General features: G+C 39.9%; 3 protein-coding genes across 8 annotated transcripts; 1 reads left to right on the top strand and 2 right to left on the bottom strand.

Moving 5' to 3' along the window:
- Nucleotides 1–1,488: 1,488 nt before the first annotated feature.
- On the bottom strand, nucleotides 1,489–22,229 carry BROX (BRO1 domain and CAAX motif containing). Of its 2 annotated transcripts, none has more exons than XM_060754210.2 (13): nucleotides 22,065–22,229; nucleotides 16,919–17,050; nucleotides 16,693–16,799; nucleotides 16,011–16,107; nucleotides 14,661–14,756; nucleotides 13,256–13,328; nucleotides 12,625–12,730; nucleotides 11,423–11,512; nucleotides 10,957–11,042; nucleotides 10,122–10,203; nucleotides 9,089–9,239; nucleotides 7,696–7,855; nucleotides 1,489–7,146 (listed from the first exon to the last, which is right to left on the bottom strand). In XM_060754210.2, the coding sequence occupies exons 2-13, from the start codon at nucleotides 17,017–17,019 to the stop codon at nucleotides 7,060–7,062; spliced, it is 1,236 nt and encodes a 411-aa protein (XP_060610193.1). In that variant the 5' UTR covers nucleotides 17,020–17,050; nucleotides 22,065–22,229; the 3' UTR covers nucleotides 1,489–7,059. The 2 variants fall into 2 exon arrangements, with proteins under 2 accessions (XP_060610193.1, XP_060610194.1); XM_060754211.2 differs by lacking the exon at nucleotides 22,065–22,229 and adding an exon at nucleotides 21,424–21,507.
- Nucleotides 22,230–23,586: 1,357 nt separating this feature from the next.
- Nucleotides 23,587–46,257, top strand: AIDA (axin interactor, dorsalization associated). Of its 4 annotated transcripts, none has more exons than XM_067463846.1 (11): nucleotides 23,587–23,863; nucleotides 30,028–30,097; nucleotides 36,110–36,163; nucleotides 38,449–38,503; nucleotides 40,107–40,170; nucleotides 40,416–40,523; nucleotides 41,775–41,833; nucleotides 43,041–43,163; nucleotides 43,836–43,958; nucleotides 45,251–45,368; nucleotides 45,803–46,257. In XM_067463846.1, the coding sequence occupies exons 1-11, from the start codon at nucleotides 23,754–23,756 to the stop codon at nucleotides 45,897–45,899; spliced, it is 981 nt and encodes a 326-aa protein (XP_067319947.1). In that variant the 5' UTR covers nucleotides 23,587–23,753; the 3' UTR covers nucleotides 45,900–46,257. The 4 variants fall into 4 exon arrangements, with proteins under 4 accessions (XP_067319947.1, XP_060610197.1, XP_060610196.1 ...); XM_060754213.2 differs by having other exon boundaries at nucleotides 23,588–23,863; nucleotides 40,416–40,522; nucleotides 41,822–41,833; XM_060754214.2 differs by lacking the exon at nucleotides 41,775–41,833 and having other exon boundaries at nucleotides 40,416–40,522.
- A 2,043-nt stretch (nucleotides 46,258–48,300) lies between these two features.
- On the bottom strand, nucleotides 48,301–98,954 carry MIA3 (MIA SH3 domain ER export factor 3). Of its 2 annotated transcripts, XM_060754216.2 has the most exons (29): nucleotides 98,591–98,954; nucleotides 91,823–91,956; nucleotides 80,464–80,550; nucleotides 74,815–77,713; nucleotides 73,128–73,391; nucleotides 72,064–72,206; nucleotides 63,605–63,736; nucleotides 62,533–62,554; nucleotides 61,639–61,727; nucleotides 61,375–61,452; nucleotides 61,184–61,294; nucleotides 60,507–60,578; nucleotides 59,975–60,079; nucleotides 58,268–58,390; nucleotides 58,070–58,172; nucleotides 57,527–57,582; nucleotides 57,167–57,257; nucleotides 55,597–55,735; nucleotides 54,147–54,248; nucleotides 54,008–54,068; nucleotides 53,867–53,902; nucleotides 53,600–53,667; nucleotides 53,339–53,436; nucleotides 53,099–53,230; nucleotides 51,746–51,817; nucleotides 51,571–51,647; nucleotides 51,348–51,419; nucleotides 50,606–50,738; nucleotides 48,301–49,177 (listed from the first exon to the last, which is right to left on the bottom strand). In XM_060754216.2, exons 1-29 carry the CDS (start codon nucleotides 98,937–98,939, stop codon nucleotides 48,858–48,860), a joined length of 6,168 nt encoding a protein of 2,055 aa, XP_060610199.2. In that variant the 5' UTR covers nucleotides 98,940–98,954; the 3' UTR covers nucleotides 48,301–48,857. The 2 variants fall into 2 exon arrangements, with proteins under 2 accessions (XP_060610199.2, XP_060610200.2); XM_060754217.2 differs by lacking the exon at nucleotides 51,348–51,419.
- Between the last annotated feature and the right edge of the window lie 6,448 nt (nucleotides 98,955–105,402).

The following is a 105,402-nucleotide window of genomic DNA, read 5'->3' as shown; positions in this document are numbered from 1 at the left end:
GATGTCTACACACCAACACACAGGATCTGGGAAACAAGATGAACTTGAAGTTGTCGTTCAGGAAGATTTTTTTTTTAATGTCAGGAGCGACTTGAGAAACTGCACGTCACTTCTGGTGTGAGAGAATTGGCCATTTGCAAGGACATTGCCCAGGAGATGCCCAGATGTTTTACCATCTTGTGGGAAGCTTCTCTCATGTCCACACATGCGGAGCTGGAGCTGAAAGAGGGAGCTCCTCCACACTCTCCCTGGATTCGAACCACCAACCTTTTGGTCAGCAGTCCTGCCGGCACAAGGGTTTAAGCCATTGAACCACTGGAGGTTTCAGTTCAGGAAGGTAATAATGAGTTTATCGGTACAAAAAAAGACTTGGGGTGATTCTGATTATTGGAATATAACAATTGAAGGACACAATCTGGGGAAGTATAGGTGAGGGAGAAGCATTAGCACACAAATTAACTTGCACAGAATAATAATAGTAAATATCATCATCATCATCCCCCTGATGGGTGCCACCTTGTCGTGGTGGGGAGCTTAACTGCTCCAAGGATGCTGAGAGCTGTGATGGCGGTAGTGTAACTACCAGCAGGTTCAACCAAGTCAGAGAGGTCTCAGCTGAGGAGTGGAACTAAGAGCACCTAACCCATTAGTGCTATGGAGAAACAAACCAAAACAAAGTCTATACTGGCTCAGTCGATGCCCAGGATAAAAAGGACGCAGTGGATGCTGCTGATTCTGGACATCCATCGACAAGTGGGCTACAGAATCAAAATACAAATGAACATTCACAGAAGAGGCAGAAATATACAATGCCAGATCTAAATGATCTAATATAGATCTCGTTTGCTGTGACATACTGTGCTTTTGTATCAGTAAAATAATAATAATAATAATAATAATAATAATAATAATAATAATAATAATTTTATAATCTGCCCTATCTCCCCAGGGGGACTTATGCCAGACTAGTAGAAAAAGAAATAAGAGAAATAAAGGCAACACTGTGGTAAGTTTACTATGGGTCACCAAACCAAGATGAGGTTGGTAGATGGTGCTTTCCTGAAGCTAATCTCAAAAACCTCCAAAAAGCAAGAACTCCTAATCATGGGGGAACTTCTGGTATTTGCTCCAACAAACGCCTGATGTGCCTTGCAATCTTGAATATTGATCCTAACCAGATCTGTTCAGAGTATTAAAGGAACTTGCTGACATACTCACAGAACCACATGCCTTTGGGTTTTTTAGGTATCTTGGAGAACAGGCATAGTGCCAGAGGACTGCAGACCAGCTGGCCTCTTTTAAAAGGACACAAAAAAAAGATCCTGGAAACTACAGGCCAGTCATCTTGGCCTCGATACCAGGAAAAACATTAGCACGGGTTATACATTAGTCTTGTTTGCAAAATTTTCCTTTGAGAAAAGTACCACTTTCATCAGAATATGACATAGAATGAAAACAGTGTTAATATTTAATTTTATCCAGAAAGAATTCATTTTTAATTTACAATTTATTCTAGCGCAAGTGGCTGAGGCAGATTACAGTAGACAGTTTTTAAATTTTTAATCACATCCCATTTAACCATCTTTATCAATATAAGCAGTATATAATATTTACATAATAAAGAACATGAAGATTATAAAGTGCAAAGCTGTCTTTGTGGTAATATATTGAAAGGCAACAACTTATCCTAGACCTCTATAGACATAATCATATGGACTCGTGAACACAGCATGCTAAATGGAAACTGCTATAATCCCAAAGTGGAGAACACAATGTTGGCCAAAGGCGGTGTGTGTGTGTGTCTTGGGGGGGGGGGGGGGGATTTATACTAGAGTAATTAACGTCTCACAAAAGTCATAAGAAAAGATGCTAGTTGATGTTCAAGCCACAGTGACTACATTTAGTCAGTCTTAAAATAGAACACGGGAGGACTCTCCCCCTCAAATTATATCATGAGCCTTCCCAAGACTCTTTGGGAAGAACAAATTATAATAGTTTTTACTCATTTCTGAAAATTCAGGCTGTCAACACTCCTGATCCTGAGGTTAAATGCAAAACTTTCACTAGTCCATCCTTTGTTTTCTTTTCTCTCCTCTCCACTGAAAACCGATCAGTGCACTGGTTAGATGGAGTGCTTTGGAGGGGGAAAGGAAGCTAAAATATATTAACCCCAAATGATTGGGGATTGAGTTTTAAAGGCCATGTTAGTGTATTTCCTGTATTTTAATTTTGTTTTTAGTATACTGTTACTATTTGTTTTTAAAATTGTCTAGTGTGGAGTATTAGCTGCCTTGATTTCCCACGGGGAGAAAGGCGGGATATTAATAAAGACAATAATGACATCAAATAAATAAATTATACATTATAAATAAATAAATGCATGTAGCCAGTAACTTTTCATACTGGTGACATTATAAATATGAACTCATGTAAAAATTTAGAATTTCAATGTATGGGGTCTCAAATCTTCTCCTGCACCTGGTTTCCTAACTGAAGCCTAGCCAGGTGATCAATAGTATCACAATAACTAAGCCAAAAATTGGCCTTACCATTAGGCTGGTTTTGGGTGTCATTAAAGGGCAGCAGGTTTTTAATTTCATGATTATTGAATTAAAATGCAATAGGGATGAACATATGTGGCTTGGCATTGGATCCTATGCTCCTTGATTTGGCAGGACATTTGCTGCTCTGCCCCATGTAGCAAAATATCTCTAAAAGAAAGACTATTCAGTCACAGTGCCTACAGAGGCCTTTGTCACACACACTTTGGAATGCAAGTAGTCATATATTTTTCTCAATACAAACACATTAAGTACATCATAAAATAATCAAAGTAATGGTATTAATCCTAAGAAATGAAGTGAAAGCCCAGTGTCAATTCATTTAATTTACACAACATTGTTAAGATGAAATGCCTCTCAAGTTTGGAAGATGACTAAGGAAGCTTTAATCACATATACAGATCTTGAGCTACATTTTGTAAAAATAAGGCTTAAAATCAAAAATTTTCTTATGGTACATGATATTGCACAAGCAGGAGCTTTCTCAGGGATAGGCAAGAGGAAAAGTAGTCAAAGAGATTGAGGGAAGGGAGAGATTGTTGACAAGTGATCAGTAGCAAGCATTACAGTCTAGTGTTGTGTGTTTGCCTGTGTGCCAGTTTTTCTTTTTCAAAACAACAACAAAAAAAACTCTTCACACCTCCAGTCTCCCCTTTGAGATTTGATTTAATTACAGATTTCTTTGGCTACAGATTAGAAACCAGTTTTTAAAAGTTTTCTATTCTTTTCTTCTCTTGATCTTATTTTCTAATCATCTAGCTCAGTGGTTCTCAGCCAGGTGTTTTGGCCTACAACTCCCAGAAATCCCAGCCAGTTTACCAGCTGTTAGGATTTCTGGGAGTTGAAGGCCAAAACATCTGGGAACCCACAGGTTGAGAACCACTGCAAGCTCAATCATTACTTGTGGAGACCTCAAAAGCTGATATTGTTACATATACATAGACAGTTGACTCCCTTATCCATGTATCTTACCCATTCAAAAAATATTCCCTCCCTTGAAGTATTTGTGGGTCACTCTTGGTCCTCCAGTACAAATCTAAAGCATGATTCAGGCCTAAGTATAAACTAAAATGTATAGCTTGTTATTCCACACAGTTTCAAGTATGCATGGAGGTCTATGAACTTATCTCCCCCCAAAAATGGGTTGTACTGGACATCTATTTTCATTTGACAAGAGGGTTCTCGGTGGTTGTCATCCAAGTTGCTCATTAGCTCTGTAGTTGCTCTGTAATTATTTCATGCTACAAAACCTCAAACAGACCACAAAAAGGGAACAGCATATTTTTACTGAAAGGGCCAATGCTACCAATAATTTTATCACTGTTGTGATTAATTTGTGACTGTGATTGAAATCTGTGAGAAAGGAAATATTTTGTCATTCCTGAGGTCTAGCGTGAAGCTTTAGTGTTGCACCAACAACCAAAAACCCAAGGAAAAAAAAGTACACATTGACATTTAATTCAAAACTGTAGCTTCAATTATAGGACATAATGTATCTCAGCTTCACTGCAATGCTACCAGTTTGGAATATGTGGTCAGAAATGAGCACAATACACTTAGCAAAAGATTATGGTTAAGAGAAGGAGTGAGGTCTGAAGAAAAACAAAATCACACAAGGAAACAAGAGCCATGTGAGCTGGAAAAGAGTTGGGTGAATAAATGAGATATGAAGGACATCTATTACATCTCAGAAGAGAAGAGGGTTGATCAGAGGTTTTCTGACATTTAGTCATAACACCTGGCAACAAGCTCATAATGACCAACCTGCAGCCCATGGCCTGCTTTCAAAGGACTTCTGAGAGTGTTTTGATTCACATCTCTAATAAGACCAATCCATCCATCCTTCAACCATCCATTGGATGGGAGAGAAAATAAGAGGGGCACCCCCTGCTCTCTTCAGCTTCTTCTCAAATAGACATATATGAATTCCCTCCCCAGAGTTGAAGGGTGAGGGACTGAGCAAAACAATAAGCTGCTGATCTTCTACTGAGAATGCTGATTAACTGTGGGAAAATTTGATGCAGTCCAGAAGATGGAAGGGCATCAATGTTAGATCATGAGGAATATTAACTATTAAGTGGAAGCACAATAAAGCTGTGCTTACTTTCAAACCTCTATGAAATCAATTACGCTTATTTTTTTAATACAAATTGATATGATTGGGCAGCATAATTGATTGCGTCTGGCTAAATTGATGGATGAATAGTTTGTTAATAGCAGTTTATTTATGGCACTTTTTATTAACTGGCTAATGGCATAGTTGGTGAAAATGAATAATTGCAAATGACTAACCTGAAACTCTAGGAATATCCTAATTACACATCCTGAGACTGGTGATCACAATTACCTGAATGCCCTCTTGACCTTTACATAACCTGGTAAAACGTTGCTACATGAAACACTGTCACACACACTTTCATAGCTTCTGTTGTTCTTCCATCCAATTTGGTATGAGATTGTAAGAAAATACCCAAAACAAATGCTTAATTTTAGTGTTCGATAAAACCAATGTAGAGTTGCACTTGCTTGACTGACATACTATCAATGTTTAATAATGAAACATTCTGAAGCACATTATTTTCTGGCCTCCATAAACATTTCCAAGTCTAGCCATGCTGATACTTGACAGCAGTGCTTCTCACCCTGTGGGTCCCCAGGTGTTTTGGCCTACAACTCCCAGAAATCCCAGCCAGTTTACCAGCTGTTAGGATTTCTGTGAGTTGAAGGCCAAAATATCTGGGGAGCCACAGGTTGAGAATCAGTGTTCTACAGCATTAAATAATCTCACCAAACTGAATTAACCTACAGAAGTTGCCATCAGTTTACACATTTCAGTTTACAAATACATAAATGAGATTCTAAACACAAATCTGTAGGGTTTGAAAGGTTCTGTAAAGTCTGATTTCACTTGTAGTTTTCTTTTTTGTTGCAAGGTTGTGGTAACCTATATGTAGCTAAGAAGAATGAAACAAGGCCAAATACCACATTAAATTGCTTTACAAACTTGCATTTGAATCCTGTTCTAGGCATCTGCCCTGTGAGATATCTTTAACTGTGTAGAAAAGACCCTTATTTACAAAAGAGACACTGCTTGCTTGAACGTGGAAAACAAACCTTTGTTAGGAATCCCTCAAACGTTATGAGAAACAGGGATAATCTAAATAGCATAAACAGAGGCAGTGAGATTATTTCAGCTTCCAGTTTCTACCAAGAGTAAATATTTCTTAGATTCAACCCCAGTGCTTCCGTTCTACTGCCATTTAATGATTTATCCATAATTTTACCAAGCCTCCAAAATCAACCTTCACACTCTTGCTTTGAACATTTCTATCTACTACAGTTATAACTCTTCTCAACTGTATTACCAACCTATTCTTTTCCTCAACTTCCTAATTCTCTTTTGTTAGAAGCGCCTCCATGTCCAGTTGCAATACAGCAGTGAATAGATACCCATCAATTCATTTCTTACCCCACCCTTTTCCACAGACAGGATATATACTGCCTTCCCTACATTGTCCTTTTGTACAATCTGTTTCTACATCCAGGTTCATTATTCTAAGCCCCCTTTTCATGTCACTATACAGTACTTTCATGTCACTATATTCATGTTACTATACAGTACTACTATATACCCGTGAGTCCTCTCTACAGGACACTAGTTCTCCCTCTCTAGAACAAGCAAGCTTTACATAACAGAGCACGTTCATATGAAATGTAAAGTTCTCCCCTTAATCATCTTACTTCTATTAAGCTCTTAAGGTATAAAGGCTGAATCATTTCTAACATGTGGTTCTGTTTTTTCTCCTTTACAGCAATTATATAAAAAAAACTTTTGTGTTTGTCAAAATAGTAGATCAAACATCACATGAAAGCTCCATTTTCTTGTATTTGTCTTGCAGTATTTGAAGTGTGAAGATGAGCTGTCGCCCTCTCAGGGCTAAAACGACACTAGTGGGAATCTTCTATTTCCTGTGCTGAATCTTTCTATCTTTACTCTAGTTTTAAAGTGGTACTTCTATACATTTCTGTGGATTTTAGAAATTCTCTTGCTCTTAAAATGTGATCTTCACATTCATTTTTCTTGTACTCTTGCCATGGCTTCAGTCAACTTTGTTTTTATACAGCACTTTACATGTTCCCACAATAATTCTTTTGTTCAATTCCCTATTACTGCACTGCCTTAGATTTACCCCTTGTATTCCCTATCATTTCTTTCATAATCAGGTGCCTATTCAGTTTGAGATTTTAAGTGCTCACTTTCTGCGCTAAGATCATACACTTTTTCCAATCGGGTTTTATTCTTTCCATTCCCGGTCAGCTTCCTTTGAAATGTAGTCACGTAACTCAGCCAAAGTACAGATACGTATAAAACGTGAAAAGCTGTGAATTGATTTTAGGATGAAGGAGTCCAGAAGTGGCAGTAAATGGGGAAGACAAGAGAACCCCAATAGTCCACAAGATGCAGCTCACAAGAGGTATTTAAAAGCACTTGCAGAATTTAAGAGATCTGGCAGCCTGTGTCTTTCTGAGGCTTTATGTCTGGCTCTTTCATAGGTTTCACGTCTTCCTCTGGTTTTGGTTTCGCCTACAAATAAATAAAAAAAGAGTAAGAGAAAATTGTCTTACTGGATATCATAAACTCCACCCCCCTTCCTCTGAAAAACAGATTCCAGCAATTTTTTGAATCAAAACACTAATAAAGTTTTAGTTTAAAAGTTTTAGTTTGAAAACACAATAGAAAGAGTGGCAAATGTACTAAAAGTATAAACCAGGCATGGCAAACTTCAGCCCTCCAGGTGTTTTGGACTTCAACTCCCACAATTCCTAACAGCCCATGCCTGGTATAGACAAACTATTATTAAAAAGATAGCCAAGTAGGTTAATATAAAAAAGCTATATTTAAAAACTTTGCATCATAGTAACATTTCACAACATGGAAGTTAGAAAGAAAGCAAAGATACCCAGTAAATGGTTCCAAATTCTTCAAAAAGCTATTTTCTTTCTCTCACCCCCCCCCCCCCCCCCCCACACATACACCATAATTTCTTTATGATGTATGAAAGGGCTGAAAGAGAAGCAGAAGACTGCAAATGGTGGTACTGGTAGAAAATGCAGAGAGAATAATTTTTCTTACACTGTCCTCTTTTGGCCTTTTGGTGAGATCGAACGCAGCAAGGGTTTCTGGGGTCCACTGGGCATGCACTGCAGGGAACTCAAAAGGAATAGGCTCAACCAGACCATAGTTAGCTTTCAGCTCTAGCTGGGGAGCCTCTGAGGGAATCTTCTGGAAGTAACTAAAAGAAAGCCACACTGAAGATTAGCATTCTCCTAATTCTTGTTGATAATTTCATTAGCTGGGAATGAGTGATGCCACAGTCAACTTGCATAATATAACTTTATAAAAATTACTGTTGATAGACTACCTTAATAAACAATGGCAAGTGCCAAGTATGCCATACATATTGTCACACAAATAGTCTTCAAAAGGCAGAAGTTCCAAGATTAGGTGAGATATGGGGAAAAGCTTTGTTAGGCAAATGGAACATTTTCTCTTGACAAGTGTCTCATTTTTGCCTGCCTAGTATCAGGAGAGGTCTCATTTTCTTTCTGTTACAATGCTGTACCTATAACTATTTGACACAAGCAATATTTTCATAATCTGCTGTGGCTCAATTATGTTGCTTATGTTGGGTGAGTGGGCTTATTAACAAAAGACCCTCCTCATAAATGTACAGCAGAGTAACTTTTTAGCAGCAGTGTGATCTAGCACCAGTAGCCCAAAGTGATAGAAAGAACAAAAAACACAGACCAATGTTATCTCTTCCGTAGGAGGCTTTTCTTTGTAGTAAAATAATATGGTTACACTATTGACAAGAACAAGGTTTCTATAACAGAAATAAAGTTCATATAATTCCTTCTTTGCTTCCATGCTGAGCTTCTTTTTTATGCAGATAAACTGCTTCTAGCTTCATTTTTACAGAGCATCCTCTCAGACCGAACTTACACAGGAGCTTCACACAGTAGCTTTTTACACACAGCAGCCTTTATACACTGGAGCTTTCTCACACAAGGCTTCTCTCACACAGAGGTTTACCTCACGGTCCTCAGGACTACACTAGCTTTGGCCCACTAACTCTTAACAGGCTTCAGCCTACTAGACTCACATTTTTGTAATTGAAAATACCTAGTTAATTTTTAATATTTCTGACAGTTTCAACTATAGTGCTCCTAACACTAATAATGTGCATGCCACCTTAAATTTGTTATGCAAAATCATCTGGCCCTACCATGGTCTTTTCAACCTAACAAGCAAATAAGAGAATGGAGCAAAACATTAGGATAGGGAAACATCTTGTGTCGACTGGGCAGCAGTCCATCTGAGACAAGTAAAATGAATTAAACTTTAAATAATGTTCACCATATATCGGGTGGGGGGTGGGGGGGGGGAGAATTAGGGGGTTTATTTTTCAAAAACATCAAGGATAAAAATCATTTTAGTGTATGAGAAAACTACAAAACATACTTACATAAATCCATTTTCTCGCTGGGATTTTTCTAAGGTATTTTTCACCAGAGTTCCTAATTTTCTAAAGAAAAGATGGCCGGAAGGCTTAGCTGTAGTTCCAGGGCCTTTGGTTTCACCGTATTCTTTGCATAATGCTTCAGCCTTTGCAAAAACTTCACAAGAAAGCAATAAAACTGTTTTATTATCCTTTTGTAAAATACTTTTGTAAAATAGGTTTATAAAGAAATATGTAATCTACTGTGTTCAGTAGAAATATAATTTAACACAATGAAAAATGGCTATACAAATATATTCTTTACATTGTTGTTCACTCATGCAACTACTGTGTTTTATTAAAAGTATTTATTATTTAGCTGCCCACTAGGGTTCCCAAAGTGATTTACAACAACAACAAAAACAGCACTTACTAAAAGCAGATTAAAAAACAGCTTTTAAAAACATTTTTTAAAATAAAAGGGAATAAAACCCCCCATAAGGCATTTTTTACAGTTTACTTGGCTTCCCCTACATCTTTAGAATAATACCCAATAGTATACCTGGAAAAGTGACTTCTAACCATACGATAAATAACAAAATAGGAGCATTTCATTGTTTGCTGCTTCTCTATTATGTTCTGCATTACAAAAACCTGACTACAATAACAATTCCTCTCCTTTTTCAGTGTGAATGGTTTTAACAGAAATGCACATGGGTTCAGATCAAATTTCTTATCTTGACTACTATAGATCCAGTGAAGCAAAGAGGGCTGTGCAAATGCTGCCTTATTTTTGAACAACTAAGTACATTGATGCACCTACTCCACTTTGAACTAGCAACTGGATTTCTTTCCCCACATATCAGACTGTTGGAGAAGACATCTATCACAGCACTTCATGAATCTATCAAGAACATGATGAAACCTATTCAAAGTATATTTTTCTACATTTATATTTACATATTTAGACATTCATGGATAATTCTGAAAGTCAGAAGAGAAGAACGATGTTTTTTTTCTTCAAGAGCTAGGAAGAAACAAGTGCAAAATCAGTACCTACATTTTTCTGCTTCTTGTAAGGCACGAATTGATTCTCCACATTTATCACTGGCCAAAAGGGTTTGTCCATGGTAGCAATAGGCCTGGAGAGAAAGGTGACTTTTTAAAATGCTATGAGCACACTATAGAGCAATGTTCAGTTCTCCTGTGCTTCATTGAAAAGTGTAGTATGCACCACGACCACAGAAGGAACAGGGCTGAATACAAAACAATAATAATGTATTGTCGAAGGCTTTCATGGCTAGAATTAGTAGGTTCTTGTAGGTTTTTTCGGGCTATAGGGCCATGTTCTAGAGGCAAACATCAGGAGAAATGTCTCTAGAACATGGCCCTATAGCCCGAAAAAACCTACAAGAACCTAGTAAAACAATAATAAATTTTCCAGCTTGTTTGTAGTAGAAGATTGTCCAGGTTAAAGCTTGATAACACAACCAAATATATTACAGAAGTATGGAAAGTAGCTGAAGTGGTGAGGAACAGGACCAATTCAGGATCTCTAGCTCAAAAGGCATTTCTGCTCTGTAGTGATCAAATCCTCTCTGATGATTCACTAAGGATATGTATGGACGAGATATTTCTTCTTCTGGCCAAACATCCCATCTGAGACAGTGCATAATTCTGTCTGATGGAAACTTTCACGTATCAAACACACTAGGAAATGGCTATCATGCAAGACAAAATGCTGAACAACATATCTGTAAACTCTGAAATCTTTACATATGGATTCCTGTACAGAAATAAGCTTCCCTCCAATGTTGATTACCAATTCCTGCAAGAATTTGACAGAATGCTGAAAAGTCTTTTGAAGGATTAATAAACCTAAAGAAAGCACTCACATAAGCCATATAGAAGCATGACTTCAAATGAAAATATTTTCGCCACTTCAATGTGTATGCTGGGTCCAGACTGGATAACATTTGATCTGGAAGGAGACGATAGCATTGTGTTTGTAACATTTTCTTCTATGGCTTTAAAAATTTCTGGAAATTTTACATTTCTAAGGAATTGTCAAGTAATCAATTTGGCTTAATATTTCTGATTATCACACTAGCTATCTCTAATGCATACAAGTGTTCTAAAATACTTCAGCCCATAAAAGACAAATGTCAACTTAGTTTTCTTCTTGCTCCAAAACATTATAAAAGAGAGAGGGAAACACAGACAAAGAAGCTGAATTTGGTGAACTGAATGGCAAACCCAAACTGAAACTCTTTTCAGCTAATCTAGAGTGCTACAGATTCCTCTGATATCCTATTGCATTTCTTGGATGTCCTTTAGTCTAAAATAATACTTTTAACATACCTGCTTTCAGATAGAAATTGGCTGTTTCATTGGCCAGCGCAGCTATTAGACCAGGATTATGTTTCAGCTCAATCGCTCGAGCAATCGTCACTAAGATAAAAAAAACAAAAACCTGTAACCATGACCATATCCTTTATAGATTATATCAATTCTGTTTCAATAATTTTAATACGCATTACAACTTAGCTATACATCCTGTTCAGAATGCAATATTCTCCTTTTATTTCTAACAGCTCAATACAGCAGAACTGAATGAAAGCATTTCTCAGTCAACACAACTAAAGAAAAACACCAGTTTAAATCAAAAGTGGGGCAAGTATGGCCTATTTGTTGACCAGCAAAGCCACTTTACAGCCTGTTAACTTCTGAAAACTCAGAATACCCTTTGGTCTTTTCTGGGCCTAACACAGATTGGTTAAATGGGGGAAGCCATTCCACTGAAGTCCAGTGAATGCTGTTTCACCTCCCAGATTTTTGCTAGTTGCTCACCCAGTTATTTACTACTATGGTTGTTCTAATACTAGAGGGGTAAAAGGCTACAATGCCATTTTGAGGTCTTAGATTTTTAAAAACTAAAAACGCATTTCTGCATATTTTTTCTCTCCCCCCACCCCCACCTTTTTTTTCCCAGGAGAGGCTTTTACTGAACCAGGAAATATTTTTTACAGCTTTATTTTTCATAAATGTACTCTCCTGCAAGATTCTGAGTTTACTTCGTGGTTAAATAAAGGATTCCATTAGGGACAAAACTGGCCATGGGTTGCAAAAGTGTGACAAAAGATTTTTTTTCTTTAAAACTGTAAAAAAAAACAACAGTGAAACAATTATCAGGTTTAGGGCCTCATGGGAGATGCAGCTTTCTGAAATCCTCTCAAAAACCAATGAAGCTCCCTAATCCCTGGCAGTTCCTTGCCCCAGTCCGTAGTTAAAAGGTGAGGCAGGATTTTTTTAAAAATCTCTAAAGTCCTAAAGGAAGTCAACCAATTAGAGCAAACAAATCTGAGATATACCAACACCCACATGGTATAAGTCCCCTTCTTCACAAATTACTGAAGCTGGTAGGTTTGTGTTGTTGTTAACAGCAACCACACAATTTCTGCTGAATTTGCTTGGATGTGCAATCACATTCTGCCCACAAATTCTCCACCAGAAGAAAAGCTAAGGAAATCACACATAAAGACTACTTAAAAATTAGTTAGTACCTTCTTGAGCTTCAGCTTGGCACTGAATAATGTAGCAATCTATAAGCCGAGCTTCTAAATCTCTTCCCTTTTCTACTGGAGTGATCAGTTTAGGGATATGGCTTTCCTAAGGAAAAAAAGGCAATCAGGTTATTGATTTCATTTATCCAGACACAGAACATGCATATGTGTGCCCAACATATATGAAATCTCCAAAGATTTATGTGATCCCATTATTTAGAGCCATCCTGTCTCTAGACAGACAAAAATATTTCCTTACTGTGATGTGAGTGAGGCTCTCACACTATCAAAGAACTGGGACTATCAGTATATTAGGGTTAGTATACATAAGGTTAGCTAATTTTCATTACATGTAAAGATTTTAATATTCTAATTCATTCAAGCAAGCAATTTCTACATATACACCATACTCTTACAGGTAAACCCATGATGGATATTCTACAATTCCCCCTGAAGATTACAAACAAATATCCTCATATTAATGTACTAATACAAATAAGTTACTTTGTTAAAGGGGTGAAAGAGATAACCATCTATGACTAAAACATCAAAATAGTAAAAGTAGAGTATGACAAAAATAAAGAGTTTTCACAGGAATCCTTATCATTAAGCTTTCAAAAATGTTTTATACCTTTAAGTGTTTGAAAATTCCAGCTGCTATTTTCATACTCCGATGGACATCCTTTGCTTCATCTTCCGTTATGCTAAAGGATTACCAATTTATTAGTACTGCAAATCCCCAGGCACATCAAACATTAAATTTTTTACTCATTCCTCCTTTAAACAAAGTTGCCAAACTTCTCAACAGACAAGTTCTTTTTCAGTATTCATTACTGCAGAGCTCATGACTGAATAGATGGATTGGGTTGCTGTGCGTTTTCCGGTCTGTATGGCCATGATCCAGAAGCATTCTCGCCCACATCTATGGCAGGCAACCTCAGAGGTTGTGAGGTTTGTTGGAAACTAGGTGAGAATGAACGTACAGCCTGGAACACTCACAGCAACCCAATGATTCCAGCCATGAAAGCCCTTGGCAACACAATACATGGATTGTTTTACATGTTTAATCTAATCCAATGAGTCAGAGGAAACCAGAGGAGCTAGATCAAGATCCTATTTCAAGCAGGCAGACTGTGATACCCTATCTGTTTTATTTTTGTATCCTCCCATATCCTGATAGCTGTTAAGCCTGAGTGTGTGTGGAGGGGGAGTGTTATTCCAGTGACAACCAGTGCAGAGGAATCGGGGACTTCAGACAATGAAAAAGAAGCTGATCTTGGCTTGGAGCAAAATTAATGAGGGTTCAATCACAGATGCAGCACATTTTCTTTTTCCTTCTCTTTTTCCAGTCCAGCCCACTGCATGTTTATCATCTCAACTGCTTCCTCCATCCATCCTGATAAGCAGTAGCAGACAATCTTCCTGGGTTTGACAGATGCTGATGTTTTTGGACAGGGTAAAAAGAGCTAAAAAATAGCTCCTTGCACAATCCTGAGTGTGTTGATGACATACCGCCACCTAAAACTGTTTTATACTAGGTCAGGCTATTTGCTCATACACTCCAGTATTGTCTGAGGTAATAATAAGTGGCCCTCAGCTAGACTTTTCTCATCATCAAGTAAGTATAGTTAAGATTCGATTCTAAATCATCTGACACTAAGAAATATGAATTTAATAACTTGGAATGTCTTTGGTTTTAAGAATAAGCCTGAGAATATGGCTTAATAGTCATAAAGACAGATAATTTTTCTCAACTAGAGTCTTGAAAAGTGAAACTTGAAATTTCATTGGTTTAATCATGGGTCTCTTCTGACAGGGACTGGACTTCAGCCTTAAACCAGAATCCTAAATCTGAAATACAACCAAATCCAATAATTGCAATGAGTTTAGGCCAACTTGGAGAAGTTTTTTGTTCCATGAGTTGCAGTCATAACCATTTGGAGGGCCAAGGATTCCTCACTCTTGGCTTAGAGACACCTGAGCACAGTATCACTAGCTAAACTTCTAAGAAGAAATTATTAAGTGAAAATACTCACTCTTCCTTTCCAGCCAACCTTGATGCATACTTGGTGTACCATAAAGCCACATTAAATCCCATGGAACACAGTTCAAATACAGCATCTTGCTGGGTACTGAATAAAAATAATAAAAAGAAAAGAAACATGGGTTCATGCACTATTTATAAGATTTTAGCTACCTAAAGTCATACAGTACAATCTTATTCATGTTTACTCAGATGTCAATACTACTGTGTTCAAAGGATGTACTCCTAGGAAAATGGGTATAATGTACTCTTAAGCCTAAATCCAATAGATAGCCTCAGCTAGAATACTTACATGGAACTTTCTAAAACAACACATATGTAAAATTCACTGTTTGAATGGATCTACTTCAGCTGGAATTAATAACTAGATTTAGGTCTTAGAACAGGGGGTGGAAATCATGTGGCCCTCCAGATGTTGTTGGACTTCAACGCCCAGCCAATGGCATGCTTGGAATTGCAATTCAGCATCTGGACAGCCACATAATTCCCACCCCTCTTGTAGAACAAAAAATGGTTTAGATTTAGTTCTCATTCCTCATTTGGCTATTTCAAATCACATGAGCAAATTGTAAAGTTTTAAGATGTAGGCTGCTTAAATAGATTTTTAATAGCCGAAACATACAGTTGTTTTCTCAGGAACAATTTGTGCTTTGTTGTGAGTCTGGATTATGAATGGCTAGGGCGTAATTTCTGTACAAACTCCAAGTCTGTAATAACCCACTCCTCCAAAGTGAAACACAGTTCCAGTCAGTTAAGTTACAATGGGATATTTAAATTTTCTACTGAGTGCCACTGAGAAAGCAAATGCCATAATAGTGTTTTAGTAATTATACAGAAATATTCACATTCTCATCAGGGTCAATTTCAAGTCAATGAGCATTCTTCTGGGGGACAGATATGGTGACACAGAGGATAAAAACACCCAAAATTATATAAAGATAGTAATAGCCAGCTTACATGCATGTTTCCGGGCACTATAAACATGGTTAATGGTTGGATTTTTGTTTAATTATTCACATCAACATGGGAGGGGCTGAGGGAATATTTGGTGCTTGTGTACAGTCCATGCACACCAGTCTATTTTTCCCCCACAACAAAGCTCTGTATAAAGTTTAACTAAGCTCAGCTCCACAGCATGTGTAGGATTTCAGTTACAAGACTTGAACTTTGTGGTGAGCAATTCTGAAATTGATATATTTTTGCCACAGAACTGAAGAGAACAAAGAAAAAGCTGTTCCAACAATATTGTGTCTATTTGGTAATCCATTAAATTATTTGCTATCAAATTTACTGTCCAGGAAGATTTGGTTGGAACAGGAACTAAAAAAAATATTATTATTACCTTGGTACTTGTCCATGCAAAGTATCTATCCACTTAAAATTCTGAATATATCTCAGTTTGCTGTCCTGTGAAGAGTCATCCAGTGAAACTATAAAGCCTGATAGAAAGATAGAGAAATGAAGAAATGGTACTACAACACTACCTCTTCAAAAAGGCAAGCTCAAATGCTTCTCTTGATCTTCAACATTTATTCCTGTCTCTATATTAAAATTCCTTAACCTTATATATGCAATGTATTTTTCAAAGACATAAAACACAACTATAACCTGAAACACTGTTACCTATTTTCACACCCTATTTAAAATATTGATATTCTTTTTCAGCTCAAAATTAGTGGCTGTAATTCATCACATTGGAATGATCTGGGAACAGTTTGATATTATATAGTTGAAGCAATTGTATTTTATATAGGGAACTATTCAGCTGGTCTTCGTGTTGCCTATGCAGCACAAGAGAAAGAATGCAGGCAAGGATAACAATGTGTTCATTCTGGTGAAGCACATTAAAAAAACTCATGCTGACCAGATGGGATAATTCAAAACATATTTTTGCCACCACCCCATATTTGTCAAGCATTCAAACCACATGTTACCCACTGCTGCTTAGATGCTTCTGTTATTATTTTTTTTTTAAAAAATAGCAATAAGCCAAAACAAGCATGCCAGCTGTACCGATTGCATACCTTGGAGGAGTGAAAAATAAGAATCAGTTGCATTTTTCATCATATCTGGATTACAACTCAAATCTGTAAAAAGTTCCAAGAGTCGTGCTCGAGAGGACCTTAGATCACTGCAGAAGAAAACACAAATAATGCTCAAAGTATAGTTCAAAAACAAACTGTTCTGAGCAACTCATTCAATTGTACTGTTATCTCTTATAAATAGCAATGATGTATTAGAACCACTTACTTGCAGATCTTTGCTGCAGCTGGAGTACTGGCTACCCCATAGTAATTGAATGTGACAGGAGCTGTAGCCTTTAAAGGGTTTCTATGAAACCAGTGAGTCATTTCTCCTGGTGGATTAAGAACGACAGCAAGCCTAGAACAGCAAATTGGAAGTTATGTTACATTCACAAATATTATGCATCTCATTTCTTAAAAAGAAATGTTTCGCATTATAGAGAAACATCAAGACTACAGTCATTAACACATTTACTGGGAATTAACCCCATTAACTATCATAGAATATAGTAAATACATATAGTTTTATACTAAGTAAATTGTTACTATATACTTGTGGTTAGTACTAGATGCAATGGCCATCACACAAAATGCTTGACTTTTAAACACATGACAAATGCAGAAGAGATACATAGAGATAATCACCTCATACATCTGTAAAACTTTCAGGCCTTTTGTAAATGATATCCCAGTCCAGTTTTCATGAACTAAGTAAATAAATTTCCAAGGACTAAAATGTCCTTAAGTTAATTCTTTTCTAGAGGCAAGAAGTGCATGGCACTTATACATCCACATCAATGAGATCTGTTATTCAGAATTTCTATCAATGGAGCCATTATTACCCAACCTCCTCTATTTTAGAGATCACTATAGTCCACAAGGGGATTTTGCTTTATTGTCTAAATTTTTTGTTCATTCTAGTTAAAGTGAATCATTCAATGCATATATGCATTTATTTTTCTTTTAAACTTTCTCCTATTTTAACAGATTTTTTGCAGTGAAAGGCTGAGGAGTTTGAAGTATCTGTTTTACAAGCTTAGGGCCAGAGAAGAAAATGTTATTGCAGCTCCTCTATGAACAGATCAACAATTTATTCAGCCCAGTATTCCTTAGCAGAAAGAAGCTATACTATAAATACTGAATGTTTCAAGTGTTATTGTAACACAGCTTTTGCAACCATTTTAATAAAAGTATTTATTTATTACAAAACCCAAATCAATAGGATAGATAGTTCTTAGAACATTTCTGTAACAACCAATATTCTTATCGGTTTGATACATATACTGACCTTTAACAAGGTAAAAAGCTTACATTTATTCCTTTTATATCAATGTTTTTACAGGCTTTACATACATTATAAAAATTAACAATGGATTGAGAAACTGTCATCCCCCATCCATTGTCCATGTCACTGGTCTATGTTGTCTGCCATGAAAGCAAGCTGAAATCCAACAATATCTGGAGGGCACTCTAGACCCTTATACACATTGTAACCATGCAATATTTCTTAGCAGGACACTTGAGAGCATAATCTACTGCACAGGCTTATTTTATTAATAACGGCAATACTGAAATCTTTTCCATTTGTAAAGGACATAATCAAGAGCTGTCACCCTGAGAGTTATATGAATGCAGAAGGACAACTGTACATGCATCCAGAAATGTTTTTGAACTGTTTGTTGTAGCTACTTATGTGATTCAATACGTAAAGTGTTTTAAAATGAAAAGCATTTTTCTAATCAATTGAATATCAGCTTGTAAAAAAACTTCAGCATTAGTGACTCAATGAGCTAGTTTGAGGAATCATTTTGAAGAGGAACTATATTAACTGAATGAGTATTATACACAAAAGATGCTAGAATATATTGTGGGGTCCAGTTCTGTAAACTAATGACAAGAAAACTATATAAGCTGTAGTATATGAGGTCTATAATTCTCTGCACATGGATTCCTGAGGTACATCTCCTACCCTAATTTCTCCCCAAATATTCTCTATACAGCATAAGAAGGGAGATGATGATCCATCCTCTGCAATGTGGCAGGGCTCATGGAGCACTGCTTGCCACAGTTCTAATCAGAGCATTACATTTATTTTAAAATGGATTTTGTTATATCATATCTCATCGTAATCTCCACACATTGTGACACTGGACCGAGTGTTTTCCATACTAGATTTCATATCCACCCAAACATCAGCCAGTTTATATGCCGGAAAGAAGGGAGAGCTAACTCTTTCACACAGCAATAGATTTCACTTAAAAACAAATACCTGCCTTTAAAAATGCTCTGTACATGCTCAGGAACTCTATACATCCCTGAGAATAACAGTTTCCATTGAATTAGTCTTCCACATGTATATGATGAGAATCCCTTATTCAAAAGGCTTGAGAATGCCAGAAGTGGACTTTCCCCCCAGATGTTTGACTATCTCCATATCTATAAGGAGATATCTTGGAGGTGGCAACAGAGCCTAAACAAAATTCATACACACCTTATACACATAACCTGTACAGTATTTTAAATACTTTTGTCCATGAAACAGTTTGTATACACTAAATCACCATCTACCATTCAGGTGGACAATTTTGGAGCACTTCGGGTTTCCAGAAAAGGAAGGCTCAAGCTATTGGCTAAAACCTTTCTTTTCAGCAAGCTTTACAGAAGAAGGTTTTTAAAGAGCGAACCAGGGGTGTCATTTTAGCTATGTGAATAGGTTTTTAATGGTTCTGTTTGATTTTAATCATTTCAATATTGAATCGCATTTTAATGTTTGTATGTTTTAAATTATACATTGTATTGTTTTTAGTGTTAGTTGTTTTGGGTCTTTTCATAGAATCATAAAGTTGGGAGAGACCTCGAGGGCCATTTTTTGAGAATGGTCGTTTGATACTTCCAAGATGCCTCACTGTGCAATATTAGTTTTTTTTTTTTAAAAAAGTGGCATTTGAACTGATCCTTCCATGCTGTGATGAGTTAAAGCGCAGTATTTTCAAAACGTAAGAATCAGGTGTATACTCTGTTTATATCAGCTCGCATCTTATCTGAATGCAGTATGCATCCAGGTCTAAAAAAATTATAGAATCATAGAATTGAAAGAGACCTTGTGGGCCATCCAGTCCAACCCCTTGCCAAGAAGCAGGGAAATCACATTCAAGACACACCCAACAGATGGTCATCCAGCCTCTGTTTAAAAGCCTCCAAAGAAGGCGCCTCCAACACACTTCAGGGCAGAGGGTTCTACTGCTGAACAGCTTTCACAGTTAGGAAGTTCTTCCTAATGTTCATGTAGAATCTCCTTTCCTGTAGTTTGAAGCCATGGTTCTGTGTCCTAGTCTCCAAGGCAGCAGAAAACAAGACCGCTTCCTCCTCCCTATGACTTCCCTTCACATCTTGATACGTGGCCATCATGTCTCCTCTCAGCCCTCTTTGTCTTCTCCAGGCTAAACATGCCCAACTCTTTGAGCCGCTCCTCAAAGGGTTTGTTCTCCAGAGCCTCAATCATTTTAGTCACCCTCCTCTAGACACATTCCAGCTTGTCAACATTTCCCTTCAACTGCAGTGCCCAGAATTGGACACAGTATTCCAGGTGTGGAATACACAGGGTTTTTTAAAAAAAAGATAAATCAGGATACAAGTAAATATAGTTTTATTTTATTTATACCCCACCTTTTCTGCCATAGGCACTCAAGGGAGGGGGAGTAACAACCACATCGTCATCATATAGTAAGGTCTATGAGGCATAGGTGTTTCCTCACTGATGCTGCAAACAAGCAGGAAACCAAGTCAGAAATAATACTGATTGACACCGCTTCAATGGAAATGGCGCAATGCTTTGGAATCCTGAAAGTTGTAGTTTGGGCAGAGGCGGCCCTAGGTAATTTTCAATGGTAAGCAAACGGTATTTTGCCCCCCCCCCCAAACCAATCACTGATATATATTTTCTGTTCGTCATGGGAGTTCTGTGTGCCATATTTGGTTCAATTCCATCATTGGTGGAGTTCAGAATGCTCTTTGATTTTAGGTGAACTATACAGTACATTCCAGTAACTACAACTCACATATGTCAAGGTCTATTTTCCCCCAAGAGTGCCTCAAGAGTGCCCCTGGGCAAAATAAACTATACTGCAAATGCTTACTTTGCGTAATGGGTTGAGCCGCCCCTGAGTTTGGGCACCCACACTCTTGGGTAGAAAAGGATAACGACCTTGTGTAATTACAACTCCTGTGAACCCATAGCATTGAGCTATAGTGGTCAATGTGGAGTCAAACAGCATTAATTCTACCGTGCAGCCCCCCTCCCCCCTTCAAACACCATCCTTCCCAGTACTCTGTGGTTCCCAACCTTTGGTGTTTTGGACTTCAGCTTCCACAATTCCTAACAGCTGGCAAACTGGCTATGATTTCTAGGAGTTGAAGTTCAAAACAACTGCAAGACCAAAGATTGGGAACTACTGCACTACATAAACTGGCTATTTCCCCAGCCTAGACTCTGGAAACCAGGGTTCAAATCCCTGCTTGGCCATGAAACCCATTTTGGGCAAGTCACACTCTCTCAGCCTCAGAGGAAGGCAATGGCAAGTCTCCTCTGAACAAGTCTGCTCAAGCAAACCCTACGATGGGTTCTCCTTTGGACCCCCATAAGTATGAAACAACGGAGCCTCGCAGGCTTCCAGCCAAAGCGCCTCGCCCTTATTGTCAGCCACGTTCCCAGAAACTGTCGCCTCTATTTACCTTCTGTCTCCAGGGAGCACTTCCTGCCGGAGCCGAAACCACGACGACCACTTCCGGTCGAGGGGGTGGAGGCCGCTAGGAAGAAAACACGGAAGTAGAGCGTTCTCTCTCACCTCTCTATGGTACAGGACTCCACAGAACCCTTGTTGGGCCAAGCTGTTTGGACTTCAACTCCCAGAAGCCTCAGCCGCCTGGAGCAACGTTCAAGGATTCTGGGAAATGAAGTCAGTTATTGAGAAGGCTGGAGTTCTGCAGGCCATGAATTACTATCTGCTCAACTTTGCCTGTCGTTTGGAAGCTGCACAAAAAAGAGCCCTATGCAGTAAATATTTACAAAAACAAAACACTACAGCAGGTATGGGCAAACTTGGGCCCTCCAGGTGCTTTGGATTTCAACTCCCACCATTCCTAACAGCCTCAGGCCCCTTCCTTTCCCCCCTCAGCCGCTTAAGCGGTTGAGGGGGGAAAGGAAGGGGCCTGAGGCTGTTAGGAATGATGGGAGTTGAAGTCCAAAGCACCTGGAGGGCCCAAGTTTGCACTACACTATACTTGCTCTGCATTTCAACCCTTTCCTGGTGAAACCTATGACAAAACTATTTCAGTTGGGAGAAAAAAATATGACAAACCTGCCTGTCACTCACCTGTGACGTAGGAGATTCCCCACCCGAGAGAAGCCCCGAGGAAGCAGATCCAAATATGGTTCACGAGGAAAGGGCCGGCGGCGTAACTTCGGCAGCAGGACGACCCCTCTCGTAGGCTCCCCGGGAGTCCCAGCGGATCACGTGATCTTCAGTGCCCTGGCAAGAGGGCGGAAGTGCTTCATTTGGTAAGCAACCAGCCAGGCGAGTTGCCCGGTCTAGCAATGGCGGCTGAAGGCCTTTCCCTGCCTTAGGGGCATCTAAGTCCACGAGAACCAATGCCTTGAGAAAGGCGTAATTTTTGTCACCGTCCCATAAAATTCAGAAAAGTATGTGTGTGTGTGTGTGTATACAAATTTTGTGTATACAAAGTTTGTCACTGCCTCCACGTTTTCTCCCTCTATTTCCCAGTTGTCAATCATTTTTGACCAATCATGGTTTTTTTAATGTTTAACCCTCCTGTTCAAGGAGCTCCACTGGCTGCCGTTTATTTTCCGAGCCCAATTTAAGGTGCAGGTGCTTACCTACAAAGCCCTAAACGGTTTGGGACCAGCCTACCTGCGTGACCGTATCTCCGTTTACGAACCCACGCGCTCACTTCGTTCATCCAGAGAGGCCCTGCTTGTGATCCCGCCAGCGTCACAGGCGCGTTTGGTGGGGACGCGAGACAGGGCCTTTTCTGTGGTGGCCCCCCCGACTCTGGAACACCCTCCCAAAAGACCTAAGACAGGCCCCTACATTGGCAGTCTTTAGAAAGAACTTGAAGACCTGGCTGTTCCGATGTGCCTTCCCAGAATAGGAAATCTCCAATACCAAGTCCCATAAGCACTTTAGTAGAACTGAGATTGCTGCACACCGCACACTGCACTTGCCCTATAATCCTTACATATCACCTGTCATATCAGCACTTTTAATCTTGTACCCATTATTCTGGCCTGGCCCAGTTTTATAGTGTCTTGATGTATTGTTTATTGCTTGTTGTTTACTATTGCTTTAATTGTTTTTAATTTGCTTTAGGTGTTGTATTTTGTTGACGGCGGTCAACAAAAATGCAGTATTGTTATGTTGTGTTTTGAGGCCTTGGCCTTTGTAAGCCACATCGAGTCTTTCGGGAGATGCTAGCGGGGTACAAATGAAGTTAATAATAATAATAATAATAACTGCAACCAAGCTTTTGTGCTTTCTTCTTTCACCTTGATTAGAAGGCACCTTAATCAACCCTTAATAAACTCCCACAATTGTGGGAGTTGAAGACCAAAACACCTGGAGGAGGGCCGAAGTTTGTCCATGCCTGGCCTACAATGAGTGTTTGGCTGTAAATCCTTAGCCGTATACAACCTATTCGCGGACCCCTTGGGTATGCAATGATGCAATGAGTTCATAACTCTAAGCGTCTAGCTCTATGTTCTCTTCCTTTGGGTTAGCAATGGACAGCGCCCCCATGGAGGGAAAAGGAGGAAGGAAGGCGGGTCCGGCACAACCTAACCTGATGCGGAGGGGCGTGGCCAGCACAGAGGCGGTGGCTGGCTGCAGCTGCCTCGGCGGCGAGGAGCAGGTTTGGTTGCGATGGCAGCAGGGCTGGGTCGGTGAGTGAGGAGGGCGCGGCGGTTGCCCGGAGCGAGCCCTGCCTGCCCGCCCTCCCTGCCTCCCGGCCCCGGGGGCCAACATGATGCCCTAGCAGCGCTGGGAGCCATGTCGGAAGCGGCCCGGAGCCTCCTGCAGCGCTGGGGCGCCAGCTTCAGGAAAGGGACCGATTTCGACTCCTGGGGGCAGCTGGTGGAGGCCACCGACGAGTATCAGATGTGAGTCAGGCGGGAGGAGGGAGGCCTTGGCTGGAGCGTGATCCTGAGCCGGGCATCTCCACTGTCAAACTAATGAGGTTGGACACCACTTCAACTGCCATGGCTCAGTGTTAGGGAATCTTGGGAGTTTTAGTTTTACAGGGTGCCAAAGAGTGAAGGTGCTAAACTACAAATCCCAGGATTCCATCACATAGGGCCATGGCCGTTCAAGTGGGGTCAAATCGCATTCATTCTACAATGTAGATGCAAGGCCAACAACTCTGTGCCATCCCACTCCTGGCAGAGATAGAAGAGATAGGGGTGCATCTGTTTTGCTTTTCGAGGTTTCATCTACACTGTGGAATTAATTCAGTTTAATGCCACTTGAACTGCCATGGGACAATCCGATGGAATCCTGGGAATTGTAATTTGCACTATTTGGCAGAGAATGCTCTAGAGTAGACCTTATTAAGACTACAACTCTCAGGATTCCATCGCATGGAGCCATGGCAGTTCAAGTGGTGTCAAACTGACTTAGTTCAACAGTGCAGATACACCCTAGAAAAGCAGCTCTGGAAGGGGGAACATCAACAGGCTTCAGCTGCGTAGTTTCAGAGAGAGGAAACAATAATAGTGGGTTGTTCTAGGTTTTTTCGGGCTATATGGCCATGTTCTAGAGCAGTGGTTCTCAACCTGGGGTCCCCAGATGTTTCTGGCCTACAACTCCCAGAAATCCCAGCCAGTTTACCAGCTGTTAGGATTTCTGGGAGTTGAAGGCCAAAAACATCTGGGGAACCCAGGTTGAGAACCACTGTTCTAGAGGCATTCTCTCCTGACATTTCACCTGCATCTATGGCAAGCATCCTCAGAGGTATGCTTGCCATAGATGCAGGCAAAACGTCAGGAGAGAATGCCTCTAAAACATGGCCATATAGCCCGAAAAAACCTACAACAACCCAGTGATTCCGGCCATGAAAGCCTTCGACAATACATTGAACATAATAATAAAAACAATGGGTTGCTGTAAGTTTTTCGGGATGTATGGCCATGATCCAAAAGCATTCTCTCCTGACATTTCGCCTGCATCTATGGCAGGCATCCTCAGAGGTTGTGAGCTCTGTTGGAAACTAGGAAAATGTGGTGCATATATCTGTGGAATGTCAAGGGTGGAAATAAGTACTCTTGTCTGTTGGAGCTAGGTTTTTTTTTTTGTCGTGTCAGGAGTGATTTGAGAAACTGCAAGTTGCTTCTGGTGTGAGAGAATTGGCCGTCTGCAAGGACGTTGTCCAGGGGACGCCCGGATGATTTGATGTTTTTATCATCCATGTGGGAGGCTTCTCTCATGTCCCCGCATGAGGAGCTGGAACTGATAGAGGAAGCTCATCCGCCTCTCCCCGGATTCGAACCTGTCGGTCTTCAGTCCTGCCAGCACAGGGGTTTAACCCACTGTGCCACCGGGGGAATGGTGATGATAACTGTAAATGGGGCAACAACGGGGTGATGCTCTCGAGTCCTAGAATATATCATACTGCTACTCAGGTACAGAAAGCTTCATTGTGTCACTATGTCAATTCCTAGAAGTAGTTCTCCCAACAAAACACGATTAGTATGTAATAGATCACCTAACAGTGAGAGGATTATAATTATGGAGCTAGGTGTGAATGTTTCAATTGGCCACCTTGGTTAACATTTGATGGCCTAGAAGTTCTCAGGGTGTGACCTCTTACTGCCTGTGAGCATGCTTTGTTGAGAGGTGATTAGCAAGAAAACAGTCCTTTCTCCCACCCTGGACATTCCACAAATATATAAACCCCATTTTCCTAGTTTCCAACAGACCTCACAACCTCTGAGGATGCCTGCCATAGATGCAGGTGAAACATCAGGAGAGAAAACTTCTGAAACATGACCATACAGCCCAAAAAACTTACAGAAACCCAGTGATTCCAGCCAAGAAAGCCTTCGACAACACAATAAAAACAATAACACTTGCAGTAATAATAATAATAATAATAATGCTTGGGAAGTGTTTGACTTGTGATTTTGTGATACGAAACCCAGCATATATATCTTGTTTGCTGTGACATGCCGTGTTTTTGTGTCAATAAAATAATAATACAGAGAAGCTGGAGTGAATGTGAACTTTGAAAAAGGAGGCGGAAGGCCTGATTCTTGCAGCCCAAGAACAAGCAATTAGAACAAATGCCATCAAAGCCAGAATCGAAAAGTCAACTAGAAATCCCAAGTGTAGACTCCTCAAGGAAGCAGATGAAACAATAGATCACATACTCAGCTGCTGCAAGAAGATCGCACAGACGGACTACAAGCAGAGGCATAATACTGTTGCTCAGATGATCTATTGGAACTTGTGCCACAAATAACATCTGCCTGTGACAAAGAACTGGTGGAATCACAAAGCTAAAGTTATAGAAAGTGAACATGTCAAACTACTCTTGAACCTCGGAATTCAGACTGGCAGAGTTTTGGAGCACAATACTCCTTACCTCCTTACCTCACGATTGTGGGAATAAAACGAAGTATGGATCATCAATGTTGCAGTCCCAGGTGACAACAGAATTGAAGAGAACCAACTGGAAAAGCTGACATGATATGAGGATTTAAAGACCGAACTGCAGGGACTCTGATACAAGCCAGTAAAGATGGTCCCAGTGGTGACCGGAACACTGGGTGCAGTGCCTAAAGACCTTGGCCAGCACTTAAAAACAATTGGTGCTGACAAAATTACCATCTGTCAGTTGCAAAGGGCTACCCTACTCAGATCTGTATGCATTATTCGCCAATACATCACACAGGCATAGTCACTTGGGAAGTGTCCTACGTGTGATCAAATACAAAACCCAGCATAATGATTTTGTTTGCTGTGTACTAATCTTGTTGTGTATCAAATAATGCAGAAAAGCTGGAGTGAATGTGGAGTCTGTAAGAGTTCAATTGTGATGTCCCTAAGGCTTTTGTTTTGATGGGAAAATGGTCCTGCCTCCTGTGATGAGCCTTTGGGTGGTGGCTTCCTCTCCCAGGTCTGGTTCACTGAATGCATCTAACACTGTAGAATGAATGCAGCTTGAAACCATTTCAACTTCCATGGCTCCATGCTACACAATCCTAGGATTTGTAGTTTGATGGAGCACTTCCATTCTTTGGCAAAGAAGGCTCAATACCGTGTGAAGTTACAACTTCCTGGATTCCATAGCATTGAGTCATAGCAGTTAACACGGTGTCAAACTGCATTAATTCTACAATATAGAATATGCACACAAAGAAAAACCATATATTATCATATATCAGAGGTTCTCAATTTGTGGGTCCCCAGATGTTTTGGCCTTCAACTCCCAGAAATCTTAACAGCTGGTAAACTGGCTGGGTTTTCTGGGAGTTGTAGGCCAAAAAACCTGGGGACCCACAGGTTGAGAACCACTGCCATATATCAACAAGTAATCTGAAGGCACATAACTGAATTGGGACAGGAGTTTTCAGTTTTATTAATCATTTGCCAAGGAAGTTGTGACTGATATTGTTGTCTTGAATGACTAATAAAGGCTAGAAAACAGCATATATATTTTTATGCTTATATAATTTATTGGTTTTAAAACAGATGGCCACTCCAATTTCATATCAAAAAGCATGTAAATAAACAAATACCTGGCAAAGCCTTTTCAGCAAGTATATTTCCTATCATAATATTATGGTGCGTACTATTGGATAACAGTTGGGCGATTTTACTTTTCTCTAGGAATCTCGAGGTCCTCCAGTGCAACTCTGGTTAATGTCTAATAGACACTGACTAGTATAGAGTCATGCTGGAGGGCCTAGATATTTCTAGAGAAAAGTACTCTGGGAATTTAAAGGTCCTAGGGATTCCTAGAGAGATATTCTTTCATGTTAAAAGATAGTGTTTTATTTTCCCACTGTCACTTTCCCACCGTAACTTCAGCAGATGTGGAGGGGTGAGGGTACAGTGGAAACTTACTGCCAAACAAATTGAATATTTCTGGAAGGCCTGTGTGAGAAAATGGCCATGAGCTGTGTCATAAAACACTATTTTTTCATCATTTAGAGTATGCAACATTGAGGACATCAGTACATGTCAGCAATTAAAACGGCATGACCACAGGCACTGTCTGAATCAAGAATGTAGTCAGTGATCTGTTGTTACAAATAAATCACATTCAAAGATTCCTCTGTTATGGTTTTCTGTAAATCATGTTTTGAACAGCTATTAAACTGCAAAGTTTGTTGTTCTATATTTCCAGAGTTGCTTCAATTGCATCCTACTCCACTTGATAATTTTTCTCTCTTGATCTCAAAAGAGATGCTTTATGAATATTCAGCAATGGAGAGGAGTGACTAGTGGAGTAGCGCAGGGTTCTGTCCTGGGTCTGATGTTATTTATTAGTTTTATAGAAAGCATGTTCATCAAATTTGAAGACAACATCAAAATAAAGGAGGTAGCTAGGACAGGATTCAAATTCAAAATTCATAATTACCTTGACAGATTGGAGAACTGGGTTTAAACATCTAATATTATTGTTATTACGTACTGCATTATTCTCAAAGAGACACAAAGTGTCTCAAAGAGAACAGTGGTAAAACAATAAATATGCAAACCTAAAAACTATAAACCTAGTACTATCTAGAAATAAATAATTAAAAACCCCACTTAAAAAGTTTGAGGACCTTTGCTCTAGTTCCTACTAGCCAGGTTTGAGACGGGGGTGGGACTGAGAGGAGAGCCTCCCCAATGAACGCAGTGTCTAGAGAGATACATATGAATAGAGTCAGTTGATCAGGTAGTCTGACACCATGCGATGTGTCCTGACTTGGTCTTACACTTTTTTCTTCTTTAAAAGCTTGCCTGAATAAAACTAACAAAATGAATTTCAGCAGGAATCAATATAAGATACTGCATCTAGACAGGAAAACTGAAATGCCTAGATATAAGATAGTGACATCTGGCTCGAAAGCAGTACATGTGAAAATGATCTAGTGTTCTTAGAGTCCAAACTAAGCATAAATTAACAGTGTGATGTGGTTGCCAAAAAGCCAATGCAATTCTGGATTGCATTTAAATAATTTCTGATAACAATGTAACAATTATGTAGGGTAATCTACCATGTTAATTAGTTTGAGTTGATTAATACTCTTCAACAAAGGTATGTCATATTCTATCCTGTCAAGCGAAAGAGAAGTAAGAAATGTTGACATCTTTTTCGAAGGAGGGATTTATGCCTAAACTGTGCATCACTTCTGGTGACTAGGTCTAATAGCGCCCGTGGAAGGTCTTTTTTTATCTATCCTGCTATTATCCTTCTGGATATACCTGTAATTGGAAATAAGAAATGTCCCCTCCCACATTACAGTGATTTTTTTCAAAGACCAATGTTAGCAGTTCATTACTGTTATACATCCTCTAATGCATTTGTCTAGAGCCAATTCAGGCATTAAGCTGAGAAAAGTTCTCCACCCTGGTATATATAATCCCATGGCAATTTGCATTGTTTATTCTGTGTTTTTGTTTTTGTTAAGGCTAAACATAGTGACCGTTTCTAAGTCCAAATGATAAAAAGTTTCACTCCCTGCAATGTTGATGGTTTCTGTTAAAATTGTTATTTTTCCACCTTACATGTTTTCTCGAGTGGTCAAAACAAAGATCTAATTGTCATCTGAATTCAGTAGCTTACATCTCTATTTTTAAAACTGGGCATAAATATAATTATGTAGATAAAACCAATGCATTTGAATAATTAAATATTAATATAGCACACATTAAAGCAGGCAGGAGAAATCTTTCTAACTTGGGGGCCGTATGGCGGGCCAGAGCAGGGTAGGCAGGCTGGGAGGATGATCCAGCACTGAGAAAGCCCTTTCTCTCGTCCCCAAAATGTCTATAACGTTTTGTATGTTTTTACCAATGCATGTTTTACTTGTTGTAACATAGCTTTGGTTCTAGTTTGGGAAAGAGGTGGGATATAAATATAATATCATTATTGTAAATTCATTATGATATTCCTAGTGTATGTTGTATGTTTGTAAACACACACACAAGTTCCATAGGGAAACAATCTGGGCTTACAAAATATGGATAGCTATCTAAAATTGCACATCTTCTGTTATGATCCTAAATGTTGCAAAACACTTAATTGGGTATTTGTTTCTTTTCCTTCATTCAGATTAGCGAGGCATTTACAGAAGGAAGCTCAGTCTCAGCCTAACAATTCAGAATTCACAGAAGATCAAAAGGTACATAATGGTGTGTGTTCATTTGGTAATGGGATACCTTTTGCAAGAAGTCTTTGATTCTTTTCTTGCTGTAACTGGGAGGAGTTATTCAGAGAACAGAACCTTTTCCCAGAAGGTTAATCCATGGGGAAATGAAATGATATTGTTGGTCTGAAGATCCAAAGTTAGAGTGATTTCTTGCCAGAATTTCTATGAAGGATCCATCTGCACAACTCTGGAATTGCAGATAAATCCTTCATAGAAATTCTTGCAAGAAATGAGTGGAATTTATTTTAAAGGAAAAACAAAATCTGCATTTCCATATTCATAACATGTATTCGTAGTTGAGCCAGCATAGTGTAGTGATTTGGGAATTGAACTGCAACTGTGGAGACCAGGATTTGAAAGTCGTCTTGGCCATGAGAATGCAGTGGAAACCCTGTCAGCCTCAGACTCTTCTGAACAAATCTTGCCAAGAAAATCCTGTGATAGGGTTACTTTGGGGTCATAATAAGTTGATGCCAACTCTTCTGCCATGTGTTAAATGTTCATCAGATGCCCCAGACAAACTTCTTCCTTCCCCTTTAACTCCAGTTGTTTTGGAGTTGGAAGACCAAGGGTTAAGTATTTTGGACCAACTACAATTATGGAAAGATGGTACTCAAGTGCAGAGATGTAGTTGTTTGGCTGAGAAGAGGGCCATCAGGTGGGAGCACTTGAGAGAGTTTCATAAATATCTGAAGTCTGGAATACCTAGCTGCTGGTAGTAATGTTGGTTTTTGAGCTGCAGCCTTCTGTCTTACCAAAGAAGTCTTAGTTAACACTCTCTTCAATGTTTTCTACATCAAAGAAGTTTGAATTGCTTGGAGATCATGGAGACTAGATCTGAATAGCTTGTGCATCATCCTAAGCCAAATGTGATAATTGTGGATGCAGTGCAGTCTAGATTCTAGAACATCATACAAGCTGTATTCCACTGCAGCAGACAAAGAAGGAGAGCATTTGCACATTATTGTATGCAGGTTCTTAGCAAGTTCAGCCCTCATCTTCCATATAACCAATTATAGTGCCTGCATTGCTGCATGCCAGCAGTTTTTGTGGAATAAACATTCCCCCTTCCTTGACCATCTTCCTGAGGATAGATGGATTGTGAGCATACTCCACCATGCCTGAATAGCAAATCACAACTGCACAACAGGTGGCAGATTGTAGTGTGGGAAAGCCCTTGCCAGAGCAGTTTTTCCTCTGTTGCTATACTTGGTTGAATACTTCAGCTTTGTTCAGCAAGCATAGGTAACTATGAAAGATCTCCTTTTTAGTGATGCAGATCTATTCTTCTATTGATGAAAAATAGAAGTGTAATCACAGAACAAGGTCTACTGCAAAAAAACCTTAATCACAGTGTCTAGATCACATTTTCACAAATACTTCTTCTGCAAATTGCCTTTGCAGAAGCTGTGCTGACTCCATTTCAACAGTTTTGTCCTTTATCATGCCTGATGATTTTATATTTACTGCCACTTTTCACTGATTTATCTGGACAGTTAACTGATCTATAGTTGCTTGGACCTCAATCTCTTTTTTAAAACTGGTACCACATAGAATCATAGAATCATAGAATCAAAGAGTTGGAAGAGACCTCATGGGCCATCCAGTCCAACCCCCTGCCAAGAAGCAGGAATATTGCATTCAAATCACCCCTGACAAATGGCCATCCAGCCTCTGCTTAAAAGCTTCCAATGAAGGCCATTCTGCATTCCTTTGATACAGAGACTAGTTTTAGGGATGTGTTACATATTCTAGTAAGACGATAAACAGCTTCACTTTTGAGGTGTTTTTTTTTTTAACCCAAAACCTCTCAGGTGGATACCATTGGATCTGATAATATATTCCTTTGTATTTTGTCACGGAGATCCTTCTCCTCTTCTCACTTCTGCCTGCCTCAGAACCTCCTGGAAAGCTTAAATCAGGCATGGATATCTCTCCTGTATCTTCAGATACTGTTACATGTGGTCTAAGAGAACTGCTGTGATGCATTTCTCATTATTTATGTTTTTGAATACTTCAAAGATTTTCTTATATGTTATCACTTTTGTATAGTTGAACATGGTTACGAAGCATCACATCACTTCTGTTTTCAGGCTTATGAATTACTGGTGTTATATTAATATTGTTTGAGTGCCATACTATGAGTTTGCCATTTGGGGAATAGCATTGAAAATACAGTAGACTATCAAAAGTTATAACTAGAGTGAGAGGGCAGGGGTTCTTAAAGTCAGTACTACGGAAAGTGGTGGTTTGTGGATTTGTGCCTGTCCCGAGCCATCTGCTACAACTTCCTAGAGAACTTCTAGAAAAGAAATAGTTGTACCCAGTGGGAAAAATATATTACTGATCTGTTGTATTCCATGGCCCAAATATATATGCAGGTTGGGATTGAACCAATAGTGATAACATTCAGTGCTATGCTGTTCTCAAGCTGGATGTAGCTAATAACTATTCTTCATGCTTTCTTTTCTATCGGTCTCAGTACAGTCCCTCAGCAATAGGATGGGTGGAAGTATTTTGTTTAAAGATGGTGCTACATTATTTTTTCTTATATTGCTCAGAAAGTGAACGTTTTCTATCTGATAAGCATGTAGAGGACTGCGTGCTAAAAAGCTTAGGGTGGAGAGCATGAGGGAAGGCAAAATTAGCAGATCAGGGACCCCTTCCCTTTTGTATAGAGGGATTTTGTCTTTTCTAAGCCTCTGTGGGATCCCTTTTGTTGTGCACTGCATTCTCATGCAGACAGACCATAAAGAGTAAATGTGATGTGGGATGGGAACAGAACTCCTTGCCTTGTCAAAACATGTCCTGGGAAGGCTCAGAAATACAGTCACAGCAGGGAAGCTGAAATACCCTGCGACAATATTGGTTTATCTATCTATTGCCCTTCTTCCCTAAGAGCTGAGGAACAGATGTTAATACCAGATGCATTCCATCACTGATTATAACTATACGTGACTACTCTAATTCAAGGATTTGTATTAATCTTATCCTCCTTTTCTTATTTCTCTGGTAGCATTTAATGCTTCTTGCTTTAAACCCCAAGAGATGATCTCTGAAAGCACTGCTTTCATTGGCATATTCTTGAATGGCAAGGGGTAGGCTTGATGGGCCTCAAAGTCTGATACAACTTTTATGATTTTGTGAATTCTTTTAATTTTGCTAGGAAAATCTAACTATTGAGAATAGAAATTGTGTCCTAGTAATTAGGAGACGTCTTTTGCCAATGCCTCCTGGGTTTATATGGATCAGATGTTCCGGCCAAAGAAGGTGTTCAGATCTGAAAAGGAACAGGTCACAAGCAGCAAGTAAGACCAGAAAAGAATAACCCCACAGAGAAGCGCACAGGGTACAAGGGATGGACAAACACAATGGTTTTGGATTTGGAGTGAGGCTGTGAACCTTTCAGCAATATTTCCTACTTCTTTGAATGTAGGAAAAATGTAGGTCACATTCTGGTGTTCAAATGGTGACAACCCTGTTTTCCTTGCACTAGTTGAATCTCTTTTGTTGGCTCATTCCTTCTGGCTGATTACACTTACTTTCCCATTCTGTGGTTGTGACCTCTTAAGTCCCTGGCTGTTGTGGAAGGGATTTTTCTTCTTGATTTTTCCGTTATACTTGTCTGTGTGAAGTCATTGAAATCTTGTTTTGTGACAAGCTAGCCATTATTGAAGTACACATACAGCCATCAACTAACAAAACAATAGTTTAATTAGTGACTTAAACCTCCAACCAAGCAAAATTCCAGCTGTACTATAAACCTTTTTGCAAGAAGTCTGTAATACGTTTGTTAGCACAAGCATTGCTTGCACAGCATAGCTGGTGGTTAATGTATCCAGTACTGGTTAGGCACTGTCTTAAAATTTCATTTTGACATCAGCTGGCAATGAAGATCCTCCAGGCAGAGCTCATTACAAACTTTAATGCATTTACCGAAATTTTTATGTTTTCATTGTTGAAAAATGAAGCAATTTGCTGGAGATAATAATACTTGGGGAAAATGCTAGCTGAAATGTATTGTTTCTTTCTTTAAAAAAACACATTTGCATTGGGTGTGGTTCCTGAGAAACAGTTATGAATAATACTTGCTGGTATCTTGCCACCATTCAATAGATGTCTTCTCACCAAAAAACAAAAAACAAACACCCAAATTCTTTTAACTCCAAATTTCTCCTGAGCAAATCTGAATGTGTTATCATTTGTACAACTCTCAAATGCCTTCAAACATTGTTTTAAATCTTTCTGCTTCCCAACAAAGAGCAGCTGGCAGGTTCCAGCTGTTGTAATGCTCTAATTTCGGGAGAGGAAACATGGCTGTAAGCATTGCTCTTAAGCCAGGAAAGGAAAGCAGGCTGATATCTTATTTACCTCTGGCACTGTGCAGCAGAGGATCAGAAGGAATGTAAAGGGAAGGAAAAGGACAAAACATATTTATCTTTTTGCATCATACTCTGTTAGTAAAGCTTTTAATACTATGATTTTAATTCATAATAATTTCACACTTGTTTTTTTCTGTTAGAGGTGACCCTGGTGTGGAAGCATTGAATCAGAAAGGATTGCAAAGCTATCAGTGTTTCTCAACCTGTGGGTCCCCAGATGTTTTGGCCGACAACCCCCAGAAACCCCATCCAGTTTGCCAGTTGTTAGGATTTCTGGGAGCTGAAGGCCAAAGCATCTGGGGAACCACTGATCTAGACCAGCACCCTGCCCATGCAGGATATAGATGTAAAGTATTCCCAAATGATGGTGTCCACTGCTGTTCAAGGCATTCCATTTCACTGTTGAACAATTCTTTAAAGAAGTTATTCCTGATGTTTACTTCGAATTTCTCTTTCTGTCTCTGTGTGTGTCTCTGTATGTCTTTCTTACTTACTTGCTTGCACTTGAATCCATTGATTCATGTCCTAGTCACTGGAGCAGTAGAAAAAAAAGCTTGTGTCTGCTACATGACATTCCTTCATATATTTAAAGATTAGCCATTTCAGTCATCTCATTTCTCAGTTATCTCTTCTCCAAACTTGCTCCTTAACCCATTCCTCATAGGGCTTGTATCTCTTACCCTTTCAATCACTCTTCTCAAGACCCATTCCAGCTTGAATTCTAGTAGCCAGGTGAGTTTGACTAAATGAGAATAGAGTTTTGGCACTGTGACCCTGTTAATGCAACCTAGAATTGCATTCCTTTTTCTTTTTTTTACTTCTACATCATCCTATGAGTTATTCATAGCGCAAATAAGACCCCTTGTTCTTTTTCCATGTCAAGCCAGGGGTCTCCTCATTTATACATTTCTTGCCTTAATGCCTTAAATTTATTCCTGTTGAAATTCATTTTGTTAATTAACTCTTTTATTTTATTTATTTACAACAGCTCCCAAATTGTCATATTGAATCCGATTCTGTCCTCTGGAGCTTTAGCTACCCCTCCAGATTTGGTGTTATCTCCCAACTGGATAAGTGTGCCCTGTATTCTGTCATCCAGGTTACTTATAAAGGTGCCGTATAACACTGGGCCTAGGACCGAATCTTAGAGTGCCCCACTTCCTCCAGGTGAGGACGAACCATTAGTGAGCTCTCTTTGGTTTTAGTCAGTCTATCAGTAAAAAAACCTACCCAACAATAATACAATCTTCCCCTGATTTTAGTAACTCGTCTGTAAGAATAACATGGGGCACTTTGTATAAGATGTCATTATACTCCTAAACACACAGGTGTTGCACAACTGAACTCTCATGACAAAGTGTATATGATTGATGCAGGCCTGTGATTGAAATATACAAAATTGTAATGTGGCAAACCACTCTCAGAAACGTATGTCTGTCTTGCTTACTATTGCCTATGTAATTTTGATAGTTACAGTGCTATCACTTAGCAAGATTAGATTGGTGACTGCAATCCAGAGCCTAGTGTAGAAGAGATTAGTGTTCAGGTTTAAAGGCATTATTTTAGCGGAAGAAATTGAATTTGCCAACTTTTTATTTTGCAGAAAACCTTAGGTAAAATTGCAACATGCTTGGAACTCAGGAGTGCAGCATTGCAGGTACCATTTCACCCTACTATTTTTAAATTTCTTCATGTATTTTGGGCAATGTAAAATAACAAAGCACTCTGTTCATGAAAAAAAAACCTTGTCATATGCATATATTGTATACTAGTTTGTTTAGTTCACAGAGCATGAAGCAAAGGCTTCATAAATAGGATGAATTAAAAAAAACAGCAGTTAATCTCCAAAAAGAGGAAGATTTCACTATGGAAGGTGGTGATGGTGACTTTATACCAGTTTTATATCTTCAGTAGAAGAATTACATTACGCCATTCCCCAAACTTCCTGTCAAATGGCATCCAAGTCTTACCAGATGGACCCCATGGGATTCACATGAAGGGACTCTTGTTACCTGTATCCAAAAGAAAAGAAAAGAAATAGTGCTTAGCAAAATGTCCTTTGGAGGTGGTTTGGGATGAGCATAGATTCTGGGTATACTTTTCGTCACCATTTCCGTTTCCTTTGCAGATATTGTGAAGGAAAGAAAATCATCATTCAAATATACACTTGGGAGAAACTTGGTTTCCTTTGGCCATGCTAAAGCATGCTGGGAACACTCCACACCGCTGTATATTAATCATAGTTTCACACAACAGTGAGATCAGTTGCACTCTGTGGCCTTGAGCTGGGATTTTAGATATGAAGCAACCTTATACTCCTGTAGGACTGTCAGGTCCTGTATTGTCTACTGTGCTTAAAGATGAAGATGAAACAATGAACCTTCTGTGTGCAAAGTGTACACTGGGCTTTTGAAATGCTTGGGCTGGAAGAGGAGTGGGGCATGAGCGTAGATGCATGTTTCCCTTGCCATGAGGAGGAGCAGGGGCCAGGCTATAATTTCTGAGAATTCTGAAGAATTTCTGCCAACATTTGAGGAAAGCTTGGAGATGTTTATATTGATGACATCCTATGAAAGAAAGAGATGGTGGACTTTGATCTCTAGTTGGCTGGCATGCTTTCAACTCATTCTACTTCACTTTGCTAAACTTTCCTGCTTGTTGAAATGGAAAGTACAGATAAAAGCCCTCTGGCCTACAGTATCCCCTTTTTCTCTCTCGGTATGACATTGAGGCATACAACTCCAGCTCTCATTGACTGTTGGAAGAAAGTCTTCAGAACCTGATTTTCCCATGCATGTTTAGTGTAGTATATAGGTAGGTTCAGAGTGAAATTAAAAAATAAAGTCTGAGTAACTTAAAACAAAGGTCGTCCACTCCCCAGGGCCCAATTGAAAAGGCTGGACATTACCGATCTTGATGCAGTATGGTGGTACATGGAGACAATTTGCTACAATCAGGTGGCAATTCCAGACATAATTTTCTATTGACATAGAATCCGGCTTTGGTGATTTGGAAATTGCTTCTTTGCCACAAACATGTTCTTATGGTTGAAATTTCTATAGTGCAGCATACCTCAAGCTGCGTTCAGCCATTAGCTCTGCAAGTATTGGGCTTTGACCTCTGTCTTTTACACAAAATTAATTGGTGCTAAAATAGATTATTAAAATGCTAGTTGGATGTTTAGATAAAAGGATAGTTAATTCATTACATTTAGCAAAAAAACAAACAAACTATAGAATTGTTGGATTCCTGGTTTCCATTTTTTATTCTTCCTATTCCTACAAACTGGTGATGTGTGCTACTTCCTATTCCTACATCACTTTGATGTGTGCTACTTCCACTTTGTTTAGTACAAGGTCCTACCTGTCTGCTTTGATTTTGATGTTGCTGTTGGCCTTATTCTCTAGCCTGGAGTCTGATTTTAGTTTGATTCTAATCCTATAAAGTCCATCTGAATCTTAGTTTTTCAAGCGGTTAACTGCTTTCCTCTTTGTTTAGTTGAATCATTGTGCGTATATGTTTTGGGAAATAGATAAATCAAATATGGAAAATGACCAGATGTTAATATACCGATCGGTAAAAGTTGACTTACTCATTGTAGGATACAAATTTATCTTTTTCTAAAGAATTACAGAATTGTTAAGGATGGAACAAAATGCTTTCCTCTTGCATATATGTAAATTGCAATAAAAGGACTTGGTGAACTTTTCAAAATTTCTGGATAAAGCAGTCATAATTTAAATCATTAGAATTTTGTGTCTCAGCAGCTTTTTGCTTTTAGGTAAGCAATGCGCTTAAAAATGAATAAAACAATTCACTGTCTTTGTTCTGTCTCTGTCAGAAACTTCAGGCAGAAGGAAAAAAAAAACATTGTTTTTCTCTTTGTGGCTGACTCTTTTAGTTATTAATACATATAGATATGTAACACTACTTTCTTTTTAGTCTACACAGTCCCAGGAGGAATTTAAGCTAGAGGATCTGAAGAAACTAGAGCCGAGTAAGTATCTTTCTTTTAAACAAGGAATATGTTTAAACAATTTCTAGCAGAGGGCTCAAACCACTATACAACACTGGTTCTCATTGTAGAAAATACAGTGTACAAGCAGTCCCTAAGTTACAGGCAGTCCCAAGATAGGTTCTGTAGGCTTAAGTTGTAGTCCTTAAGGTTCTGTAGTCCTTAAGTTGTGTTTGTTTGTACGTCAGAACAGCATATTTAAAAAATGTAACTTCAGCTATACACACACACACACACACTTTGATAGCATAGGGAAGTGTTAACACCCTTGTAGTATTTGTTTTGCTCTCTGTGTCTCTGTTGAGAAGATTTAACCTCATTTCCTGTCCCTGTGATAACTGAATTTTGAAATTTTTGATTGATTGTGGAAACAAGAATTGGTGGTAAAGCTTCTGTGGAGATACCTTTTCCCCATGATAACTCTTTCAGGAGCAAATTTCCCTTCCAAGGGTAAATTTCTCTCACTTCCTATGGTCTCACCCTCATTCATAACTATGAGTAGTTTCTAAGTCAACTGTTTGTAATTTGGGGACTGCCTGTAATTATTATTCCTATGACAGTTCAATGGTTCTATGACAACAACATTATGGAAACACTAATATTCACCTGTATAGTGTCATTTAGAAAGCCAACAGAGTGTAGTGGTATGAATGTTGGCCTAGGACACTGGGCTCAGTGGGTGAAGATGAGCAAGTCACACTCTCTCATCCTCAGAGAAAGGCAAAGAGAAACCTTCTCTGAATAAATCTTGCCCATGAAACCCTAGGATAGGGTTGCCATAAGTCAGGAAACTAGAGGGTACATAACAATAGCATGAATGTTTTTCATCACAGATTTCACTACATCATGCTGAAATTTACTGGAGGGACTTTGTTAGCCCTGTGTTGTGTTCATTTGTGAGGAAAATGTGTTCTTTTCTGTTCCAAAAAGTTTTTTTTCAGCCCAAAACTTTTTTTCGTAATGTGATATTTCAGGGGAATGTGCACTTAGATGTGGAAGAAATAAATGTTTTTGAAAAAGGACAAGAGTCAGAAAGATACTCAAAATGGCAGGAGTGGTGGAATAGTTTTGCTAATATTTTCCATTTATGTTGATTTATATTTTAAGATCTGTCTTATGTGTTTTTATGCTTGAATGGAATGTGAGGGAGAAATTTGTTTCTTTCTCTCTGTTTTAACAGGTTTGTGCAGTGCTTTAGGTGATGGCATTTTGTTTGCATGTAAGAAAAAATGTGCTCATAATTTAACTCTACAATGACCTGGCTTTATTCTACAAATAGTTTTGATTTGTTTGAATCACTTTTGTCATCGGGCCCTTCCACACAGCCTTATATCCCAGAATATCAAGGCAGAAAATCCCACAATATCTGCTTTGAACTGGGTTATCTGGGTCCACACTCAGATAATGTGGGATCTTCTGCTTTGATCTTCTGGGATATAGGGCTGTGTGGAAGGGCCCATAGAAGTCAGGTAACTGCATGGCTTTTGAACTGTGCTGTTATAAGAGTGCAAAACAGGAAGCCTCTGTCTCTCTGTTTCATTATATGTTGATGTGACTTCTTGATTCTGTTTTTCTTCTGTTGCAGTCTTAAAGAATATTTTTACCTACAATAAAGAATTCCCCTTTGATGTTCAGCCTGTTCCACCAAGGTAAGGACAAATTAAAACAGTAATGTACATGCAGAAGGGTTTGGAAATCCATGCAAGAAATGGTGGGATACAGAATTCTTTGGAATCATTCCTGAATTTCTGACTTCCCGTCTGAATAATTATCCATGTTTTGCCTCAACACATTCTGATCATGCAAGCATTTTTCTGAATTGGGCTGAGGCATTTGGTAATGAAGATCCCTGTTTTCTCCATCCTCAATTGTGTGGTGTTTGTGTGTTTTAAAGGAAGATCTTGGCACCTGGGGAAGAGGAAGACTTAGAATTTGAAGAAGATGAGGAGGAGGGCGGGGCTGGAGCAGGATCTCCAGATACATTTTCTGCCAGAGTTCCAGGTAGGGGACATGTTTTTTTCTTCTTCAAATACTGTTATTGCTACTGTTGTTTTTGTTATATTTATTTATACCCTTCTTTCCTCTCCATTTCGGCGTTGAGAAGTATACAAATACTTCAAATAATTAATAAATAAAATGGAGTGTGAGGATAAAGGAGAAAGGATTTGCTGAAGAGATGTGCCAATTTACCTCTAATTGTGAACAGAATTTCTGATTTGGTTGTATGCACAATAACAGTTTTTAGCTGTCGTTTACTAGCCTGAGTGAAACCTATTTTATGAGTCAAGAATGGCAAGAATCTGCTAAATGTGTGGTAGTTCTTGTCTTACTGGGGATCCTGTGCATATCCTTCAGCCAAACTTCCACATAAACTGGATCAACAATTGTGCTATTTTATCAAAGTTAATTTAGAATGGATCCTGGCAACTCTCTCTGCAAAGTAGTGGGCAAATTAATCACAGTAGGCTGTCAGATTATCTGAATTATTTTTAAAAGACACCCAGCCATTCGGAACAGCTTCATTGGATCACTCTTTACATAAACAATGGTGGCAGGAAGATGATTTTGGAGACTGCGTTGTCATGCCACTTCAAATAGGCTGTACCCCTTGTTCAATCAGACTTTCTCCTCTACTTTTCTGCCAATGTTGCTATAGTTGGCATCTTGCTTATTTTCTCAAGGACAATTTCCTACATTAGAGGTTCTCAAACTTTCTTCATTTGTAGAGCCCTTTTTGATGCAAAAGTTTATCAAAGAGTCCAAAGAAATGTTTATATATTATATTTTATAGATAAAGGTAAAGGTTGCCCCTTGACATTAAGTCTAGTTGTGTCCGACTCTGGGGGGTGGTGTTCATCTCCATTTCTAAGCTGAAGAGCTGGTGTTGCACAGGGTCCTTACAACAAATTGGGTGTATATGTGATAGTTCCTCATCATACTGTAGGATAGTTGTTTCTGAAATGGTCCTTTGGTCGCTAGTTTACACTCTCCATAAGTTGTATTCCTGCTTTTTGTGCATCATGGCAAAATGTGTATGTACATAGACATAATGTTGAAATACTGTTTAAAGAAGGGGGTTTGCATGAAACTATGAATGTTGAATTTTGAAGACATGGGATACAATTAGTTTCAATCAGCTACTTTATTGAATTGGGAACTTTAACTGTTCTTGCTTCATCTGTACAATCTGCTTTTTTCCATTCGTTTTGCATTATTGTGCTGCTTAACTGTACATGGTCTTGTCTTCTACATGCATGGCTTCATCGTGTAACCATGTTCTACATCATTCATCCAACCCAGGAGCCAATGAAGGTATGATAACATTTTAATGTGAACAGCAGTTACTTGTGAATATATTCATACTGCTGTGACATTGTTCTTGTGCCTTAAATGGTAAAACTCTTTTATTCTAAAATCTGCAATCCTAATAAGTGTTTGCTCTATTCCCGTGTTCACAAAGAATTAAAAATAAAGTTTGAAACACTCCCAGATGACCAAATGCTTTACCATATTAAGCTCAAATGAAGTAAATCCACCTTTTGGGGAAAATAATTTGAGCCTTGCAGAGAAATATCTGAATATATTTGTACTCAATTGTAGTCTTGGACTAATCAAAACTGTAAATTGTTACCTTCAATAAAGTTGTATACAATATCTAGCTCAGGGTAAGTCATAATTTCCCTCTGTTGTCACCCATCTGCTGTTTTCTGGCCCCAAGGTTAGGAACTGCCTTAATTGGTTGCCCTTGATCATCATGAAACTTTGTTGGTTAGTTTTAATCTCATTGTAATTGATTAAATAGAAGTCTGCAGTTGTATCTTCAGGTAAAATTCAGCAATGATTCCATAAGCCTAAACTTATGCCCACTTTATTTATTTACCGTATTTATATTCCGCCCTTCTTACCCCACAGGGGACTCAGGGTGCATCACAGTGCACATATATATGGCAAATATTCAATCCCATAGACACACAACATATATAGACAGATACACAGAGGCTATTTAACTTTCAGCTTCATGGGGGCATGTTTGAATTCCAGCCACCGGGGGAGCTGTTGCTTCACTGTCCACTTGTGACACCGATGGAGTACTTCCTGGAGATTTTTATGGCATCGTAAGTTAGTTAAAATAGCCTCCCCGCATAAGCGGTACCTAAATTTCCTACTTGACAGATGCAACTGTTTTTTGGGCTGCAAAGGTCAACAACAAGCTAGACAAATAGTCAGGAGCTTACTCTGACCCAGGCTGGCTTCGAATTCATGGCCTTTCGGTCAGTAGTGATTTTAATGCAGCTGACTCCCAACCAGCTGCGCCACAACCCCATTTAAATGAGCAACTTTAAAACTCAGATTTCGTAAGTTGTCGTTCAAGGTTTACTTCCAGCCTTAAGTGTGCTCTGGGAGTACATCTGGGGATTACTGCCAGAGCCAGTTGAACACATGTTTGTATCACTACTGAAAACTGTACACAACATCTCTAATTTGGTTGCTCAACATCTCTGGTTTATTTTCTTTCCAGGTACTTTATTACCCCAATTACCATCTGAACCCGGGATGACATTACTTACCATCAAAATAGAGAAAATTGGTCTTAAAGATGCAGGACAATGCATCGATCCCTACATCACAGTTAGCGTGAAAGGTAGTTCCTCATTTTGTTGGACTGATCAAGCATGAAGAGCATGACCTGTGGACACTTCTGATTTGTGATCTGTGCCACTAGAATAGACTTGGCAATAATGAAACTATAGCACATGAAATTCCATACGACCTGGGAAGGCTGTCTCAGACCTAAAAGGCTCACCGTCCAATGTTCATAGAATTTTCAAACATATAGGGGCTGAACCCAGCTCCCCCTTGGCTATGTGAGGCAGTTTCACCAAGTGTTGCCATACCAGTCTGTTTTAACCCCATTAGAGATCTTTTTTGTCGACCAGGAGGTGACAATGTGGCTGGAATGTGGTGACAAATATCCCTCTGCAGGTGGTTTTATCAGCCAAGTTTTACGCAAATACCAAAAAGGGAAAGTGCACAACTTTGCCTAACTTGTTAAAGCATTCAAGTAGATCCCCCATATGTAAATATTTGCTGACAGTGGAAATACTTAGATTGATGAATTGCTTGTAGCTGGCTCTTTTTCAAAGAAATAGGGCCATTTCAGCATATTGTTATTGAGAAGAAGCCTTTTAGTGTCCCCAGGAGACTCATGCAAGTCTCCCAATCTTTGCCATATGTTCAGCCCTGGCTTTAATGTTCTGAAAACTGCAGCAGCTTTTTTGTTTAGTGTGCCAACTTTCCCCCCTTTTCCCAACAGATCTCAATGGAATAGACCTGACTCCTGTGCAGGATACCCCCGTTGCTACAAGGAAAGAGGACACATACATTCATTTCTGTGTGGACATTGAAATTCAGAGACATGTTGAAAAACTAACAAAAGGTGGGTATGATTCCAAATTGAAGATCAGGTCCAAGTATGACTAATATATCAAGGCTGTGAATCAGAAGTTGGAAACTCACTCATCCTGAGGGCCATATCTCTTCTTACATTCAGGGGTTATGTGATGGCAAACCCAATGTGGCTTCAGTCATTTCTTCTTTTCCCCTCATCCACTTAAGGAATAGGCTTTTAAATAAGTCATTGCAGAGCTGGGGAGCAGCGTTGCCCAATTTCAAGAGGATGTACAGCAGGGTGCTTGAAAGGATTGTCAACCCAGGTGCCATCTCTCCTTTCCCCTCCCAACATCCATCCATCCGTTTATCTTATCTGTGGGCTGCGGATCATCAGTGGGCCATGAGGACGAAAATCTGGTCGAGCCTCCTTCCTCTTTATTTATTTTATTTCAGCTCTTTTCACGCCGCCTGGCACTCCTTCCCTGTCACTGACCAGCCCTGACCCCTTGGATAGACTACATCACCTCTAGATTATTAAGTATAGTTTTCTGTGGGAGAGCAGATGGCGACTACTGGATGTGGTCTATCCAATGCAATTTTCTGAATCAGCACCCCAAATTACCAAACCAAATCTAAAGTTGACCAAAAACTGATTTGTAACTCTTTTGGTACTAATGTTTGGAGAATGGTTCCTGGTCAAAGTGGTCCCTGATAAAAAAAGAAAAAGGTTGGGAACCACTGACCTAATCTATGAGGGGCTGTCTAAAGACTAGGTGAGTTGTATTACCTGCTTCTGCTTTAGATCCTCTGTAAATGCTAAAAATCTAGAGCTGAGAGTGGAGTAGATTCCTTGTCTTTGTGTCAACTTTACAAATATTTCTATAAATATCACGGTATCATTTTATATTTAAGGCCCCCGGTGACACAGTGGGTTAAACCGCTGAGCTGCTAAACTTGTTGACCGAAAGGTCGCAGGTTTGAATCCAGGGAGCAGCGTGAGCTTCTGCTGTCAGCCCCAGCTTCTGCCAACCTAGCAGTTTGAAAACATGCAAATATGAGTAGATCAATAGGTACCGCTCCAGCGGGAAGTTAACAACGCTCCATGCATTCATGCTGGCCATATGACCTTGGAGGTGTCTACGGACAACATTGGCTCTTCAGCTTAAAAATGGAGATGAGCATCAACTCTGAGTCGGACACGACTGGACTTAATGTCAGGGGAAAACCTTTACCTTTTATACATCTTATATTTATAATACAAATTGCTGCCAATTTTTTAACCAATCCGACATTGTAATTTACGAAGTGTGATTGAAATTGATTTCCTTTCTCCTTCAGGTGCAGCTATTTTCTTTGAATTTAAACACTATAAACCTAAGAAGAGGTTCACCAGTACCAAATGCTTTGCCTTCATGGAAATGGATGAAATTAAACCTGGACCAATGGTTATAGAACTGTAAGTTGTCATTATGCTGATCTTTTGCATTCAGACCTCCTGGAATACAAATAACTTATACAGTTTATTTGGTCATGCCTTTGTATGTTGAAATGCAGAATTGCTACCCAGAGACTGATAGACTGAAAAAGATGCTGACCAATTTCTGAAAACTGAGGAATATAGCTTTTTTCTTTATAGGTACTGCTCTGCAGTGCAGACTGTAATCTTCCATTTATGTAGCCTAAGGTAGATGACTTTCCTACAGTTGGGATCTCCTAAACCGTTGCGCAAACAAATGCACTGCATGGGTTTGAACCTCGTTTCTTTGAATCTAAAGTCTAGATTAGCTTATGTGCTTTTGCGGCTTGTCAGAAACTAAACAGAAGTGGATAGAATTTAGAGGCTGTAACAAAGTAGCATTAACATCAGTTGTAACAATTTCCTGATTACAGATACAAAAAACCAACTGACTTCAAGAGGAAGAAACTTCAGTTGCTGACCAAGAAGCCACTTTATCTTCACCTTCATCAAACACTGCACAAAGAGTGACTTGTGAACTGAACTGCTTGGCACAGAATCGTAGTAGCTGCCTATGTAGCACTCATCCTTCAGCAGCTAGGAAGAATGGCTGCATTTTACCCAGCTGGTCAAAGGGGACCATCATGGTGCTGCACAACAGTGGATCAGCAGCTGTGTCCCAGCATCGAAGTCCAGTTTTCTTTGGAATGTATATTTTTTATTACAGATGTTCCAAAGTGTATTGTGAATTCTTCCTAACTGGACTAGTTGTGTGTGTTCCGTTTTGTAATTGTTTCTACACTTGCATCAGAACCTCTAAAGTGGTTGAGAAGTCATCATCTCCCCAATCAGATACAGCAATAAAGATGTGCCAGTATCAAACTTTTAATTCTTCCAGTGTTTAGCTTCTTTTATTCTGTAACTTTTCTACTAGTGGACTGATAATACTGGCTCTCTTTCTGGAAGCATTTAAGTTTTAAAAATAATAGATGAATATTTAATCATGAAGTGACTCCGTGTTAGGATACTGCATAGATTTCAACATATAATACTTATCAGCTGCTAGAAAGTTCTCTCTAAAACACCTACTTATCTAACACTGGAGTTTTGTTGAGCTGTTTCTGAAAAGCAAATAGACAATGTAACAGAGTTTAGTTCAGCTCTACAGAAAAACATATGTGGATATGTATGTGGGTTTTGGAAAGCAGCGGTTAAAATCATCCCATCTTATGGCATCCATGTGCAAAATGATTGTAATTACAATTGTGTTAAAATGGATATTAATACAATTGGTAGAAGAGTTTTGCAGACCTCATTGTGTCACACAGAGCAGGACAACAGGAAATATCAAGCATTGGGAACCATCACCTGTGATGCAGGGAGAACTGGAGTATAACAATTCACTGTTGAGCAGAAATAAACAGGGAAGCAGAGGATGACATGGTCTTAAATGTCTCTGCTCTTACAGAGCATGGTAAATAATTAAGATGTACTTCATAGAATCATAGAATTGGAAGAGACCACATGGACCATCTAGTCCAATCCTCTGTCATGCAGGGAAAGCACAAAGTATCCCTGACAAATAGCCATCCAGCCTCGGTTTAAAATTTTCCAAGGAAGAAGCTTCAACCACACTCCAAGGCAGAGAGTTCCACTATTGAACAGCCCTTACAGTCAGAAAGTTCTTCCTAATGTTCAGGTGGAATCTCCTTTCCTGTAATCTGAACCCATCGCTCCAAGTCCTAGTTTCAAGGGCAGCAGAAAACAAATCTGCTCCCTCTTCCTTATAACACCCTTTCACAGGGATAACACAGGAAAGCTGTTATGGGCATCCCTAAAACCTGATGAGATGAGTCTCTTGACTGGAATGCAGTTAGCGAGATATAACCAATGCCAAACAAACAGACCAAATGGGAATGACCAAAGAGTATATGCAAAAGGATGCATATACCTGTGAGAAGATACATGGTATTATATTTTTTCCTTAGGGCTTGACCTTTCAAAGTATTATCTTAAATTTAATCTTATTGAATTCATTGCTGACCTTGTTTCACAATTTTTACCATTTTAACTTTAAATGACCACAAACTTGTGCTGCCCCACAATTTTGAAATTTAATGCAAATAACATAACTTCAGATGTTTTGCCATTTTCTCCTTCCCTATAAAAATGTCAATTTACATTTGCCCTACAACCTGCTCATAACTCCTGATCCATAAGAGAAGCTTATCCTGTGAGTGCTAAAGATTCCACAAATGCTATTTTTGAAGGACTGACTTTTAGCACAGGGTTCGCCCTGTGGATTATACTGCTGGCTGCACTTTATTCCCACCATCAAATGTTGGTGTCTCATGACAACTGAAAGCGTCCAATCTTTCTGAGGATAAATGCACATTCTCAAGTTTTGAAAGACATTAAAGTGCTCTTTTTTGCTCCTGTGCCTAAAAATTATTTGGGCAACTTGCAGCCTACTTCAGGCAATCTATACTTTTCCAGGGAAAAGGTCACTTGCTTGTTTTTGGTTCTGTCCCAATTGACCGATTACACGTAGGCTGGGGACAGATTTATACGGAGAGAGTGCAAGATTTGGAGAAAAGTTCTTCTCCATCCCAGGGACCAGAGAAGTCATTTGTACCCCTGCTTCCAAAAAACTGACCAGGGGATTGCATTCTTTGGCCTTTAGACTAATACAATTTGCTATTATAATATAATTACCAATATTTACCAAATGATTTAGTATAAAATGGAACAATTTTGGACTGTGATTTTTGATTCTGCAATTTTCAAGCTGCATTTCATTATGCAGACAAGGTTTCATTGTGTGTGTTGCTTTAGGATTCCCCATGCAAAGGTTTTTGTGCTTTTCATAAAAACCCACTAAGTCACTTACAAGACAAAATGTGTTCTTCAAAAGTAGCAAAAAAAAAAAAAAAAGGATTTTACTCTCTTTATTAGTAGATGTGTCCTTCGAGTACAGTGTAGTCTGCCTCTGGTCTTTCCCACCAGATGATTTTTAAAGATTTGCATTAGAACCCTTATGTAAACCACTTGTCTACAGTCACTGTAGGCTATATGCAAAGGGTAGCATTTCTTACCAAAGGTATTTCCACAGGAAATGTTCAGATTATAATTTTGAAGTCATTCACCAACTGGTTACATAAGGCTACATTAATTAAAAACTAACCACACAGGTACTTTCGTATATTGCACGTTGAGAGCTGTGGGTCGGCCACAGCAGTTGAAGCAGGCTTCAGAGTCATCACAGAAGAATTATACTTGCATCCCAAGAGGATGAACAAGTCCTGATTTTAAAAGTGATCAAAATGCGCATTGCTAGAGAAATTATTTCTGCAAAAAAAAAAAAAAAGAAAAGAAAAGAAAGAATAGCTACACTGAAACCAAGTCTATGGAGAAACCAACTGGTCCTACTGAAGCCATTGAAATTCTCACCACATGAAACGTGGTAGAGATCAGTTCAGAAATCCAAAGTCATGGTTTCTGTTCAGGAGGATGTGCTGAGTCCCGAGAGCTGGCTGGAGACGGGGGACAAGGAGGGCCCCCTTGGTAGTCGCTGGGGCCTGAAGGCAGCAAGTCTCTGGCAGAGGAAGGGGGGTAGTCCCTTAATCCTTGTGGAGGTAGCCGTGGACCTGGAGGGAAATCTCTTTGGGGCGGAGGCCGGAAAGGAGGTGGGCCACGGAGGTATCCCCTCTGTTCAGGAGGTGGAATGGGGCCAGGTGGGAAGTCTCTCATTCCAAAGGGAGGGCCGGGCGGATAGTCTCTTGGAAGAGGTGGCGGAGGACCACCACGCACTGGAGGGAAAAGCAAGAAGAGCAGTGAAGTGATTCCTCTTTAAAACAAGTTATCATTCCTCACCACTTAGCAGAAACATATCAAAAAGCATTGGACACATAGTTATCAACAAGTTTTCATGCCTACAGATAAATGTCAAAAACCAAGAAATAATAAGGTTTCACTGCCAGGGAATGAAATGACTGTGTCCTCTTGTCACTTCCTAGCTATAAATAGTATTTTCCTGTTGTTGGAAAGCTATCATATTTACTCAAGTTATATTTAGCTGGAATAAATCAGCCAACTATTCAAAGAAGCCTAGATCGCTCATTGTGCAAGCCTTTAAAATTCTGCAGGAACTTTAATGCATACAAAGGGGGGTGGAAAAGTGTCAATGGGTATCCAGCAGCAATTTTAAGTCTGATTAAACTATTTTAGCATGAACTTCTTTGGATATCAGTAATAATAATAATAATTAATAAATCCAAGCAGAGGCATAATATTGTTGCTCAGATGATCCACTGGAACTTGTGCCACAAATATCATCTGCCTGCGACAAAAAACTGGTGGGATCACAATCCTGAAAATGTTACACAAAATGAACACGTCAAACTACTCTGGGACTTCCAGATTCACTAACAGAGTTTTGGCGCACAAAACTCTTGATCTTATGATCATGGAGAAAAACAAAGTGTAGATCCTCAATGTGCCAATCCCAAGAGACAGCAGAATTGACTAGGAGCAACTGGAAAAGCTTACATGATACCAAGGATTTCAAGATCGAACTGAAAAGACTCTGCTGTCACCTGGGATTGCAACATCAGCGATCCACACTTTGTTTTTTCCACCATCGTGAGGTCAGGAGTATTGTGCTCAAAACTGTCAGTCTGAATTCGGAAGTCCCACAGTAGTTTGACGTGTTTACTGGCACAGAACTGCAAAGACTCTGGCACAAGCCAGTAAAGGTGGTCCCAGTGGTGACCAGCACACTGGGTACAGTGCCTAAATACCTTGGCCTGTACTTTATAACAATCTGCACTGACAAAGTTACCATCCGTCAACTGCAAAAGGCCACCATGCTTAGATCTGCACGCATTATTCGCTGATACATCACACAATCCTAGACGCTTGGGAAGTGTCCGATGTGTGATATAATACAAAAGCTAGCATAGTGATCTTGTTTGCTGTGTAGCAATCTTGTTGTGTATCAAATAATAGTAAGGCTTTATTGATATCCTGCTCCCTCTCCCTGAAGGGACTCGGAGTGGTTATCTATGCCTTCAGATACCTTGATAAAGTACCCTCTCTCTTTTATTCTTTTTTATACTGTAAAAGACTAACATGGCAATTTCTTTGAAAAACGATCTTTAGTGGGTTTCTGATGAATGGAAAAACACAAAATCGTTCACCAATTGTTTTTAGCACGATGTAAAAGACAGCAATCCTACCTAAAGGAAGAGGCCGAGGCCCATAGGGTGCCCGAGGTGGTGGCCCAAATCGAACTGGAGGTGGCAAAGGTCCTGGGGATGCCATCAGAGGACCCCCTGGGAAGGATGGTGGGCCTTTAGGGCCAATGTTAACCTGTACAAGATTGAAAAGTTAGTTTTCTAGACATATCTGTGGAATATATGCCAACATTTTGACCTAAAGGTGCTTTGAGATGTAGTGCTGGTTAGCTGTGAGTTTTCACGGCACACTGGAAATTTTTCTTCACCTTAATGCTGCAACTTCAAGCATCAAACAAGTAATGTCCTCAAAAATCTTTCAGATGTGTCACAAACCCAACCAACTTCAACTGTTAAACTTTGGAAACATTGTATAAAAATATGTGTTTGCGTATTCCTTTAAAATGTAAGGAAATCCAAAAGATAAGTAGCTTCACCACACAGAAAACAAGAAAGTACCCAAAGGTTTTAAAAAAAGCCCCAGGTGTTAGGAACCACCACAGAGTTTTTTGCAGAGTAACTTGGTTATGTTGTCCTAAAGTCAGCAGAAGAAGCTTTTTCCAAATGCAGTGTTGAGGTATTAGCATGAAACAAAATAAGCCAGAGAATGAGGTGTGCACTGTGCAACTTCAAATAAGCTTTGCAACACTCGTTTCATGCTGAGACAGGAAGCACCATGCTCCTAACACATCTCCCTCAAACCAGGGAGAAGCAGAAGCACCACTCCCAGCCGTTTGGTACTCACTGCAGTTGCTTCAGCAGATGAAGGTTGGGCATCAGAAGCACAGGGAGCTTCAAACTCTTTGGGAGGGTTTTGCTTTATTTCCCCCCCAGCAACATAATGGCAATGACATGATAGACAAAACAGAACACGAGATATAAGTAAAAAGTAATATGGAATGTACAAGCAAAGATTCTGCCCAGTGGCACCTTAGCAGAAGAAAAAGGCCACAGTGCTTCTTACTTACCATTCCATCCAGGCCAGTAGAAGGAGAGGACGTCCTTGGCCCACAGTTAACTAGGGCTGCTACAGCAGGACCAAGATCTAGAAATAGGAGAGAAACAAAGCATGTTTTATACTGCTTTTGAAAGTGCTTGCACCTTCTTACGGTTGAATAGCTGCAGCCTCTGGTCCCTCCTCACCTGGAGCAGACATTCTCCCAGAGAGTTCAGGATGCCTTCTTGGGACGGGAGGGCCATCGACCATAGCAGCACCTGAAGAGGATTGAATGTAAACACTGGTAAGCAATTATTTTTGCAGTGCAGTTTATAGACAGGGACCATGCCCTCGTTTATTTGTACATATATCCATCCACAAATAAATATATATACCCTGATTTTCCTTTCAAAAAGAGTTGCTCGAAGTGGCTTACAAAACAGAAAAACAGGTACTATATAATCGATAATTAAAACTCAGTTACTAGGTGAAAAGCAGCACTAAAAATAATACACACCCAATAAAAACCAATAAATTTAATTAAGCTACAGACACAAAACAGAATCAAATGCTTATTTAAAGTCAAATACCTTCCATTGTTTTTGGGACATGAAAAGGATGAATTAAATTCCTCTAGGGTATAGCCACAGAGAAAAATGTTTTTTCTACTTAGTCTAGTGACACAATTTCGGTGTTGGATTGGGACCAGAGAGACTTAGAATTAAGTACACATCCCAGTGATATCTGTATTTGAGAAATCAAAGGTAAAAGCTACATCACTGTAGCTTCTTCATCATGTAAAGGTTTTAAAAAACATACAGCCCTGACTGATCATGCTATTGTTAATTGTATTGGGAAGATGGTATTTATTTATTTACGACATTGATATCCTGCCCTTATCATCCCGAAGGAGACTCAGAGTGGCTTACATTATATGTATATACAATATATTATATTATTACTTATTAGCATAACACAATATTAGGATTATATATTACTATATTGTACTATACCACTATACTGCAATATTATTAGTAATATTACATGTAATACATAGCATACAATTATTATATTGTATTGATAACACAAGTTAATGATAAATAACAAACCCATCTCATTGCAGCCACATCAAGACACAAGGATAGGTGATGCAAGATGAAGAACAGCACCAAATATCAATTTATGAAGAAACCAATGAAATATATCCAACAGTCTGTTCACTAAACAGAAAAACACCATAGGAATGGGGTTCTCTTTCCTTTACAGCAGTGGCTCCCAACTTTTGGTCCTCCAGGTTTTTTTTACTTTAACTTCCACAATTCCTAACAGCTAGTAAGACAGCTAGGATTCCTGGGAGTCGAAGTCCAAAACACTTGGGGAATCAAAAGTTGGGAGCTGCCGCTCTACAGCTTCCTTCCCCTCTTCCTGTTCTCATACAGTGAGAACAGGAGGAAGGGGTATGCTGTCATGCAACTAGAAATTACGCTTAAGGTACAAGTGTTACCCAGTGAGATACATTACAATGGCATGACTTCAAGAGGGAAAAATCAGTTTCTTACCAAGTTCACCTCTTGATACATCCCTTGGATTGGCAGACAGGGGTCGTCCAGGGGGCTCCATCATCAGCGGGGGTGAAGGCGCTCCACCACTCACAGGGGAAGGCCCAAAAGATCCATCTCGACTTAATGGACCTGAAAGTCACAGGAATAATGCACAACCATTGATGTAGAATATTATCTCCTCTTCAAAAAGGCCAGCCTGGTACTTCACCCCAGGAGTCACAAGATGAGCACATTTACCTCTGCGAGGGGGGCCCTGATGGTCTGGCCAGCCAGCCGTTGGCTTCACAATTACTGGTCTCTGAAGAGCAGCTATTTTTTGATTCACCTCAATCAGCCTAGTTAAAAAAATTAACAGTTTTGCTCAAAACTCTATCAAGCTAGTTTGATACAGTATTAAAGGAATTTTCCTCATAAAAAGATATACCCGTAAAATATTTGCCTTTTATTGACAGTTACAATTCTGCCCCTTTTGGAAACACATTAAAATAATATGCTTACTTTTGCCTCAGGTTGGCAGCTTCCCTTTTTTCTTCAACGAGTGCCCTCTCTGCGGAACGTGCTATGAGCTATAAGGGGGAAAAAAACTGTACAGGTCAAGAATTGATAGGAAAGTATTCATTCAAATATAAAACACTCTACTACTGCTCTGTCAACAACATTTTGTCTTGCTCTGGTATATTAGAACATCTCACACTAACTTAATACAATAAAGCACAATGTTCCAATACTAGATTGGGACTAGTGCAAAAGAAACTACAAACTTACCCAATTGTCATGAGCTTTCTTTTCATGGGTACTGATCTTCAAACATTGAGGAAACAAAAACAAAGATAAATATTAGTTTCCAAACTACCTCCTATTTCACTTCTACTTTTATTGGAATAATCTCTTAGAATAACAACACACCTGATTTTTATAAGACCGCTCTGTTTTTTGCAATTCTTCTTCCATTTCCTGAATTCTCTGTCTGTCGAAGAGGTTGAAAGATTAATTTTGCTCACAATCCAAAAATGCAAGCTATTAATTATTCACATGTTATAATTACTTGTAAACTTTCACTTCTTCAACAGCCAGGATTGCTTTTTCATCTGCAGCAGAAAGCTTCTGCTCCTTCTCTTGACGCTCATACTCTTCCTGTGTCAACTTCCTAGAAGCATAATTAATAAAACAAAGGTGCTCAGTATGGAATGGTCAGTTGTCAATGACAATTCAGGCAAGAATATAAACAGCGGTGGAGATAAAGGAACTTAGAAAAATGTATGAGAGGGTCGCCCTTCAACTTATTAATGTAAGACATGAGTGGACAAAGTGCAACCTACAAATGACATATGACACCCCACAGAAATCCTTGGGACTCCCGGAAGCTCCTCAAAGTCACTGGGGGCCACTTTTCAGTAATTTCCCCCCAAACGAATCCTTAATTTTTCAAAACCACCAAAAATTATCCCATTAAAAAATCAAGTCAACATGGCAACTGAAAATTCATACACCAAAAAGCGATTTGCAATATAATCAAATTAAAGAATTCTCAAGACCATTTTAAAACCCTGTTTCAAAAGTATTTCCAATTATTTTCCTGACTTGACTGAGTAGTCCTGTAGCTTTCATTGTTCCTAGAGGATTTTAATAATGTTTGTTTTGATTTATAATTAATTATTAATTAGTATATGTCTACAAATATGGTTCAAGGAAAAGTGCAACTAAGCATATTGGGACATATCGCTTTACTTGTGTCTCCTTAAACGTTCTACATAAAGATCTCTCTCTTGCTTTGAATGTTAAGTCAACATTATTACTACTAGTACTACCATGGTCTAAATTGGTCAGAACATAATGTAGAATAATGGCTAATATGGAGAGGAGATGCAGACATACAAGTAAGCACAATTCCTCAAATCCTCATATGCTCACTAATCCTGTTTAGTGAAGGATTTTGTAAGTACATTTGGCTGAATATGCCTTTAAGGCTCTCTCAGTCAGGAACTTTTACAAAGCTGGGTTCAGAAGCTGTAAGCACATCTAGTCACGAGAAACCAGAAGGCAGCAAAGGCATGGCTTGGATAGGTGCCTACATCCTCTTCCGACTTTAGTTCTATTTGTGTACGAAACTTAAAACTGCCCAGATCCAAAGTTGATTTCCATACAATTCTTCTAAGAGATATTAATTCAATATCTTTAATTAAATCCTTTTTGGTTTAGTCCATTGTGCTGACAATTTTAATGATTCTCCATCCCCCCATCTCTGGCAGGCCAACCAACAGTGCACTAGAATGTGGCATGTTCAATTTTGTCTAATCCCTTTTTAGAGGTTTTGGTGTTTCAGGGATTGAGGATTTTCTTCATTTAGAGGCAGCTTTTAAGCAGTTGGGTGCAAAAACTTGTCAATTTTCTTTTTATAGAAAAAGCAAGGGATTTGGAGGGGATTACAAAAACAAGTTGGTCAACATTTCCTATCCCTGTTTTCGACCACCTTTGTGTAACATTTCAGTACTTACTTTTGAAGTGCCATCTCCTTCTGCTGATAAAGTTCATTGAGAATCTCTACTTTTTGTTGCAGGGTCTTACATTCACTATCCAACTGTGATTTTACAGTCTGTAAGGAACAGGATTCATGCTCCAGCTTCTTGATTTGCTCTGCAATAAAACAAGTCCATATAGCATCTCATTTGTGCCAGCAGATGCTTTTTACACCAATGCTGACACCCTGATACCAGTTTCAGGAAATATATCAAATACATCTAGAGGCAATACTGTTTGCATGATTCCTAAAAATATTTACAAAAGGCTACAGTTTTCATAGATGACCTGGATAAAAAACAACAACAACATAACATTGAATCACTTGGGGAACCGTTTTGCAGACAAGTTTCCGCAACAGAAGGGAGAGCTTTCGATTTTTCTGGCACTAAAAGTAAAATGGAGCAGGCCAATCACTGGGATGAGGTTCCAAGAGATGCTCTGAGATATGAAACTGAGGGGTGGTGGTGGTAAAAACACTAAAAGAAAGGCAGAGAAAGAAAAGTGTTTGTTGGAGAGAGGACTCTGAAGGAGCTTTCTACAAATTAAGGCCAGGAGATGCTGTAAGCTTCAAAATGAAGGAGGAGGGGATGTTTGTTGGGGTAAAGTGACTTGAAGGAAGAGAACTCAATAGAAAAGAACCAAAAAAGTACCATACAAAAAAATAATGGGCCTTGGAAGACTAGTGAAAACAACAGAATTGGAAAATTATGCAGTCTCTGTTTTTTGGGATCATGTGCTCTTTTGACAATATGAAAATGAACAGTCAAAAGATACTTTCAAAGATGAGAAGTGGAAATGTAACAGACAGAGGTCACAGGAGTGCTGAATCTAGAGTCAAGATAATGTCTGCTGCTGTTTTCTATTGAGTTCTCTTCCTTCAAGTCACTTTACCCCAACAAAAGGGGTGGGGGTGGGGGTGGGGGTGGGGACTGGGCCCCAAAAGCAGGGTGGAAAGATTACGCATTAAATATTGATTTAAAACAGCCAATCAATCTTTTGTCTGGGTTATTTATCACATTTATACTGTGTTTTAATCCTAGCATGGCATCCAAAGCAGTTTGCAATAATTTAAACCCAAAATTCAGCAAATATCTTATTCTACAAAAGTTAAAACACAAATAACAGTTCTATATAAACAGTACAAGACAAAAAGGCTTAAGACCATTAAAAACATAATGAAAAAGATAAAACAGAGCATACTGGTGACACTGAACTCCCAAATTTCAAAATCTATCAGCCCTTTCACAGGGATATTAAACAATCTGAGAGAAAGAACTGAGTGTAAAAGGTCACTAGCCACTTGAGACAGCAATTCTGGATGACACTGCAGATACAATTATGGTAAAGAACATGTATTCATTGCCTCCTTTCACAGTACAAGTGTTCCAACAGCTTTCCAAAAGCTCTAGCATTTACACAGTTGGGCCCGTTTTAAGTCTTTCACCAATGTAAAATGAAATAATATCAGAAACCAGATTAATTTCTAAGCCCCTGCAGTGATTTCTTTACAGAAATGTCATTCTAATGTATTCGTTTGCCACACACCTTCTAATTCATGCCTTGATGATACTTCATCATTTAGTTTGGAGCGCAAATTATCTCTTTCTTCTTCAATGATAGATAATGTTGTTTTTACCTGCAAAAGGCAACAAACTGCAAATGAGACACAAATTTATAGGCAAAATTTGCCTGGAGACAGTCTGGTAAAAGCCCCATCTTGCTTCTCGGTGCTATAATTTTGCATTTTAAGGTTGGGGGAAACACTTCGTTCAGCTCAAAAATATCTTTGGGTTTTTGGATAAGTGGGCAAGAATGATCCACAGTGGGCAGGGGAATGGAGCTGTTGAAGTCCCCGAACCTTCCGTAACTGCCCACCCTTACATTAGATAAATTGAAGTGTTATACCCTTGAAACATCCATCATCTGCTTAATCTGACTCTTCATCTTTTCATTCCTGGCATCTAGGAGAATGAAAAAAAATGCTCCCTTTAATATTCAAGCATTTTTTTTAAATGACATATCAAGGCTTTATAGATAACTTCTTAGAATTGTGAAAATCACAGGACTTTTAACAGCATTAAAAAAAGGAATTATTATTACAAATTACTAATATAAGAAAAGAAATCTCATAACAGCAATACAAACTAGTTATTTCTCTTATGAATTATTCACATTATGGATGTCACCCAGAACTCAAAAAATTTATCTCGCATAAGGCAAGATGAAGTGACTCCTGCTATTAGGAGTCTATATTCCCATTTGCACTTGAGTTTCACATTCTCATTTCCGTCCTGAGATGCATAGGCCCTGCCCAAAGGTATCAAAACCCTCCATCATTTCTACCACTATTGTTTCAAGCAGACCCCTTCACTTTTTTGATTCCCAAAATTGAGTGTTTAGGCAGTTATCACATTCACAAATCTGTTCTGTTGTCCAAGACCTCAGTACCTGAAATCTCTCCATTGGCTAGATCATTTCCTTCATCCCTCTTGGTTTCTGACTCAGAATCTGCATCAAGCTGCTTCAGTTGCATAATGCAGTTAGTTAAAACCTAAAACAGTAACCAAAAACAAAGTGAAATCAACAACTACTTGTTACAGTCATTCAGTCACAAACATAGATGAAAGTTTTTGGAACTGAACTTACTTCAATTTCATTTTCCTTATAGGCAAGTGCTTCTTCAATGTCTTTCTGAGACTTCTGATACAATTTTATCTGTTCGCTGAGCTCAGCATGCCTCTCGCTCCAGCCTTCTGCTTCTTGTAACAACTGAAAACACAAAACACAATGGTATTGCTATTAGTAGCATGATATACACTTAGATCAGAACATCAAGCTTAAACTATATTTTAGTGGTTAGAGAAATAATATACCTAAAAAAATTACAACTTACTAACTTAGTCTTCTGGTTGATTCAATAATGATAGGAGCTTTTTTCCTTCTCCCGACCCCACCTCCCACACAAATCATTGCCATTTATTATTTTTGAAAAGCATTTGTCCACACACTCAAATACTGGAAGTGAGGAAAGCGAATGCACAATAAATGTAACAAGCGTTTATGTACAGCTTAAATTGAAGTCATAATATTGAAGTAAGTTTTTGGGGCTGTATTGCCATGTTCCAGAAGCATTCTCTCCTGTTTTTGGAACATGGCCATGATCAGGAGGGAATGCTTCTAGAACATGGCCATACAGCCCGAAAAACTCACAACAACCCAGTTATTCCAGCCATGAAAACCTTCGACAATATATTGATTAACCGATTAATTAACTGATAGTATTTGCATATCACTTGGTAAGAGTAAAATCATATCCCTAGCCAAGGATGGGCTGTATTTAAGATTCTATCTTCTGGATCATGCCACTGTTATACTATCATTGTTGGAAAGCTACAGAATCACAAAACATTCCTCAATAACTATAGCCTTTTCTTCAGTATAATCAAATTAACAAATTTGAACCAGGCTGATGATTAGTTTATCTCCCCCCAAAGGTACCATGTTTTTCAGAGCAGACTGCACACAATACCTTCTGATCTGGCACCATTTTTCCATATGTAGCTATTAGTAGGATAACCTGTTGCACATGGGAACATCAATCACACAGTCATACTATTATTCAGTTCAATTCTTCAAAACAGCTGGCACTAAGTTTTTTTGAGCTGCTCAGTCTTAGACTTTGTTTTAGATTGGCTTTGCAATAACCAGTTGGTGAGTTTCATGATAAAAACAGAATGCCTACATAAAGATGATGTTCTAAAGCAGGTCTCTTCAACCTGTGGCCCTCCAGGTGTTTTGGACTTCAGCTCCCAGAATTCCTGACCACTGAACAAGTTGGATAGGGTTTGTGGGAGTTGGAGGCCCAAATACGTGGAGAGCCACACGTAAAAGAGGTCTGCCATGTGTGATGCAAAAAGACAAGTTCTTGCTTCCTGTGAGTAAAGCTGTATATAAACTCAGGGGCACAAACCTATAACGAACTTAGCTATAAATGATATATTTACTATCCCTCTGTTCCTTTCCTTTAACTTCTGAGGCCATTTTCCCTGAATTTCACCTATACTTTATCATGCCTAAGAATACATCATAACCACTGTACCAGGTGTTCTGCAGCTCTGCCCATTTGCTGTCCAATTCTCTTTACAGCTTACCTTCTTGTAGAAAGGTAATAACTTCTACCTTTCTACAAATAATGGAAGACACAAGCTGTAAGGAGAGTTATATAGCAAATGGGCAGAGTTGTGGAGACCTAACTTATGATGGTCTTCACCACACCTAACTTGGAGACTAGAGTATTTTTAAGGCAAAAGTTAATCTAAGAGCAGTAAATCTTTTTGCAAACACAACACTCACCTGCTCCTTGCTATTCTTTAGCCTTACATTCTCTTCTTGTACACGACGTAGGTCAGACTTAACCTTTTCTTCACTTAATTTGGCTTCATTGAGAGCTATCTGCACCTAAAAATGTTAATGATTTGTATCACATTAAAATGCAAAACTAGACAAAAACATACAAGAGTTTCATTTTCTGTAATCTGCAGAGTTCAGATTAGGACGAGCAACCACTTTGGCTGCATGAACTACCAAAATAACAGACTGGAAATCCACTTCTGGTTTTTAAAATGTTGGGGATCTTTAGTATGATGATGCAGAGAATGGTCTGACCTATTTAAAGAGATAAATGTAACTCTTGAAGGTTTTCAGAAGTGGCAAATCACCTCTTCTGGCAGATAAAATCAGGAATCCCAAGGAGTCTAGGAGGGTCAGAATGTTGTTCGAGGCTCCCAGACTCCACTTTATTCACCTTGATTTAGACCTGGATTTCCATTATCTTCATTAATTCAGACATAAAAGTATTTTTGTATTCAGGATTCAGATACTTTACCTCAGAGAGCTCTACAGAATGCAATGTGATGGTTTCTTGGAGTTTCTCTAAAGATTTCTGTGCTTCTATGATCTGTGAAATAAACAGTAAAAGGCTGTGTGCAGCTCTCAAAACTTGATTAATCTGGGTTGTTCTAACAGAGCCAGAGTACTTCAGATGTTTTGTACTACAATCTCAATCGGGCTCAGCCATCATAACCAATGGTTATGGTTCATATCTTTTGAAAGACACTATCCTGCTGTAATGCCACCTCTACCAAGATGTGCCTGTCATAAAGCCACTGGATGGTTAAGCAATACCTGAAGTTAATAACCATACACATATTTTGAACAATTTATACTAGGAATCAAAACTGAACTAGAGCCTGCTAAAAGTGGCATATTTCATGAATTGTTTTCTTAGCTACTTCAAAAATGGAGGCGCTCAGCAGAGATGTTTAAAATGTATTAGCACCCAAATACCAGATCTGGTATCTTTATGGTATTGAGACCCACCTAGATTTAGGTCTACACATTTACTATGAACTCTGTCACACAGCTAAGTAAAATCTGGAAGAGGTCTGCAGTTTTATTTTCAGAAGAACCAGGAAACAGAGATATAGTATTTTCTTCAGTAGAAATAAAAAAAAGTGGCTCTTCAAATTACAAACTATCAGTAGCAAATTAAAAAGTGCTTACTTGTTCCTGTTTTCTTGAGTTGTGCTCTCTCTCCATTTCTAGTTTGGTGTTTAAATTTTTCACTCTATCATCTAGAAGATGATTTGTTTCTTGAAGCCCCTTAACTGTATCCTATGACAGGTAATAGCAAGAAGTTAATTTAAAAATATATCTTAATGTATCTGAGGGAGGAAGCATCCTTATTTCAATACCTTAAGTCCTGCAGCTTCATCCGAGAGATTTGTGTTTTGCTTCTGAGCCTCTTTCACAGACTCCTTTGCCTCCTTTATCTGGTAAAAGAAGTAAACATATTAGGTGCTACTAACATTATAATTTAATTTTCAGTGTTGCAACTTGAAATCTCCCCCTCACACTACTATTTAAAGGATATAGACAACAAACATATTTTAGATTATGCAAGCAATATTGTCAACTGTTTATTTGCAGAAGGCAATGATATACCAACAGTGCAATACCTTTTGTTCATATTCTGACATCTTCTCCAAGATTTCTGTCTTTTCCTTGAGAAGGGTCTTAATTTTTTCGACAAGTTGTTTTTCTGTCACTTGAAAAAAGAAAATCAGTGACAAACATGAATAACTTCCTGCAGAACTGGACTACTTTAATAAATCTTATGCATTACAAGTACCATCATGAGTATAAATGAAGAATTTGTAGTGAAATTCCCCAGCAGTGACAAGTAGATCATGGAGACATCACTAAGCCCATGTTGCCTACACTGGTGTGTATGTCTCAAGGCCCTTCCAGACAGGTCCTACATCCCAGGATTTGATCCCAGGTTTTCCGCTTTAAACTGGATTATATGACTCTCCACTGCCAGATAATCTGGGATAAACAGAAAACCTGTGATCAGACCCTGGGATGTAGAGCCTATCGGGAAGAGCCTTCAGTGTCAAAGTAAGCAACACAAAAGGCACTTTCGGATCTAGAGCACAAGAAGATGCTCCTCATACTGAAAGCTACTATATCAACATTTCAGTGAAAAGATATGATATTCAGGATATGCCTTGGAAAGAGTGAGCAGATCGGCAATATCCAGCTCAAAGGCCTTCAAGCTTCCTCTTTCCATTGTAGCCTGGAGAATACTCTCAAACAACATTTAACAGAATACAACATCATAGTCAGACATTAGAGTTCCTTGTGTGCAGGGAGGGGGAAAATCAGCATAGGAGGTCTCTGCATTCCAGCCCTCATTTTGCCTACAATATACATGACATTCCCAGAAAACCGAAGTGCCAAAATGATTTCTTATAATATCAAAACAATCTGTATCATTAAGTGCTCTAAAATATTAAGCAAGTATTTCTCTCAAAACTCTTTAAAGTATAAGGACCAAAAAAAAATCATACCTTGATACATTCGACTTTTTACCTAAAAACCAAAAGGGAAGCAATAAAAATGCAGTGTTATGAGAAGGTTTAGCCCACTTTATTGATACTGTCTAAAACGAGTAGTAAAAATTAGTCACTAAACCATTTATTTGGCTGTACTTATAGACGTATCAAAACATGTACTGCTTCCAATGCAGGCATCAAGTGACATTACACAAGCAAGCTTAAAGCAAATTCTAATAAAAGCTTCTTAGGTCAATGTCCTACTTCAAAAGGAGGGCAAAGGTTTCTTTACTCAGCCTCTATAGAGGTAGAATTAATTCAACTATCCTTCCAAACAGAAATAAAAAATGTGTCTGTTAAATTGCCTCAGATCAATAATTCTCCTAGTTTGGCAGACTATCGTGTTAATTTGTTATTAGCTTCTGGTAATATCAATACAAGTGCCTAAAGTGATAAAATACATACGTGTTTTTTAGCACATCACTACATCCTTAAAACTTTTTGCTACATTAATTTGCTGTATAAATAGTAGATAAGTCATTTTTGTTATGTTTAAAGTGATGCCATTTTTTGTTTTATGTTAGGATTCAAAATATTTGCCAAACTGTCATTAAAATTATCTAATAAGATCCAGAATCCAATCTGAAAGCAGTTCTAAGCAGATCTACTGAGAAGTCTTATAGTACTGAAACACAAATTTAAATTTAAACAAATGTAAAAGTATATCATATTTATCTATATTCAGAAATAATACAGCATACAATAAGCAATACAGAAAGCTGCCATGTGATCATTGCTTCATACAGCACAATACAGTTGTTGATCCTCACTCTTCTAGGTTTCAGACTGAAGGACTTCCAAGAAGGTGTCAGATATCAAAAGCTGAACTGGGTCCCTCTGTATACAAATTATTTGGTTTTCCACTGAGTTTATAACTTTTACCAAAGTTTGAGAAGGACTGGCATGTTAAACATGTAACAGAAAACTAGCGGAAGAAATAAAGAGCAGAGTATTGTTTCAATTCTTTCAGACTAAGCAACTTAAAGTGTATGCTAAAAGAATATATCAGTACAGAAAGTACACTTACGGATAGGCAAGTTCTCCAGAAGAAAATGGCAAGTGTAGCAATTCCCACAAAGCCAGTGATAATAATGGGCTCCCAAGGAAGTCCATGAAAGTCAGGACCAGGTTGCATGTCTTCAGGTAACGTTGACATCAGCTACAACAAAGGACACATTTTTTAAAATCTGGACAACTTCTGTGAAAGTTGAGAGTTTACCAAGGTCTAATCTCAAATGTGCTCCCTGTGATTGGTAACCTTGCTCCACAAATGCAGAGGATATAACATACTTGTTTAAAAAAAGAATATTGACACAGATTTCAGCAGAATCAACAAGAGGGTACTCATTCTGAAATAAAAACTAACTTAAGAACCAGCTATTCAAGCAATTTTCATGTGATTTGAATTTTCTTAGGAAAATCTGTTTTTATTTCACCACTCTATTTTCTTTTAAAAATTTTAACTACAAGGTAAAATACAGAAAATTAAAATTTACTGGCTTGCTTTATTTTATTTTAAAAAAATCCTCAGCTAAAACTTAAAAATGAATTATTATTATTATTATTATTATTATTATTATTATTATTATTATTATTATTGGGGTTTTTGTTTGTTTAATTTATACCCCACCTTACTCCTTATGCAAGCTCCAAGGTGGCTTACAAACTTATAAAAAGGACCAAAGTTTTAAAAAGTTTTCATATACAAGTTAAAAAAACAATTAATGACAACTCAGTTAAAAAACATAAGATTAAAATAATAGAATATACAGTTAAAACATACTAGAAAATATACAGATAAAATCACTGCTCCATTAAAAGCCAGAGGCCTGCTTAAATAAAAAGGTCTTTGTCTGCTGGCAAAAGGAAAAAAAGAAAGATCAATAGAGCCTCCTTTGAGAGGGATTCAAAAACCTGGAAGGAACCACTGAGATGAGTCTCTTTCCCATCCTCATTAAACATGCCTGTGATGCTGCTGGGACTGCAAGAAAACTTTTCTCCAAGGATCTAACTGTGGCAAGCTCATGAAGGGAGATATGGTCTTTGAGACTGTAGGACCTAAGCTGCATAGGGCTTTAAGGGTCACTGTTGTTAAATGAAGTTTACTTTGACTTATGGCAACCCTATGAAAGAGAGACATCCAAGTCACCCTATCATCCACAGACCAGCTCAGATCTTGAATACTCAACTATCTTGATTATACATCTGTAATACAGAAAGCGCAAAAGCTGGGTTGCAGTTAAACATCAAAAAAACCAAGATTATGGCAAAAAGAATGATTGACAACTGGGAAATAGAGGGAGAAAACATGGAGGCAGTGACAGACTTTGTATTTCTAGGTGCAAAGATTACTGCAGACGCAGACTGCAGTCAGGAAATCAGGAGACGCTTACTTCTTGGGAGGAGAGCAATGACCAATCTTGATAAAATAGTGAAGAGTAGAGACATCACACTGGCAACAAAGATCCACATAGTTAAAGCAATGGTATTCCCCGTAGTCACCTACGGATGTGAGAGCTGGACCATAGGGAAGGCCGAGCAAAGGAAGATAGATGCTTTTGAACTGTGGTGTTGGAGGAAAGTGCTGAGAGTGCCTTGGACAGCGAGAAGATCCAACCAGTCCATACTTCAAGAATTAAAGTCTGACTGCTCATTGGAGGGAAGGATAGTAGAGGCCAAGATGAAGTACTTTGGCCACATCATGAGAAGAAAGGAAAGCTTAGAGAAGACAATGATGCTGGGAAAAATGGAAGGAAAAAGGAAGAGGGGCCGACCAAGGGCAAGATGGATGGATGGGATCCTTGAAGTGACTGGAATGACCTTGAAGGAGCTGGGGGTGGTGACGACTGACAGGGAGCTCTGGTGTGGACTGGTCCATGAAGTCACGAAGAGTCAGAAACGACTGAACGAATGAACAACAACACAGCCTTCATGTGTTCCTACGGCCTTCTACCTTGCCATGCTTTACAGTCTCTTCCAATAAGCCATGTTTTCTCATAAAAGGTCATAACTAGGACTAAAATAATTTAAACAGAAAGTAATGTTGTTGCTAAAGCCACTAACACTTAGCTGATTATTTTAAATACTTAAGAACAGTAAAATTCATGAAAAAAGGAAGTCCTCTACCAAAAGGATATTAAATTTACAATATGCTTCACATGAGAAGGGCCTACTTTCACTCCTGTCCTCCACCAAGAAATATTTCCTTCATAAAAAGAAGTTAACAATTAAAGGCACCAAATAATTCATCCTTCATATAAATTACTTTTAGCTACTTTGAACATGAGAATGACAAAACATAAAGCAGATCTCTAAACTTTGAATGAAGATTATTGCTGTCTACTTGTGTCCAAAGAGATAAACAAACCGATCTCCAGATCCCAACATTTTATCTTTAAAAAATTTAAATCCCGCACTATTATGAAAGTAACTTGAATTCTTGATAGCCAGCTACTATTTCAAACACCTGGATTACAGAAGTTTCTGTTTCATTCCTAGCAATTATTGTACAACCACCACAAGTATTTAGTAAACAATGCAATTTCATAAACATGACAGATTGGAAATATATTATCAATGCAAAAAGAAACACTATAAATTTATATGATGTTTGCATTGCCAGCCAGTAACACCATATGGTTACAGTTACCATATGGTTTCTAGAAGAAAGTTTTTGAAGAAAAAGATGAAATGTGGTCCAAGAAGAATCACATGTTGCTTGATACAAGAATCTGCCATTTCAACATAATACATATTCCGAAAGTTTGATCTTATGAAGCTAAGTAGATACAACTGCAGTTAATGCAAAACTTACAGGTGACATGAAAGCATATATACATGTATTACAATTCATAAGAAACTCATTAAAATACTGTATTTGAGAATAGCCATCTATGCCTCATCTTTAAAGCCAACAATAAACACTTTAAAAACCACCTGACCTCCTCTGCACCTGCCACGTCCATGAATGGGAGACAAACAAGATCCACCAAATCAGACCTAGGCTTATTGTGGCTGCTGACGTCTGCACTTCAGGAAACCTACTTGTATTTGTTTAGTCATTTGTTTCTTAAAGTAGAGAAACACCCTCGCTTCGCCAGCAACAGCAGATCGCATTGAACACCTGCTAAATCTCCCTTAGATGAGCAGAACTTATACAGCCATGGCATGTGTGTGGAATAAATGCGGAGGGGGCCAAGAAATCTCCAATAACAAGCTCTGAGGTAAAATGCGACGTCTCCTGTTGCCATTTCATGCTTTTTAACTGACATTACAGTCAGTACATTACTGTACATAGAATACAGTTTGACTCCGCTTTAACTGCCACGGCTCAATGCTGTGGAATCCTGGGAGTTGCAGTTTTGGGTGAGGCACCAGCATTGTTTGGCAGAGTTGGCTAAAGACCTTGTAAAACTACAACTCGCAAGATTCCAAAGCCTTGAGATATGGGGAGTTAAAAGTGGAGTCAAGCTGCGTTAATTCTACATTTAAGTTAGAGTGCACATGGATTTGGGAAACGATTTAAAACAACAACAACAAATTTATTACCCGCCTCACCCTGTGGCTTGAAGCAGGATACAACAACATTATTAAAACAAAGAGACTAAACACTACTGAAAGACACACAGCAAGGCACACAGTTAAAACCCACTGAGAAAGGGCAGATTAAAATATAGCAATAATGCAGAAAATGACAGAGGTGAGAATAAATATAGTATAAGGCAGTGGTTCCCAACCTTTGTGCGTCCAAGTGTTTTGGAATTCAGCTCTGACAGTTCCTAACAGCTGGTAAGCTGGGTGGGATTTTTGGGAGTTGAAGTCCAAAACACCTTGAGGCCCAAAGGTTGAGAACCACTGGTATTGAGAAAAAGACTGCAAATGCATCAAACACTGTAGAATTAATGCAATCTGACTCTACTTTAACTGCCATGGCTTAATGCTATGGAATCCAGGCAGTTTTAGTTCTGGGTGAGGTACCAGCATTGTTTGACAGAGTTGGGTAAGTGCAGACTAAAATAACAGAAGTGAGAATAAATATGGTAATGAACAGTGGAAGGTGCCTGAGGCTGTTAGGAATGGTGGGAGTTGAAGTCCAAAACACCTGAAGAGAAAGCCCAAGCTTAAGTGGCTGAGGAGGAAAAGGAAGGGGTCTCAGGCTATTAGGAATGGTAGGAGTTGAAGTCCAAAACACCTGGAGGGAGAGCCCAAGTTTATTTATTTATTATTTACTACATTTACATACTGCCTCTCTCAGCCCAAGGGCGACTCAGAGCAGTTAACAATAGGCTTAAGCGGCTGAGGGGGAAAAGAAAGGGGTCTGAGGCTGTTAAGAATTGTGGGAGTTGAAGTTCAAAACAACTGGAGTTAGAGCCCAAACTTAAGCGGCTGAGGGGGAAAAGGAAGGGGTCTGAGGCAGTTAGGAATGGTGGGAGCTGAAGTCCAAAACACTTGGAGGGAGAGCCCAAGCTTAAATGGCTGAGGAGGAAAAGGAAGGGGCCTGAGGCTGTTAGGAATGGTGGGAGCTGAAGTCCAAAACACTTGGAGTTAGAGCCCAAGCTTAAATGGCTGAGGGGGGAAAGGAAGGGACCTGAGGCTGCGAGGAATGGTGGGAGTTGAAGTCCAAAACACCTGGAGGGAGAGCCCAAGTTTAAGCGGCTGAGGAGGGAAAGGAAGGGGCCTGAGGCTGTTAGGAATGGTGGGAGTTGAAGTCCAAAACATCTAAAGGGCCCAAGTTGCCCCATTCCTGTTTTGGAAGGTGTTTGGCCTTTTTTGCCTCTCCAAACTACACCTCTCAATTCCACAGCATGAGTGTAATGTCAGTGAGGAGAACTCAAGGGGCTATCTATCACCTACAGGTGGGAAAGAGGGTCGGAGGGCCTCTTGAAGGGCCAAGACCAAGGCCACTCTTTCCCCCTGCGTCCCCCTCCCCCCGGCTCCCCTCACCTGCAGGAAGCGGCCCGTGAGGGAAGCGTAGCCCTTGGAGAGCGGGCGCAGGAGCAAAGGGGTGGCTCCGCCTGCGGGCCCGCTGGAAGGCGGGGCGGGCTCCATGAGGGGGAAGGGGCGAGCTCTGCCCTTTGCCTCTCCCGGCGCCGCAGCTGCTGCCCTCCTCCTCCTCCTCCTCCTCCTCTCCGCCGCCCTTCCCCCGCCTCGAGATTCCCTCAGGGACACGTCAACTCACGCTGACCCGCCTCTCTCCCTCTCTCCCTCCTCCCCCTCGCGTGACCCTCTTGACGTCATCCACCCGGGCCGGTAATCTCCAAGAGGCGGTTAGAGAGGAAACCGGAAGTGGAAGTTCCGGCGCCGGGTTCCGACCGGAAGAGGAAGAGTCAGTCCCTCGCAGCGCTTCTGAAGGTTCAGTTTGGCATTGCCCTGGCTCAAGGCTATGGACAGATAAGAGTTGTACTTTTACAAGGCCTTGGGTTGCTGTGAGTTTTCCGGACTGCATGGCCATGTTCCAGAAGTATCCTCTCCTGACGTTTCGCCCACATCTATGGCAGGCATCCACAGAGTTTGTGAGGTCCGCTGGAAACTAGGCAAGTGAAGTTTATATATCTGGAATTTCCAGGGTGGGAGAAAGGAGCTCTTGTCTGTTGCAATTGGCCACTTTGATTAGCACTGAATAGTCTTGCATCTTCAAAGCGACTAAAATGATCAAGAGTCTGAACAAGCTCTATGAGGAGCGGCTTAAAGAGCTGGGCATGTTTAGCCTGAAGAAGAGAAGGCTGAGAAGAGACATGATAGCCATGTATAAATATGTGAGGGGAAGTCATGAGGAGAAAGGAGCAAACTTGTTTTATGCTGCCCTGAAGACCAGAACGTGGAACAATGGCTTCAAACTACAGGAAAGGATTTCTACAAGAACTTCCTGACTGTGGGAGATATTCGGCAGTGGAACTCTCTGCCCCAGGCTGTGGAGGAGGCTATTTCTTTGGAGGCTTTTAAACAGAAGCCGGATGGCCATCTGTCAGGAGAGCTTTGAATGCAATATTCCTGCTTCTTGGCAGGGGGTTGGACTAGATGGCCCACAAGGTCTCTTCCAACTTTATGATTCTGTGATTCTATAAGCCTGGCTAGTTACTGCCTTGGGGGGGGGGGGGGGGGATCCTTTGTTGGGAGGTGCTAGCTGGCGCTAATTGATTCTTGCCTGGAATTCCCCTGGGTTTTTTTTAGTGTTGCTCTTTATTCACTGTCCTGATTTTAGAGTTTTTTTAAAATACTGATAGCTGGATTTTGTTCCTTTTCATGGTTGTCTCCTTTATGGAATTCCAGACAAGAATCAATCAGGGCCAGCTAACATCTCTCATCAAAGGATCCCCCAGTCAGCAACCAGCCAGGCTTTGAAGCTGCAAGGCCATTAAATGCTAATCAAGGTGGCAAATTACAATATTCACACTTGCCTCAAGCAGGCAAGCATTCTTTCTCACACTCTGGACATTCAACAGATATATAAACCTCACTTGCTAGTTTCCAAAAGACATCACAACCTCTGAGGATGCCTGCCATAGATGAGAGAATGCTTCTGGAACATGGCCATACAGTCCGGAAAACTCAAAGCAACCCAGATCTCTTGTGTGTTTGAGGCAAGTGTGAATGTTGCAATTGGCCATCTTGATTAGCATTGAATAACCTTGCAGTAGACAAGAGATATTTCTCCCACCCTGAACATTATTCCACAGATATATAAACCCTACTTGCTTATTTTCCAGATGACCTCACAAGCTCTGAGGATGCCTGTCATCAATGTAGGCAAAACTTCAAGAAATAATACTTCTGGAACATGGCCATGCAGCCTGGAAAACTCACAGCAGCCCAGTGATTACAGCCATGAAAGCCTTCGACAACACATTACAAGACCTTATCTGCTCAACTACAGCTCCCATGACTGCATAGATTTGAGCCGTGGCAGTTAGTGGTCGCAGCATTAATTCTACAGTGTAGATCAGACATGGGCAAACTTGGACCCTCCAGGTGTTTTGGATTCCAATTTCCACAATTCCTAACAGCCAGAGTTGAAGTCTAAAACACCTGGAGGACCCAGGATTGCCCATGCCTGGTGTACAGTATGTTTCCCCTATCTGTGAAACCACAGATAGTGAATTCTATTGAAATCTACTTTCAGTCCAAGAATACTGAAGAGTCACACTGAAGGACTTAGGAAATGCCAAGGAAGGATGCATCATGTCAGATGTGGATAAACGAAACCACAGATTCTACAACAAGCCATTTTTCCAAAATGAGACAGAAAGCTAGTTGAAATCTTCTGAGCAAGGGCACAGACAACAAAACAAATTCTACAGGGATGTTAACGCTTCCCTCTGCTATCCAAAACACAAACACACGTATGTTTGGCTGGAATTACACTTTAAAAGGGTACTTGTTCTGACCTACATACAAATACAACTTAAGAACAGACGGTTTGTAACTTGGGGACTGCCTGTATAGTTTTAAAGACAATAATGCATCCTGCAGTGGAGTTGTGGAAGAGTTGGCCTACCGAATAAATTTTAGACCACAAATCCCACAATCCCATAACACTGTCTCCTTGGTTGTGCCAATGGGGTTTGTAGGTGAAAATGCATAGAAAATCACAAACCCCCTCTCCTATCTATTATATTTTAAACATGAGCTATAATATTATTATTCCAGACATTTGGGGGTGGGGGTGACACACCTCAGGACAGCTCACAACCAGCAACCATTAGATGCCAAACAAACAATAGTAATAAAATCACAATTAAAACATTACTTTAAAACATCAAATTATAAACATCCATTTAAAAATTAAATCCAAATCCGGAGTTGTAATCTGAGGTTTGCCCACTGTCAGTCACATAAGTCATTTGAATTATCGCTGCGTCTGCTGCTCTAATGCTTAGTCCCACAACCATGATTTAAGGTTTTTCCTAAAGGATACGAAAACTGTTTTCCTTCCTCTTTAGCAGCAGAAAGGATTGAGGTACAGCAAGATGAGATTTCTAAGCTTGTAGTTCTGAGGGGTTGCCAGTATTCAAACCACACATGTCTATTAAGGCCAATTGAGCCTTGTTAAATGTAAGCTATGCATTTTACTAAAAGAGCCTATCAAAATCTGATTTAAGGCTTTAATTAATATGTGCGGGTAACCATTTTATGATCTGTTTTGAAGTTCACAACTGCCATTATGTATTACTTTGTTCCACTGCAACTTGGAAGGTCTGAATAAAATTTAGCTGAATAAAGCAAAAGATGAAACCTTCAAGACTTTCATGCATAACAGCAGGTACCACTAAATTCAGCTGAAATTGCTACTGATAGTTTAGATTTCATTACCAATGTGCTTGGCATGCCATTAAAGAGAGCAATTCTATGAATGCAAACACTGGAGTGAACCCCCAATTGAAACAGCTCAAAGTATCTTGATTTTTAAATGAAATCTTGCTTGATATTTAAATTAAGCATGGCTAGAAATTAATATACATATAGGACAAAAGTAGGCAAAATACTTACAATATCTTTGAGTGGTTGTATATTTTCCTTTGCTAACTGTACTGCATCATCTAAGGAGCCATGAATATATGGAGCACCGGAATCTCTTTCGGGGGGACTGTTAACCTCCTCCATTATGTTATCCTTCACTTCAAGCTGACCTTCTGTCAAAAACAAAGTTTCACAAACAATTTTGGCAAGATTTTTTTATTTTTGAAATGTGTTTGTGCACTTAAATAATGTAACATGTTATCTGATCATAGTAATCATTTTTGGGAGGTAAGAGCGCATCTACTCTATAGAATGAATGCAGTTTGGCAACATTTTAACTGTCATGACTAACAGATACGGAGTCCTAGGATGAGTGGTTTGGTGAGGCACCAGCACTCTTTGGCAGAAAAGATTTAAAGTCCTTGAAAAATTACAACTTCCATGATTCCAATAACCCCCATTGGTCCAAGGACCACCATTTTGACTAGCAATGGTTCAGACTCTGGATTTCTTTAATCTCAAATGCCTGTTAATAGGCACTGAAAACAACTTTGGCATAAGCTTGGGCCTCTGGGCATTTAAAGTCCAGGAAAGTCTTGGTTTGCAAAATGAAATCAACTAGAAAACAACTTCAATCTGACATTCTGTTATAAAAGCCTTTCCAAAAATGACAACATGGGGTGGAAGGGTAGTGAAACTGCCCAAAATGTGTAAGGGGGCAGTTTTTGCAACACAAAAAGGTAGAGATGCTGGGGGCTTCAGAAATAATTGGTTTGGGTTGGGATGTTGCTTGTTTGTTTGTGTTTTTTGGTAATGTTGGGGTTAAACCCATCAAAATGGCTACTAAAGGCTTCACAATTCTCAGGAAAAAAATCTTACATTCTAAATATATCTTTGGGGGGGGGGGGGGAGAGATATATTTAGAATATAAGCCCAACCCACAGGACCCATTCTAAAGGACATGAGGCCACTACACAATGCTAATGGAAGCAGCTTCCACCACAGAAGTGAACTATTGGATGCTCTCCTTTGGTTCCCCCCCCCCCCCTTTACAGAAACCACTTAAAGAAGAATAAAGGTATCAAGAAACTTACCTGCCATAAAGTCTTTCTCAGTTCCTGAACCAGCCGGTTGAAGGGGTATATCCACATCTGGCTCTTTTTTATCATTGTCAAATAGATCTTTAATCCCTGTATCATCCAAAATTCTAGTTGTTTCCAAAATGTTCCCATCTCCTTTTGGTTGATCCAGAATTTCCTTTTTTGACATATGATCTGCATCAAGTGGAGGTTTTTCATCTATTCTCTCTTCAGGGCTTTGTACATGCTGCCTGTCATGGTCAATTTGTCTTCCATTAGCTATGGTGAACATAAGTATGCATATATATTTTAGTTAGGCTATAATCACCAGGACCCTGTTTACTTCTTGAAATAAATTATGCATCTTCAGATCTATCTTTCTGTTTACTTTAGTGATACCTAGAGAGTACCAGCACCACATTTGTGAAAAGATGTAAAAATGTGTACTGTAAAGACTTCTGAGTACTAGTTAGCTTTTAAAAGTTACTTTATTTTCCCTTTCTTCAGTCATGGAACTTAAGGTAACATGATCTTATATCAACTCTCTTAACTGCGCTACTTCAGAAAACTTGCAAGTACTATCCAACTTCCCAAAGTTGAAGAAATACAGTGTATATTTTAAAGAAAAAAGTTACTTTTTTGGATTATATGCGGCTGATAAAGGTGATTCCTGTGGAATCAGGCTCTTCACTCCAGACTCATCACTTTGTAAAACAGCAAACTGATGATTAGGGAACAGGGCTAGTATATTTCCCCTTTTGCATTTCTAGTAAGGCCTTATAGAAAGCATTTGAATACAGCTTCAGAAGTTCCTGCTGTAATGATAAACTTATGCCTGGATTGCACCACTTTAGGATATGGGTGGGATATAATTCCTTTCAAATAGGAAATTACAGGTTGGGCAGAATATATTTTAATCCAACCTGTTTTCTGTTATCCTAGTTTCTTGTATGGAGAGTATGTTTAATGGCATATTTCATTATGCATTCAGAAACAAATCAGGTGCAGATTTGCCATCTTAGAATTCAATCAGATGGCTTACCTGACAACCAGGCCTGAGAGTACAACTGAAGTATAATAGGCTGGAATAACACAGTAGTTAAACGCATACCAGGTAGCCAACTTCTTCTACAGAAGTGTCAATCTTAAGCATGCTTTCTTAGACATGCTATTGTAACCTCGTTGATGTTTTCAAAACGGAGGTGAAAGTTGTGAACATTTTTAAAATTTAAGTGTTTATGTTCTTCTGAGATGGGACTCAAGGGACAATAATCTTTTCTGAGGTCAAAATATCTCACACAAAAATATTTGCCTCAAAATTTCCATGGATGGAGTCCATGAACTTGACTACCTAGGCTAGAGTCCATAAAAGCATTTACTCATTTCAGCTTTTTCATCTTAGAAGTTTCATAACTTTTTGTATGGTTAACCCTTACAGCTGTTATCAGTTAATTATTTCATTTTGACTTTGAGCCCATCAACTGTGTTATAATGCTTCCTTGACACATATGCTAATCAAGTAGTGGAGCACTTAAAATTTCTTTCCAGTTTAGTATGCATAAGTGGCTGGAGTATATGCCTTTTAAAAAGTCTATCATCAATGCAGTATACTGCATGCTTCTATGTATACTCAGCAGTTAAGTCTCTCAATCAGGTTTACTTCCAAGTAAGTGTATATAGTATTGTAACCTGAAAATCTCACCTGTAGTGGATTCACTGGGATCTGTCTTAGATTCTGGAAAGGAGGCAAGTGGAGTACTCTCACTAACTGGAGAGTATTTTTGCCTTAAAGAGTACATCAGCTCTTGAATATCATCCATTAAGGCAGCTTCCTCATCAAACAAGTCAATTTCCTTGATCACCTCTTCTTTATTTTCTGCCTCCCTTTCATCTAAAGCTTTATTCAAAACATCCAAAATGTTAGACTCGGAAGATTCAAGGATTTGGTCTAAAGCATTTTCAGTGTTCTCAAAGTTGCCACCATGTTTCTGAGTAAGCTGCAGCTCCAACTGCATGTCCTGAAATAAAGATTCTATCCTGAAGACATGTTCTTCCCCAACGTACTTTTGTATACGTGCAATACGTTTTTCATCAAGGAATTCTTTCATTATAGTGAGCTGCCTGATGGACTCACTGTATTTTGACTCTATGGCTTCATTTGTGTCTTCCATGACACTTTTAGGACTGTGTGAGTGTTCATGTTCACCTTCTGTCTCTGCCGTTGAAATCTGTAGCTCTTCAACGCTGTTCTGTGAAAAATCTTTCGGGAGATGCTTCTTGGTTTGATTAAAGTCATCTTCGTCTTCCAGTTCAGATATGTTTAAACCGATTGGCATTATTTCATCATGGTTATTCTTTATTTCATTATTTTTCTCAACCAGAGAATTTTCTACTTCAGACAATGTTGTTCTGTCCACTTCCTGTTGTCTTTCCTCTTTGCTTATTTGCACTGCTCCATATTCCTCATTAAAATCCCCCGTGCCAACTTCTTTCTTGGCCTGCTCTAATGTTGTACTTGCTTCTTCTCCCATTTCATCAACAGGATTAGCAGCTCTTGAAATAGCATCGTCTGGCATTTGTGGCAGGGGGTCTGAGCTTTCAGCATCTAAAGTGAAACCTTGTTCATCCATATGTCTCTCTTTTGACAACTTTGCATTAACTGCATTTTCATCTTGCAATAACTCCTCTTCTGGTTCTTCTGTGAAATCATCGTCTTCCTTTTCTAGCTCCAGAGACAGGAGTTCTTCTGTGGGGGATTTGTCTCTTTCCATATCTGTTCCAGGAACCTTATCCAAGTGTTCAGCTTCATTTTTAACAATATTTTGTGGAGTAAAGTTTGTATGTTGTGTTGCTACCTTGGATTCTTTCAAAACATACTCTTTATTTATTATCTTCTTGCTACCTGTATGGTGATCCTCCTCTTCTTCCTCTTTGCTGTCTTCTGAATCCTGTGTTACAGTGTCTTGCTGAGACTGTTTGGTAGGCACTTCAGGATCTTTCTCTATGGACGCGTTTTCCACTGTTGATTTATTTGTTTGTTTCTTACTGCCAAATATTTTTTTTAGTTCAAAATCTCCATTTTGCTTGCTATCATAATTTGTGTCGCCTTCCACGACATCATTATCTAGATCACTTTCAGAGCCATTTGTTGATTCCTCCAATAAATCTGGCACAATGCTCAATGGCTGTTTATCCTCTTCATCTTTTTTTACAGTTTTTTCCCATAGGTTTTTGTGTTTTGTATCGTTTTCCAAGCTATCATCCACATTTCTCTCTTCTTCTGTTTTCTTATCTTTCCTTATGTTATGAAGGGAAAAGCCATCTGATTCATCTTCGATGTCATCTAGGGGTGCCTTTAATACATTTGCATTTGTTTCCACTGATGCTTTAGATAGCTGGTCATCATCATAACTGGAAAATGCATCAGAGTTATGTGTAGAAGTGCTGTGCACTTCTTCCCCCATAATATTTTTTTCCTCAGTTTGTGCGTGATCTTCCTCATTATCCTGAGTTGTATACTTTGTTTTCTTAGGATTTTCAATATGTGCATTATGTTTGTGCTTTGTAATAATATCATATTCTGACATTAGGGGACCATTTTCTGATGAGAATTCTGAATTAGCTAACTCATCTTCTACATTTTCCTTCTTGTTGATTAAAGTTTCCTCTTCCTCCTCTTCTTCCTCCTCCTCCTCTTCCTCATTTTGTTCCTTGACTTTATTGCTTTCAGTTTCATCTACTGTTCTTTCACCTCCACTGACAATTGCAAAAAATTTGTCCCCTAAATGTGTTAATAAACCAGAGTTGTCCTTTTTTTCATCAATTAATTTTGTGGCAGCTTTACCAGTGTTATCATAATCAAGCTCAGATGTTTCCGAGTCAGATGACATCTTTTTAGGCTCTATATCTTCCGAAGATTTAATTTCTACTTCTGTAAAAGGCAGTAAAGGAATTACTTCTGACTGCTGCTTTGGTTCTTCTAGCTTCTCTGTTTCAGAAGAATCAGTGTCCAGATCTTCTCCCAAATCAGCATCAAGTGATGTAACAAGGGCAGTTGTCTCATCATCAGATACAATGGCATCTGCAGTTGAACCAAATGTTGTTTTCAGGTCCGCTGATACATCTTGACGTAAAAGTGTGTAAGCTCCATCATCTTTGCCTCCATAATCTGATTGGTTAGGTTTTCCCTGAGATATGTTAGAGTTTTTGGCACTTTCATGTTTTGGCACTTTTAATGTTTCTTGCAAAATTTCTTCAAAAGGCTGATGTGCACTTTGGTCTCCCTGAGAATTATCTGTATCACTATTTACAATGAGGTCTTCACTCTTGGAATCAAGAGTTTCCTCTACATTCTTTTTATTATCAAATAGAACATTGTCTTTTTCATTCATTTTGGCATTGTTCTCACTCTCCTCTTCTGAGCCTACTTCAAAAGCATCACTCTCCAAATCAGTCCCTTCAGTTTCTTCTTCCCTTTCAGTTTCCAGCTCAGTTTCATCATCATGAATAGCTAGTATATCTTCTGATACCTTTAAAAGGTCATCCACATTATAATTATCAAAATCATCTTTGCCTCCATCAAAGCAAACAAAATCTGTTTCCTGAAGGGAGATAAAATTGATTTTAGTAACTAAAAGAAAATGGCTTTTCCACAAAAAAATTTGCCACATCTTAATTTCTATCTTAATTTAGATGAAATTAGTTTTAATCTATTATTAACATCTGCAACTAAATTATCAGATGGAAAATGGAAACATGGACTATCCAAGGTTTTCAAAAAGTTTTACACTACAATTCTATGCCTCCTAATCTGAGAGCAAAAGCAAACTTAGCATAGTGAAATATAGATAGTAAGGGTAAAGCTTTCCCCTTGACATTAAGTTTAGTCGAGTCCAACTCTGGAGGGTGGTGGTCATCTCCATTTCTAAACCGAAGAGCCGGCGTTGTCTATAGACACCTCCAAGGTCATGTGGCCAGCATGACTGCATGGAGCGCCATTACCTTCCTGCAAAAGTGGTACCTATTGATCTACTAACACTTGCATGCTTTCAAATGGCTAGGTTGGCAGAAGCTGGATCTAACAGCGGGAGCTCACCCCACTCCCCGGATTCAAACCACCGAACTTTTGGTCAGCAAGTTCAGCAGCTCAACGGTTTAATCCACTGCACCACCTCAGATATGCATGCACTATCTCAATTAATGAACCAAATGTGTTCTTGGTGATTACTCCTTTAGGAAAAAAATGGTATGAATAATATAAAAATAATAAGGGTAGGTTCCTACATTACAAAAAACAATACTGTAATGTTTCAGCAAACTTTTCATTCAAAACTATCAGCAATGGATGTGAGGATTGAACAAGCAGGTCACCCTTATGTAAGGAAACTAAAATATTTTAATCCTCTTGTAGACCATTGGAAGGTTTCTTGCAAAATACCTTCAGTAATGACTTTCTATAACAAACACTAATTGTCTTATGATTCCCATTCTCGTGATAAAACTCATTGAGCTATGTTTTGTTTTGAAAATGCTGGGGGAAGCTGGTGACGCAAGCTTATGTACTTGCTCCTTTTCTCTTTGTTTTGCTGTTCCTCCATGCCCATTTAAAGGGTTCTGGAGGCAGCTGCCATTTATCTTTCTAGTTGTAGGCAAGCATTTAACTTCTGCTCTTTCCCAGTTCAAACTAAATTGCATTGTTTACTGCAGATACACTGCTAAAACTTGACACAGCAAGTCCATGTTTCCCCAGGCCTCTTTCAGTATCCTCCTCATGCTATTGTTAAATGCATACAACTAGACAGAGGATGAGGTAGAAAATGGGAATTGCATAAAACAGAGCCTCACTGTTAGAAGCTTTGTTAACTGAGATATGCCTAAATCTGCATCATTGTTAATATCATCTTTTATATACCACTCTTCCCCAGAACCAGGACTTCATGTTGATTAGGCACAGAATCAAGGTGTATAACACATAAAAGTGATAGATTGGAACATATAGAGACTTATATATTACTATTAAAAGTAGCATTCAACAAGAAAGAGGATAGGGTTGTGTCATTAAGAATTTGCCTAAGAGCAGCTCCAACTACTGGTTCACCAAACTCTCCATGGTCTAAGCCAGAGCTTTCCAAATATTTCACTTTTTAGACATGCATCATTTTGCGACAAAGTAATTCAGTTTCTAAGCGATATAAACATTATGTGAATTGTAATAACAAAATGTATGGGGAAACAACATATTTCATGGAAACCTTTCATTTATATACTAAAAAATATATGATTGGCAAGATTTTTTTTTTGTCGTGTCAGGAACAACTTGAGAAACTGCAAGTCACTTCCGGTGTGAGAGAACTGGCCGTCTGCAAGGACGTTGCCCAAGGGATGCCCGGATGTTTTGATTTTTTACCATCCTTGTGGGAGGCTTTTCTAATGTCCTTGCAATGGGAAGCTGGAGCTGATAGAGGGAGCTCATCCATGCTCTCCCCAGATTTGAACCTGCGACCTGTCCGTTTTCAGTCCTGCCGGCACAGGGGCTTAATCCACTGCGCCAATGGGCGCTCCTGGTAAGATAATAATAAATTTCTAAGATTTTGCCATTTCTTGTTACGTTCATGTGAACACTAAAGTGTACTGACACATACTGTAGTTTGGAAATCTCTGGTCTAAACTGTTAAGAGGCTCTACTACAGGCAAAGGCTGTTCCTTTGTTTTGCTTCTATACCTAGTCTGTTAGATGCAGGATTTTTAAAAAAAACCTGCAACAACTTCAAAGCAATTCAAGAGATACTGAGGATTGGACCTGTGGCCTTCTGCATGGAAAGCTTATGTTCTTCCACTGAACTACAAACATTCCACTTCCTGGGAAGTTAGGCCTACGGAACACAATGGGACTTCCTTATGGATAAATGTACATAGTACTGTACCCCAGGCAGGCAAATACAGCATTTAGCATATGCCTGTATAATATGACTCAGAAAGTCTTGTACTGTGGTCTGCAAGTGTTTGACAAGTCTCTTGTATTACTGCTTGTGCAGAACAAAGTTTAATGAATCACTAGCAAGTTTTCGTAAATGGTTGGTAGATTACATTCAGCTTGGCAGTCACAAGATACATGGGCAAGCTGTCTCTCCTGAAGCATTGTTCCAAATAGAGAAACTAATTGTTCTCAACCAATTGGTTTGAGGAATGGGACAGGTAATTTAAAGAATTTTTATCTCCTTCTTCCTTACCAGCTTTTTTCCAGTCCATGTATATGTCTGGTTGTTGTTTTTAGACATAGAGTCATCTATAATACTCCCAAACCCTTCAAAAGAACAGCATACAGATCAAAACAAATATACAAGTAACTTACATCTGTTGGCAATTCTAGTTCATCATGGGTATAAATATGATTTATTTCAAGTAAGTCCTTTGGAAAATATCCAAATTCATTTCCAACCTATAAAGGAGGGAAAATGGGAGAGAAAGATCAATATAAGAAAAACTATTTTTCAATATATAAAAAAAAACATTTCTGATTTTTTGAAAAGCCAGCTATGCAATAGGAGCTTTGCAGAAGTAAAGAACAGTCTCTTCCGAGAGGCTTGACCCAGTAGGGTCAAATCCAGAGATGTGCCTAATAAGACTAATTTCTACCACAGGGCTTTGAGGTACTCTTTCTTTTAAGGCAAAAACTGGACTGCAACTACTTATATGACACATGGCAATTCAATTGTTGACTGTACCACTCTTATACTTTTTCCAATAGTACAATACAATTTTTAAAGTTTCAGTGGCTATAACTGTACACAAGATTTCAAAATGGGGTTGCGTAAAGGCAATACAGTACTGACAGATTATTTGAATACCCTTTCTAATAACTACAATTAAGAAGTTTGTCTCCCTTTTAAAAAACAACATTTACAGAATTTTTACTCCATTTTCACTGAAGTCAGTCACTTCCAGATCAAATCCCATCAGTGTATATGTGAGGCTGGTATTCTTTGCCTTAATATGCATGGCTTCACTCTGACTTACACTGCATCTCATTTACTGTTTTATTCCCTCTTCTCCCAGTTCAGTGACATCCAGATTGTTTATTTGTAGCTAAACAGATAAGCACTAGGCCTGTGCGGTTTCGTTCGTTAATTCGTTATTTCGTTATTAATTCGTTATTTTTACCACTTCTGACGCGATTTCAAAACACATTTTTAAACCCGGAAGGGTTTAAAAATATCGAAACAGCAGCCCCATATATTTTACGAGCTTCAGCTCGTGTCGTTAATGGGATGGAGGCTGCTGTGCTGCTGGTGCCTGGGAGCCAATCCGGCGGGGAGAAGGGGCGGCGCGAGCGCACACCCAGTGAGCCAAGCACCGCCCCTGCCTGTTGGGCGCCCGGCCCGCGCGCGCTCACCCTTACAACCGGCCTCTGCGCGCCATCCAATCGGCTCCGGCTCCTGCGCCCTCCTCCTCCTCCTCCTCCTCCTCCCAGCTGTGTTGCAGGAAGTGCCAGGAGGAGGAGGAGGAGGGCGCAGGAGCCGGAGCCGATTGGATGGCGCGCGCGGCTCCGGCTCCTGCGCCCTCCTCCTCCTCCTCCTGGCACTTCCTGCAACACAGCTGGGAGGAGGAGGAGGAGGAGGAGGGCGCAGGAGCCGGAGCCGATTGGATGGCGTGCGCGGCTCCGGCTCCTGCGCCCTCCTCCTCCTCCTCCTGGCACTTCCTGCAACACAGCTGGGAGGAGGAGGAGGAGGAGGAGGGCGCAGGAGCCGGAGCCGGAGCCGCGCGCGCCATCCAATCGGCTCCGGCTCCTGCGCCCTCCTCCTCCTCCTCCTCCTCCCAGCTGTGTTGCAGGAAGTGCCAGGAGGAGGAGGAGGAGGGCGCAGGAGCCGGAGCCGATTGGATGACCATGTTCCAGAAGCATTCTCTCCTGACATTTTGCCCACATCTATGGCAGGCATCCTCAGAGGTCTGTTGGAAACTACTAGGCAAATGGAGTTTATCTATGGAATGTCCAGGGTGGGAGAAATGAAAGCCATTCAATGCTAATCAAGGTGACCATTACTGCAACATTCACACTTACAAAATGTTTTGTAAATATTTACGAAATTTCGTAAATAACAAAACATTTTTTTGGAAAGTTTTGTAAATATTTTAAATATCGAAACAAAAAAACACCCCAATTACAAATCGATTTTAGAAACAAATTTTTTCTTGATCAAACAGGCCTAATAAGCACCTGTCCCAAAAGAGATTTTGAGGGGTTCTGATGCTTACAGAACTCCATTGAGAGAAATGAACTTTTATCCCTACTTTGTTTCCTACTCTTTAGCCAATTTAAAGTATATTAATAGTATGACCAAAATAAGGCAGCTAGGGCCCTGGTGGAATTCCAAAGATGAGGGCCCAATTCATAGTATGTAGAAATTCCTGCATTGGAAAACCAGCTTCATGCTATAACAAATTGCATTTAGTAGTACTGTGGTGTTGTTGTGTTCCCAAGTAATTTCTGACCTATAACAACCTTACAAGGTCCCTATCACAGGGTTTTCTGAATATATTCATAGTGGAGCTGTCTTTTCCTTCTGAGACTGAAAGAATGTGACTTGTCCAAGCGCCATGGCCAAGCAAGGATTTGCACTCTGGTTTCACTGTACTGCACTATAACATTAATTCAACTTGACACCATTTTCACTGCCATGGCTCAATGCTAGGGAATCCTGGGATTTGTAGTTTAGCAAGGCACCAGCACTCTTTGCCGGAGAAAGTTACAATCCTTGTAAAACTACAGCTCCTAGGATTCCATAGCATCAAACCATCACAATTAAAGTGGCATCAAAGTGCATTAATTCTACAGTGTATTTACACCCCTAGTCCGACAGTCAAACTGCTACAAAACATTGGTACTGCTAGGAAACCCTCCAGCAATTCAAAGCAACCACTCTGGGGTCTTAGGAAAGGAACGACTTTGAGAATTACTATTAACTTTGTCTAAAATGTAGCAAAACCAATGTTTTTCAGACATGCGGACAATGTGACAGTAATTTCAGAATTAAAATAAATATTTTCAATATCTAAGGATTGTATAACTAGTACAGTGATTGTGGTGTTGGTATGGGAAGGAGAATTGCTATGTCTCACATAATGCTTGAGCCCCACTTATCTAATTTTAATCTGTGTTAATACCCTCTAGAAGATAATTCACATACATCCTTACCTGCAAGTTCTTATTAATGTTGGCAGGAAGCCAATATTAATAGTGGAGAATTGTGCTAGAGATAAGATAACCTAGGCAATTAGAAACGGCCAAAACACATCAAAAGTAAACATACGTTTTAGAGATACTACATCAGAATATGCTCCAGGAGTCTTAGGTTTCTCCTAGACATTCTGAGGCTTTCATTGTAGGAGAAGTATTATGGTAACATGGTAATATGGAAAACACTTCCTGATATTTACACATAAATAGATGAACGCCAATTCCAATATAAATTACTTTATTAAAATTGCAAGCAGTTTCATGAACATTAGAGGTCTCTGTAGGTTTAATTTAAAAGGCGAAAATCAGATTTTTAGAGGCTAGCCTTTCGTAGGATGGAAAGAGAGCAGGGATGAATGAATAGAGATTTTCTGTTAGAACTGTTTGCTTTGCATAACAGCTTGAAGAAGACAATGAGTTCTTTTCTAATAGATATTTTTCAAGTATGAACAAACATATTTCATGGTAGGCGAATGTGTCATTCTTCTTGTTCAATATTTACTCTTTAAAAATAACGTAAACTAGTATATACAAAGTAATGTTTGTATTCCTGGTGTTATTTGCCTTAGCAACTACCAAATTAAAAGCAACCATATTTATCAATTATTTCTATGTTTAGAAGTTGGAAAATGAATGGATAATCATGCTTAGCTAGTCTGATAAATCTTTAATTTGCCTCCCCATTATCCTCAAATCCTTGAGGACAGCAATTCCTTACTTTACATCTCAATATGTCATTGGATTTAAACTCAGAGAAGCCCCAGTTATAGCATGTTCCTTGTGGTGAGGGATTGTAGGAGTTGTAATCCAACATCCATTGGAAACCTGCTCAGGGGAATACTATTTTCCTAAAATATTTTAGCTCAGTGAAATGGCAGATGGCTTATAATCAGAAAGCATTGGCATCTCTAAATGTGGCAATGGGTAGGCTTAATAATTGGGCCCTGCTGAACCGAACACTACTGCGTTCAGCAGATTCTATGATTAATCCGGTAGAAAAGTTTGGTTCTCTCTAACTTTTGTCTTAAATAGACACTGTGTAACACCCTGTAGTTCTGTGTTTCCTAATAGTCAGTTCTCCAGATTTTTTGGGCTTCCGCCCCTAAAAGTTTGTGCCAAAATGGCTAATTATCGGGCCATCTGGGAGATGAAGCCTCAAATATCGAGAGGATTATTTCGAGCACCGGGATTGTGGCGCAGCTGGCTGAGTGTCAGCTGCATTAAGATCACTCTGACCAAAAGGTCATGAGTTCGAAGCCAGCCCGGGCTGGAGTGGGTGTCCAGCCATTGTGTAGCCCGTTGTCGACCTTTGCAACCCAAAAGACAGTTGCATCTGTCAAGTAGGAAAATAAGGTACCACCTTGTATGGGAGGCTAAATTTAACTAATTTATGAGGCCATAAAGAAAAAAAGAATCCGGGGAATGTGGAATGCGGAAGAACTTCATCGGTGTCGCTGATGGACGATGAAAAGCAGCAGCTCCCCTGGCGGCCAGAGGAAAGTTAAATAGCCTCGGTGTATTTGTGTGTTAAACGTTGTTTGTCAAACTGGCATTGAATGTTTGCCATATATGTGTTGACTGTAATCCGCCCCGAGTCCCCTGCGGGGTGAGAAGGGCGGAATATAAGAACTGTAAATAAATAAATAAATAATGACTTGAGAACCACTGCAATAGACAATTGTGCCATAGCAAAGCTGGGGTAGATGCTATTTGGTTATGAAGCAAAAGCTGTGACTTGTAGTTTCTCCTTAAAAGCTGGGTGAGATAGTGGTATCAAACTGCTATAATTTGTTACTGTGGATATATCCTAACTGGAATGATTTGAAGGGCTTCATCTCCAGCTTTTAAAATGCACAGCCTGGAGGAAGGATGCTTTTTCTTACTTAAAATTACATCTCATGCCCTAAACTCTAGAAAGCCGTGGCTAATCAGTGTAAACAATGTCCTGTTTGATAGACCCTTGGGTTGGTTTAACTGTAATGCTTCTTATGCTCCCAATAAGAATGTTCGAAGTGAGAAAAGCAGCTTTCCTATGGATTACGTTTAGGGTCTCATCACACTAGAGAATGAATCCACATTAAATCCAGTTTCTGCCTCCTGCAGAATTCTGGGTTTGTAGCTTAGTGAGGCTGTTAAAGTGGATTCATTCTCTAATATGATGAATTAGTAACATTATAATTTACAATTCTTCATGAGGTCACGAAGAGTCGGAGATGACTGAACGAATGAACAACAACAACATAATTTACAAAGACACTGCAAGAAAGTTTCTGTCAGGGGCACATTTCTAAATTAGTTATTTTATAGATACTCTTACCTCTGGAATTGCACATTTAACTGGGCATATCTCCCCTTATCACTGTTTCCTTTTGCTTTCCTCCTTTCTTGGGCTACTTCCGTACAGTGGCCCTTATTTCTCATGCCAGTAAGGTAATGCTCAAGATCCTGCAAGGAAGACTCCAGCAATACATGGAGCGAGAGTTGCCAGATGTTCAAGCTGGGTTTAGAAAAGGCAGAGGAACGAGAGACCAGATTGCCAATATCCGCTGGATAATGGAGAAAGGCAGGGAGTTTCAGAAAAACATCTACTTCTGCTTCATTGACTATTCTAAAGCCTTTGACTGTGTGGATCATAATAAATTGTGGCAAGTTCTTAGTGGGATGGGCATCCCAAGCCACCTTGTCTCTCTCCTGAGGAATCTGTACAAGGACCAAGTTGCAACAGTAAGAACTGACCACGGAACAACAGACTGGTTCAAGATTGGGAAAGGCGTACGGCAAGGCTGCATCCTCTCACCCAACCTTTTTAACTTGTATGCAGAACACATCATGCGATGTGCGGGGCTTGATGAATGCAAAGCTGGGGTGAAAATTGCTGGAAGAAACATTAACAACCTCAGATATGCAGATGACACCACTCTGATGGCCGAAAGCAAGGAGGATCTGAGGAGAGAAGAAAGCGCAAAAGCCGGGTTGCAGCTAAACGTCAAAAAAACCAAGATTATGGCAACAAGAATGATTGACAACTGGGAAATAGAGGGAGAAAACGTGGAGGCCGTGACAGACTTTGTATTTCTAGGTGCAAAGGTTACTGCAGATGCAGACTGTAGCCAGGAAATCAGAAGACGCTTACTTCTTGGGAGGAGAGCAATGTCCAGTCTCGATAAAATAGTAAAGAGTAGAGACATCAGACTGGCAACAAAGATCCGCCTAGTCAAAGCCATGGTATTCCCTGTAGTCACCTACGGATGTGAGAGCTGGACCTTAGGGAAGGCTGAACGAAGGAAGATCGATGCTTTTGAGCTGTGGTGCTGGAGGAAAGTGCTGAGAGTGTCTTGGACTGCGAGAAGATCCAACCAGTCCATCCTCCAGGAAATAAAGCCCGACTGCTCACTGGAGGGAAAGATACTAGAGACAAAGTTGAAGTACTTTGGCCACATCATGAGGAGACAGGAAAGCCTAGAGAAGACAATTATGCTGGGGAAAGTGGAAGGCAAAAGGAAGAGGGGCCGACCAAGGGCAAGATGGATGGATGGCATCCTTGAAGTGACTGGACTGACCTTGAGGGAACTGGGGGTGGTAACGGCCGACAGGGAGCTCTGGCGTGGGCTGGTCCATGAGGTCACAAAGAGTCGGAGACGACTGAACGAATGAACAACAACAATAGATACTCTTATGTCTGTGTTAGTACATTCATTTCTGTAGGGGCTTTTCTTTAATCCAAGTCCCTGGATATGCACATAGAACCACTGGAAATATCTTGTTTCCACCTAAACACTATTTCTACATAGTTTCTATATTAAGCGAAGCATTTCATACTTAGCCCATTTTTACTGTTCAACGTATCTATTGACAATCTGAAACAAAATGTAAAAATATGTTCTGTCACTTCTTCCCTATAATTTGCTGATTTTATTGAGCTGGCTTTCTATCACAATAGCTATGTACTGAAATACGTTGTAAATCAGACCTTGGTTTTAACTAGGAATCACTGCAACCTGTTAGCAACCTAAGTACAGTAAACTGTTCACTTCTGCAGGGATTATGAATGCAAGACCCCTGTGAAGGTAGGCAAAAACACAAATTAAAAAACACTATTTTTAGTTGAGAGAACACTTCCCTAGGAACCTTCGCTTGGTGAATTCTTTTGAACAGGGGCATAGACAGCAAAATAAACATCACAGAGGTATCAGCCCTTCCCTATGCAATCCAAAGCACGCGCACGCACACACACACCACATGCTATATATTTGGCTGGAGTTATACTGAAAGAATGTACCTGTTCCGACTTATAAACAAATTCAGGAACAAACCTACAGAACCCATCTTGTTCATAACTTGGGGCTGCATGTACTATTCAGAAATCTGCAGCTGCACAACTTTGTGTACAAATCAAGGGAGTAAATAAAGCCTGGATTAAGAATTCCCACTGTCTTTTTAATACAGCTTGAACATGAGCATCATCTAGTACAGAATATCACATTGTATGCTAAGAAGCAGCAAATCAAACCTGGAGGACAAAGATAATCCAAAAATCTCCCATGTTTTAACATGGAAGATATTATTTTCCTATCTTAAATTACAATACAATTTTTACCTTTTAAAAACAACCCTTTACATCAAACTACTAGAAATTGAACTACAACTGAGATCCAATGCATCACATTATGTTGTCCAAGCCAGTAAATGTACAATGTTTCTCAAACTAAATGGTGTGGTAGCATTTCCCCCCAAAACTGCCAGGGACTGGTGCCATACTTATTGTTGCTGTTTTTACATAGTTTCCAGGAAACTTGCCACAGAAAGGTAGCTGACAGCTGATGGACTGACAGCAGTATCCTGTCTATTATTTTGAGTAACACTGAATTAGTAGGCTCTTTGAAATCAACATAGAGAGTACAATGTTCCTTGGAGAAAACAGAGATTAGAGCATTGTTTGATTTTTTTAAAAAATCACAGGAGACATTTATAGTCCAGACAAACAATGGCCAAACACATGCTTAATTACAAGGTTTGTACTATGAGTGTCACAGAGACAAGGCATTCTTTTGTACTTTCTCTAAATATTTTGGCAATCTGATATCACTACTGGATGTAGATTATAAAGTCATTAAGATCGAATCCTCATCTTGAACTTTCTATCAGTTATCCCAAACTTGTTATTGTCTGGGCACAAAATAATTTGCCTATCGGGACATTAACCGTTTAACCTCTTGTTTAAAAACTTGAGTGTTTAATTATCTGGCTCCAGGTTTCAAAGCTGATTTTAATAATTCTTAATGTTTTGTGTTTATGAAGAACTTGCAACCCTGGAAACTGATGCCTCCTAATTATCCAGGTTATTTTCGTGGCACAGTAGCTGCCAGAAGGGAATTATTAGCAAGCAGACAATCATCCCTTTCTGCCACTCTCACTGCCAGCAGAGTGCTTCCCATTTCATCTATGCAACTTTAATTGGACTCTCTTGCAGCAGACAGGCTGTTGTGTCATAACCTCACTCACATATTCTAATAAATGCAGCTCCTCTTGGGAGCCAATGGTGTTAGGCTGACTCACACCAGAAAAAACATTTCTTTGCAAGGCAAAAAGATCTGCTCAGCAGGAAGACCTGACAACCGGAAGCCCATCATTAAGTGTTTGTTACCATGTAATCTACCAAGGAGAAACTGCAGACTTCTGATATTCCTTTTGATATCTTGTTACAACAAGAAAGGAACATTTGGTATAAGATGTTATTGCAAACTGAAAGCAGCTTTTCCTTGACTAAGATCCCAGTCCAGAGAAAGTGAATCCCACTGATTTGGCAGATATTTAAATTAGTTGCAACTAACTAGCCCCATTAATTTCAATGTGATTCAGTCATCGATACCAAGATCTGAGCTACGTTGCCAACATTTTACAGAGCACAACTTAATGGATGAAATTCAGTACACGCAAACTTTGTGTTTTGTTTGTTCATCTGTTTTTTTTAATGCAATATAATTGTTTTGGTTCGCTCATTGACTCTGCTACATACTTTTCCATGGATATTATCACACTGGTATTAGTCAGTGTGTTGTAGTGGTTTGAGCATTGGACTATGAGTCTGGAAACCAGGGTTCAAATCCCTGCTCAGCTATGAAACCCACTAGGTGACCTTAGGCAAATCACACTCAGCCTCAGAGAACAACGGGGGTAAACTTCTGAACAAATCTTGCCAAGAAACCTATGATAGGGTTGCCTTAGGGCAGTGGTTCTCAACCCATGGGTCCCCAGATGTTTTTGCCTCCAACTTCCAGAAATCCTAACAGCTGGTAAACTGGCTGGGATTTCTGGGAGTTGTAGGCCAAAACATCTGGGGACCCACAGGTTGAGAACAACTGCCTTAGGATCACCAGAATTGGATGCGACTCAAAAGCACACAGCAACATTAGCTCGGCTGATTTTCCTTCCTTAATGGAGCTCCATGCATAACTCAAATATACATTGACTGGACACATGGGGGAACTATGTCTTAAGTGGAAATCAATTTACATTGCATTACGTATCAGCACACACTTTTATGGGCCCTACTGCAAGTGTACATATTTACATTTTCTTTCTCTCAAAATTCCTTTTTAGAAAGAGTTGCTTTTCTTTCAGACTCATAAACTAATGCTCAAACCACAACACCATGCTGGCTAGTACTGGTCTGATAAAACCCATGGGAAAGTGTGCAGTAGAGTAAAAAACAAAATTCCTTATCTTTTCCACCACAAGGCACAAGTAGGATTTTTTTGCTTAGGCCAAAAAGAGGCAGCATGTTGTACTAGGTAGGGGTTGGACTATGAATCTGGAGATCAGTCGCAGTCTGAAACCCACTTGAATGATTTTGGGCAAGTCATACTCTCTCATCCTCAGAGGAATACAATGATGTTCCTACTGAAAAAATCTTGCCAGGAAATCACACTCTTATAGGTTCATTCTAGCTTCACCATAAATTGGAAACAACTTGAAGGAACACAACAATAATGATAAGAGATATTTTAAGCTGTATCTTCATCTCATATTGTTCATAGACTCAAAAGGCGATTTTTAAAAATAAAAATAAACACAAATATTTAAGGAAAAGAAACACAGACTTATGGGTAAAACATAGCCAAGCTCTCAAAAAAAATTACCAAGAACATTTTTAAATCTGGAAATCTGGTTAATTTCAAAGTCAATACAGGCAAAGCACTTAAAGACAGAAATATCTGCTATATTCCTTTGGGTGATTCAACTTAATTAGGTGTGATCTGATGGAAACAGAAACTATAATCATGAGTTACTATATTCCCTTAAAGAGGAAAGCAGTATGAAAGCCTTCTGCATGGTGTAACCTCATCTTCAGTATGTGGCAATAATCTATTCATGTATTTGTTTAATTCATTTACATGCCTCTTTTCCTCCAGAGTAGAATCTGGAGGCTCAAAAAGGAATCTAGAAGTAAAACATATACTGTTAGAACAACTGGGCTAACAACTTTTTATTAAAAGTTGCTAGGTTGATGTCTGCAGACAGAGGGCTAAATGACTCACAGGAAAATGATCTAGGGCAGTGGCTCTCAACCTGTGGGTCCCAGATGTTTTGGCCTTCAGCTCTCAGAAATCCTATGAGCTGGTAAACTGGCTGGGATTTCTGGGAGTTGTAGGCCACAACACCTGGGGACCCACAGGTTAAGAACCACTGATCTAGGGTCATTATCTATATCAATGGTTCCCAACCTTTTTTTGACCAGGGACTACTCCCCAACCAAAAGGGTTACAAATCAGTTTTTGGTCAACTTTAGATTTGGTTTGGTTATTTGGGGTGCTGATTCAAAAAACTGCATTGGATAGACCACATCAGCTCTCGTTTCTGATACAGAATATATGCCATCCAGTAGTTGCCATCTGCTCACTCACAGAAAACCTTATTTAGTAATGTAGAACAGATGTGGTAGTAGTAATCTTTCGTGGGTAGTCAGTCTCTCCCCTCTCAACATCCCCGTTGACTCGGCACTATAAGAGGATTTCGCAAGACCAGTTACTCTCATTGCCATGTGGTTTTGAGGCAACAGAGTAGTAATAGTGAGGCCACAGACCATATTTTTGTCCTTGGGGACCACTGGTGGTCCACAGATCACAGGTTGGGAACCACTGATCTACATGAAGGCAGGAGGGGTAAGCAGCTATGAAATTTAGAAAAAGAAAGGAGTAGAGGCTACATCTGGATAATAATGTATCAGCTGAATCAGCCAAGCTAGGAACAGGCTTCTGTACATGAAGGCATTCATTTGCTCCTCCTTTTCATGAAGCAATAATACAAAATGAAGAGCATTTAATAATAACAGTCTCACCAAACTGTGATAGAAAATCATAAAAACCATTTTTGGTGAATGCAGCTACAGAGATTTACGGATATTAATTAAAATGTTAGTAAAAGACAGAGGTTTGTTTCTCCAGCGTGCATAAAATCAAAGTATATGAAAACTCACACTTCCAGCCCACAGCTCATTTGTTCTTCCGGTTAATTTATAATACACGTATATCGATTCACCTTCTTTAAAATCTAAAAACCGGCAATCTGGAGCTGTAAAGTCTTTTACAGCCTTCCCTCGACACATTAGCACTGTTGAAAGAAAGCAAGAAAAAATGAATAAAAAAACATTATCTGAATGGCAAATCTGACGATATACATGTAGTCCAGGAATAAGAAATTATAACCGGTACATAGGCAGTATGAAAACAATTGTATGGCTCATTTATCAAGGCACTAAAATGGCAAAAAGAAGTCAGAATCAACATTTGATTTCAGCTGATGGTGAAATTTTACTTCATAGCTGTGGAATGTATCCTAATATCCCAATACTAAACACATTTAAAATATCAAAGTTAAGGGGACATTTATGCGTAAAAGGACAGGAGTGAAAATAATATTCCTGAGTACAATCAGGCTGAATTGTTCCGAAGTCAAATGGTTTCCAAATTAAATTGTCTTTAGAATACAGGTGCCAGAAAATCTCATGTTTTCCAGTGTTTTCCTTCACTTATATTAACTACTTTTTGGAATAATCATATTTGAGTTTTGGGAATCAAATGATAATTTCTCAACTTGCTTATACTGTATCTGATCTGGATTTGCATTTTTTTTAAAAAAAGTTAATATCATGTCTTTGTTTTAAATGCATTAGCTATATTTGATTTTTTTAAAGAAAGGCAGGATAAATATATTTTAATAAATAAAACTGATGCAAATGTAGGTCAATGAGCCCCCAATAATATTTTTAGATCAAACTAAAGCTATGTTTCAGAAGCCCATATAGGTAAGATATAAACAGGTACATCTCAAATACAATTAGGGCCTAACTAAATGTTGGCCTACACATTTGAGGATTTGACTTTTGTGGACTTGATTATCTGCACATTTGTCATGCTTTTCTTCTTGCTAGGAGCGACTTGAGAAACTGCAAGTCGCTTCTGGTGTGCGAGAATTGGCCGTCTGCAGGGATGTGGCCTGGGGACACCCAGATGTTTGATGTTTTACCATCCTGTGGGAGGCTTCTCTCATGTCCCCGCATGGAAAGCTGGAGCTGACAGATGGGAGCTCACCCCGCTCAAACTGCCCACCTGTTGGTCAGAAGTCCTGCCAGAACAAGGGTTTAACCCATTGCGCTACCGGGGGCTGTCATGCTGGAGGATCTAGAGATTGGAGGATCTAGAGATGCTGGAGGATCTAGAGATTGGAGGCTGTCATGCTGGAGGATCTAGAGATTGGTAGAGAGATGTCCTTTCAGGTATTAAAATAATGTTTAAATAAACTTTGCAGTTTTTTACTTTTGCAGGATCTTGTGCCCCTAACCTCAAAAAATATGGAAGGTTGACTGTATATCAATGCCTTGTTTAGAGTTAAAACAATTTCCAATATGACACTTGTATACAGGTCTATGAGAACTAAATCCAAGTGGGGTTTTACTTCCATGTATGTGTGGCTAGGATCACAACCTAAGGCTCTAATTCCATGCCCACTTACGCAAAATAAACCTTGTTGACATTAATATGATTAATTTCCAAAGAAGCAGCCATTATATTGGCTGACATAACTCCAGTCCTATACACATTCATTATGGAGCCACATTTATTTTGAAAGCCAGCATGGTTTAGTGGTTTGAGTGTTGAACTATGACTCTGGAGACTTGGACTCAAACCCCTGCTCGGCCATGAAACCCACTGGGTGACCTTGCACAAGTCACACTGTCACAGCCTCAGCGGGAGGCAAAGACAAGCCCTGCTCTGAAAAAATTGCCTAGAAAAGTCAGGAAATAATTTTCAAGCACTTATAACAAGAACAAACTATTTCAAAGCAGAAACTTAGGAGTGGGTGGTTAATCACATAAAGTGAACATACTGAACCTTAATCTATAAATCTGAAGTTTCTAAGACCTTTCTCTGTTCAATCTGAAACAAGCAGATGCTGATAGAGGGATAGTCAAAAGAGCCACCCACATATCTTTCTGTTTCCGCCAAGAGAACAAATTTGGTATATGAAGTTACTTGGGGTAATTTAATACCAGAAAGAGAAAGTGGGAAAGGAGAAAGATCAAACATTTACTGTTCATTAAAACCAGTTTCTAAATTCTAAAATCTAGCACAGAGCTTTCTAAACAGTGCGTCGCAACACATTAGTGCGTAGGTGGGTCATACGAGCATGACAAGAAATGACAAAAATCTTGGAAATGTTTGTCATTATACAAATAATATATTTTAAAAATATAAATGAAAGATTTTCATGAGGTATGTTGAAATATACACCCTCATACATTTTGTTACTACAAAATATGTGTTCATATTGCTTATAAGAGATTGGTTTCATCTCCCCTTGTTTGCTAGTAAAACTGAAGTACTGTGTTGCGAAATGATTTGTTTCTTACAAGTGTGTCACTGACATTAAATGTTCGGAAAGTTCTGATCTCGCAGTTGCAATTTGTCAACAGGCAAAGACTCAGGGTATCAAATGCTTGATGCTTATTGAAACAACATCAAAAACAATGCTAGTTCAAGCGTATTGTCAAAGGCTTTCATGGCCAGAATCACTGGGTTGTTGTATGTTCTACAAGCATTCTCTTCTGACGTTTTGCCTGCATCTATGACAGGTATCCTCAGAGGTTGCTAGTTCAAGCATTAACACCATTACCAGGTGCATTTGCATCAGACTCTATCCAGGGCATGACAAAATACAAAAGGGCGATATATATATAATACTACTAATCATATTTATATAATAACAACAACAACAATAATAATAATATGATATAATTATATATTTTATATTACATGTAATATTACTAATAATATTACAATATGGAAATATATTATACCGATATTGTACTATGCTAATAATATAATATATTGTGTGTATATATATATATCTTGTAAGCCACTCTGAGTCCCCTTCGGGGTGAGAAGGGCAGCATAGAAATGCCGTACGTAAATAAATAAATAAATAAAGCACCCCATGTCACTACTTTGAGGCATTAATATTTTATTAAGAAAGCCAGTACAGTGTAATAATAACAACAAAAACAACAAAAAGCCTTTGTGGTGTAACAACAACAAAAACAACTTAATATTTATACCCTGCCACTATCTCCCCGAAGGGAATCGTGGTGGCTTACAAGTGGGACCAGGCCCAGGACATAACAACAAAATTAGTAGCTTGAGTGTTGGATTAGGACACTGGGAAACAGGGGGTCGAATCCCTACTTAGCCATGAAAACCTACTTAAGCAAGTCACACTCTCTCATCCTCAGAGGAAGGAAAGGCAACCATTATCTGAACAAATCCTGCCATGAAAACCCCATGGCCTTAAGGTCACTGTAAGTCAGAAATGAAGGCATACGAAAAATCTGTAGATAAGCCAAAAGATGCATGCCATGATCCTCAGTAACACACCATAGTCTCTAAAAGTGTTTGGTGCAGCTGCCTGAAGTGACACATATCCAGGAGAATCCCTGACCTTCCAGTCCACATGAGCAATATCCAAAAAAAGAGAGGAGGATCCTGTTAAAGATACAGCAATTTCCGCCACTTAACTGGAGAAGAGAATAACGACATGTTTGCATGTATACCAGGAATAGATTAAGAACATCATCAAAGGTGCTTTAAAAAGCAAGAGGACAGTTCCCTGCCACCCAGAGCTGACAAACAAACATGCAACAAGATAGGACAGTGCAGGGAAACTGTGACAACATTTTCTGGATTTAATCCTCATCTCAAGAGAAAAGGTCTTCATACTTCACCTTTTAAAAAAAAAAACCTCACAAAGTGTGCTTCTATCCAACTCAGGCATGGGCAAACTTTGGCCCTCAGGTGTTTTGGACTTCAACTCCCACAATTCCTAACTGCAGTAGGATGTTAGGAATTGTGTGAAGTCCAAAACACCTGGAGGGCCAAAGTTTCCTATGCCTGATCTAGATGCATGACACTTCATTAGTAGCAGGAAATAAGGAATGACAGTAGGCCATCTATATCGATAGATTATACACCCATGGATCCAGGTTTTTAAAATTCCAGAAGTAACCCTTGATTTTGCTATTTTGCCATGCTGTTGCATATCATGGAGGTTCAGCATTCATAGATGTTGGCATCCATGGGCGGGGGGGGGGGGGGGGAGGAGACCTTTTTTAGAGTTGCTCTGTAGACTCTGGAAATGTGTAGCCTTAGGCCCCACTCTGGCCATTGGTTAGGACTTTTCCTTGCACTTTAGCCGTTCCCCAGTCCTATATTACCTCTCTGCATTAACAAACTGTCTGCATTAACAAACCTTTCAAACTGTCTAGGCCCACTTTGAAATTCTGGCCATTGGAAGTTTATTTTGTACAACAGAATAGTTTTGGAACTAGCTTTTTAAATGTATATGATTGTGTTAATAGTTTCATGTCTGTGTTTTAAATGGCTACTCTGTATGTTTCTGTGTTTCTTTGCTTATGTAGAAACCGCCCTGAGTCACCTAGGGGAAATAGAGCGTAATACAAATGAAGTATTATTATTATTATTACTATTATTATTATTATTATTTGAAACACAACAAGATGGGTCCACAGCAGAGACTCTGCTGGCTGTTGTCTTGGATCACACGTCGGACACTTCCCAAGTGCCTAGGACTGTGTGATGTATCAGCGAATAATGCGTGCAGATCCCAGTAAGGTGGCCTTCTGCAGCTGGCAGATAGTAAGTTTGTATTTAAGTGCAGGCCAAGGTCTTTAGGCACTGCACCCAGTGTGCCAATCACCACTGGGACCACATTATTATTATTATTATTATTATTATTATTATTTATCAATATAACTGAACCTGAGTGGATACCAAAGAAATAGTATATTGCTTTCATTCCTGAAGCAAAGAGGGTTGGGTTGCTGTAAGTTTTTCGAGCTGTATGACCATGTTCCAGAAGCATTCTCTCCTGATATTTTGCCTGCATCTGTGGTAGGCATTCTCAGAGGTTGTGAGGTCTGATCTCACAACCTCTGAGGATGCCTGCCATAGATGCAGGCAAAACGCCAGGAGAGAATGCTTCTGGAACATGGCCATACAGCTCGAAAAACGTACAGCAACCTAGTGATTCCAGCCATGAAAGCCTTCGACGATACAAAGAGGGGTTCCTCTACACTGTAGAACAGGGGAAACCTGGGAACTTCAGGTGTTTTGGACTTCAACTCCCACAATTCCTAACAGCCTATCGGAAGTTTGCCCATGCCTGCTGTAGAACTAATTGATTAAGCAGTCCACCAGTGATTTTCCCTGTTTCTGCCTTAAGTTCATCACTTTATGCCGGCCCTTTTAGTGCCCACCTCAACACTTTTGATGACACTATTTCCAGCCCTGTCTACTTGATAGTTGCACTTTCCTTGCACTCCCTTCAGGTTGTACTCCACTCATGGAGCCTGAACCACAGCTATGTTCCTTCTCAGCCATATTATTTTGATGTTGTTTACAATTGTGATTGTTTTTATATTTTATCTGATGTTTTTAATTATTTTGTTCTATTTGTAATTGTTGGGCTTGTCTCTTGTAAGCTGCCCCAAGTCCCCTTGGGGAGATGGTTGGCAGGGTATAGAAGTAAAATTATTACTATTATTATTATTATTATTATTATTATTATTATTATTATTATTATACAGTTTGACATCCCTTGACCTGACAGGGCTCAATGCTAGGGAACTGTAGCTTTGCAAAGCTTTTGGCGGCTGTCTCTCCAAAGTCCAGGATTCCAGAGCACTGAGCCTGGGCAGTTCAAATGGGGTCAAACTGCATTAATTTGACAGCTTAGATCAGGCATGGGCAGACCTGGGCTCAGCAGGTGTTTTGGACTTCAACTCCCACAATTCCTAACAGCCAGTAGGAATTACTATACGCCCAACTTAAGAAGGGGAAATATAATGTTGGTGGACGAGAAACGAGATTTAAAGATGGACTTAAAGCTAAGCTCAAAAACTGTGGTGTGGGCACCCAGAACTGGGAAGCCCAAGCCCTTGAGCGCTCTAACTGGAGGTCAGCTGTGACCAGCAGTGCTGCAGAATTCAAAGAGGCACGAATGGAGGGAGAAAGGGAGAAACGTGCCACGAGGAAGGCGCATCAAGCCAACCTTTTTGAGGTTGGCTTTAAGATGAACTTAAAGCCAACCACAAAAACTGTGGCGTGGACACCGAGAACATAGAGAACTGAGAAGCCCAGGCCCTTGAGCGCTCTAACTGGAGGTCAGCTGCGACCAGCAGTGCTGCAGAATTCAAAGAGGCACGAATGGAGGGAGAAAGGGAGAAACGTGCCATGAGGAAGGTGCATCAAGCCAACCTTGACCGCGACTGCCTTCCACTTTGAAACCTATGAGGATCAAGAATAGGATCCACAGCCACCTATGGACCCACCGCCAAGAGGACCATCACCTTGGAGGGCCAGCATCCTCGAGCTAGGAGGGCTCGCCTAAGTAAGGAATGGTGGGAGCTGAAGTCCAAAGCACCTGGAGGGAGGGCCCAAGTTTGCCCAGGCCTGGTGTAAATGCACCCAGGTCCTCTTTCTCTGTGGGCAGAGGAAGGAGGAGAAGATCAAGGAGGAAAAGGAGAAGAGGAGGAGGAGGCATCTGGATGCTCTGCGTGGCCTTGGGGATGCCAACAAGTCCTCCCCGGCCTTTCTCTCTCTGTGTGTGTGTCCGGTTGACAGGCAGGAAGTGCCAGGCGCCAGGGTGGCCCCTGCCTCCGCATTGCACTTACTGCTGCACTCGGGGTCGGCGCATCGCTTGTATTCGGCAAAGCGTCGGTCCGTCTCCCGGGCTTGGGCGGCGGGCGGCTGGGCGAGCAAGAGCCAGGCGAGGAGCGCCAAGGGGAGAGCCATGTTGAGTGGAAACGAGGAGGGAGGGAGGGAGGGAGGCGAAACCGGGGAAGGCGGGGAGGGGGGGGGGAGCAGACACGTCAGCAGAAAGCCGGGCTGGAGAAGGATGTGGAAGGGAGGAGGAGGAGGAGGAGACTCAGCCAGAGTCCCAAAAGGAGGAAGGAGGAGGGCAGGGGGGAAGCACACCCCGCCCTGTTCCCTGGATCCCAAGCCAGAAGGATGCCTCCCCATCCATCGCTTGGCAAGATGCGTCTGCACCCAAGGATTAATGCAGTTTGACACCGCTTGACCTGCCCTGGCTCAAGGCTCTGGAATCCTGAGAGTTGGAGAGTGGCGCTCTTTGGCAGAGAAGGCGAAAACAAACATTGCGAAACTGCAACTCTCACGATTCCATAACACTGAGCCATGGTGGTGTCAAATTGCAGCAATGCTTCAGTGCAGATGTGCCTTCTTTCTTAAAGGGCCCTTTCTGACCCAGAGGGACCCAATTCACACAAACTTCTCCCTCTACTGAATTTCTGAAAGTGCATTTACATCAGGCATTGGCAAACTTGGGCCCTCCAGGTGTTTTGGACTTCAACTCCCACCATTCCTAACAGCCTCGGGCCCCTTCCTTTTCCCCCTCAGCCACTTAAGCTTGGGCCCACCCTCCAGGTGTTTTGGACTTCAACTCCCAGCATTCCTAACAGCCTCAGGACCCTTCCTTTTCCCCCTCAGCCGCTTCGGCTGAGGGGGAAAAGAAAAGGGCCCGAGGCTGTTAGGAATGCTGGGAGTTGAAGTCCCAAACACCTGGAGGGCCCATGTTTGCAAGTGCCTGAATGCAGCCTGACCCCACTTTAACTGTTCTGGCTCAATGCTATGGAATCATGTTGACCTTTGCGAGATCTATTCGCCTCCTCTGCCTCACCAAACTCCCAGGAGCCCATAGCATTGAGTCATGTCAGCTGAAGTATCCATAGGAGCCATAAACCCTTGTGCTGGCTGGACTGCTGACCTGAAGGTTGAGTTGCTGACCTGAAGGTTGCCGGTTTGAATCCGCGAGATGCGGTGCCCTTCTGTCTGTCAGCTCTAGCTTGTGGGGACGTGAGAGAAACCTCCCAGCAGAATGGTAACACAACCGGGCATCCCCTGGGCAACGTCTCTGTAGACAGCCAATTCTCTCACACCAGAAGCAATTTGCAGTATGTTCTCAAGTCACTTCTGACACGGTTTTTAAAAAGATGAAGTATTCAACCACATTAATTCTGCAGTGTAGATGCACCAAGCCTTTCATTCCTTTTGCTGGTTCTCACCTCCCCCTCCCCCTTTTTTCAAATCCAGGGATAGCCTATTTTTAAAAAATCTTGTCCTTATCAGAGGGAAGCGATAACTTCAAGTTCCAATACACAGCCTCCTTTAGAAAAACATGTATCCTGAAGAACAGGTTTGGAAGGCCCCTGTGATCTTTGGGCTGGCCTAAGGCGAGGTCCAAATATACATTTTATGCGTTGTCGGAAGGCTTTCATGGCTGGAATCACCACAGACATCAGAAGAGCTGCAAGACCAAGAAAGAACAAACCACAAGAGCGAAGACAAAGATACACCCAGAGGAAAAGTGATATTACCATACATCAAGGGAACCACTGACCTCATAGGGAAGCTCATGAAGAAACACAACATTCAATGATCTACAGACCCACTTTAAAAAATCCAACAAATGCTACGTTCAGCAAAGGACAAGAGGGATCCTCTCCCCTCTGCAGGAGTCTACCGTATACCATGCAGCTGTGGACAAGTCTACATAGGGACCACCAAACGCAGCGCCCAAACAAGAATCAAGGAACATGAAAGGCATGGCAGACTAGTCCAACCAGAGAGTCAGCCATAGCAGAGCACCTGATGAACCATCCTGGACACAGCATATTATTTGAGAACACAGAAATGCTGGACCACTCTAGCAACCACCTTGTCAGACTACACAGAGAAGCCACTGAAATCCACAAGCATGTGGTCGATTTCAACAGAAAGGCGGAAACCATGAAAATGAACAAAATCTGGCTACCAGTATTTAAAAAACCCTTAAAATCAGGGCAGTAAATAAAGAGCAACACCCAAAAAGCAGGGGAATTCTAGACAAGAACCAATCAGGGCCAGCTAACACCTTCCAACAAAGGATTCCCCCAGGCAGCAACCAGCCAGGTTTTGAAGTTGCAAGGCCATTAAATGCGAATCAAGGTGGCCAATTGCAACATTCACACTTGCCTCAAGCAGACAAAAGTTCTTTCTCCCACCCTGGACATTCCACAGATATATAAACTCAATTTTCCTCATTTCCAACAGGCCTCACAACCTCTGAGGATGCCTGCCATAGATGTGGGTGAAATGTCAGGAGACAATGCTTCTGGAACATGGCCATACAGCCTGGAAAGCTCACAGCAACCCAATAGGTTTTGTGTTTCATCATTAGCTATTTGGTCCTTTGTCCCCACTTTCTGGCTTTCTTTACTTTTCACACGGCTTTCATTCTTAAAGTTGTGATTCTATTGAGTATATTTAAGAAGCAGCCCCACAGAGCTCTGGTATTTAGAAGGTTGGATCCAGATATGTTGTTCCCGGAGGCAAAGAAGGAGAGGCACCTTGTTTGTTCCCTGTACAACAGCTGGGTGGGCTGGATATCTTTTCCTCCATCTGTGGGGATGGGACAACCTCCACAACACCCTGAAGGAAGGGAGCTTGTTTGGGGGTTATTGGACAGATTGCCTGCCACTGTTATAAGCCCCTTCTCCAGCAGGCTGCAGCTACTACCTGTATGTATTTGTTGCCTGAGGCAACTTTGTCTACTGGTTACACAGACTCATTGTTTGTTGTGAACAGATTTCACAGTACAAGTCTTTTATGTTTGCAGTCTTGAAGACAGAGGTGGTCTGCCAAGAAACACATATACACACACTACAATATAGGCAAGCCCCAAGTTACAAATATCTGATTTATAAATGACTCATAGTTAAGAACGAAACAAATCTACTCCCTGGGAAGAGAAATTCACTCCTGAAGGAGTTATCATGGGGAAGAGGTGTCACCACTGAGGCTTTATCACCAATCCTTGTTTCTACAACAAGCAATTTTTTTTTCAAAATCCAATATCACAGGGACAGAAAGTGAGGTGAAATCTTCTGAGAAGGGCCACAGACAGAGAGACAAAAACCAGAGATTGTTAACCCTTCCCTATGTTAGTAAAGGTAAAGGTTTCCCCTGACATTAAGTTTAGTCGTGTCCGACTCTAGAGGGTGGTGTTCATCTCATTTTCTAAGCCGAAGACCCGGCATTGTTCGTAGACACCTCCAAGGTCATGTCGCCAGCATAACTGCATGGAGCACTGTTACCTTCCCGAAGAAGCGGATCAACTCACATTTGCATGTTTTTGAACTGCTAGGATGCCAGAAGCTGGGCCTAGCAGCAAGAGCTCACCTCATTCCCCGGATTCAAATTGCCAACCTTTCGGTCAGCAAGTTCAGCAGTTCAACAGTTAAACTATTGGACTGTAGACAGAAATAATTATTCAGATACCATGGATCACCAAAATGGCAAATAAATGGGCCCTTCAGGAAATGTAGCCTGGAGTAGACGTCAAAATGGCTGTACTGCAAGAAAAGTTTTAATTTGGACGTATCATGAGATGACACAACTCTTCGGAAAAGGTAGTAATGTTTGCTAACGTGGAATCCAAGTAGGAACAAAGAAGCCCACACTAGAGATGGATTATATTCAATCAAAGAAACCATGGTCCTGAGTTTGCAACTAGTTCTGATTGAAAAAAAAAAGCTAATAAACAAACTTCAGATAGCCAAAGGAAACACATCTTTTCTGTTATTTGGAACTGTTTAGTTGAATATAGGGTGGGAGAAAATGTTGGTCTTCCCAAAGACATGCAAGATTTTTTAGCTTACCACGTAAAGAAACACTTTTGACATCTTTTGTATTATGCTGATCAAAAGCTCGGCGGTTTGAATCCAGAGAGCTGGATGAGCTCCTGATGTTAGCCCCAGCTTCTGCCAACCTAGCAGTTTGAAAGCATGCAAATGTGAGTAGATCAATAGGTACCGCTTCGGTGGGAAGGTAATGGTACTCCATTCAGTCATGCCGGCCACATGATGTTGGAGGTGTCTATGGACAACATCGGCTCTTTGGCTTGGAAATGGAGATGAGCACCCCCACCCCCCACCCCAAGAGTCAGACCAACTATACTTAATGCCAAGGGGAAACCTTTACCTTTAATTGAAAAGCAATTTTGCATACCACTCTCAAGGTGAGGGATCAGGAATGATGTTACAGTATAAAATCAGTTTTTAAAAACTCAACGCTCACTACAAGAAATGCTATCATCTTTGTTCTTACATTTCAGTGGTTCCTGCAGTTCATGGGTGTAATGCAAAAAAAAAAATGACAACAATTCCTTTACAGGAAAGAGTATGTTCTTCATCCAGGATGCTGCCAAGAAAAAAGCCAACATTTACTGGATTTTGTTTCCTAATATGAGAACGAAATGAGTAGAACAAGCTAATGATTGAAATCTAAATGCTTTCTTCTGCGCACATTTGGCAGAAGAAACCTTTGAGAAATCATTAAAATGTGTCGGGCACACAGAGTTCCTTGTACCACGTACTCAAGGAATAAGAGTAATGAACTAATTGAACTAATAGTGTGACCACATCAGCAGGAGTAACAGTAATTTCCGCAACTAATTGCAGGAGAAATAAGGCTGATACAATTATTGAATTTTTGTTGTATGTTATTTGTGTTTGTACTCTGAGTGTGGAGCCTCCAAAAATATATGTAAAAAATAATTGCCATAAAGGGAGGGTTACAGATGAAAACAGAAATGTTATTAATCATCTTCTTTCTGTACTCTGCAATTTCTTCTCCTCTATTCTGTAAAAAAATAAATAATCAGAAAGACCCCTTTCACCCAAAAGCCTATAGTCTCCTAATCCTCTAGTGTAAGCAAAACAACACCTACCTTTCAACAATTTTGAAGGTACTCACTTACAGAGTCTCCCAACTTTGCACAGCAGTTAGGCCTTTAAAAGCTTCCCATCGTGAGATTTAAGTCTATATTTGTGCAGGGAACTCATGGGGGGGACGGGGGACATGAGGGTGGAGGTTATCCCTTGTTTCTTCAAGTGCAACCACTGCAATGTTGTGTCCAAATACATTTTGGGGTTGGCAGTTGGAAAACTGGATAAGGCTTCTGTATGACTGTAGTAGGGAGAATTTTAGCATGTGACACTTGTTGTCTGGTTGCAACACAACCAATGCCTGCTGACATTCTGAGCAATCATTAAATGTACAGGAGCTGTTTTTAGTGTGACAACCCAAATACAAATACAGAGAGTGAGTGAGTGAGTGAGGAGCTTAGGCTTATGGGAAAGGGGAGACTTAATCACACAAGGGAGGTAAACTTGCAATGACCATCACCAAAAGTGGTGGCCCTTATCGCACAACACTGTGAACATCCCACTACTAGTTTGCCTCCTTTTTTTTTTTTTACAATTAATCAGTCCCTGCTCTTAATGGGAAAACCCTGTCAATAGCTGCCAATCCAGGCCAATCTAAGGTTGTTAATGTTTCTTCCAGCAATTTTAACCTCATCCTTGCATTCGTCAAGCCCTGCACATTGTATATGTGTTCTGCATACAAGTTGAAAAGGTTGAGTGAGAGTATACAACCCTGCCGCAGGCCTTTCCCAATCTTGAACCAGTCTGTTGTTCCATGGTCAGTTCTTACTGTTGCTACTTGGTCCTTATACAGATTCCTCAGGAGACAGCCAAGGTAATTTGGTATGCCCATACCACCAAGAACTTATGATCCACACAGTCAAACCTCACCCAACCTTTTTAACTTGTATGCAGAACACATCATGCGATGTGCGGGGCTTGATGAATGCAAAGCTGGGGTGAAATTGGCTGGAAGAAACATTAACAACCTCAGATATGCAGATGACACCACTCTGATGGCCAAAAGCGAGGAGGAGCTGAGGAGCCTTCTAATCAAGGTGAAAGAAGAAAGCGCAAAAGCTGGGTTGCAGCTAAACATCAAAAAAAAAAAAAAGATTATGGCAACAAGAATGATTGACAACTGGGAAATAGAGGGAGAAAATGTGGAGGCCGTGACAGACTTTGTATTTCTCGGTGCAAAGATTACTGCAGATGCAGACTGTGGCCAGGAAATCAGAAGACGCTTACTTCTTGGGAGGAGAGCAATGTCCAATCTCGATAAAATAGTAAAGAGTAGAGACATCAGACTGGCAACAAAGATCCGCCTAGTCAAAGCCATGGTATTCCCTGTAGTCACCTACGGATGTGAGAGCTGAACCTTAGGGAAGGCTGAGCGAAGGAAGATCGATGCTTTTGAGCTGTGGTGTTGGAGGAAAGTGCTGAGAGTGCCTTGGACTGCGAGAAGATCCAACCAGTCCATCCTCCAGGAAATAAAGCCCGACTGCTCACTGGAGGGAAGGATACTAGAGACAAAGTTGAAGTACTTTGACCACATCATGAGGAGACAGCAAAGCCTGGAGAAGACAATGATGCTGGGGAAAGTGGAAGGCAAAAGGAAGAGGGGCCGACCAAGGGCAAGATGGATGGATGGCATCCTTGAAGTGACTGGACTGACCTTGAAGGAGCTGGGGGTGGTGACGGCCGACAGGGAGCTCTGGCGT

The sequence above is a fragment of the Anolis sagrei genome, chromosome 1 (genome assembly GCF_037176765.1).
Source record: "Anolis sagrei isolate rAnoSag1 chromosome 1, rAnoSag1.mat, whole genome shotgun sequence".
Taxonomy (NCBI): Eukaryota; Metazoa; Chordata; class Lepidosauria; order Squamata; family Dactyloidae; genus Anolis; species Anolis sagrei.
Note: the sequence above shows the minus strand (reverse complement) of the source record. Positions and strands in the feature narration are given on the sequence as shown.

Excerpts from the sequence above, each read along its gene's own strand:
- AIDA (XM_067463846.1), top strand. The coding sequence starts at position 23,754 with ATGTCGGAAGCGGCCCGGAGCCTCCTGCAGCGCTGGGGCGCCAGCTTC. Across the intron at positions 23,864-30,027 it reads GCCACCGACGAGTATCAGAT|ATTAGCGAGGCATTTACAGA; the intron begins GTGAGTCAGGCG and ends TCCTTCATTCAG. Across the intron at positions 30,098-36,109 it reads AATTCACAGAAGATCAAAAG|AAAACCTTAGGTAAAATTGC; the intron begins GTACATAATGGT and ends TTTATTTTGCAG.
- BROX (XM_060754210.2), bottom strand. The coding sequence starts at position 17,019 with ATGACTCACTGGTTTCATAGAAACCCTTTAAAGGCTACAGCTCCTGTC. Across the intron at positions 14,757-16,010 it reads TTGCATGGACAAGTACCAAG|TACCCAGCAAGATGCTGTAT; the intron begins GTAATAATAATA and ends ATTTTTATTCAG. Across the intron at positions 7,856-9,088 it reads CAGCGAGAAAATGGATTTAT|TTACTTCCAGAAGATTCCCT; the intron begins GTAAGTATGTTT and ends GCTTTCTTTTAG.
- MIA3 (XM_060754216.2), bottom strand. The coding sequence starts at position 98,939 with ATGGGGAGGCATCCTTCTGGCTTGGGATCCAGGGAACAGGGCGGGGTG. Across the intron at positions 91,957-98,590 it reads CGCCGACCCCGAGTGCAGCA|TGCTAATGTGTCGAGGGAAG; the intron begins GTAAGTGCAATG and ends TTCTTTCAACAG. Across the intron at positions 53,668-53,866 it reads AGAAAGCTCATGACAATTGG|CTCATAGCACGTTCCGCAGA; the intron begins GTAAGTTTGTAG and ends TCCCCCTTATAG.